Source organism: Oncorhynchus kisutch, unplaced genomic scaffold (assembly GCF_002021735.2).
Source record: "Oncorhynchus kisutch isolate 150728-3 unplaced genomic scaffold, Okis_V2 Okis07a-Okis12b_hom, whole genome shotgun sequence".
In the NCBI taxonomy this organism is placed as follows: Eukaryota; Metazoa; Chordata; class Actinopteri; order Salmoniformes; family Salmonidae; genus Oncorhynchus; species Oncorhynchus kisutch.
This window is the reverse complement of record NW_022261984.1, coordinates 1,169,059-1,282,669: the sequence shown is the minus strand read 5'-3', so window position 1 is coordinate 1,282,669 and position 113,611 is coordinate 1,169,059. Positions and strand designations below refer to the sequence as shown.

At 44.2% G+C, this 113,611-nt stretch overlaps 2 protein-coding genes across 9 annotated transcripts; one reads left to right on the top strand and one right to left on the bottom strand.

Annotated features, from left to right (window-relative positions):
* Positions 1-9,770: 9,770 nt before the first annotated feature.
* LOC109886558 (nephronectin-like) lies at positions 9,771-79,206 on the top strand. 8 transcript variants are annotated; one of them, XM_031815034.1, is made up of 14 exons: positions 9,773-10,125; positions 17,111-17,211; positions 24,003-24,059; positions 28,552-28,644; positions 34,526-34,624; positions 42,656-42,775; positions 57,702-57,821; positions 60,314-60,448; positions 61,302-61,424; positions 62,921-63,424; positions 68,928-69,017; positions 70,824-70,922; positions 71,584-71,843; positions 77,721-79,206. In XM_031815034.1, exons 1-14 carry the CDS (start codon positions 10,055-10,057, stop codon positions 77,829-77,831), a joined length of 1,983 nt encoding a protein of 660 aa, XP_031670894.1. In that variant the 5' UTR covers positions 9,773-10,054; the 3' UTR covers positions 77,832-79,206. The 8 variants fall into 8 exon arrangements, with proteins under 8 accessions (XP_031670901.1, XP_031670894.1, XP_031670896.1 ...); XM_031815036.1 differs by having other exon boundaries at positions 24,006-24,059; positions 77,721-79,027; XM_031815037.1 differs by lacking the exon at positions 24,003-24,059 and having other exon boundaries at positions 9,775-10,125; positions 77,721-79,027.
* Positions 79,207-82,958: 3,752 nt separating this feature from the next.
* LOC109877031 (hydroperoxide isomerase ALOXE3-like) lies at positions 82,959-110,536 on the bottom strand. The gene is made up of 16 exons (XM_031815033.1): positions 110,469-110,536; positions 109,916-109,965; positions 109,612-109,774; positions 100,474-100,684; positions 100,168-100,249; positions 98,335-98,457; positions 97,503-97,606; positions 97,213-97,382; positions 96,884-97,027; positions 96,312-96,515; positions 95,967-96,053; positions 93,945-94,114; positions 92,466-92,587; positions 85,169-85,269; positions 84,900-85,070; positions 82,959-84,734 (listed from the first exon to the last, which is right to left on the bottom strand). The coding sequence occupies exons 2-16, from the start codon at positions 109,936-109,938 to the stop codon at positions 84,555-84,557; spliced, it is 2,055 nt and encodes a 684-aa protein (XP_031670893.1). The 5' UTR covers positions 109,939-109,965; positions 110,469-110,536; the 3' UTR covers positions 82,959-84,554.
* Positions 110,537-113,611: the final 3,075 nt, after the last annotated feature.

Sequence of the window (113,611 nt, the reverse complement as noted above, 5' to 3'; positions counted from 1 at the left end):
GAGCTGTAGAAGGACGGGCCTCATTGTAACAACTGAAATGGCATATATGGAATGGAGTCAAACCTGGTTTCCATATGTTTGATAACGTTCAATTTATTCCATTCCAACCATTACAATGAGCCCGTCCTCCTATAGCTCATCCCACCATCCTCCTCTGGTCCATGCACCATATTCGTTGCGCCCGGGGCCTACGCCTTACAGAATTCCTTGGAAGGGCTTGAGATGAGAACACGGAGGTACTCGAATGGAATCTCACCCAGCCTCATTGTTCCACTAAGGGTTCTGACACTTCCAAGGCGTCCAATCTTCAGCTCCTCATCTGAATTCCGCAAGCAGAGTCAATCTATCCCGGGGTGAATGGCTAGAGACACTGCTCTCATCCAGGGGGATGGGATTATTTCAAAGGGAAACGGCTCCTTCCCCTAACTGCTGCCCGACCTTCAGCGCCTGCAGCTCTGCCCAAGTGTGCATGACGGAAATGCATATAGGCAGCAAGAGAGAGTAGGTGGGAATGGCCAGGCGAATCGTGCATTAGGGAAGGATACTGAAGTGCCGAGCAGGTAGAGGCAACCGGCCTTAGCCAACTACGCTCATAAGGGAATGAAGAGGGTTGGCTGCCGGCTGTGTGTACGTGCGTGCATTTGCTCAGAGAGAGTGGTGTGTGTGTGTGTGTGTGTGTAAAGGTAAAAGCGAAGCTTGAGCTTATTTCGCAGTTAATGAGCCTGCTGGGAGGATTTTGTTCCCGTTTCCAATCTATTTGTTTGTGGCCCTCTCTCTGCTTGGTGTAGGAGGGATGTATATTAATCATCATAGATCATTGTGTTCTAGTACAGCAGAGGTCCTGCCACCCTGGGGTTCGTTCAGGATCATTAAAGTCCTGTAGGCGTTTTAAAAACGTTCCACACCGTTCAACATAACCGACAAGGTTGAGTAATTGGTTTGCGAAAACGCTCTGTTTAAATGAGAAGTTAGAACTAAGTGGTCTTTTAGCAGTTTATTTTATTAACCACTGATTATTAACCATTTCCATTATAAACGTTCCCCTATTTCATTACACCCCATATTGTTTATGATAGAGAGTGGAACAGTTTATAGCTCCATATTTGGTCTGTTGATGTGAATTTCCCCCTATGACAAATACCAGGGCTTTATTTACGGTGTCCTTGGTTATATTATTTGGCCTTGCTGGGCTGGCAGGCGTGTAGAGACTGAGGAAGAGGCAGGCACTGATATACAAGCTCCTGTTAAAATGGGCATGAAAGTAGTTCCAATCCAACCATGGCCATACAGCTGCGGTTATTTTTTAGAGGCTTTTATCTTTAGAGGATGAAACTCTAAAGTAGCAAGTCCATATATTTTATTCTATGGAATGCAGGCCAGCACCAGTAATTAACCTATCTAGGTGTGAGTTGTTGCTTTTTGAAAAGAGACCAAACAAATCAGAAATTCTAGTGATTTACTTCATTGAAAGGGACCAATTGGGTTCAATGTAACCAGACTACACCACACTAGTTTTCTTGTGGAGTTTATTCAGGGAGGCCTAGTGCCCCAGTGTCTTCCTGTATGCTAGAGCAAGGCAGAAGATTCATGACCTACTCAGGGACTGGGGAAATAGAGGGCCAATTCCACCATGTATCAAAAATAGCTACAACAAATAAGTCCTGAGGTAGTCTGAAATCATTTTAAAACCTTCATGTCTTGGAAAGTTTGGATGCGGACGGTGATATGTGTTAGTGATCTCCTGCTGAATGTAGCTGCACCTTTTCTACTATCAGTACGAGGTTCTTTTCTCATTGTAACATTTTATTTACTGATATGCCTTCTGGAAAAACAGACGCTACCTGTAACTGCATCACTGCTCAGAAGACGAGACAACTCTTCATTGAGAAACTGACAGATGAGTGTTCTCTCAAAGAGCGACAGTGGAACTTCAGCGGATTTAAAACCTGAACCACTCCCTCAACTAAAGAGCCAAATGCAGCGGGAAGCACACTTTACGGACATATAAACATCTCGTCACAAGTGTATGTGGGAGAGAGTGGAGGACTAGTAATCAATGTGGAAATAGCAAGCTGATTGCATCATGTTTTATATATTGCATACACCCGTCAAATCCTCTCAGATCTCCAAAAGTGCATATGGTCTACACCCCTCAAATTCAACTCTGGAACTCGAAGCCATTTCCACTGCCTTTTTTCATTGTTCCCCTTAATCAGGGACTGATTTAGACCTGGAACACCAGGTGTGTGGAGTTAATTATCAGGTAGAAGAAAAAACCAGCAGGGTCCAGACCTTGTAGGAGAGAGTGGAGTATCCCTGGTCTAGACTCTAGGGATTGTTTTGGTATTGGGCCATAATATCCACTAAGTGGAGAGAGTGGAGTATCCCTGGTCTAGACTCTAGGGGTTGTTTTGGTATTGGGCCATAATATCCACTAACTGGAGAGAGTGGAGTATCCCTGGTCTAGACTCTAGGGGTTGTTTTGGTATTGGGCCATAATATCCACTAAGTGGAGAGAGTGGAGTATCCCTGGTCTAGACTCTAGGGGTTGTTTTGGTATTGGGCCATAATATCCACTAACTGGAGAGAGTGGAGTATCCCTGGTCTAGACTCTAGGGGTTGTTTTGGTATTGGGCCATAATATCCACTAACTGGACCCTATGGTTGAACCATCCACACAGACTCTCTGGGTTTGAATGACATGAACCATTTGTTTTGGTTACATGTTCAACAATGTTTCTGTGAATAACAGATCGAGTTATTACAACAGCTGACGGTACTTTCAATCTGGGTCATAGTCAAGAGATGTTCTGTAATGATATTGTAGCGAACGGCAGGGCATGGAAGAGAATCCAGGCCGTTGGCGTGAAAGGAAGTCACCCTACGCATTGTGCCAATAGGTTTAACCCACTTTGTGGGAATTGTAACATGTCTCATGAAGCGATTTTTACCTTCCCCAAACGTTGGTGCAGGGAAGCGGACCTGCGTCGCTGGTGTGAAAGGCAAACACCCTCCACATTGCACCAATAGGGAAAATCCACTTTGTGGGAATTGTAATGTGGCTGAAAAAGCGAGGATCACGACAACATTGATATTGGATCAAAATGATGGTCTATTTCAAATAGAATTGCTTGGTAAAACATGTTCTCCTCCTCTCTAAATAATTTAAAACAGCTGCCTAGGCTATAATTCAACTAACAAGCAACCGTGATGATATGAAAAACAGTGGAGCAGCACCTGTGACTACAAATGACATAGTGGGATACGTAGACTTTGTTTAAACGGGCAGCCCAATTCTGCTCTTTTGCCCAATTATTGTCGAAACCTCTGATCTAGATACAAAAATGTACCATGGTGCTACAATGGTACTTTCATGTATACCATGGTATAGTCTGAATCATGGAAATGTACCATGTTTTTAGCCTTGAAATATGATGGTACCACCAAGCACCTAAATAATCCTGTGGTATTTCATCATGTAGACAATGGATAATGGAAATACCATGGATTTAACCTGCATTATACATTCTACCATGGTAACGCACAACCATAATAGTACCATTGTGTTTTTTTCATTGTACTACTATGGTACATTTTTGTAAGCGGTAATTGGTCAAAACATACAGAAATCCTCCCAAGAAACATACTGCAGATTGGTGAAAAAAGATGCATATGTATGTGATTATATGGACATGATTGACACCCTGAAGACAATGGACAATATTGATCGGGAGATGCTTATGGCTCGCTTTGATGTTGAATCACTCTATACAAACATCCCCCACCAGGCAGGCCTAGAAGCCATGGAAGCTCTGGCACACTGTCTTAGTCAACGACCCAGTGGTACACTGTCTTAGTCAACGACCCAGTGGTACACTGTCTTAGTCAACGACCCAGTGGTACACTGTCTTAGTCAACGACCCAGTGGTACACTCCCTTAGTCAACGACCCAGTGGTACACTCCCTTAGTCAACGACCCAGTGGTACACTCCCTTAGTCAACGACCCAGTGGTACACTCCCTTAGTCAACGACCCAGTGGTACACTCCCTTAGTCAACGACCCAGTGGTACACTCCCTTAGTCAACGACCCAGTGGTACACTCCCTTAGTCAACGACCCAGTGGTACACTCCCTTAGTCAACGACCCAGTGGTACACTCCCTTAGTCAACGACCCAGTGGTACACTCCCTTAGTCAACGACCCAGTGGTACACTCCCTTATTCAACGACCCAGTGGTACACTCCCTTAGTCAACGACCCAGTGGTACACTCCCTTAGTCAACGACCCAGTGGTACACTCCCTTAGTCAACGACCCAGTGGTACACTCCCTTAGTCAACGACCCAGTGGTACACTCCCTTAGTCAACGACCCAGTGGCACACTCCCTTAGTCAACGACCCAGTGGTACACTCCCTTAGTCAACGACCCAGTGGTACACTCCCTTAGTCAACGACCCAGTGGTACACTCCCTTAGTCAACGACCCAGTGGTACACTCCCTTAGTCAACGACCCAGTGGTACACTCCCTTAGTCAACGACCCAGTGGTACACTCCCTTAGTCAACGACCCAGTGGTACACTCCCTTAGTCAACGACCCAGTGGTACACTCCCTTAGTCAACGACCCAGTGGTACACTCCCTAGCACTAACTGTATTGTTGAACTTGCTGAGATTATTCTGACTGAGAACTTTTTCATGTTTGAAAATGAAATGTTCATTCAACAAAAGGGAACTGCTGTGGGTAGTAAAATGGCACCGAATTATGTCCATCTGTATGTGGGGTTGTTTGAGAATTATTGTTATTTTCAGCCCTGACAGTCCATTCTTGGGCCAAATCAAGCTCTGGAAACACTTAATTGATGACACATCTCTTCTATTCCAGGGCACAGCAAAGGAACTTCATCAATTCCACTCCTTCATTAATACAAGCAGTGAGCATCTGAAATTCACGCTCACCTTTCATGCAGATGTAACACGTTTTCTGGACATTTTGACAAAGGGGGAGGGGGTGGCTTTAGCACAGACCTATACAGGAAGCCGACGGACAGGAATTCCCTGTTACGCGGAAACAGCTTCCACCCTACACCCCCGAAAAAGAGTCTCCTATCTGCCAATACAGTGGCATATGCAGGATCTGTAGTACACAGACTATGACTATGACAAGCGTACTGTCTGGATGAGCGCTTCAGACAATGGTGTTGTCCAGAGTATTTGCTGCACGACGCACTGGACAGTTACAAAAATATGACCCAGGATGACAGCCTCACTCCCAAACCTCCCCACCCCCCCTGACCAACAAGTCCTTTGCTTTCTTCAATACTCCTCACTTGGCTAACAGTTTGACCACATAAACACGGGTACATCTTGAGCACTGACCAGACCTTTGCAGGTTGTGGATCTTCCACCGGTGCCAAGTAGCACCTTATATATCAGAAGCTTCTACAGCCATGACATCATTTTCTGGAATTTTCCAAGCTGTTTAACTTAGTCAACTTAGTGTATGTAATCTTCTTGCCCACTGGAATTGTGAGACAGTGTATTATAAGTGAAATAATCTGTCTGTAAACAATTGTTGGTTAAGTGACTTGTGTCATGCACAAAGTAGATGTCCTAACCGACTTGCCGAACCTATAGTTGGTTAACAATACATTTGTGGAGTGGTTGAAAAACGGGTTTTAATGACTCCAACATAAGTATGTAAACTTCCGACTTCAACTGTATTTGCACTGGTGACAGACAATGCTGCAAACATGAAGGCTGCTTGGTCTAAAGTGGAGTCCTACCCTCACATCACACTCATTGGCTGTGCTGCTCATGCATTGAATCTGCTCCTCAAGGACATCATGACACTGAAAACAATGAATACACTCTACAAGAAAGCCAAGGAAGTGGTTAGGTATGTAAAGGGTCATCAAGTTATAGCAGCAATCTACCTCACCAAGCAAAGTGAGAAGAATAAGAGCACCACAGTGAAGCTGCCCAGCTGGAGGGGAAGGAGTCTCTCCAAGAAATGGCCATATCACAGTCAACTGATAAGGACAGCCCCATCATGAGGAACCTCCTGGATGATGTATTTTGGGAGAGAGTTGTAAGCAGCCTGAAACTCCTGAAACCTATAACAGTAGCCATTGCAGATTGCGGGAGACAATGCCATCTTGCCTGATGTTCAGACTCTGCTTGCAGATGTAAGAGAAGAAATCCGTACTGCCCTGCTCACTTCACTGTTGCTCCAAGCAGAGGAAACTGCAGTTCTGAAATACATCAAAAAGCATGAAGACTTCTGCCTGAAGCCCATACATGCCGCAATGTACATGTTGGACCCCAAGTATGCTGGCAAGAGCATCCTGTCTGGTGCAGAGATCAACAAAGCCTATGGTGTCATCACTACCGTGTCTCGCCACCTTGGCCTGGATGAGGACAAGGTTCTTGGTAGTCTGGCGAAGTACACTTCCAAGCAAGGGCTTTGGGATGGAGATGCAATATTGCAGTCATGCCAACATATCTCATCAGCCACCTGGTGGAAGGGATTTTGTGGATCTGAGGCTCTTTCCCCTGTTGCCTCCATCATCCTCCAAATCCCACCAACATCAGCCGCCTCAGAGCGCAACTGGTCCTTGTTTGGGAACACACACACCAAAGCATGCAACAGGCTGACCAATACAAGGGTTGAAAAATTGGTGTCCATCCGGGCAAATTTGAGGCTTTTTGAGCCTGACAACGAGCCATCCTCAACAAGGTTGGAAAGTGACATTGAAGATGAGGCCTCAGAGTCTGATGTTCAAGAGGTGGACATTGAGGAGGTCCAGGGAGAAGACATAGAAGCCTGAGAGGGAGACAACCAAAGCTTTAGTTTCTATACTCATTTGACAGATGTTGAAAATGTTTTTGGGAGTTGCGATGGATCATTGGGGATCATTCATTTTTCCCTTTCTTTTGTTGTTTAGTGAAATCATGCCATGTGAAGAGTCAACTCATTTAATTAAAGTTAAATTCATAACTAAATTTTTATTTTTATTTTTCTATTGGAAGGATTTAATCATTTGCAATTATGTCTACTTATGATAAGGTAAAAGGTTTATGTTTCTGTCTCCATATGATATGGTAATCATATCCAATGCAAAAAAACATCTACATTTAAATGGTATTAATATTAATTTGCATATATTCCTGTTAATTTCCATATTCCTGTTAATTCCCACGGAAAGTCTCCACCTCTGAATATTCCCCAAAATGTGCAACCCTAAAAGTCTCACTAAGCCCAAACCTGATGGGATGGCGTATTGCTGCAGAATGCTGTGGTAGCCACACTGGTTAAGTGTGCCTTGAATTCTAATTAAATCTCAGACTGTGTCACCAGCAAAGCACCTCCACACCATACCACCTCCTCCTCCATGCTTTACGGTGTGAAATATACATGCGGAGCTCATCCATTCACCTACTCTGCGTCTCACAAAGACATGGCGGTTGGAACCAAAAATCTCAATTTTGGACTCCAGACCAAAGGACAAATTTCCACCGGTCTAATGTCCATTGCTCGTGTCTCTTGGCCCAAGCAAGTCTCTTCTTCTTATTGGTGTCCTTTATTAGTGGGTTCTTTGCAGCAATACTACCATGTAGGCGTGATTCACACATTGATTCACACATTCTCTTCTGAACAGTTGATGTTGAGATGTGTCTGTTACTTAAACTCTGTCAAGCATTTATTTGGGCTGCAATTTCTGAGGCTGGTAAATCTAATGAACTTATCCTCTGCAGCAGAGTCATGGGTTATTGTGTATAGATTGATGAGAGAAAAAAAACAAATCAATTTTAGAATAAGGCTGTAACAAAATGTGGAAAACGTCAAGGGTTCTGAATATTTTCAGAATGCACTGTATATATTGGATTTTCTGTAACTACTACAGTGGAGGTAGGTATACAGGAAGTATACAGTGACCTATTTCAAAAACAACTTGTATCTACGGCCACTAAACGTAATGGTCATATTGGCAGGTATTTCAAGCTTCCAACATAATACTTTTTACTGTTGCCTAAAAAAGGTTCTGGATAGAACGAAAAAGGGTTCTATGCTTGCTTCATACATGGCACCCCGAAAGGTTCTCTCTCTCTATATATCAACGCAACATGTAAAGTGTTGGTCCAATGTTTCATGAGCTGAAATAAATTGTGCCAGAAATGTTCCATACACACATAAAGCCTTTTTTCTCTCAAATTGTGTGCACAATTTGTTTACATCCCTGTTAGTGAGCATTTCTCCTTTGCCAAGATCCACTTGACAGGTGTGGCATATTACACAGGTGCACCTTGTGCTGGGGACAGTAAAAGGCCACTCTAAAATGTGCAGTTTTGTCTCACAACACAATGCCACAGATGTCACAAGTTTTGAAGGAGCATGCAATTGGAATGATGACTGTAGGAATGTGCACCAGAGCTGTTGCCAGAGAATTGAATGCTAATTTCTCTACCATAAACTGCCTCCAACTTCGTTTTAGAGAATTTGGCAGTAGGTCCAACTTGCCTCACAACCCCGCAGACCACATGTAGCCACACCAGCCAAGGACCTCCACATCCGTCTTCTTCACCTGCAGGATCATCTGAGACCACCCGGACAGCTGATGAAACTGAGGAGTATTTCTGTCTGTAATAAAGCCCTTTCATGGGTAAAAACTCATTCTGATTGGCTGGGCCTTGCTCCCCAGTGGGCTGCGCCCCTGTTCAGTCATGTGAAATCCATAGATCAGGGCCTAATGAATTGATTTAAATTGACTGATTTCCTTATATGAACTGTAACTCAGTAAAATCATTGATATTGTTGCATGTTGCATTTATAGTTCAGTATACAAACTAAATTGGTTCCATATAAAACCCTATATGGAACACAAGGGTTCTATATGGAACCAATTTTGGTTCAGTGAAGAAGAACCCAATGGGGTCTGATCAAAAGACTACAAAAGGCTTCTACACAGAACCTTTTAGGGTTGCCATACATATATATCCAGAACCTTTTATTCTGAGTGTAGGTTTTAACTCGGCCCGATCGTATATATATATAATCCTTTATAACTATGTGTACCTCTGTGATTAATTATGATTGACTATGTACAAAAGTTAATTGAACTGTCTTTATAAATACATTTATCATGTTGAGCCAAATATAGCCTGGGAGTTCAATTCAGGGATGATGTCACTGAAGGACGGGTGGATTTGCTGTGATTTATTATCTGAGACCTTTTTAACGTTTATCCGCTAAAGCACAATCTGTGTATTTATGGGCAAATATGATGATACCTTTGTGTTCACTCAGAAGTTAGTCCTAAAGTACGTTTTGTACTGTAAATTCTGTACATGGTGTGTAGGCAGGAGGCTAGAACTCCTCATTACTGGGTGGGCGATGGTACTGCGTGTCTGAGCAGGCTATGCAATTAATTAAGCCATCCAAAGTATGCACAACCAGTGCGTGAGTGCAACCTATATCACACATGGAAAGGCTCCCTCGTGAAAGAGATCCTGGTCTCAATGGGACTCCCAAATGAATGAATAAATAGACCGTCGCTAATTTGCATTTTTATTTTTGTATCTATGGATTTCCAGCCTACCACTGCGCAAAGTGGCACAGCTCTATACCGTGACAAAGTGTATTCACAACAGTCTTGCTGACGAGCAGTGCGCGCTCCGACTGCGCTGATGCGTTTTCATTGGGTAGCAGCCCAGAGAACTTGTGCGGAGAGACGGAGAGACGGAGAGAGAAGGAACCTGCGGGGTCCATTTAACACCAGTAGAGTGCACTCCGCTCCACACGCGCTGGGTCACTTCTCGAGGAAGCAACGGGCTGGTTTCTCCCCCTGCCTTTGCTGCACCTCCGAAACATTTTAAAGGATCGGGGTCCATTTGAAGGACAACATCGAATCTCCTCTCATGCCAGTGCGTGTTTAACGTTGGGAGGGAACAAATCTCCACTGTTTCGTTTCGTTTTAACGATTGAACACTGCAGTGTACAGTCCGACGTTTCACTTGGATTTTAGGAGTTCAAGCGCGGTGTGCGCTCATTCCCCTAACCATGGAATTATGGATAAAGTTGATGGTGTTGTACGGTTTCTGTTTAGGGGCAAGTGCTGAGAATGACGGCAGGTAAGTGCACACATCTCCACATATGGTTCAATAGGCTACAATTCATAATTTTTTGTTTAAAAAAAACATTCTATCAATTATGTTGTTTTTGGAAGTGTTCAAAATTGCGTTGGTGATTGTGGAATATGGAGAAGGTGTTGCTCATAAACTCTGAGCGAGTTTTTAAAGAGGTTAATGTGACCACGGAGATGCTATTGATTCCTAATTCCATGAACGCGACTTCCACATAGTGAGCATATGAGTTTGCAATGCAGAGACTGAAACGTTGCTGATGTGCTGAAATGATTCGGGCTGTAGTCGCACTTGACGTACAGTGGAAGGAATAGACCTATACCAGTGTAATCTATTTTCTTCTCCCTTATTTTCATAAAAAAAATAACATAATTGTTTATCTCGAATGAATGGTGTACTTTTATATATATAAGAAATGAACATTAATATATGTTTGCAATGTTTTTGCTGATGCTTTTTGTTTGGCATTCTTTATGTGGATCTACTAGGTCTATGTTAGTACGTAGGCCGAATACCACAGAGTTTCTTAACCATCTTTGGTAATAAACAGTGTTTCGCTGTTTAGGCCTACATTTGCAAAAACCGAGTAGCCAGCAGCCTACTTTCTTTGCAAAGTCAGATGCTTGGATTTCCCTCTCAATGAGCTGATATCACGGTGACAGCACCTACCTTGCCGGGTGGTTCATGTCCAAACACGAATCCGGTGAAGTATTTGGAAAGGAGAAAAGTGCCCAATCTAAAGAATGTTCCTGAGATTGAAATCTACATCTACCTTATCTGGTGCAGCTGTCATCTTGTCTCTCCATAAAAGGAATGTTATACAGCTCGTAATAAGCAGTAATAAAAACATCATACTGACGAATTCCATTTTAGCTCATTGTATATAAAACGACCTATATACTTTTTTCTACCTATATACACAGTAAGCCCTCTGGTATTCCAGATATGTATTCCTTCAGGATATGTTTCCAAGCTTGTTTATTAATAAGACAGGTTCACTTTCACTGGACTGGCTCCAATGCACTTGCCTTGCAGTATTCATCATCATAAAGGCTGTTTCCTTTGGGAGAGTGATACAGTAGACTGAGGAACTGAAGGCTACGTTGCATCCTATATGGCACCCTATTCCCTGTGGAGTTCCCAATGGGTGCTGGTCCTATGGTGCATTGAATACAACCTTTATTCTGTATCTCCATAGGATAGAGTTGCAGGTCTCACACTATAATTGGATTAGACTCCGTACAAATAGCAATAGAGTGAGACAGAGTTGGAGAGTATTTCTAAGACGTGATATTACTCCAATAGTGATCGCAGTCGAGCGTTTTAATTTGGTTTTTCACCCCCATTTATTGTTGTCAGACAGACTGAGCCCGAAGCACAATCCATCCCTCACCGATACCTTACACAAATAAGGTTTCAGAGTCAATAGAATATTTCTTAGGGATTGATAGGGCTGAACTTTCCTACCTGTCTGTCGTTAAACACGGGTTGGTGCGTGTGTGTGCGTGAATGTGAGAGTGTGTGAGTGGATGTTTACTCCAGGTTCTTGGTCATAGTGTCTAATGTTAGGTAATGTTAATGTGTTGTGACAGGGCCACGGTCCCAGTCTGGTGAGTTGTGCTGATATTTCCCCATGATGCCCTTCCCTGCCCAACCCATAATGATAATTTGCATTAAACGAGCAGCATACGTAATTAGCGTCACCCTCTGATGGAGCGCGGTATGTCACGCGGGTCATTATTGGCCTATTTCCCCGGTTATAAACCTGGCCTGCTGACTTCAATCTAAATTCATAGGGAGAGGGTCCCGTGAGAACACTGTGGAGGAAAGTCATTTATTATCTGAACTAGCTGTTTGGAGGAGAGAGCTAATGGGCTAAGCTAGCAACTGAGGGGGGCGTCACCGCTCACTGGCCAGCCACAGCAAGGTCGTTTTGTCCTAGTGGTAAATTGGCTCAAAACAGGCCTGATTAATTACAGATTAACTATACCTGTAATTCCCTGTTGAGGGGTTTTCATTACTCATCAACATTGTTGTCAGTAATGTTTAGTCCAAGGATGAAAAATGGCGCTAGGCCAGTCTTGTTGTGATGTGGTCTATAAGTGATTCTGTATTGTAATCAGGAAATGGGCTATCTGAGGTAAGGTCACAACACTTTGCCTCGATGAAAGACTACACATCAGATAACATTTAAAGGACTAGTTTGCTTTTTTTTAAGTCACAATCCTGAGTTTGTATGTCAGACCATTAATCAGACCACTGAACAGCTAGGATGAGATATTTTATCCTAGTTGGAGAAAATCCAGATTCCCCCTTTAAATAGCCACTACTCATGGAGGCTATTTCTCTATGATGATGTCGCCACATTGCTTTGCTCCAGACACAGCCAATACATTCCAATCCTCCTCCAAGTTACTGCTCCAAACCATGTCCTCACTCTCCTTCCAAACATCCTTAGTATATTCTAACAACATTAGACCTTCAAAGATAGACAGACCTTATTTTATCCCCCAGGGTTGACGTTAAAATACGTGAATAAGTGTATACAGAGAGAGCAAGCAATTTTCCTGGACATTGGTCAAAGTAATTCAGCAGGACTAGTGAAAAAGGCTACATGTCAACCGGTGCTTACAGAAGTGTGTGGTACTAGTCGTTTTCAGAATAAAAGCGAGCCACTTTCATGAACATTTATGAAGCGATGTTCTCTTTAACATGAGTGTGCTACTTGTCCTCAGGAATTTAGATTAAATGTGTATGCAAAGGTTGTGTGTGTGTGTGTGTGTGTGTGTGTGTGTGTGTGTGTGTGTGTGTGTGTGTGTGTGTGTGTGTGTGTGTGTGTGTGAGAGAGAAAGAGCGAGAGAGAGAGTGTGTGTGTGTCACTGTCAAGCAACATTGCAGTCATAGATTGTTATTATTACTCTCATCATTCTGAGGGACACTTTTAAGACAGATTATTATCATGCCATATAATAATGTCTCTTAGTGCCACTTAAGTGTCGGGTGCTGCTATATGAGCAATATGTCATCCTATTCATTGTCAAACAGCAGAGATTGGCCTCACACACACACACACACACACACACACACACACACACACACACACACACACACACACACACACACACACACACACACACACACACACACACACACACACACACACACACACACACACACATCCTGGGCTAGATGATGGACTAACATGGATCCTTTCCCCCAGCGTCTGTTGTGAAGAACCTGTCTAGTGGTTTGTTTTCCTGATGAGGCACCAATGGAATGCCAAACGTGATAGTTCTGTGCTTCAGTTCCTTCACAGCTTACTGCAATGTAGTATTATTCATACACAGAAGGTCAGACATAGACATGGATAAAGAAGGATAAAGACATACATCTATCTGATCTGCCGTCAACACAATTATTCTACAGCGCACCGTGTTCAGAATGATTACAGTAATAACACAATATGAATTTTACATGGAGAATTTGATGGGACATCACTCCAACATACCGTAGTGTATAACTGACCTAGTCATAATTCAGTTCTACTTTGATAAATCGTGTTATAACAGCACAGTTGTGTGCATGATTCTGCCGTGTTCCAACAGCCGAGGGCTACGCTCAGTTTTATGACTGATGGAGGGAGAGAAAGAGATGGAGGGAGAGCGTGGTAGAGATGGAGGGAGAGAGTGGTATAGATGGAGGGAGAGAGTGGTATAGATGGAGGGAGAGAGTGGTAGAGATGGAGGGAGAGAGTGGTAGAGATGTAGGGAGAGAGTGGTAGAGATGGAGGGAGAGAGTGGTATAGATGGAGAGAGAGAGTGGTAGAGATGGAGGGAGAGAGTGGTAGAGATGGAGGGAGAAAGTGGTATAAATGGAGAGAGAGAGTGGTATAGATGGAGGGAGAGAGTGGTAGAGATGGAGAGAGAGAGTGGTATAGATGGAGGGAGAGAGTGGTAGAGATGAAAGGAGATGGAGGGAGAGAGTGGTAGAGATGGAGGGAGAGAGTGGTAGAGATGAAAGGAGATGGAGGGAGAGAGTGGTAGAGATGGTGGGAGAGCGTGGTAGAGATGGAGGGAAAGAGAGAGATGGAGGGAAGAGAGAGATGGGGGAGAGAGGGGTAGAGGTGGAGGGAGAGAGGGAAAGAGATGGAAAGAGAGAGAGAGACAGTGACAGAGAGCGCTTTCTCCCTCCCTCCCTCCCTCCCTCCCTCCCTCCCTCCCTCCCTCCCTCCCCCCCTCCCTCCCTCCCTCCCTCCCTCCCTCCCTCCCTCCCTCCCTCCCTCCCTCCCTCCCTCCCTCCCTCCCTCCCTCCCTCCCTCCCTCCCGCTCTCTCTCTCTCTCTCTCTCTCTCTCTCTCTCTCTCTCTCTCTCTCTCTCTCTCTCTCTCTCTCTCTCTCTCCCACCTCACCTCCTGTTCCACTGGCGTGGCATCACACGTCTCTTTATGAGGTGCCTCTCAAAGTTAATTTGCATCATCACCTGTTCGTTGGCATTGCCGCCCTGCCTGCCCGCCGCACAGGGTCGACTACACTGCCACTTTTTTGTGTTGCAAAAACGCTTCAGGCAAACCAATTATCATCCTCCCACTCAGTTGGCGAGGCTATGCCCGCAATATCATATCACTTTTAGGCCCTATTAGTTTTACGCTGGTGGATAAAAATTACCCCTGAATAATACCAGCCAAGGAGTTATGTTTAAATTAGTAATACGATGATGAACCAATTTGCAGCAACTCTTCCTCGTTATTATGTGTTAATCAGCTATTTTAATGATGTTTTTCACCCGTTGATCCACATTCAATATGGATAGTTATTAGCAAGGCACGCTATTAGCTACCAGCAGAGGGTTTATGTGTTTTCAGTGCAAGCTGTGGTAATGGGACTATATCCCTGTATCTGACCAGGTGCTCAGTGTGTGTGTGTGTGTGTGTGTGTGTGTGTGTGTGTGACCTTTGGCTCCATCTGGTCAGTGGTCCTGCTGTGTGTGAGCGGTAACTCTCGGCCCCCAATTCACAATCATGTCTGGCAATCAATTCCAGAGCCCTCTCCTCTGCTTCTTTATCTTCTCCTCCCTTCTCCTCTTCTCTCCTCCTCTCTCTATTTCTCCCCTTAACATTCCCAATGTGTCTCCTATTGGATTGTGCTCAGGGCTCCTGTCTCTCTCTCTCTCTCTCTCTCTCTCTCTCTCTTTGCCAGCCGTGCTGCGTACAAACATTTTCCCTGGTCCTGCCATTTCCACTTAGCATCTTCCATCAGACTTTCTCTCCTGTGAAGTGATTGGCAGCGGGGGCAGACATTAGCATTTCCAGAGTTTTGGCAATGGAGGCTAACTGGATGGGATAGCAGGAGGGTAGGACGTGTCCCGCATGCACAACCACGTCAATCTCAGTCTCCTCAGCCCTCAATGCTGAGGCACGATAGAGCAAGGCAAGACGCCCCCTTCTGCCAAGTGTTTTTTTCAAGACACCTTTGGCTACTTCCTTTCGATAACAAGCATCAGAACCTTGATCTCTCTGTCGTTACAAAACGTTCAGATATAAATTAATTGTCTAGAACGGAGATGATTCTGTGTCATGTAGAATTTAGAATCAGCTCTGTTCGTTCTATTTCTACTGTCTCTGATTCATTTAGCTAACGTCACAGAACACAACCATGCTCTGATCGTTGTCCCCATCCGAGGCATCCTTAAATGGGCTTAATCTTTCTCTATTTCCTGTTAAAGATATGTTGCGCTGTGCTTCCGCTACAGATAAATAAGTAATCCTACTCTACTCTGCCAAGAAGCTATTTCTCTGAAATAGAACAGAACGTAACATCAGTTCACAGAAACATTATTTAGGCTGGTTTTCATACAAGAACTGTCATAAGGTATTTGCCCATTGCCAGGATGAAAACGGCTCTAGCCTCATGTTCTCTTTCCTATTTCTGAAAGATGGCATTATCCTTCCCCACTTTCTTTAATAGCAAATGACATTCTGACATTCTGCTTCTGATAATGTTTCATTTGGACGTTGGCACACAGACAGTCGATGCTCATGACGCCTCTACCTCGTTTGGTTTTGGCACTCAGAGCAGGGGCTTGTTCAACTGTGACGTTCAGATTGGACTGTGTTGTGCAGAGCAGATAGGACTGTCTGTCATGCCATTGTGCAGAACATTTCACATCACTGAATACACCCCAGTCTGAAGATGGGGGGGGTCACATTATGAACGTCACAATGATAACTCACCACAGTCTAATCTCTAAACACACATGCACACGCGCGCGCGCACACACACACACACACACACACACACACACACACACACACACACACACACACACACACACACACACACACACACGCACACACCTTCATTCTGAGCTATGGGACTCTCTGCCTGGCCCCACAGATTAAAGTGTCAGTGATCACTGATGTGGAGAGAAGCTTGTCGTATTAGTTACATTCGGTCCTGTTCTTCTGTAGTCTCACCTGTAAGTCTTCAGCTCTGACATCACACCAACCAACATGGCTCCCCTGTGCAATAAATGCCAACATGCTGATTGGGAAATGTCCTGTGTTTTTGTGCCAGCTCGCTCACAGATACGTTTGTTTACTTTCCTTACACATTCTAAGGGACATGGGAGTAGCTTCGCATTTGGAAAACAAGTAACATTTAATTATGTGCTGGGTAAAGAATGAACAAACACATATTCAGTCTGCCAATCAGTGCCTTGGGCCTTGTTTTGAATGAGACTGCTCTCTCTCTCTCTCTCTCTCTCTCTCTCTCTCTCTCTCTCTCTGTCTCTGTCTCTGTCTCTGTCTCTGTCTCTGTCTCTGTCTCTGTCTCTGTCTCTCTCTCTCTCTCTCTCTGTCTCTCTGTCTCTCTCTCCCTCTCTCTCCTGGCTTGCTGGGCAAGAACCAACAGACCCTGCTGGCTTTTAAATTCGTCCATTTTAATTGGCTGTGAACTGATAGAGCTGTCTCCTGACAGGTGGCCTCGGCAGATGGCCTCGTCCAATGGGCTGTGTCGCTACGGCGCCCGCATCGACTGCTGCTGGGGATGGACCCGGCGCTCCTGGGGCCACTGCCAACGTGAGTAGTGCCAACTCTACCGTGCCCGCTGCTGGGTTAGGGTTACCGGGGGCAACCAGGGTTTCTGACAGGGGTTGCCGTGGGTTACCTGGGTGTAGCTGCTGGGATCTAACCACAATTAGGATGTAGAAAGAGGATTAAACACCCGTCTAGAATCAATCAAATGTATTTATAAAGCCCTTTTTTACATCAGCCAATGTCACAAAGTGCTATACAAAAGACATATAGTAACTAAGGGCTCTGAAACACACACTCTACCAACGAGCACACGGCACACACACTTGTTCATAGGCACATACGTGGACGTACACACACACGAAGTGAAAAATACACTTGACATTTTCACTGCTGCTTTTGAGTTTTCCGTGTTGTGGGAACGATATTCTAGCCGTGAATAAGGCTCTAGTGAGCAGATTCCCATTATACGCTTGTAGCCATGTAAACAGATAATTGTAAATGATTGCTGTGAGTGTATATTTAGTAAATGTCATGTATATGTAAATGCAGGTGTGCAGGGAATCAATTTGGTGACATGTTGAGTAAATCCAGTCATGGATTCAGAGGATGCCCCTACTGTAAATATACCTTGTTTTGCTAGAATGAGCCTACTGTAGCCTCAATATACCTATTTTTACTAGAATGAGCCTACTGTAGCCTCAATATACCTCGTTTTACTAGAATGAGCCTACTGTAGCCTCAATATACCTCTTTTTACTAGAATGAGCCTACTGTAAATATACCTTGTTTTGCTAGAATGAGCCTACTGTAAATATACCTTGTTTTGCTAGAATGAGCCTACTGTAGCCTCTGTATACCTCGTTTTACTAGAATGAGCCTACTGTAGACTCAATATACCTCGTTTTACTAGAATGAGCCTACTGTAGCCTCAATATACCTCGTTTTACTAGAATGAGCCTACTGTAAATATACCTTGTTTTGCTAGAATGAGCCTACTGTAGACTCAATATACCTCGTTTTACTAGAATGAGCCTACTGTAGCCTCAATATACCTCTTTTTACTAGAATGAGCCTACTGTAAATATACCTTGTTTTGCTAGAATGAGCCTACTGTAAATATACCTTGTTTTGCTAGAATGAGCCTACTGTAGCCTCTGTATACCTCGTTTTACTAGAATGAGCCTACTGTAGCCTCAATATACCTCGTTTTACTAGAATGAGCCTACTGTAGCCTCAATATACCTCGTTTTACTAGAATGAGCCTACTGTAAATATACCTTGTTTTGCTAGAATGAGCCTACTGTAGACTCAATATACCTCGTTTTACTAGAATGAGCCTACTGTAGCCTCAATATACCTCGTTTTACTAGAATGAGCCTACTGTAAATATACCTTGTTTTGCTAGAATGAGCCTACTGTAGCCTCAATATACCTCGTTTTACTAGAATGAGCCTACTGTAGCCTCAATATACCTCTTTTTACTAGAATGAGCCTACTGTAGCCTCAATATACCTCGTTTTACTAGAATGAGCCTACTGTAGCCTCAATATACCTCGTTTTACTAGAATGAGCCTACTGTAAATATACCTTGTTTTGCTAGAATGAGCCTACTGTAGCCTCAATATACCTCGTTTTACTAGAATGAGCCTACTGTAGCCTCAATATACCTCTTTTTACTAGAATGAGCCTACTGTAGCCTCAATATACCTCGTTTTACTAGAATGAGCCTACTGTAAATATACCTTGTTTTGCTAGAATGAGCCTACTGTAGCCTCAATATACCTCGTTTTGCTAGAATGAGCCTACTGTAGCCTCAATATACCTTGTTTTACTAGAATGAGCCTACTATAGACTCAATATACCTCGTTTTACTAGAATGAGCCTACTATAGACTCAATATACCTCGTTTTACTAGAATGAGCCTACTGTAGCCTCAATATACCTCGTTTTACTAGAATGAGCCTACAGTAGCCTCAATATACCACGTTTTACTAGAATGAGCCTACTGTAGCCTCAATATACCTTGTTTTACTAGAATGCGCCTACTGTAGCCTCAATATACCTCGTTTTACTAGAATGAGCCTACTGTAGACTCAATATACCTCGTTTTACTAGAATGAGCCTACTGTAGCCTCAATATACCTCGTTTTACTAGAATGAGCCTACTGTAGCCTCAATATACCTCGTTTTACTAGAATGAGCCTACTGTAGCCTCAATATACCTCGTTTTACTAGAATGAGCCTACTGTAGCCTCAATATACCTCGTTTTACTAGAATGAGCCTACTGTAGCCTCAATATACCTCGTTTTACTAGAATGAGCCTACTGTAGCCTCAATATACCTCATTTTATTAGAATGAACACATTTTGTGCAACAGTATTACATTATACCACCGTCTGATATTATATTGACCCTTAATAAAATATCTAGCCCTATGGACAAATATTGACTCTTATGGAAACAGAGAAGTATTGGCTGCTGCCATACTGTGTAATTATATCCTGCAGAGATGTGTGAATGATATTAATAGGGAGCTCTGAAAGTGTCGAGCAGCCTGACAAATGGGAGATACACTGCATGGCTTGCTGCACACATGATGGTACAGCTGTTGCTTCGGCTGCGGAAGTGTGATGGGTGACACAACGGGCTTACTTACGCACAACATGTAGAGAGTAGACAGAGAGAGGCTGGGCTGCATGTTGGCTCCGTCTCTGTCAATCTACTAACCTGGAAGCCTGGGGGTGGGGGAGGGGTTATAATGCTTTCATGTCATCGTCATTATACTTCACATCACCTTCATAACCTTTCACCTCATATGCATTTTGTTTAGCTCTTTTGTTGTTGTTGTTTTTTTGCTAATCACTTGTCATGACTCATGCTATAATCATGCTAGATTTTTTGGTGTTTGTTCATGTTGTCGTTTTTAGACTAAACTAAAGTATCACACTGCTGGTCCCTGTCCAAAGGTATTTACTTCACGGTGAGCTCTATTGTTTCCGTTTGGCACTGGGCCTTCCATTGGATGCCATGTTATGGTTTCCTGGTCCCAGATCTGTTTGTGTTGTCCTACAATGACCAGAGAAGCTATCAAGACAGTACATACTGACCTGGGAGCAGGCTACTGTAATGGTGGCCCGCTTATTGCCCTTTCGTTCTCCCCTAGGCAAGGGTGTTGAGCTCAATAACCTTCACTTGGTTTAGGTTTGGCATCAGGCCCTCCTTTCAGACACTCTGTTATGGTGGTCGACCTCGTTCCCTTCCCTTCTCCCCTAGGTGAGAGTGTTAGTGTTGAGTTGAGTAACCTTAGGCCCACTTATCGTGTCAGATTAACATTCTGCCTCGCCGCCAGCTGACTCTCCTCTCCTCTTTATCCCTCGCTCCTCATTTGAGGTGAAAAGAAAAACAGAATATGGTAATTGCATTCTCACATAGACCCTAGCTTGAGAAAAACAAGTTATGGTAATGACATAGCGACTCAGACTTAGAGCCAGACCAAGACTGTGCTGGGAGGGAACTCAAGAGACGAGGCTCAAGACAAAGTGGCAGAAATGGATGCTTTTGTGGTTGCTATTATTTGTGACGGCTAAGGCCCCAACATGTTGCTAGGCTAGTTAGCTAAGAGCTCTGCTGTCGTGTTGGCAGGAATCCCTGTACTCAATAAGTGTTGCTTCCTGGTCATTTTGGTCTTGGCTCAGGTCCTCCCAGCTGTCCATGTTGGATCAGTCAGGAAGAGGAAGTTATCTCCGTTTCTAGAGTAGACAGAATATAACATCATATATCAGACCAAATATTTGTTTTATCCTGTTTGGGTTTAGCTCCATCCTCTGCATTGATTTGAAATTAATTGACAGGTGAAAACAATATGGTGGAATCAAGCCCATCGTAAGGCTGTCTTTCACCTGGTCAGTTCTCTCAGATCAGTGCAATGAAGGAGAAGACAGGAGGCAAGGAGAGGACAGAGTTTCTAGACAATTGAGAAATAGACAAGATCTACAGTGACAGGGATTAGTAGAGTAATCCGTGTTTCCGCTTGACGTTTGATTGACATGTCAAAGTCTTTTGGGTGAGTAGATACCTTTGACAGGACCTTGTTTCTGTTCATTAGACAGCAGTGTGTTATCTGTCTGTTTTCTCTAATACTGTTCCAAAGTACCCATCAGGAGTCTCACACATTCCATGTCAAGTACGAGAAAACGTTGAGTTCACCTCGGAGAGTCGTCCCCCCTGTCGGCAAAAGCTACTTTTACCCACCACCTGTTTTTGAAGGAAACCGTATCGTTTTCCCGCCTGCCATCCATGTCAGACGTTGTGATAAATCAATGCCATAGGAGAAAAACCAGAATGTTCACTAACGCCTTCAAATGCCCCCGACCGAGCGTACCACACAGTCCAATCACTCGAGACCTCAATCAGTACTCCATCATGTTGCCACAGGGATGATTTAAACTTCGGAGACGGAGGGAGGCCAGTCGTCATGGATTACAGATTACACCACTGCAGTTTTGGGGCCGGCCCCGGAGATTAGATTGGCGGTGCTATCGGGTTTTGGCTGTCTCCAGCCCTGCAAGAGTTCAGTGATCGGTCTGGGTGACTGCTCACAAAGAATGGAGAACTGGAATGGGTCTGCCCCGAATTTAAAGCTCCCTGTCCCCAGAACTGAGAGAGAGAGAGGAGAGATGGGAGAGGGAGTGAGTGAGTGGAGATAGACAGAGAGAGAGAGAGTGACAGAGAGAAATGGAGAAGGAGAGAGATGGTGGAGAGAGAGGAGAGATCAAGAGAGAGAGAGAGAGAGAGAGGGACAGAAAGAGAGAACCGAGAGGAAGAAAGAGAAAGCGAGAGATTTATTATAGGCCAAACATTTCCATTGGTACTACACTGACATGTTATGCGATTGGGTGGTTTAAATCACAGGCAGCGTTACTTTACTTTATCCAAGTGCCACCATAAACAGAGATGCATTTGCCTTGCTAAGCATCTGCAGTATATCTCCAATGATTACATACACATCAGAATGTCCCTCAGGTTTAACTCACAGTCAGGATGAGAATAGACCACTGGCAAAGTTTTTCTTAGTCCTCACGTCCTAGTCGTTTAGTCATAACAAGCTCTCGGATTATGGCAAAGAGCTGCAAAAAAGATGGCAAAGAGCTGCAATTAATCAAACCAACACTAAACAAATGACGGTGAGTTTTTTAAATGAATTTAATCAAATTGAAGCCTCCTCAGTTGCATCATATTCCATCTCTCTCATTCTCTCTCCCATTCTCTCTCTCTCTTTCTCCTTTCTCTCTCTCGCTCTCTCTCTCATTCTCTCTCTCTCTCTCTCCTTTCTCTCTCGCTCTCTCTCTCATTCTCTCTCTCTCTCCCATTCTCTCTCTCTCTCTCCTTTCTCTCTCGCTCTCTCTCTCTCTCTCTCTCTCTCCTTTCTCTCTCTCGCTCTCCCTACAAATGGAATCCCAAATTAACTCTCTCTTACCGGTCTATTGCTTTGATCCCGGATTTTGGAAAGAAATCCAAGAGGATACCGATCTTCAGTGCAGTTTGCATGAGACTGTTTAGTCGGTTTCCCTCTCGAAGTACAAAGTAGCTTGGATTAGGAGAGGACTTTTAATTGGTAATGGAAGCCAATGAGTGAGTGACATAATGGGTAAACTGATACAGTTTAACCAATACCCTGGCCGTGACCCTTCACCCTGAGGGTGAGGATAGGCAAAAAAACACATTTCCAAATATAGGACAAATTTAAGCACCCATTAAATAATAATAGTCTTAAATAGCTTCTCTTTGTCTCGTTTTCTTCAAGGCCACTGATCTGCTATTAGCTGGATGGGTGAAATCCATTCAATAGAAACTTAATCATGTAGTTTGATCTGTTAGTGGTAATGAGGTAAGTAAGAGACAAGGAAGGTAAGGTAATAAAAAGTACATGGATTCTGAAAGGGAGAAATCAATAGATTGTGTTTCAATTCAACGTGGGCCTAGGAAGGATCAAATACTTTGTCAAATATCAATCTGTTCATACCTAAGCACTTGTATCAATTATTTGTCAGACACAGAGAAATATGCTGCGGCCTCCTTCAAAATGTGGTGACGGTGGTGGTATTTTTATCCATCAAAGGAATGGAGGAGGAAATTGAATTGAACATCACAGAATCTGCAGCCTGTGTGTTAGAAGAAAACGCCTTGTCTTTCTCCTCTCGGCTTGTGATGTGAACGTTCCACAAATATGCAATTAGCCAGCATGATGCCACGCGGTATCTCTGCGGAACCACGGTACAATTTGACCATCAATGTAACTAATTGAACTATCTAAACTCCAATTTGACCATCAATGTTACTAATTAAACTATCTAAACTCCAATTTGTAAACATATTTCAAACATAGCTATTAGCTACTGGCAACATTGCGCGATGAGAAGCATCCATTCTCCATGGTGCTTATGCTAACTGCCATTTACATAGAATTTTCACTTCGTTTCCCATTGACATCAATGCATTACTAGACTTAAGTGGAAGTTGGAATTCACCCCTGTGCTTACATTTAGTGTGATTGATCTAAACTTGGATTTGTAAGCATATTCAAGATGTAGCTACTAGCTACATTGCATGTTGCGAAGGGGACGTGCCACCCGACGCCCATCCTCTGTGGTTGTAACCATGTAATGTGTGTGACTCCTTGTTATGCTTTGTGCATCATTTCAAGAATGCTTTACTCGTCAAAAAGAGCACGGCTCTCTGGCTCTCTCATGCCTCGATTCTGTTCACTCATCCAACCAAGACAAAACGCCTGCTGGAATGTTCTTTTCTTTGTGTTTGCACATTTGTTTTGCAGCAGGCGTCTTCGCTCTAACCCACAGAGTAGTCGGGAGAATACGGTGTCCGCCACAAGGTCAGCTGCTCCACATATTTCTTTCAAATTATTCTTGGCAAGACGAGGTCCTGGAGGCAGCGAGGCAGACACATCCTCTGAATCCTGGCTTCACTGATTTATTAATAGTCACCCCCCCCCCCCCCCCCCCTCCCTCATCCTCCCCCCTTCCCCATCCCCTTGGCAAAGAAATATCTCCTCCCCTTCTGGCTTGACAACTCTGGTGCTGCAGCCACCGTTTGGCGTTCACACCAGCAGCATGACTGAGATGTTTAGCGTTCACACCAGCAACTTGACTGAGAGCTATGTGATGATGCCCTCAGATGGCTAAGTGTTAGTTATTCATTTCCTGTGCGTTTGATATCCTCATATAAACTATATACAGCTGCCTAGTTAGTACATGAAAACTTCCTCAACCAAGAGCCTATGTAAAATAATTGTAGTTCAATGAAGATTACTTCCCAATCTTCAAAATGGTACGCCTACATCAGTGATGGAAGATTATATGTTGTTTCGGGGGGGGGGGGGGGGCTCAGTCGGGGTCTCAACTTACTGTTGCAAGTTAAAATAGTAGAATAAACAAGGTGCAATGAAAAAATGTGGTTGTGCATCAGCAGTTTTTCTCTTGTTATGTCAGTCACTGATAGTCACTCAATTAGCCCACGTCAGCTAAAGTATTTTAGAATGGTAAGTTAGTCTAGCGGCCAGCTATCTAAACTTAGTAATCATGGTGGAATTACCAGCCGGGGGGCCCACATTGATTTTTGTTATTCAGTCTTACTCAGAAACCCTATCATATTAAAAACTGCATGCAAATTCTCTACACCCTGTGGCAAACTGCGTAGAAGTTTAGGAAATTATATGTAAAATAGCTCATTTTCCTCTCTGCCCTATGGCAAAATGTGTAGAATTGCACGAAATGAACTCCGCTGTCAGATAACGGAATGCTAAAATGTTTTTTTCTAGCAATACATGTATGTCAAGCAGTACAGTAAAAAAATATCCAGCTTTTCTTCTACCCGAATACAATGATTTTGACAATATCATATACTGTATCTTAACATATGAACTGTCTTTGCCAAACACTGTCAAGTTACAGTAGTTAGTGAAATGTAGCTGGAGCATACTTCCTCATTCCAATGAAGTTCACAAACATCTGACCCCCAGAGACCAAAAGTAGACCAACATCCTTAGCGTAGACATTAAAGCCCGTAGATGGTGATAGCGCTGACAGCATCCACGTATTCCTATGGAAGACGGAAGTATTTGCATTTGAACCACGCCATATTGCTGCATGGGGCTGAATGGCACCTAGAAATTGCTAAGGATCATGGTAAAAGTGGCCGTAACTAGCAAAGGTTCATGGTCGATGTAGTCATTTTCATCCTGCCTGAGAGAGCCAACTCCACCGGGCGCGAGCCTCCCCGTAGCCTGCCGGCCCGTGATTGGTCTGTGTCAGCACATGGTCCTGTGTGACGACAAATGTAGTAGTCAGAATGGATCACAATTTAATTAAATATCTCGATTTGATTGACCGTAGGATTGAACTTGATTATAATAAACTAATATTAGAGGCTAAAACTGCAGTCAAAATGTTCTTTGGGGATGGGGGGCTTTCTGGCGATTGTAATTTACATAGGCTTACTAGGCCAGACCAGGGCTTTTGGCACTGCTAGGTTGCTAGCAGCAGCTGACCAGCAGAGCTCGTGACTTCAGGCTCCAGTCTGGACACTGGGGGCCTGATCCTTAGATGGGTTCTAAGGATGGATTGCCAGAGGAATGCCTGATGCAAACTGGTGTGAAGGGGTGTCATCAGTAGGTATTCAGGGAACGAGAAGCGCGTTGAATTGGAGCATGTAGTTGCTCCTCTACGGTTGCGGCGGCCATTTTTAGTTCCTCATGTCGTTTGATGTGGTCTAATGAACACAGGGTATTTCCCTGGGCCGCACCGCTAGATTTAAAAAGACCAACCTTTCTCTGAACCCAACAGCCTGGGATGGGTTACTTCTGAGCATGCTTGTCCTCATACTACCCTCTGTGGAAAAAGTTTAAAATAAAACCCCTCACAGCTCGTGACAGTGACCGTGTCAGCTGTATTAATAAATTATTTCATCGACTTTAATTGGCCCAAATCGCTGACCAGATAAGGACTTGACCTAACAAGTTTTACACGTTTCCCTGATTCAACTCCCCCCGACAAAATATGTCAAACCCTTTTTTATTTTTAATCAGGGGCGTAATCTAGAGGTTTCACAGCTCACCTGCGTCCTCGCGTTAACACCCTATCTCATATATCCCAGGTTTGGAAAATGGGCTAACGCTGTCTTGTCTATTAGGTTACACATTCTAATAAAGTGGAATGAGACTACACAATGCTATCTCCTCCAGCTAAAGGAATCCCCACTAATGGCTGTGAATTCAATATGAACAATGTTCCAAGCCGAAATCTGAACACTAACCCTCTTATCGCCTCCAACGCCCCATGCTCAAAGGTTTAACCGAAAATGATACACTTCATATAGCTACCTAATTCGATTTCAATTGACATTTTGTGAATGGGCATTTTGGGTAACCTATATACTGGTGTAGGATCTTAATTGGAGCCGGTTTGCTACAGCAGGAAAATTATCCTGCAGCAACGGGAAATGTGAATTATTATGTGGATTTTTTTTAGAGGTAGATACATTTTTTGTTAAGGAAAATCAAGTCTGAAATGTAAAAGGTGAAAACTCTTATCGATGTGCCCTTGAACAAGGCACTTAACCCTAATTGCTTTTGTAAGTTGTTCTGCTAAATGACTAACATGTAAAGTGTAAATTACAAACTTTAGAATACTTTTTAAGCCTTGAATACACTACAAGTGTACATTTTCCATGCTGTGCAGAAAAATTCTCAGCAACAAAGAGGGATCAAATTAAGATCCTACACCTGTAGGGTGTACTTACAATACCAAAATTAAACTTTTCATGCTTGCTTATATCTTTATAGTTAAGCAATGCTCAGCTAGCCTTCTATACAGTTCCATTGTCTATTTCCACTAAGCATCAGTCATGATGTTGAGTCTCCACTCTTTCCCACTGAACCTCTACATTGTACTTCACATAATGATGGTATCAGGCGCACAATAAATCTGTGACAAGATAAGCGAGCTCGCCCAGACGTGTCCAATCATGATGCACACACGCACACTCACCCCGCTTCCCGCCACAAACACATATAACCCCCCACCCCCGTCTCCAACTCCAACCGTATGGATAATTAACGAGCCTGATTGGTCCCTATTATGACGGACTTAATGAAGCTCTTAATGGAAATTAGTACCAGTTGGCTGAGGCCCCTGTATATCAGCCATGGTTAGTATGCTGCAGGTGAACACAGTGAGCAGCACAGTTAGACAGAACAGAAATCAGAGCAAGCCTCCAGCTCTGTGCCTGCGTCCCAAATGGCACCCTATTCCCTATGTAGTGCACTACCTTGGAACAGGGTCAATTGAGCTCTGGTCAAAAGTAATGCACTATGACGGGAATAGGGTAGCATTTGGGACTCGGGCGTCTCCAACACCAGAACACACAGAGATACTGTAAAGCATTACTATTGCCTCAAGTCCCAATGCCTTCAGTTGCCCTAAACAACACTTCACACAATGGACAACCAGCAGCCAGGAAATATGATGTTTTATGTTGTTTCTACTGCCTGATACTGAACATAATGTTCAAGGCAAGCGTTGGTTTTGTGTGCTTTAACACCGTGCTAATAGTGAGGTATGAGGCTATTCGTTTAGTTTAACTGTGTTGGCCGTTTCCCACCGTAAATATCAGTGCAGCCGCTTTCAAAGCCAGGAAAATCAGCACTTCAGCGCTCGCACAAAGTTCAAGTGTTTTAATCGCTTAGGGCTTGTACGCTTTGAAATGGATACAAATCAACAAGGAAACAGGGTTCTCTCTACCAATAAGCCAGCGCTGTACAGTAATACAGTTTATAACTTATATGAAAGCATGGTTTCACATGAAAATGTTCTCTCTACATTGTTGAACCACAATTCCCATCGCCCCTAATCCCACACCAGTATGACACACGCGCCGCTGTGCTTGCATTGTCGTACTTAGTAAATCAACAAATCAAAGAAAATGTTATTAGTCACGTGCACCGAATACAACAGGTTGAAACCTTACGTTGCTTACTTACAAGCCACTAACCAACAAAAAACTGAATAAACTAAAGTAGATCAACAGTAGTACACACCAAGTTACTGAACAAGTCAGACAGGATTAAATGCTTTCTCACATCTGATCTGAGACCAGGGCTTGTATTCACAGAGTGTCTGAGAGTGCTGATTTAGGATCAGTTTAGACTTTTAGATCATATTGAATAAGATTGCATAGACACCGGGCACCTGATCCTAGATCAGCACTCCTATTCTGAGACGCTTTATGAAAACAGGCTGTGAGTGTGTTCCGGGGTACTGCTCTTCTCACTTGCCTCTCTCCTATCTATGGGAATCCTCCCCAAACAGCTCTGTGCCAGCACGGGTGTAAGCATGGAGACTGTGTAGGACCCAGCAAATGCAAGTGTCACCCCGGCTTCACTGGAAAAACCTGCAATCAAGGTAAGACCGTCCTCCTCACCACCGACCAGTAACTGGGTTGACGTTGTGATCGTGACATTGTGACATTGTGATGCTTAATGACGTTGTGATTACACCCTACACTAGATTGGATAGACCACTTGGTGTCTTCTGTGTGAAAATACACTGTACCTTTCATACTCCTGTAGAGAAAGAGGGAGAGAGAGTTAGTCAGTTAGTGAGAGAGCGAGAGAGAGAGATAGAGTTTAGGTAGTTAGTGAGAGATAAGGAGGGAGAGAGAGAGAGTTGGTGAGAGAGAGAGAGAGAGAGAGAGAGAGAGAGAGATGGGTACTTAGTGAGAGATGAGAGAACGAGTTAATGAGTGAGAGATGGAGTTGGTGAGAGATAGAGATAGTCAGTGAGAGAGAGAGCCATAGTGAGTTAGTGGTCGTTCTAATCTGAGCCAGCATGCCTTTACTCAGTGCTTCATGGCCCCTTTCATCCACCTCCATCCAGACCTGCTGACATGAACATTTTCCAAAGGAAACTAATGGAAGTCTAACTTCACCCGGCCCTGAGCGAGGGCATGATAATCATTGTTTATTGTCTACAATGCACACAGACATAGCAACAGGAACAGGCGTATTAATGTTGCCGTTTTATTCATTGATTCATAGCTGATGCAGGATACAGGCAGCTCTCTCCATAGTGGTTAGATACTATAATCACACAGGAGAGGGTGGTAGAAACAGCCTGAATCAGCACAAATGGAAATGCCTGCTGTGCGCCAGGGCCCGCACACACACACACACACACACACACACACACACACACACACACACACACACACACACACACACACACACACACACACACACACACACACACACACACACACACACACACACACAGAGACACACACACGGAGACACACACACACACACACACACACACACACACACACACACACACACACACACACACACACACACACACACACACACACACACACAGAGAGACACACACACACGGAGACACACACACACACACACACAGTGAATGATGCCTGGAGTACAACCTCCCTCTGCAGATAACATCTCAATTACTGTCCTGAGATAACTCAGAGAGCAGGCTGAAAACGCAATGCAACGAGTAGTCCGTTGAGAGTTACCACACAGTGAGTGAGTGAGTGAGTGAGTGAGTGAGTGAGTGAGTGAGTGAGTGAGTGAGTGAGTGAGTGAGTGAGTGAGTGAGAGTGCTTGCGCGTGTGTGTGTGTGTGCGTGTGTCTGTGTCTGTGCCTCTATATTGAATTGAATGACCCCCTCAGTCAGGGTTAGTTTCAGGTAAATCCAAGTGGCTTGAAACTACTTGTGGAATTCACGCCTTAAGACAGGAATGGGATAGCATGTAATTAAAAACAAGAAGGGAGAGAGAGAGAGAGAGAGAGAGGGCGAGAGAGAGGGTGCGAGAGAGAAGGGGGGAGAGGGGGTTAAAATCCTTTCCGGAATGTAGAAATGAGTCATCGTACATGTCTCAGGCTAAGGTGGCCCATGGCAGGTTGGCTGAACTTTGATGTAGTCGCTAGAAAAAGAATCAAACATGGGTCATGTTCGTTAGTAACCAAAGGAAGAGAACAGACTCAAACTGGGAGGGACTACTTAAACAGGTCCAATAAAAAACATTACATTTTAGTTTTCAGCTGCAAAATGTTTTAAAACATTTTCCGTTGCATGCTCTAATGAACACCTCTGACTTCCTTACTTCGACTAGGGCGGACGTTGCTCTAATGAACACCTCTGACTTCCTTACTTCGACTAGGGCGGACGTTGCTCTAATGAACACCTCTGACTTCCTTACTTCCACTAGGGCGGACGTTGCTCTAATGAACACCTCTGACTTCCTTACTTCGACTAGGGCGGACGTTGCTCTTTTATCAATTTACTAATAATAATTAGACTTGTCTGACAAACTACCATTTAAAAATATTAAAATGCTGAAGTGTGCATGGAACTCAGTTGGCAGAGCAGTGCTGTAGACAAGCACTTGGCTTTGACATCTGGTGTGACTGACTGAAGAGCTCATTAAAGGGGCAATCTGGGGATTTTTCAAGTGATCGATCATTTAGAGATAATGTATGTCTAATATGTCTAATATATTTAACCTTCAGCAGGAATCATTCCACGTCGCCTTAGAAACATCATTAATTATTCAAAACCTAAAGATTGGATTTATTTTCTCCATTCAAAGTAGTGATTTGCTGTTTAACTGCTGATTTGCCTTTCTAATGTCAGTCGAAGACTCGCTGTGAATGTTCATTTTCCTTTATGCCGATACTTGATTGATCTATCTATCTATCTTATGTTTAATTCATGTTCGGTTAGACACCCACTTAGAACTGTAATGGTTTAAATAGTGATGTGGCAGAAACACAGAAACATGTTTACAAGCAGTAGTTACAAGTATAACACAAAGGATACATGCACACACACACACACACACACACACACACACACACACACACACACACACACACACACACACACACACACACACACACACACACACACACACACACACACACACACACACACACACACACACACACACACACACACACACACACACACACACACACACACACACACACACAGTGCAGTGCAGTAAGGTGCATGCTTGGGGCTAGGCATTCTGCTTCCACAATAACTGAGTGGAGAGCACAGAGGAATGATCCTCAAGGCACTGTGATTAACAACAGTGTTAAAGCACCACAACACAGCAGATGTTTGTGACAGCGACAAGAGGGACCATAGAGGTGATCGTTGAGGAGAATTCACTCTCCCTCTTACTTTAAAGTCTCTCTGTCTAGAATCCAGCTTGGTTAGGAACATGTCATTATGTCGCTCTTTCTTCCTGTACCACTGTAATGGCTAGACCAATGTATACCCATAATCTATTCATATTAGTGAGCAATTATTCCAGCAACTTAGTGTTGGGATTAGAGGTATTACAATTATACATTGTACATTGCTATTAATTCCGTGTCATTGATCAAACATCCCCTGCAATAACACCAAATGTTCAAAATGTTTCGCTCTATCACAATTACTGATCAAAACCGTGTCCAGCTTGTTTTCAAATGTTAATGCTTTTATGTATTTACTTTCTGTAGTTCAAACAATGGATTTACCAATCGCAGATTGCCCCTTTAACAGAATGACATCTGGTCATGGTGGGGCCATGGTGTCGGGGCCAGATGGGTACTGATGCTGTACCACACCAAATCAAACCCATTACCAAGATAATCCAGTTAGCACTGAGACGACGTGCCAGACACACTCCCGCAGATCAAAATCCCTTTAATAAGATGATTATTTTCTACGGGAGGTTTCAATTAAACCCTTGTCTCCCACTGTTTAGATGCCATTAAAAGGTCCTGTGAGGGAGCGAGCGCCATGTAACCGTTTCAGACATCAGAAAGAAAAATATCTGTAATCGAGTTGTACAATTATGAGACCTCCTCTCTCCATTTATTTTGCTCTCTGTCTCTCTCTCTCTCTACATTTCTCTCTTTATTTATCTCTTTCCCTCTCTTTTCTCCCCCTTCCCCCTACATTTCTCTCTCGTATACGTGTCAGCGAACCAGCGGCGGTGGCATCTCTCCAAATATTATGCTTCACGTACCTCAAGTTGAGTACCGCTCGGCCTTCATGTCATCCTAAGCGCTATCTATTCTGAGAGCGTTAGCTAATATAAGGTTTGGAAGTAGCCTTAAACCTCTGTAGTTAGTTGATAGTTAGTTGATAGATAGTTAGCACGCGCTGACACTCCATCTAGATATCTATCTATTTTAGTGACACTCCATCTAGATATCTATCTATTTTAGTGACCATCTAGATATCTATTTTTTATTTTAGTAGACACTCTCATCTAGATATCTATCTGTTTTAGTAGACACTATCTAGATATCTATCTGTTTTAGTAGACTCTATCTAGATATCTATCTGTTTTAGTAGACACTATCTAGATATCTATCTGTTTTAGTAGACACTATCTAGATATCTATCTGTTTTAGTAGACACTATCTAGATATCTATCTGTTTTAGTAGACACTCCATCTAGATATCTATCTGTTTTAGTAGACACTATCTAGATAGCTATCTGTTTTAGTAGACACTATCTAGATATCTATCTGTTTTAGTAGACACTATCTAGATATCTATCTGTTTTAGTAGACACTATCTAGATATCTATCTGTTTTAGTAGACACTATCTAGATATCTATCTGTTTTAGTAGACACTCTATCTAGATATCTATCTGTTTTAGTAGACACTCCATCTAGATATCTATCTGTTTTAGTAGACACTCTATCTAGATATCTATCTGTTTTAGTAGACACTCTATCTAGATATCTATCTGTTTTAGTAGACACTCCATCTAGATATCTATCTGTTTTAGTAGACACTCTATCTAGATATCTATCTGTTTTAGTAGACACACTATCTAGATATCTATCTGTTTTAGTAGACACTCCATCTAGATATCTATCTGTTTTAGTAGACACTCTATCTAGATATCTATCTGTTTTAGTAGACACTATCTAGATATCTATCTGTTTTAGTAGACACTCCATCTAGATATCTATCTGTTTTAGTAGACACTCTATCTAGATATCTATCTGTTTTAGTAGACACTCTATCTAGATATCTATCTGTTTTAGTAGACACTCTATCTAGATATCTATCTGTTTTAGTAGACACTCTATCTAGATATCTATCTGTTTTAGTAGACACTATCTAGATATCTATCTGTTTTAGTAGACACTATCTAGATATCTATCTGTTTTAGTAGACACTATCTAGATATCTATCTGTTTTAGTAGACACTATCTAGATATCTATCTGTTTTAGTAGACACTCCATCTAGATATCTATCTGTTTTAGTAGACACTCTATCTAGATATCTATCTGTTTTAGTAGACACTATCTAGATATCTATTTTTTTATTTTAGTAGACGCTCTCATCTAGAGCGACTTGCAGTAGCGAGCGCGTACATTTTCATACTTTTGATTCGTACTGGTGCCCCGTGGGAATCGAACCCACAACGCTGGCGTTGCAAGCAGCATGCTCTACCAACTGAGCGCCATTCTCTGTCTCCGTCTGCCTCTCTATGTCTCTTTCTCTCTGTTTAGTTGGGGTGATATTTGTAAAGTTGAAAGTCAAACACTGCAGCTGCCACAGGATTACAAAGGATACTTTACATGTCATCATATGATTAGCCTTGTGTCACCCAGGTCTTTGCATTGTTCAATTACCATTCTCCTCCACCCTTATCAAGGTCACCTAATGGTCAGTAGGCAGGCAGGCAGGCAGGCAGGCCGGAAGACAGGAAGACAGGCAGGCAGGCAGGAAGACAGGCAGGCAGACAGACAGGCAGGCAGACAAGAGGCTCTGGACTGGACGAAGTTGGCAAGGAAGTAGTTAGACCAGGTGGTTCAGCCTGATTCAATCAGGTAGTCACTACTCTCTCAATAGCACACACACACACACACACACATACACACACACACACACTCTGAAGTCCAGATATACAGTTGGAGGGTCAGACTGACTGATTACTCTCTCTGACTCCGAGACGTTGTCTCATGTCATTGCTGACGCAAAGGAATGCTGGAGGGAGGAGGAGAAGAAGGAGAAACAGGCTCTCTCTCCTTCTCTCTCTTTTTTGGTGTGAATCTAGTCTGCAAATGTGTAATCCTCTTTGCTGCATAATGTCGTTCTTGCTCTCCAGGAATGCAGTCGTGGTCAGAGGTGTACTAATCCCAGAGTGTGTGTGCGTGGGTGTTTTTCCCATCGGCGGCGAGCTCTCACTCTCTCTCCTTGTGGTGTGCTGTTTTGTCTCCCCCTTCCCTCCCCTATATAAGAAGAGGAACTGGACTATGTAACCCCCCTAACATGGGACAGTCACCCCCCTATCTTTCTTCCTGTGGACCACCAGCCTCCAGCAGGGGTGTTGATGGAGGGTGAGATAAACTGTGGAATGTGAGGTGGTGAAGGGTGCCCCCCCGCTCCCTGCCACACCCAGCACCCACTGTATGCCCCACATGCATGGCTCAGTCCTCTATGGCTTGGGCTGAGTGAGAATGAATGTCTCCTCCTCTTTTCTTCCTCTCCTTCCCTCCTCCTTCTAGGAGAGCCGATACCAGAGCCTGGCCTGGCAGCAGGTATGGCAGAGCGAACGCCAAGCATGCCATGATGCCATGATGCCAATATGCCACACCACTCTGTGCCTCTTTGCACTTAAACCCTGTTTCTATTCTGGACTCCTATTCCAGCATCTCGGTTTCCTGTCTTTATTTGAATCTCTCTCTCTCTTCATCCCTCTCTCTCTCTGTTCTCCTTTAGCCCTCTGAAGCAGTGGCCTTTTCCTTCATCAATCAGCACTGAAAGCTGCTGTGCTATTCCCAATTTCTTCCTCTGTTTTTGTTTTTCGTTCTTCTCCTCCCCCCACCTTCTCTTAATTTTCCTGAAATTCCGACAGCTCGGAAGGGGAACCATCACATACATGGGTTCTCATGGTTTCTCAGCCACCTTAGAACAATAGACCACTCTGTCTGTCCGGCGTTATCGTGTTGTTTTATTTCAAGACCTGCATGTTCTTGACCAAAGAGCACCCTGGGTAATCTGTTAGCAAGTGATAGTGGCGTGTCAGAAATGCACCGCCGACGCATACCTTGAAGCAGTCCACCCAATAAATCACTTGGTCTACTCTCTCCTTCTCCTCTCTCTATTTATCTGTATCTCTCTCTCTCTATGTCTCTCTCTTGCTCTCTCTCTCTCTATGTCTGGGGTGGCAGCTAGCCTAGTGGTTAGAGTGTTAGGCCAGTAACCGAAAGGTTGCTGGATCGAATCCCCGAGCTTTCAAGGTTAAAATCTGTAGTTCTGCCCCTGAACAAGGCAGTTAACCCACTGTTCCTAGGCTGTCATTTTAAATAAGAATTAGTTCTTAACTGACTTGCCTGGTTAAATAAAATGTCTCTCTCTTTTTCTCCCTCTCTTGCTGCATCACGACAATTCATTGACAGTAAATAGTAATATCTCAGTGAAGGGTTCAACTCCAGAGACACATACAATAGACTCCCAAGACCTTGTCAAGTGGTGGTTCTATCTCTCCTATCTGTCAGTCCTATCTGCTATCTCCTCTCTCATCTGCTCTCTGTCTCTCGTTCGTTATCTCCTCCCGTCTCCCTCTATCTTGTCTATCTTCCAACAGGGAGCAGACTCAGCCAGGCTGTGTATGTCATTTGGCTGCGCTAGTTGCTGCTCGGCGCTTGTGCTGTTTGAGAACGTGACCCATTCCTTTCCCATCATCCTCTTCATTTACATTTTCAAGCTGTTTTCAGTTGTCACTGCCTGGGCAAGTGAATACCTCTCTCTCTCTCTCTGTCTCTCTCTCTCTCTCTCTCTCTCTCTCTCTCTCTCTCTCTGTCTCTCTCTCTCTCTCTCTCTCTCTCTGTCTCTCTGTCTCTCTCTCTCTCTCTCTGTCTCTCTCTCTCTCTCTCTCTCTCTCTCTCTGTCTCTCTCTGTCTCTCTCTCTCTCTCTCTCTGTCTCTCTGTCTCTGTCTCTCTCTCTCTCTCTCTGTCTCTCTCTCTCTCTCTCTCTCTCTCTCTCTCTCTCCTCTCTCTCTGTCTCTCTGTCTCTCTCTCTCTCTCTCTGTCTCTCTGTCTCTCTCTCTCTCTCTCTCTGTCTCTCTGTCTCTGTCTCTCTCTCTCTCTCTCTGTCTCTCTCTCTCTCTCTCTCTCTCTCTCTCTCTCTCTCTCTCTCTCTCTCTCTCTCTCTGTCTCTCTGTCTCTCTCTCTCTCTCTCTCTCTCCTCTCTCTCTCTCTCTGTCTCTCTGTCTCTCTGTCTCTCTCTCTCTCTCTCTCTCTCTCTCTCTCTCTCTCTCTCTCTCTCTCCTCTCTCTCTCTCTCTCAATGGACAATGTTTTTTATGTTTCTTTGCCTTTTACCCATGTCTCTCTCCACAGCAGCTCTTATTAATGATGAAGGCAGAGCTCCGGCAGACAAAGCAGGAGTGACAGTGGGAGAAATGGCTGACAAATACCAGCTCCAGGGTTCTGTGGTGTGTGTATATATGTGTGCGTGTGTGCGTGAATACTGAACTGTCAGGGAGGGTAGTGGCCAAATGAAAGGTGACAATAAAAAAACAGGGATGTCGACCAAAATAGCAGACAGGGTGAGATGTCTTGGAGGTGTTGTCGCTAGTCGAGAGGGCATTTTGTCATGTTTGTGTGTTTGGCCATGTTGCTGAGGAGATGCTAATGATAGTCAGCGACAATCCCTGTATGTCAGTAGTGACAGTGCTAATGATGCTAACAAGACTGTGTTGAAGTGTTGGGAATTGTTCTTTGACCTTGAAACAAGTTTGAGTTACGCTTGGAAGTTAATGATAAAAAGGATTAGGATTTTTACAACACATGTTAAACACCCAATATATCCAGTGTGGTTATCGCCCAATGGAAATCTCAATGACATTGTTTTCGTATCACTCCATTCTACGTATGAATTCACTGTTTGATGATAAAGAACAACGACAGGTGCTAATGATTGTCTCTCCAAAGTTACTCCACAAGGAGAGGCATAGTCTTTCTGTTTATAATACAAATGACCAAGTAATTGTGCCTGGATTATTAATCTCAGAGCTGAAATGGCCACTTTAGGTTCTCATTCTGTCAACGATTTCTAGTTGAATGTCTTGGTGGGAGTCGATATTTAATATGATGACTTTGTCGTGACAGCTCCAGATGCGCCATCTCTTCTCGTTTAGTACTCAAGGGTATCAAGTGTAGGAGATGAAACACACATACACAGATTTTACAGAGATTTGTTCATAATTCACTATGTTGTATATAAACTGTAACAGATTCATTTGCTTGTGGGGTAAAGTAATTATTCAGCATTTAGTACAATAAAAACTACTTATGAATGTGTTTTATTTACTAAAATCTTAATGTTTTATATAAACCACTGACACCAATAGAGAATCTTCTCTTAGAAACCAATAGAGAAGCTTCTCTTAGAAACCAATAGAGAAGCTACTCTTAGAAACCAATAGAGAAGCTTCTCTTAGAAACCAATAGAGAAGCTACTCTTAGAAACCAATAGAGAAGCTTCTTAGAAACCAATAGAGAAGCTTCTCTTAGAAACCAATAGAGAAGCTTTTCTTAGAAACCAATAGAGAAGCTTCTTAGAAACCAATAGAGAAGCTTCTCTTAGAAACCAATATAGAAGCTACTCTTAGAAACCAATAGAGAAGCTTTTCTTAGAAACCAATAGAGAAGCTTTTCTTAGAAACCAATATAGAAGCTACTCTTAGAAACCAATAGAGAAGCTTTTCTTAGAAACCAATAGAGAAGCTTTTCTTAGAAACCAATAGAGAAGCTTCTCTTAGAAACCAATATAGAAGCTACTCTTAGAAACCAATATAGAAGCTACTCTTAGAAACCAATAGAGAAGCTACTCTTAGAAACCTATAGAGAAGCTTATCTTAGTTGTTTTGTGTGAATTAGTGCTATTGGACAATTGGAAGTCAAAACTAGTACGCCACAGTGTTCTATTCTAATCCGTCCCCAACCCGTTCTGTCAGACTGTAGTCATCCCTTAACATTTACTGTATTCTAGTACGCCACAGTGTTCTATTCTAATCCGTCCCCAACCCGTTCTGTCAGACTGTCAGTCATCCCTTAACATTTACTGTATTCTAGTACGCCACAGTGTTCTATTCTAATCTGTCCCCAACCCGTTCTGTCAGACTGTCAGTCATCCCTTAACATTTAATGTATTCTAGTACGCCACAGTGTTCTATTCTAATCCGTTCTGTCAGACTGTCAGTCATCCCTTAACATTTACTGTATTCTAGTACGCCACAGTGTTCTATTCTAATCCGTCCCCAACCCGTTCTGTCAGACTGTCAGTCATCCCTTAACATTTACTGTATTCTAGTACGCCACAGTGTTCTATTCTAATCCGTTCTGTCAGACTGTCAGTCATCCCTTAACATTTACTGTATTCTAGTACGCCACAGTGTTCTATTCTAATCCGTCCCCAACCCGTTCTGTCAGACTGTCAGTCATCCCTTAACATTTACTGTATTCTAGTACGCCACAGTGTTCTATTCTAATCCGTCCCCAACCCGTTCTGTCAGACTGTCAGTCATCCCTTAACATTTACTGTATTCTAGTACGCCACAGTGTTCTATTCTAATCCGTTCTGTCAGACTGTCAGTCATCCCTTAACATTTACTGTATTCTAGTACGCCACAGTGTTCTATTCTAATCCGTTCTGTCAGACTGTCAGTCATCCCTTAACATTTACTGTATTCTAGTACGCCACAGTGTTCTATTCTAATCCGTCCCCAACCCGTTCTGTCAGACTGTCAGTCATCCCTTAACATTTACTGTATTCTAGTACGCCACAGTGTTCTATTCTAATCCGTCCCCAACCCGTTCTGTCAGACTGTCAGTCATCCCTTAACATTTACTGTATTCTAGTACGCCACAGTGTTCTATTCTAATCCGTTCTGTCAGACTGTCAGTCATCCCTTAACATTTACTGTATTCTAGTACGCCACAGTGTTCTATTCTAATCCGTTCTGTCAGACTGTCAGTCATCCCTTAACATTTACTGTATTCTAGTACGCCACAGTGTTCTATTCTAATCCGTCCCCAACCCGTTCTGTCAGACTGTCAGTCATCCCTTAACATTTACTGTATTCTAGTACGCCACAGTGTTCTATTCTAATCCGTTCTGTCAGACTGTCAGTCATCCCTTAACATTTACTGTATTCTAGTACGCCACAGTGTTCTATTCTAATCCGTTCTGTCAGACTGTCAGTCATCCCTTAACATTTACTGTATTCTAGTACGCCACAGTGTTCTATTCTAATCCGTTCTGTCAGACTGTCAGTCATCCCTTAACATTTACTGTATTCTAGTACGCCACAGTGTTCTATTCTAATCCGTCCCCAACCCGTTCTGTCAGACTGTCAGTCATCCCTTAACATTTACTGTATTCTAGTACGCCACAGTGTTCTATTCTAATCCGTTCTGTCAGACTGTCAGTCATCCCTTAACATTTACTGTATTCTAGTACGCCACAGTGTTCTATTCTAATCCGTTCTGTCAGACTGTCAGTCATCCCTTAACATTTACTGTATTCTAGTACGCCACAGTGTTCTATTCTAATCCGTCCCCAACCCGTTCTGTCAGACTGTCAGTCATCCCTTAACATTTACTGTATTCTAGTACGCCACAGTGTTCTATTCTAATCCGTTCTGTCAGACTGTCAGTCATCCCTTAACATTTACTGCATTGGAAATTGACTTAAGCCCAATGGCACAGCGGAGGATTTAAACAGACCGTTTCTCCCCTACCACCAATCACGGTGCTGACATGGCCTTAGCGGGCTAGCCAATTCACATTAATACCGTGGTATACGACCAAGGTACATGACCGAGGTACACTCCAGTCCTCGTCCCATTCATCTATTTAAATCTGTAGCATCTGTCCGATACAGACGGGCATGCCAGCGCCCAAAGCACCCAAAGAATGCATTCCCATTCCGCGCGTTGCCCCAGAGCTAAAGATGGCGCCGTGCATGGTTTTACTCTGAAGTGGGCCAGGCTTTTAAAACGACCGGCCATCATGTACAGCTGTGATGGAGATCTATTGACATGGCATGCCTCAATTAGACATGGAAGGGGTGGGTGTAACTCAGATAGATGTTGTTCTAATGTTGTTGGGACGGTGTGGGGGTGTGTGTGTGAGTGTGTGTGCGTATACAGTATGTGTGTCACTCCCCTCCTTACGCACACACACACTTAAAGGGACACTTCTGGATTTGGGGAATGATGCATTGTATCTATTTCCCCAGATGAACATGAACACGTGGATACTATTTGTATGTCTCTGTGTCCAGCATGAAGGAAGTTAGAGGTAGCTTCGCGAGCCCATGCTAACTTCCCCAGCCCAATGACTGACTGGAAGTCTCTGGGTATCTGCTAGCATGCTAGTAGTTCACCGGACTCTGGGAAAGTAGATAAAGGGCCTCATTGCCAAAATCCTGAAGTATCCTTTTTAGCACTCCTGGTGGTCCCTGTTCTCCCAAGGGACCCTACTTCCAAGCACACTTCAAAAGGTGTCCACTCCAGGTGCAGTACATTAACAAAAAATTTAACCCCTTGAATTTTTCAACCGTGGAAATCAGTACTCTTATGGAACACTTACTTAACCCCACTGTTGGTGTCTGTGTTTCAGACCAATGTAAAGATATGACTTGAGTTAGTGTCTGTGTTTCAGACCAATGTAAATATAATGACTTGAGTTAGTGTCTGTGCGTTTCAGACCAATGTAAAGATAATGACTTGAGTTAGTGTCTGTGTTTCAGACCAATGTAAATATAATGACTTGAGTTAGTGTCTGTGCGTTTCCGACCAATGTAAAGATAATGACTTGAGTTAGTGTCTGTGTTTCAGACCAATGTAAATATAATGACTTGAGTTAGTGTCTGTGCGTTTCAGACCAATGTAAAGATAATGACTTGAGTTAGTGTCTGTGTTTCAGACCAATGTAAAGATAATGACTTGAGTTAGTGTCTGTGTTTCAGACCAATGTAAATATAATGACTTGAGTTAGTGTCTGTGTGTTTCAGACCAATGTAAAGATAATGACTTGAGTTGGTGTCTGTGTGTTTCAGACCAATGTAAATATAATGACTTGAGTTAGTGTCTGTGTGTTTCAGACCAATGTAAAGATAATGACTTGAGTTAGTGTCTGTGTGTTTCAGACCAATGTAAAGATAATGACTTGAGTTTGTGTCTGTGTGTTTCAGACCAATGTAAAGATAATGACTTGAGTTAGTGTCTGTGTTTCAGACCAATGTAAAGATAATGACTTGAGTTATTGTCTGTGTTTCAGACCAATGTAAAGATAATGACTTGAGTTAGTGTCTATGTGTTTCCGACCAATGTAAAGATAATGACTTGAGTTTTTCTCAGCAGTATTTGACAGGTGTTGAGCCTCGGGTACATTCTCTTCTTTCTGAGCTCACACAGCGTGTAACCTTAACAAGGGATAGTTTTCTAATAATATCTGCATAGACTGGTAGGGGGGGTAGGGGTGGGGGGTGGAGCTCCAGACATTTACGGTCACAAAAGAAACACCCTGAAATCAGCGATGGAGTTGTCAAGGCGATACACAACAGTAATGTCACCATCGGTATGAACTTTAAAAGGTTACGCACGAGGAAGCGATTTGTTTTTACCATTTGCAGCATGTAATAAGCAGCTTGGTCAGTTGGAACAGCTGTTAACTGTGTCTTCCTGTGAAAAGAGGAGGAGAGGAGGAAGGTAGCGGCCGGGCTTGTCTGAACATGGAAACACTTCACTTCCTTTAGGCACTTACCTGAGACTGGGCCCCACCCTCCACACCCCACTCCCTCCCATATACTCCATACAAATGATGTGCTGGGCTTGACCCAGATTGACCCTATGCCCTTTGATCTCTCGCTCTCTCTCTCTCTCGTCTCTCATCCCTCTCTCCTGCTATCTCTATCCCCCCTTCTCTCTCACCTTCTCATCCCTCTCTCATCCCCCATCTCCCTCTCTCTCTCTCCTCCATCTCTCTCTCTCTCTCTCTCTCTCTCTCTCTCTCTCTCTCTCTCTCTCTCTCTCTCTCTCTCTCTCTCTCCCTACCTCCAGACACAAAATAAGTGTGGGCTGAAGAAGCCTATCTCCCACTTTTCCTCTCTTTCTCCTTCCTCTCCGTCCCCCACGCTACCTCCTTCTGATTCCTCCCTTTCTCCTCCCTCCCTTTCTCCTCCCTCCCTTTCTCCTCTCTCTCTTTCTCCTCCCTCCCTTTCTACTTCCTCTCCGTCCCCCACACTACCTCCTTCTGATTCCTCCCATTCTTCTCCCTCCCTTTCTCCTCCCTCTCTTTCTCCTTCCTCTCCGTCCCCCACGCTACCTCCTTCTGAATCCTCTCTTTCTCTCCCTCCAGACCTGAACGAGTGTGGTCTGAAGCCCCGGCCGTGCAAACACAGGTGCATGAACACATACGGCAGCTACAAGTGCTACTGCCTCAATGGCTATATGCTGATGCCTGACGGGACATGTGGAAGTGAGTGGAATGTCACATGACGTGGGTCTGTGTGGTGTGAACAGTGTGACGGTCTGTTCCTCTTCTCTTCGTTGACTCTGTTTGTATTTCTCTGTCTGTCAGTCTGTTGTCTCTTCATTTTTTCCTCTCTGTCTCTCTCACTCTCTCTCTCGCTTCCTCTCCCTCACCTCAAATGTATTCACTCTTTAAAGCCATTAGAGTACTGTGCTCTCTCTCCAATTATGAAGTCCATTTTCACATCCGCGATTAGACCTTTGACCACACTACGGTCTCTCCTGCTATGATAAAATGTTCAGGGAAAAAAAGTCAACATCCCATTCTATCCACTCACCGTTACCGCTACAGGCAGGCTCTGGGGAGCCAACCCTAGTATGCATCCTAAATGGCTATAGGCCATGGTCAAAAGTAGTGCACTGTATAAAGAATAGAGTGCCGTTTGGGACGTACCCCCAGTCAAATATGAAGTAGACGTGGACTTTAACCGTTGTATATAAAATGGGACTGTTATTGCTTAGCCCTAAAGGTTTTCTGACTCCTCCTGTAGAGGGGATAGTGTCTGTGCCCTCCAGTAACCGCTGATATTTTATTTCTCCTTTCCTTGCACCTGTTGCAACCACACGATCTCATGGATAACCTTATAAAAGTGTGAAAGTGCTCACTTAAGTGTTCCTTTGATGAAAAGCAGTAATGATATCGCCCCGACTTCAATGATATCGCCCCGACTTCAATGATATCGCCCCGACTTCAATGATATCGCCCCGACTTCAATGATATCGCCCCGACTTCAATGATATCGCCCCGACTTCAATGATATCGCCCCGACTTCAATGATATCGCCCCGACTTCAATGTGGAGGCCCCCTCTTTGAGCGGTAAGGTTCTTTTGCTTTTCTGATTTGATTCGGGCAGCGGCAGAATTATTTACTACTTTTACCCACCAGGAACAAAAACCACAAGATACCCGTGGAGGTATAACATCAGAATATCCATGTGTGTTCTATCTACATATGTCGCGTGTACAAAACACTAAGAACACGTTCCAAATTGCGTTGCCATCAGAACATCCTCGATTCCTCGAGGCCTGGACTCTGCAAGGTGTCCAAAGGATTCCTCAAGGATGCTGGCCCATGTGGACTCTGCAAGGTGTCCAAAGGATTCCTCAAGGATGCTGGCCCATGTGGACTCTGCAAGGTGTCCAAAGGATTCCTCAAGGATGCTGGCCCATGTTGACTCTGCAAGGTGTCCAAAGGATTCCTCAAGGATGCTGGCCCATGTGGACTCTGCAAGGTTTCCAAAGGATTCCTCAAGGATGCTGGCCCATGTGGACTCTGCAAGGTGTCCAAAGGATTCCTCAAGGATGCTGGCCCATGTGGACTCTGCAAGGTGTCCAAAGGATTCCTCAAGGATGCTGGCCCATGTGGACTCTGCAAGGTTTCCAAAGGATTCCTCAAGGATGCTGGCCCAGGTGGACTCTGCAAGGTGTCCAAAGGATTCCTCAAGGATGCTGGCCCATGTGGACTCTGCAAGGTGTCCAAAGGATTCCTCAAGGATGCTGGCCCATGTGGACTCTGCAAGGTGTCCAAAGGATTCCTCAAGGATGCTGGCCCATGTGGACTCTGCAAGGTGTCCAAAGGATTCCACAAGGATGCTGGCCCATGTGACTCACAGGAGTGTCAAGTTGGCTGGATGGCTTTTGGGCGGCGGGCAATTCTTGATACACACGGGAAACGATTAAAAGTGTTAAAGATACTTCTTGAACCTTTCTCCTCCCCATCATCTACACTGATTGAAGTGGATTTAATCGATAAGGGATCATAGCTTTCACCTGGTCATGGAAAGAGCAGGTGTTCATAATGTTTTGTCCACACAGTTGGTAGTTATGTATTTTTTTTAGGATCTTCCTCTCTCTTTCTCCTCTTCCTCCTCCTCGTCTTTGATCAACAGGCTACTCTAACGTTTTATCAGCCTGGCCTGCGTCCCTCCTCTCCTTCCTCCTCCTCCTCGTCTTTGATCAACAGGCTACTCTAACGTTTTATCAGCCTGGCCTGCGTCCCTCCTCTCCTTCCTCCTCCTCCTCGTCTTTGATCAACAGGCTACTCTAACGTTTTATCAGCCTGGCCTGCGTCCCTCCTCTCCTTCCTCCTCCTCCTCGTCTTTGATCAACAGGCTACTCTAACGTTTTATCAGCCTGGCCTGCGTCCCTCCTCTCCTTCCTCCTCGTCTTTGATCAACAGGCTACTCTAACGTTTTATCAGCCTGGCCTGCGTCCCTCCTCTCCTTCTCCTCCTCGTCTTTGATCAACAGGCTACTCTAACGTTTTTCAGCCTGGCCTGCGTCCCTCCTCTCCTTCCTCCTCCTCCGTCTTTGATCAACAGGCTACTCTAACATTTTATCAGCCTGGCCTGCGTCCCTCCTCTCCTTCCTCCTCCTCCTCGTCTTGATCAACAGGCTACTCTAACGTTTTATCAGCCTGGCCTGAGTCCCTCCTCTCCTTCCTCCTCCTCCTCGTCTTGATCAACAGGCTACTCTAACGTTTTATCAGCCTGGCCTGCGTCCCTCTCTCCTTCCTCCTCGTCTTTGATCAACAGGCTACTCTAACGTTTTATCAGCCTGGCCTGCGTCCCTCCTCTCCTTCCTCCTCGTCTTTGATCAACAGGCTACTCTAACATTTTATCAGCCTGGCCTGCGTCCCTCCTCTCCTTCCTCCTCCTCGTCTTTGATCAACAGGCTACTCTAACGTTTTATCAGCCTGGCCTGAGTCCCTCCTCTCCTTCCTCCTCCTCCTCGTCTTTGATCAACAGGCTACTCTAACGTTTTATCAGCCTGGCCTGCGTCCCTCCTCTCCTTCCTCCTCGTCTTTGATCAACAGGCTACTCTAACGTTTTATCAGCCTGGCCTGCTTCCCTCCTCTCCTTCCTCCTCGTCTTTGATCAACAGGCTACTCTAACATTTTATCAGCCTGGCCTGCGTCCCTCCTCTCCTTCCTCCTCCTCGTCTTTGATCAACAGGCTACTCTAACGTTTTATCAGCCTGGCCTGAGTCCCTCCTCTCCTTCCTCCTCCTCCTCGTCTTTGATCAACAGGCTACTCTAACGTTTTATCAGCCTGGCCTGCGTCCCTCCTCTCCTTCCTCCTCCTCCTCGTCTTTGATCAACAGGCTACTCTAACGTTTTATCAGCCTGGCCTGCGTCCCTCCTCTCCTTCCTCCTCGTCTTTGATCAACAGGCTACTCTAACGTTTTATCAGCCTGGCCTGCTTCCCTCCTCTCCTTCCTCCTCGTCTTTGATCAACAGGCTACTCTAACATTTTATCAGCCTGGCCTGCGTCCCTCCTCTCCTTCCTCCTCCTCGTCTTTGATCAACAGGCTACTCTAACGTTTTATCAGCCTGGCCTGAGTCCCTCCTCTCCTTCCTCCTCCTCCTCGTCTTTGATCAACAGGCTACTCTAACGTTTTATCAGCCTGGCCTGCGTCCCTCCTCTCCTTCCTCCTCCTCCTCGTCTTTGATCAACAGGCTACTCTAACGTTTTATCAGCCTGGCCTGCGTCCCTCCTCTCCTTCCTCCTCCTCCTCGTCTTTGATCAACAGGCTACTCTAACGTTTTATCAGCCTGGCCTGCGTCCCTCCTCTCCTTCCTCCTCGTCTTTGATCAACAGGCTACTCTAACGTTTTATCAGCCTGGCCTGCTTCCCTCCTCCTTCCTCCTCGTCTTTGATCAACAGGCTACTCTAACATTTTATCAGCCTGGCCTGCGTCCCTCCTCTCCTTCCTCCTCCTGTCTTTGATCAACAGGCTACTCTAACGTTTTATCAGCCTGGCCTGAGTCCCTCCTCTCCTTCCTCCTCCTCCTCGTCTTTGATCAACAGGCTACTCTAACGTTTTATCAGCCTGGCCTGCGTCCCTCTCTCCTTCCTCCTCGTCTTTGATCAACCAGGCTACTCTAACGTTTTATCAGCCTGGCCTGCGTCCCTCCTCTCCTTCCTCCTCCTCCTCGTCTTTGATCAACAGGCTACTCTAACGTTTTATCAGCCTGGCCTGCGTCCCTCCTCTCCTTCCTCCTCGTCTTTGATCACAGGCTACTCTAACATTTTATCAGCCTGGCCTGCGTCCCCTCCTCTCCTTCCTCCTTCTCGTCTATGATCAACTAGCTACTCTAACGTTTTATCAGCCTGGCCTGAGTCCCTCCTCTCCTTCCTCCTCCTCCTCGTCTTTGATCAACAGGCTACTCTAACGTTTTATCAGCCTGGCCTGCGTCCCTCCTCTCCTTCCTCCTCGTCTTTGATCAACAGGCTACTCTAACGTTTTATCAGCATGGCCTGCGTCCCTCCTCTCCTTCCTCCTCCTCCTCGTCTTTGATCAACAGGCTACTCTAACATTTTATCAGCCTGGCCTGCGTCCCTCCTCTCCTTCCTCCTCCTCGTCTTTGATCAACAGGCTACTCTAACGTTTTATCAGCCTGGCCTGAGTCCCTCCTCTCCTTCCTCCTCCTCCTCGTCTTTGATCAACAGGCTACTCTAACGTTTTATCAGCCTGGCCTGCGTCCCTCCTCTCCTTCCTCCTCGTCTTTGATCAACAGGCTACTCTAACGTTTTATCAGCATGGCCTGCGTCCCTCCTCTCCTTCCTCCTCCTCCTCGTCTTTGATCAACAGGCTACTCTAACGTTTTATCAGCCTGGCTTGCGTCCCTCCTCTCCTTCCTCCTCCTCCTCGTCTTTGATCAACAGGCTACTCTAACGTTTTATCAGCCTGGCCTGCGTCCCTCCTCTCCTTCCTCCTCCTCCTCATCTTTGATCAACAGGCTACTCTAACGTTTTATCAGCCTGGCCTGCGTCCCTCCTCTCCTTCCTCCTCCTCCTCGTCTTTGATCAACAGGCTACTCTAACGTTTTATCAGCCTGGCCTGCGTCCCTCCTCTCCTTCCTCCTCGTCTTTGATCAACAGGCTACTCTAACGTTTTATCAGCCTGGCCTGCGTCCCTCCTCTCCTTCCTCCTCGTCTTTGATCAACAGGCTACTCTAACGTTTTATCAGCCTGGCCTCCGTCCCTCCTCTCCTTCCTCCTCGTCTTTGATCAACAGGCTACTCTAACGTTTTATCAGCCTGGCCTGCGTCCCTCCTCTCCTTCCTCCTCGTCTTTGATCAACAGGCTACTCTAACGTTTTATCAGCATGGCCTGCGTCCCTCCTCTCCTTCCTCCTCCTCCTCGTCTTTGATCAACAGGCTACTCTAACATTTTATCAGCCTGGCCTGCGTCCCTCCTCTCCTTCCTCCTCCTCGTCTTTGATCAACAGGCTACTCTAACGTTTTTATCAGCCTGGCCTGAGTCCCTCCTCTCCTTCCTCCTCCTCCTCGTCTTTGATCAACAGGCTACTCTAACGTTTTATCAGCCTGGCCTGCGTCCCTCCTCTCCTTCCTCCTCGTCTTTGATCAACAGGCTACTCTAACGTTTTATCAGCATGGCCTGCGTCCCTCCTCTCCTTCCTCCTCGTCTTTGATCAACAGGCTACTCTAACGTTTTATCAGCCTGGCCTGCTTCCCTCCTCTCCTTCCTCCTCGTCTTTGATCAACAGGCTACTCTAACATTTTATCAGCCTGGCCTGCGTCCCTCCTCTCCTTCCTCCTCCTCGTCTTTGATCAACAGGCTACTCTAACGTTTTATCAGCCTGGCCTGAGTCCCTCCTCTCCTTCCTCCTCCTCCTCGTCTTTGATCAACAGGCTACTCTAACGTTTTATCAGCCTGGCCTGCGTCCCTCCTCTCCTTCCTCCTCCTCCTCGTCTTTGATCAACAGGCTACTCTAACGTTTTATCAGCCTGGCCTGCGTCCCTCCTCTCCTTCCTCCTCGTCTTTGATCAACAGGCTACTCTAACGTTTTATCAGCCTGGCCTGCTTCCCTCCTCTCCTTCCTCCTCGTCTTTGATCAACAGGCTACTCTAACATTTTATCAGCCTGGCCTGCGTCCCTCCTCTCCTTCCTCCTCCTCGTCTTTGATCAACAGGCTACTCTAACGTTTTATCAGCCTGGCCTGAGTCCCTCCTCTCCTTCCTCCTCCTCCTCGTCTTTGATCAACAGGCTACTCTAACGTTTTATCAGCCTGGCCTGCGTCCCTCCTCTCCTTCCTCCTCGTCTTTGATCAACAGGCTACTCTAACGTTTTATCAGCCTGGCCTGCGTCCCTCCTCTCCTTCCTCCTCCTCCTCGTCTTTGATCAACAGGCTACTCTAACGTTTTATCAGCCTGGCCTGCGTCCCTCCTCTCCTTCCTCCTCGTCTTTGATCAACAGGCTACTCTAACGTTTTATCAGCCTGGCCTGCTTCCCTCCTCTCCTTCCTCCTCGTCTTTGATCAACAGGCTACTCTAACATTTTATCAGCCTGGCCTGCGTCCCTCCTCTCCTTCCTCCTCCTCGTCTTTGATCAACAGGCTACTCTAACGTTTTATCAGCCTGGCCTGAGTCCCTCCTCTCCTTCCTCCTCCTCCTCGTCTTTGATCAACAGGCTACTCTAACGTTTTATCAGCCTGGCCTGCGTCCCTCCTCTCCTTCCTCCTCGTCTTTGATCAACAGGCTACTCTAACGTTTTATCAGCCTGGCCTGCGTCCCTCCTCTCCTTCCTCCTCCTCCTCGTCTTTGATCAACAGGCTACTCTAACGTTTTATCAGCCTGGCCTGCGTCCCTCCTCTCCTTCCTCCTCGTCTTTGATCAACAGGCTACTCTAACGTTTTATCAGCCTGGCCTGCGTCCCTCCTCTCCTTCCTCCTCCTCGTCTTTGATCAACAGGCTACTCTAACGTTTTATCAGCCTGGCCTGCGTCCCTCCTCTCCTTCCTCCTCCTCGTCTTTGATCAACAGGCTACTCTAACATTTTATCAGCCTGGCCTGCGTCCCTCCTCTCCTTCCTCCTCCTCCTCGTCTTTGATCAACAGGATACTCTAACGTTTTATCAGCCTGGCCTGAGTCCCTCCTCTCCTTCCTCCTCCTCCTCGTCTTTGATCAACAGGCTACTCTAACGTTTTATCAGCCTGGCCTGCGTCCCTCCTCTCCTTCCTCCTCGTCTTTGATCAACAGGCTACTCTAACGTTTTATCAGCCTGGCCTGCGTCCCTCCTCTCCTTCCTCCTCGTCTTTGATCAACAGGCTACTCTAACATTTTATCAGCCTGGCCTGCGTCCCTCCTCTCCTTCCTCCTCCTCGTCTTTGATCAACAGGCTACTCTAACGTTTTATCAGCCTGGCCTGAGTCCCTCCTCTCCTTCCTCCTCCTCCTCGTCTTTGATCAACAGGCTACTCTAACGTTTTATCAGCCTGGCCTGCGTCCCTCCTCTCCTTCCTCCTCGTCTTTGATCAACAGGCTACTCTTAACGTTTTATCAGCCTGGCCTGCTTCCCTCCTCTCCTTCCTCCTCGTCTTTGATCAACAGGCTACTAACATTTTATCAGCCTGGCCTGCGTCCCTCCTCTCCTTCCTCCTCCTCGTCTTTGATCAACAGGCTACTCTAACGTTTTATCAGCCTGGCCTGAGTCCCTCCTCTCCTTCCTCCTCCTCCTCGTCTTTGATCAACAGGCTACTCTAACGTTTTATCAGCCTGGCCTGCGTCCCTCCTCTCCTTCCTCCTCCTCCTCGTCTTTGATCAACAGGCTACTCTAACGTTTTATCAGCCTGGCCTGCGTCCCTCCTCTCCTTCCTCCTCGTCTTTGATCAACAGGCTACTCTAACATTTTATCAGCCTGGCCTGCGTTCCTCCTCTCCTTCCTCCTCCTCGTCTTTGATCAACAGGCTACTCTAACGTTTTATCAGCCTGGCCTGAGTCCCTCCTCTCCTTCCTCCTCCTCCTCGTCTTTGATCAACAGGCTACTCTAACGTTTTATCAGCCTGGCCTGCGTCCCTCCTCTCCTTCCTCCTCGTCTTTGATCAACAGGCTACTCTAACGTTTTATCAGCATGGCCTGCGTCCCTCCTCTCCTTCCTCCTCCTCCTCGTCTTTGATCAACAGGCTACTCTAACGTTTTATCAGCCTGGCCTGCGTCCCTCCTCTCCTTCCTCCTCCTCCTCGTCTTTGATCAACAGGCTACTCTAACGTTTTATCAGCCTGGCCTGCGTCCCTCCTCTCCTTCCTCCTCCTCCTCGTCTTTGATCAACAGGCTACTCTAACGTTTTATCAGCCTGGCCTGCGTCCCTCCTCTCCTTCCTCCTCCTCCTCGTCTTTGATCAACAGGCTACTCTAACGTTTTATCAGCCTGGCCTGCGTCCCTCCTCTCCTTCCTCCTCGTCTTTGATCAACAGGCTACTCTAACGTTTTATCAGCCTGGCCTGCGTCCCTCCTCTCCTTCCTCCTCGTCTTTGATCAACAGGCTACTCTAACGTTTTATCAGCCTGGCCTCCGTCCCTCCTCTCCTTCCTCCTCGTCTTTGATCAACAGGCTACTCTAACGTTTTATCAGCCTGGCCTGCGTCCCTCCTCTCCTTCCTCCTCGTCTTTGATCAACAGGCTACTCTAACATTTTATCAGCCTGGCCTGCGTCCCTCCTCTCCTTCCTCCTCCTCGTCTTTGATCAACAGGCTACTCTAACGTTTTATCAGCCTGGCCTGCGTCCCTCCTCTCCTTCCTCCTCCTCGTCTTTGATCAACAGGCTACTCTAACATTTTATCAGCCTGGCCTGCGTCCCTCCTCTCCTTCCTCCTCCTCCTCGTCTTTGATCAACAGGCTACTCTAACGTTTTATCAGCCTGGCCTGAGTCCCTCCTCTCCTTCCTCCTCCTCCTCGTCTTTGATCAACAGGCTACTCTAACGTTTTATCAGCCTGGCCTGCGTCCCTCCTCTCCTTCCTCCTCGTCTTTGATCAACAGGCTACTCTAACGTTTTATCAGCATGGCCTGCGTCCCTCCTCTCCTTCCTCCTCCTCCTCGTCTTTGATCAACAGGCTACTCTAACGTTTTATCAGCCTGGCCTGCGTCCCTCCTCTCCTTCCTCCTCCTCCTCGTCTTTGATCAACAGGCTACTCTAACGTTTTATCAGCCTGGCCTGCGTCCCTCCTCTCCTTCCTCCTCCTCCTCGTCTTTGATCAACAGGCTACTCTAACGTTTTATCAGCCTGGCCTGCGTCCCTCCTCTCCTTCCTCCTCCTCCTCGTCTTTGATCAACAGGCTACTCTAACGTTTTATCAGCCTGGCCTGCGTCCCTCCTCTCCTTCCTCCTCGTCTTTGATCAACAGGCTACTCTAACGTTTTATCAGCCTGGCCTGCGTCCCTCCTCTCCTTCCTCCTCGTCTTTGATCAACAGGCTACTCTAACGTTTTATCAGCCTGGCCTCCGTCCCTCCTCTCCTTCCTCCTCGTCTTTGATCAACAGGCTACTCTAACGTTTTATCAGCCTGGCCTGCGTCCCTCCTCTCCTTCCTCCTCGTCTTTGATCAACAGGCTACTCTAACATTTTATCAGCCTGGCCTGCGTCCCTCCTCTCCTTCCTCCTCCTCGTCTTTGATCAACAGGCTACTCTAACGTTTTATCAGCCTGGCCTGCGTCCCTCCTCTCCTTCCTCCTCCTCGTCTTTGATCAACAGGCTACTCTAACATTTTATCAGCCTGGCCTGCGTCCCTCCTCTCCTTCCTCCTCCTCCTCGTCTTTGATCAACAGGCTACTCTAACGTTTTATCAGCCTGGCCTGAGTCCCTCCTCTCCTTCCTCCTCCTCCTCGTCTTTGATCAACAGGCTACTCTAACGTTTTATCAGCCTGGCCTGCGTCCCTCCTCTCCTTCCTCCTCGTCTTTGATCAACAGGCTACTCTAACGTTTTATCAGCCTGGCCTGCGTCCCTCCTCTCCTTCCTCCTCGTCTTTGATCAACAGGCTACTCTAACATTTTATCAGCCTGGCCTGCGTCCCTCCTCTCCTTCCTCCTCCTCGTCTTTGATCAACAGGCTACTCTAACGTTTTATCAGCCTGGCCTGAGTCCCTCCTCTCCTTCCTCCTCCTCCTCGTCTTTGATCAACAGGCTACTCTAACGTTTTATCAGCCTGGCCTGCGTCCCTCCTCTCCTTCCTCCTCGTCTTTGATCAACAGGCTACTCTAACGTTTTATCAGCCTGGCCTGCTTCCCTCCTCTCCTTCCTCCTCGTCTTTGATCAACAGGCTACTCTAACATTTTATCAGCCTGGCCTGCGTCCCTCCTCTCCTTCCTCCTCCTCGTCTTTGATCAACAGGCTACTCTAACGTTTTATCAGCCTGGCCTGAGTCCCTCCTCTCCTTCCTCCTCCTCCTCGTCTTTGATCAACAGGCTACTCTAACGTTTTATCAGCCTGGCCTGCGTCCCTCCTCTCCTTCCTCCTCGTCTTTGATCAACAGGCTACTCTAACGTTTTATCAGCCTGGCCTGCTTCCCTCCTCTCCTTCCTCCTCGTCTTTGATCAACAGGCTACTCTAACATTTTATCAGCCTGGCCTGCGTCCCTCCTCTCCTTCCTCCTCCTCGTCTTTGATCAACAGGCTACTCTAACGTTTTATCAGCCTGGCCTGCGTCCCTCCTCTCCTTCCTCCTCCTCGTCTTGATCAACAGGCTACTCTAACGTTTTATCAGCCTGGCCTGAGTCCCTCCTCTCCTTCCTCCTCCTCCTCGTCTTTGATCAACAGGCTACTCTAACGTTTTATCAGCCTGGCCTGCGTCCCTCCTCTCCTTCCTCCTCGTCTTTGATCAACAGGCTACTCTAACGTTTTATCAGCCTGGCCTGCTTCCCTCCTCTCCTTCCTCCTCGTCTTTGATCAACAGGCTACTCTAACATTTTATCAGCCTGGCCTGCGTCCCTCCTCTCCTTCCTCCTCCTCGTCTTTGATCAACAGGCTACTCTAACGTTTTATCAGCCTGGCCTGAGTCCCTCCTCTCCTTCCTCCTCCTCCTCGTCTTTGATCAACAGGCTACTCTAACGTTTTATCAGCCTGGCCTGCGTCCCTCCTCTCCTTCCTCCTCGTCTTTGATCAACAGGCTACTCTAACGTTTTATCAGCCTGGCCTGCGTCCCTCCTCTCCTTCCTCCTCCTCCTCGTCTTTGATCAACAGGCTACTCTAACGTTTTATCAGCCTGGCCTGCGTCCCTCCTCTCCTTCCTCCTCGTCTTTGATCAACAGGCTACTCTAACATTTTATCAGCCTGGCCTGCGTCCCTCCTCTCCTTCCTCCTCCTCGTCTTTGATCAACAGGCTACTCTAACGTTTTATCAGCCTGGCCTGAGTCCCTCCTCTCCTTCCTCCTCCTCCTCGTCTTTGATCAACAGGCTACTCTAACGTTTTATCAGCCTGGCCTGCGTCCCTCCTCTCCTTCCTCCTCGTCTTTGATCAACAGGCTACTCTAACGTTTTATCAGCATGGCCTGCGTCCCTCCTCTCCTTCCTCCTCCTCCTCGTCTTTGATCAACAGGCTACTCTAACATTTTATCAGCCTGGCCTGCGTCCCTCCTCTCCTTCCTCCTCCTCGTCTTTGATCAACAGGCTACTCTAACGTTTTATCAGCCTGGCCTGAGTCCCTCCTCTCCTTCCTCCTCCTCCTCGTCTTTGATCAACAGGCTACTCTAACGTTTTATCAGCCTGGCCTGCGTCCCTCCTCTCCTTCCTCCTCGTCTTTGATCAACAGGCTACTCTAACATTTTATCAGCATGGCCTGCGTCCCTCCTCTCCTTCCTCCTCCTCCTCGTCTTTGATCAACAGGCTACTCTAACGTTTTATCAGCCTGGCCTGCGTCCCTCCTCTCCTTCCTCCTCCTCCTCGTCTTTGATCAACAGGCTACTCTAACGTTTTATCAGCCTGGCCTGCGTCCCTCCTCTCCTTCCTCCTCCTCCTCATCTTTGATCAACAGGCTACTCTAACGTTTTATCAGCCTGGCCTGCGTCCCTCCTCTCCTTCCTCCTCCTCCTCGTCTTTGATCAACAGGCTACTCTAACGTTTTATCAGCCTGGCCTGCGTCCCTCCTCTCCTTCCTCCTCGTCTTTGATCAACAGGCTACTCTAACGTTTTATCAGCCTGGCCTGCGTCCCTCCTCTCCTTCCTCCTCGTCTTTGATCAACAGGCTACTCTAACGTTTTATCAGCCTGGCCTCCGTCCCTCCTCTCCTTCCTCCTCGTCTTTGATCAACAGGCTACTCTAACGTTTTATCAGCCTGGCCTGCGTCCCTCCTCTCCTTCCTCCTCGTCTTTGATCAACAGGCTACTCTAACGTTTTATCAGCATGGCCTGCGTCCCTCCTCTCCTTCCTCCTCCTCCTCGTCTTTGATCAACAGGCTACTCTAACATTTTATCAGCCTGGCCTGCGTCCCTCCTCTCCTTCCTCCTCCTCGTCTTTGATCAACAGGCTACTCTAACGTTTTATCAGCCTGGCCTGAGTCCCTCCTCTCCTTCCTCCTCCTCCTCGTCTTTGATCAACAGGCTACTCTAACGTTTTATCAGCCTGGCCTGCGTCCCTCCTCTCCTTCCTCCTCGTCTTTGATCAACAGGCTACTCTAACGTTTTATCAGCATGGCCTGCGTCCCTCCTCTCCTTCCTCCTCGTCTTTGATCAACAGGCTACTCTAACGTTTTATCAGCCTGGCCTGCTTCCCTCCTCTCCTTCCTCCTCGTCTTTGATCAACAGGCTACTCTAACATTTTATCAGCCTGGCCTGCGTCCCTCCTCTCCTTCCTCCTCCTCGTCTTTGATCAACAGGCTACTCTAACGTTTTATCAGCCTGGCCTGAGTCCCTCCTCTCCTTCCTCCTCCTCCTCGTCTTTGATCAACAGGCTACTCTAACGTTTTATCAGCCTGGCCTGCGTCCCTCCTCTCCTTCCTCCTCCTCCTCGTCTTTGATCAACAGGCTACTCTAACGTTTTATCAGCCTGGCCTGCGTCCCTCCTCTCCTTCCTCCTCGTCTTTGATCAACAGGCTACTCTAACGTTTTATCAGCCTGGCCTGCTTCCCTCCTCTCCTTCCTCCTCGTCTTTGATCAACAGGCTACTCTAACATTTTATCAGCCTGGCCTGCGTCCCTCCTCTCCTTCCTCCTCCTCGTCTTTGATCAACAGGCTACTCTAACGTTTTATCAGCCTGGCCTGAGTCCCTCCTCTCCTTCCTCCTCCTCCTCGTCTTTGATCAACAGGCTACTCTAACGTTTTATCAGCCTGGCCTGCGTCCCTCCTCTCCTTCCTCCTCGTCTTTGATCAACAGGCTACTCTAACGTTTTATCAGCCTGGCCTGCGTCCCTCCTCTCCTTCCTCCTCCTCCTCGTCTTTGATCAACAGGCTACTCTAACGTTTTATCAGCCTGGCCTGCGTCCCTCCTCTCCTTCCTCCTCGTCTTTGATCAACAGGCTACTCTAACATTTTATCAGCCTGGCCTGCGTCCCTCCTCTCCTTCCTCCTCCTCGTCTTTGATCAACAGGCTACTCTAACATTTTATCAGCCTGGCCTGCGTCCCTCCTCTCCTTCCTCCTCCTCGTCTTTGATCAACAGGCTACTCTAACGTTTTATCAGCCTGGCCTGAGTCCCTCCTCTCCTTCCTCCTCCTCGTCTTTGATCAACAGGCTACTCTAACGTTTTATCAGCCTGGCCTGCGTCCCTCCTCTCCTTCCTCCTCCTCCTCGTCTTTGATCAACAGGCTACTCTAACGTTTTATCAGCCTGGCCTGCGTCCCTCCTCTCCTTCCTCCTCGTCTTTGATCAACAGGCTACTCTAACGTTTTATCAGCCTGGCCTGCGTCCCTCCTCTCCTTCCTCCTCGTCTTTGATCAACAGGCTACTCTAACGTTTTATCAGCCTGGCCTGCGTCCCTCCTCTCCTTCCTCCTCGTCTTTGATCAACAGGCTACTCTAACGTTTTATCAGCCTGGCCTGCTTCCCTCCTCTCCTTCCTCCTCGTCTTTGATCAACAGGCTACTCTAACGTTTTATCAGCCTGGCCTGCTTCCCTCCTCTCCTTCCTCCTCGTCTTTGATCAACAGGCTACTCTAACGTTTTATCAGCCTGGCCTGCGTCCCTCCTCTCCTTCCTCCTCGTCTTTGATCAACAGGCTACTCTAACGTTTTATCAGCCTGGCCTGCGTCCCTCCTCTCCTTCCTCCTCCTTTCTCCTACAGTCTATTCCAGAGTACCTGCTGCAGCAATAAACGTAGCAACTTTCATGTCCTTTTTTGGAAATGTTGTGGAAGAGAAGTGGGAGGAGGGGGGGGGGGGGGCTCCACACAAAGAAATGATTTTATGTTATTTTGGAGAGCAGTTTGAACTCCTGAACGACCAATGAGAATGGAACACCAGAGTGGTGTGTTCAGGACAAACAGGAGGGCGAGAGAAGAGAGGGTGAGAAAGGGTTAAAAGTGAAGTGAAGGGAGGGTGAAGGGTGGGTATTTTGTGAGTGCCAATATTCCACTCTACCTAGGTTGTGATCCAGAGTATATTGCTGTAATTAATCCTCACTGTGAGTCTTCCTGTGTCCACGCACCCGCTTGTGTGTGTCATCTGTGTGTGTGTGTCCTTAATGTTTGCGTGTGTTTGTGTGTGTATGTGTGTGTGTCCTTAATGTTTGTGTGTGTTTGTGTGTGTGTGTCCCCTTAATGTTTGCGTGTGTTTGTGTGTGTATGTGTGTGTGTCCTTAATGTTTGCGTGTGTTTGTGTGTGTGTCCTTAATGTTTGTGTGTGTCATCTGTGTGTGTGTGTCCTTAATGTTTGCGTGTGTTTGTGTGTGTGTCCTTAATGTTTGTGTGTGTTTGTGTGTCTGTGTCCCCTTAATGTTTATGTGTGTGTGTTTGCTTATGTGTGTGTGTGTGTGTGTGTGTTCTTAATGTTTGTTTGTTTGTGTGTGTGTGTGTCCTTAATGTTTGTGTGTGTGTGTGTGTGTGTGTGTGTGTGTGTGTGTGTGTGTGTGTGTGTGTGTGTGTGTGTGTGTGTGTGTGTGTGTGTGTGTGAGAGAGAGAGAGAGAGCTAGCTATAACCTGCTGCTGTATCCCCTCCAGATACCCGTACCTGTGGTATGGCCAACTGCCAGTATGGCTGTGAGGTGCTGAAGGGAGAGGTGCGCTGTCAGTGCCCGTCGCCAGGGCTTCAGCTGGCGCCGGATGGAAGAACCTGTGTGGGTATGTTCTGTTCTAGTGTTAAATATATCAGCACGCACGCACATAAGCACACACACACGCGCACATCCACACACACACACACACACATAAAGATGTGTGAGCCTTATTCAATTATTCAACGCCAGAAGAAGCGTTACTTCTTGTCTTGTAATAGAGAAACGTGAGACGGGTGAGTTTCTTTCAGTCTTGTCAGCCTTTGAATTTGCTGAAGAGATGATCAAATGAAATTTGATTGCCACAGAGCTCGACAAAATACCTTTGGAAGCAATGAAAACACAAGTTAGAATATCAAATAAGCCCTTGAATGGGGAAGACAGCAGCAGGGAGAAGAACCTTCCTGTTGTTCTCAAACATTCTTCTTCACTTTCTGCTGGCCCGTTGGCATTCTGAATGTCCTTGACAACCTCAATGGTGATTCCCTCTCTCTCTCTCTCTCTCTCTCTCTCTCTCTCTCTCTCTCTCTCTGAGCTACTAATTACATTTTTACTACATGGAGACTGCATAATGGCCTTTTTTAATGAAGGTGAATGCACTGACTGAAGTTCACTGGGAGAAAAATGACCAGGGATCTCTCTCTCTCTCTTACATGCCACCACTCAGATGAGTAAATCTCAGGTGGACAAATTGAGGCAGTTAATCCGTGTCACATCTTAATGCAGGCTCTGTCTATTGGCTCAGCTTAAATACAAGCTCTGTCGATTTCGAGACTGAGGGGAGGCAGAGGGGGTGTGGCTTTAAAACAGAGGCACATCAATCATTGTTGTGGAAGGAGAGAGAGGTTTCTAGCCCAAAGGTGTTAAAATGGCTCTGGAAATATTTGAGGAGACCCCTTCAACCCTTTTCAGAAAGAGGAGGGTTTTTTAATGGAAGAGGGTGTCTGCTTTAAATCAATACTATGGTCAAGGGTTACCAGTGTTAGCAATTTATGTTATTCTTCAATAACACAAACTCCAAAGCAAATAAGGGGGAGATCGTCCTCTCAAACTCTGCATGGTGAATTTATCTTCAAAATATTCTTATACCAGAGAGAGTTGATAGCTGTTCCAGGGTAGGATGATTTGGATGAGTTGTATGGGGCGGCAGCGTAGCCTAGTGGTTAGAGCTTTGGACTAATAACCGAACTGTATCAAGTTCAAATCCCCGAGCTGACAAAGTACAAACCTGTTGTCCTGCCCTTGAACAAGGCAGTTAACCCACTGTTCCTAGGCCGTCATTGAAAATAAGAATTTGTTCTTAACTGACTTGCCTAGTTAAATAAAATATGTCTGGTCCAGTCTAGTAGTCTCGTTGTTATTTTGTGTTGTTCCTCTGGCAAGTGAAGAGGTCCATGTCAAATCCCTCAAAAAATGGTTAAATAAATCTGAAATGTGGTAATCTTTTGACATGGACTAGACCTTTATTGACAGGCGATGGAGATTGAGAGGCGGGAAACATGTTGAGGACAATACGCTATGATTAACGAGTCATCCTGGGATTAATGAGTGCTGATTAATGATTAACTCCTGGGATTTTTGGATTGTTCCAGAAACTAGACAGCTTCATATTTCATTTATCCCTCTCATAAAAATGGCCAATTAATCAAAGGGTTTGTCGGCAGAAAAAAACATCTATGCAGAACTGAATATAAGCCGATAAACACTAAATATGAAGTGATTGAATGAAACAGCACTGTTCTTTCTAGACAAGCAGTTCTTTTCATGGGTAGGTTTTCGGACAGAAAAGCAGTGATTGATTGGAAACCTTGTACATATTTTGTCCTGTTGTAGGCTACCCTATAGAATGCATCCATCTTTCTCTTAGACTCTCCATAACACTCGGTAAGTTTCAAGTTGGCGTAACTGTCAGAGTTGTTTCCCTCATGCAACATTTTACAGCACATTAACTCAGGGTTTTAAGTGAAAAAAGACTCACCTAGGCCTGTAGTCCTTTCAATGTATTCCTGCCCATGCAACTACAGAGGTGGTTTGAGTCTACCCTGACGGAGTAAGCTGTTAAAACCTTCACCACCGTGGTGTGTATTGTTCTGATCATAGGATTGAATACATAATCGGCTTTCGTTCGTGTTTGAATAATCCCAAAGGAGAGAAAAGAAGAAATAAGGAGAGAAAAGACCTGTGAAAGAGAGGAAATGCTGTTATTTTGAAAGATGCAGATGAACCTGTAGGCTGTAGTTATATATGTATTCATGTAATACCTATATGCGTTGATGTGTTGCTAGCCAACCTAAGCAAACACAAAGAGACATGTATTTCCATTGATTTACATGGATATATACGGCTTTGGTAGAGGTGAAACTATATGTTTATTAATAAAGAATGGAAACCCTGATGAAGGTGGGCTAGCTGATTAAATGTTGGTATTTATTACATGTATTGAATCAGAGCCATGATATTGTACAGCCCTTCCTTCGTAGCATTAATGCCTCTCCTTCTAAGTATTAATAAAGACTCAACTATGAACTGTAGTTTCACCTGTAATGTTCTTACTTTCAGACGTTGACGAGTGTGCGACCGGCATGGCCAAGTGTCCCCGGTTCCGTAAGTGCGTCAACACATTCGGGAGTTACATCTGCAAGTGTCACGAGGGCTTCGACCTGCAATACATCAACGGGAAGTACCAGTGCGTAGGTACGTAATGAGGTCATCCAGGCTTCCACACGTCTTACCTGGGGTTTAAGGGTCAAAAGGTCACAACGGGCAGGCTTGTTGAGATGTTTTGCGTCTGGAGTGCAGGTGTTGTTTTTACATTAATAATTTTAAGAGAGAGATAAGAAGAAAGAAAGGAGGGGAGAGAGAGAACGAGGAAGCGGAAAGAAAGAAAGAAAGATGGCATAACCTTAAGAAATCCTGTCAAACCTCTAAGTATTTACTGCATCTTCTCTGAACAAATCACATTCACTCTTTAATCTTGAACAGAGAATCATTCAGTAAGTCTATTGGAATGACGCCTCCTCTGTTCTCACGCCTTTGAGATGTGTCAACAATCAAAAGTTCAACACTGTCAGTTGTGCCGTGTTCACTAAACTCCTCATAACGTATTATCTGAATGGGTGAGGGTTTTAATGAACTAACAAGCATTCTTCGTAAAGTATTCAGTGTACTGATTCTCTCTCTTCACTCTAATAAATAGCACTTCCCCTAATAAAAGGAGACGTTGACGTAAACGCCGAACTCCCTCTGAGTGAAGGGGAAATTAACCTTGGCCAATTAGCATGCTGTACTTCTGCTGCCTTTCACTGTGTTTATGTGCTGTGCAAGAGCTCTCTTTTCTTTCTGTCTGTCTTTCTTTCTTTCTATCTTTCTTTCTTTCTTTCTTTCTTTCTTTCTTTCTTTCTGTCTGTCTGTCTGTCTGTCTGTCTGTCTGTCTGTCTGTCTGTCTGTCTGTCTGTCTGTCTGTCTGTCTGTCTTTCCTTCTTTCTTTCTGTATTTGTCTCTCCCCTCCCTCCCTCCTACTCAGCTATGTGGTTCTCCTGTCTTTCAGATGTGGATGAGTGCTCCTCAGGCCAAAACCAATGCAGCAGTTTCGCCACCTGCTATAACACGCCTGGTTCCTACAAGTGCAAGTGCAAAGACGGCTACAGGGGGATGGGCCATGACTGCAAACGTAAGCTAGGCCACTGAATGGCCCCGCGGCCCCTCTCTCTTTTTTAAGGGGACAGGGCCCCCTTTTTTATTTTCTTTGGTGGTGTTTTTTGAAGGCTGGAGGGTGGACCAGATTACGGGGTAGGAAAAGTAGTCTGCAACCTAAGAGCAAGGGGCTGAAATTCTTGTCTTCGTAATGGCTGTCACTCATGAGTGAGATAACCCCGCCCCTTATCGTCTAGTATGGCCATCTTTATCTTTAAAGACAGTCAAACGTTTTCCAGACGTCAGATGTCTCTTTCTTTTTCTTCTTCCTCCGGCTAGTGTCTCCTTCCTCTAACGTGATAGACCACTCAGGCGCCTGTGTGTCTCTTCTGTCTTTGTTGTTGCTGTTTGCACAGCGGCTCAATGGCAAAAATAAAAGTAATCTATTATCATGATATATCCCCAGTAGTTGAATATTTTGACTGAACCGCTGTACGCCAGTCAGTGTCGGCATCTCAAATTGCACCCTATTCCCTATATAGTAAACTATTTTTGACCAGAATGCTATATGCCCTGGTCAAAAGTAGTGCACTTTAAAGGGAAACGGGTGCCGTTTGGGATGCTGCCAGTGTAGCTAGCAGCACACAGAACCCCTCCGCCCGCATTGAGCACTAGCAGAATCCCGACACTGGTATTTGAAGCAATCTGTCGCCTTCCGGTGTGATACAGAAGTGGCTCAAGGGGGAGGGAGTTGATTTGCTATATCCTATTTGTGTGTCACATGCTGTATCAAAGCCCCTCCGTAACCCGAGAAAGCTTGAGCCGAGACTCTCTTTGAGAAGCCCCACACCCCTACCCTCACCCCCCTTCAGTCCTCAATCATGGAGCCCTTTTTCCTCAAGTCGTCCCTAAATGCCTTTTCTATTCTGCCCTCCGACCTGTGGAATGCGAGGACAAACAATAGATGGGTCTCGCGTCTCTCCTTCATGACATCAGAGGCTTTGGGGGTGATCCTGAGTGTAGGGATTTTTCTAGGTGTGGTTGGTATCACTCCACACATTAATACCAGCTAGCTGGCTGTCTGGCTGGCTGTCTGGCTGGCTAGCTCAGGGCTGAGAACTATGACTGCTCTATCAGGGGATAAAGTGGAAATGAATGTTAGAAAATGAGTCTTGATATAAGGGGGTGATTTGGTTTAAAAGATAAAACATTTAAAGTCCTTCCATGAGGGGGAGTATGCTTTATGGATACAGAGATACAGCTGGTTGCTTGTTTACGCAGGTAAAGTCATTGCAGATGAAAGAGCTGGCCTTTCTTTCCAACGGTCAGTTGGTCACTGCAGTCACCACTTCTTTATGCCTCATTAACACCAAAGAAGTCAGGGTCGTGTTCATTAAGCACCAAACTGAAGAAAGAAATACACTGAAACAGGAAGGGACTATCTGGACACCTCCAATTAGAACTGCATATTTGTTTCCATTGCAAAACATTTTAAAACATTTTAATGTTGTTTTATGTTCTTTTCCCTTCCAGCCATTCCCAAGGTGGTCATCGATCCCCCCAGGTTCCCCCCGAACCACAACAACATTATCCCTGACTCGGACCACAAGAGGACCACCACCACGATCCGACCGCCCATGACCGCCAAGAGAGTCGCCCCCACCACCCCCAAAAGAACCACAACCACTCCCAAACCAACGACCACGACCACTACTACTACAACTACTACTAGAGCACCTTCTACAACCACACTACCACCTCCCCCACCTCCTCCAAGGACGATGCCCCCCACCCCTCGTAAGCCAGTGGTCCCCACGAGACCACCAATCATACCTACCAGGAGACCCCCTGTAGTCACCCGTAAGCCCTATGTGCCCCCACGGCGTCCCACCATCACCTCTCCACCGCCCCCCACCCGCAGGACCCCACCCTACGTGCCCACACGCCGCCCGCCTCCCCCAAAACAGCCCGAGCCGGTCACCCCAGTGGACAACACCATCGAGAAGGAGGTCACCAAACAGAGAGGTGACGTCCACAGTAAGTTTGGTTTTTGTCTTGCTTGAGGTTTACATTGACTGTTATGCATAGTGTGTGTGTGTGTGTGTGTGTGTGTGTGTGTGTGTGTGTGTGTGTGTGTGTGTGTGTGTGTGTGTGTGTGTGTGTGTGTGTGTGTGTGTGTGTGTGTGTGTGTGTGTGTGGGAAGGGGGGGGGGCATCCATAAACTTCTGAATGTCCACCTCAGCTACTTTTCAGCAGATTTGGTTAAAAAGATAAATAATATTCATCGGCCGGAGAGTCAAGTGTGTGCTCCGACAGCGAAACCAGATGGGTGGGGCTAAAGCTTAAGAGGGTGTGAACGATGCTGAATGGGTGTAGACAAAGAAAAGCTCTTCACTAGATAGCAAAACATTTAAAGGCGATATTGTCAAAATTTAGTATACAAGTTGATCAACTTTCAAAGCAGAATTACTTTCCCATTGTTCCTCCTGCAGTGTATGATGTACCATTGTCTAGTTCTGAGTCTCTACTTTTCAAATTTTGTTACATAATACCGAATCCAGGTGGTGAGTCTCATATGCGGTCAATTTATCTTGATAAGATGCTTGGCAGGTTTCTGCCAACTGGATGTGACCATTTGCTTATGCATATTTCTTTCATCTGGTTCGTAATGTATCAGGCATGATTGTGAAATATGTGCATCCAACCGTTCCCAATGACAGAATGAAAACACTTTGTCTTTCTGTCAACAAATCAGTTGTGAAGCGGTCCAGAGTAAATCAAGTGTGTATTATTATCTTAACCCGTTTTCAACAGAAACTGGAGAACATCTGAATGCCATTGAAATGAGCGGGATTGTCAGTCTTTTGCCACAGTATATTCTACTATCTATCTAGGCCAGTACGGGGGGGGGGGGGGTGGTGATAGAGGCTAGAGAAACATTATTATCACACAGTTAAGGGCTGGTAGAGAACTCAAGATGGACCATACCGGCTCATGGAAGCCATACTGACTCTTGGCTTTTGGGGGAACATTCAAGGTCATAGCACAGGCTCACCATATGATAATACCACTTGCTATGCAGTTATTGACAATAATTCACCTAGTTGCAAAAAAATGCAGACTTGGTACTAGTCTCACACCTTTATTCTCATTGGTCCAGACTTGACCTTACACAGTTAGCCTGCACTATAACACACTAGCCTGTTCCCAGATCTGTCTTGCCAGCTCCAACGGTCAGTGTGACGTTATATTGTTCTGGAAAGACAGCACAAACAGATCTGTAATCAGACTAATATAATACTGGATCACAAAACACCTGGAAATCCCAGTGCACATTTGGACACTGTTGATTAAAAGTAATCGCCAAGGCCCTCTGACATCAATAGGCTGTGAGGATGAAAGGGTGGCGGTGCAGCAGCCATGGTGCATGCTGGGAGGTGAGTTAGATTGTGTTTCCCACCGACCTAGCCAGATGGCCTCACATAATTATAAAATTTAAAAAACGAGCGGGTAGATTACATTCACATCAGTTTGCGTTATTTGGAGGAAGACGTCCATATACTCAGCTGAATAGCCTCGGAGAAGGTCTTTGAAATGCCTTGCTTGAATGAGATGAGAGGGAGAGGAAAGGACGATGCCCCGGCCATATCAATAGAATATTTTCATTGGATTTGTGATTCAAGAGGACAAGAATGAACGTCAAAGCATAAGGACGACACTGTTGTCAGATTTCTGTTGTCCTTTGCAGAAGCTTGAATTAGACTTGGGCTATCGAGTGGTCAGCAGTCTAAGGCACTGCATCTCAGTGCTAGAGGTATCACGACAGACGCTGGTTCGATTCCAGGCTTTATCACAACAGGCCGTGATTGGGAGTCCCATAGGGCAGTGCACAATTGGCCCAGCGTCGTAGGGTTTGGCCCGGGGTAGGCTGTCATTGTGACTTGCCTAGTTAAATAAAGGTACAAAAATCAAAAAATGTGGTTCAGAACTTGGAAGCATCAGCTTGTTTGTACACTTTTGTTTACTTTTAGTAAAGTAAATGAAGTAAAACGTTTTGTAAAGTAAAATAAAAGTTATAGTACTTTTAGCTCATAATTGTAGATTGCCCTGTGATTGTCTTGTTGAGGCTGTGCTGATCCGTCAAGGTGGAGCTGATGACGCGTGCCTGTCATTGAGGAAGAGGGATTGAACACTAACCACTTCCTTGGTCCTGTTGGGATCCTTCTGAAGATGCGTCCTCCAAGGTGGAGCTGATGACGCGTGCCTGTCATTGAGGAAGAGGGATTGAACACTAACCACTTCCTTGGTCCTGTTGGGATCCTTCTGAAGATGCGTCCTCCAAGGTGGAGCTGATGACGCGTGCCTGTCATTGAGGAAGAGGGATTGAACGCTAACCACTTCCTTGGTCCTGTTGGGATCCTTCTGAAGATGCTTCCTCCAAGGTGGAGCTGATGACGCGTGCCAGTCATTGAGGAAGAGGGATTGAACGCTAACCACTTCCTTGGTCCTGTTGGGATCCTTCTGAAGATGCGTCCTCCAAGGTGGAGCTGATGACGCGTGCCAGTCATTGAGGAAGAGGGATTGAACGCTAACCACTTCCTTGGTCCTGTTGGGATCCTTTTGAAGATGCGTCCTCCCTTCCATTCATTCCTTGAAGTGGTTGCAGCAAAGAAGTACCCCAGGAAAACTCTGTCTTCTTACCCACACAAACATTTCAGAAATGTGCCACCATCGGCTAATCAAATTCCTCTTTAAAGGGATCGTTTTCCAGGTTTTTATCCCAATCTTTATTTATTTATTACCTCAAGAGAGTAAACACAGATATTCTGGAGTGATATTGTTGCAATATAAGTACGATTTTGGAAGAGAAGTGTTTTCCCAAATTGGTTTGTCACACGTCCATACTCACATCCCATTGTTTACTTCACACATCTTTCCATAAAGCTTTGATTTAAATTCCAATACAAACACTTAACTTCTCTGGAGGTAAGAAAACAATTATGAATTGGGTACAAATCCAAAAAATGACCCCTTTAAGACACATTGAAAAAGCCTGTGCTTGGCTTGGTTAGCAGAGTATGTGAAAATCCCCTCTTGAGCTTTTAGCCCCGTCGACTGCCCAAATATTTGCCACAGAATTAAACAAGACAGGGTCAAGAGGAGCGCTAGCGACAAGGACGGCTAACACAGTGGAGTAAATCAGGTTTATTAAGCGTGGGAGTGCAGCTGCTGGCCGAGGGAGATTGATTCCCTGAAGAAATACTTAGCCCTTTGTTTCTCGCAGTGTAAAGTGGCACGGTACAGTATAGTGCCCGACTGCCATGGACTTCAGTAGGTCAGACCTGGGTTCAAGTTGTATACTGAAAAATATATCAACGCAGCATGAAACAATTTCAACCATTTGACTGAGTTACAGAACATACTGTATAAGGAAAGCAGTCAATTGAAATATATTAATTAGGTCCTATTCTATGGATTTCACATGACTGGGCAGGGGTGCAGCCATGGGTGGGCCTAGGAGGGCATAGGCCCAGCCAATCAGAATGTTTTCCCCCACAAAAGGGCTTTATTACAGACAGAAATACTCCCCAGTTTCATCAGCTGTCTGGATGGCTGGTCTCAGATGATCCTGCAGGTGAAGAAGCCGGATGTGGAGGTCCTTGGCTGGTGCGGTTACACATGGTCTGCGGTTGTGAGGCAGGTTGGATGTCCTGCCAAATTCTCCAAAACAACGTTGGAGACGGCTTATGGTAGAGAAATGAACATTCAATTCTCTGGCAACAGCTCTGGATATTCCTGAAGTCAGCATGACAATTGCACGCTCCCTCAAAACTTGAGACATCTGCGGCATTGTGTTGTGTGACAAAACTGAACATTTAAGAGTGGCCTTTTATTGTCCCCAGCACAAGGTGCACCTTTGTAATGATCCGGCTGTTTAATCAGCTTCTTGATATGCCACACCTGTCAGGTGGATGGATTGTCTTGGAGAAATGCTCACTAACAGGGATGTAAACAAATTTGTGCACAGCATTTGAGAGAAATAAGATTTTAGTGCGTATGAAACCCTTTTTGGTTCCAGGTAGAACTCTTTTGGGATCCATGCAGAAGGGTTCTAAATGAAACCCAAAAGGGTTCTACCTGGAACCAAAAGGGGTTCTTCGAAGGGTTCTCCTATGGGGACAGCAGAAGAACCCTTTTTAGTTCTGGATTGCACCTTTGTTTCTAAGAGTGTACAGTAGCACACTCAGCTAATGTAGCTCCTAGGGAGCCCCCCCCCCCCCTCCTTGGCCTGGATACGTCTATGGCCTGGATGCCTGGCATTGCTGGAGAGCCTGGTGTCTTGCCAGGGAATATGTGCACAGCCCTCTGCTTCCCGATTCCACAGACAGGCAGGCAGACAGACAGACAGACAGACAGACAGACAGACAGACAGACAGACAGGCAGGCAGGCAGGCAGGCAGGCAGGCAGGCAGGCAGGCAGGCAGGCAGGCTGGCTGGCTGGCTGGCTTGCGTGCTACAACAATTTTAGGTCAGAAGTGGCCCAAGCTAGCGGCTAACACTGCGGTAAATGAAGTAGACTGCTAGGACACAAAGTGGGGTGGGAGAGCCAGGGGTTAGTATTCAGAGGTCAAGTGTCGCGCCTGTGGAACAGTATCAGTGTATCATACCCTGATTGAGGTGTTGGCAGTTATGTTTTATCAATCCTATATTTCTTTGATGATAACATGTGTGTTATCACCAGATTTTGTCATTGTCAAAATATCATTTTCCATAGGCAACTTAATCTAAACATCATGTTTGACAAGTTAAACTTGGTCAATAGACCTTTGAGTGACATTGAGCTAGACAAGAAGTACTGTACATGTTTCCCATGTTTCCATTTGACCTGTGACCTTTCAGGCTTTGGGGCGGCTTGGCATTTCAGTATATTAGGCAGTATGACCACAGTTATATCAGTAGAGACTGAGGGTTATTTCAGTAGTGGCTGTGTCACTGTGCCACGAGAGAGGGGCCCCAGGGTTGTGTGTGCGTGCGCACGTCACAGCGTTTACACGGCCATTGCATCAGAAACAGCTGAAGACCCCTCCCCCCACACACACACCTCCACCACACCCCTTGCTCTGTGGCTACCAATCATAGGGTCTGAATTAGCAGAGTTGAGTACAGTAGGCAGAAGGGACCTAATATGTGAACCCGTTTGTAGTACAGTGTACTGCAGTGTTTGAATGTATTTTTGTTCTAATTCAGGTGCCATGTATTTTGTCTCTATCCAAATGACATCGTATCGTGGAGGGTTGAAATTGATTTTCATGCTCTTATATAGCGTTGGTCAAACCTGTCTGAGAACGTATTCAACTGTGTGTGAATTTGATTAACAGCCAAATATCCCAGAGGATATTGCTCTTCTCCCTACTATCTATCATTATCAACAAAATTGATATTTTTTATTCTCTGTCAATGTAGCGCGCACACACACACACACACACTTATTATTTTCCCTAATACCTCTTGATTTGGCTTTTTCTCTTTGCTCCCCTAGTTCCACGTAACCATGATCACAACACCGTCTTGGGGGTCGACTTTGACATTGAGCTGGGCAACACGGCCGACGAAGCGAAGGATGACGCAGGTAAACAGAAACATTTGTCAAACACTAACCATCTCCACGCTTCCTAACACTTCCTACAGAGGACGTAACTCAAACGATGATGAATGAGTTACGTTCGCCAGCCCAGATTCATTTCGGTTCTGCAACGCTTTGGAAAAAGGCTGCGGAGGGAAAGGTATGGTAGTGACTTGGTGTGTTTTTGATGCACTGTCACGGGAAAGTCACAGATTAAATTCACCCTGCTTGTTTATATGACACCTACCCAGAATGCATTGCTTCATGATTGACTGATTGGTTGAGTTTAAGGTTTAATGTAACGACCACAGGAGGTTGGTGGCACCTTAATTTGGGAGGACGGGCACGTGGTAATGGCTGGAGTGGAATGAGTGGAATGGTAGCAACAACCTCAAAAACATGGTTCCAGCCATTATTATGAGCCGTCGTCCCCTCAGCAGCCTCCACAGGTACCGGTGCGGCAGTTAGACAAACACACACACACACACACAAACACACACACACACACACACACACACACACACACACACACACACACACACACACACACACACACACACACACACACACACACACACACACACACACACACACACACACACACTTGAATAAGGAAGAGCAGTGTACTCTTTGTACTTGAGAACGTTATCCATCACATCTGGGGCTTGCTTATGTGATTTATTGATGTCAATAAAACACTAATTAAATTGCCTAATGATTCCACTATGGGCTTATTTTGGCACGCCGTACATGATCGTATAAGCGGTATGGCGTGAAACAGTGCTTTCATTGGCTCAGAGAATGATCCTGCTATGTGCTTTTCACGACCCTATGTTCAGGGTCAAAATGATGAGCGCTAGTTTAATCTCAAGACACAATTTGTACTTGCGACACATTAATTATTATGGCTTATGTCCGAAACAAATAACTCAAAATCGAAATGATCATTCGTATCCGATTACTCACTGTCATGACCACAATGTATTTGTTGAGGGTTTATGCGGAGTGGCCAAATGAAATGATATGGTGGCTGACACACTTCGATGAACACACACACACACACACACACACACATACAGAACACGCGCGCACGCACAGATGCAATCACATAAACACACAAGCATACACATACACGCGCACACACAAATCCACACACAGTTATCATCAGATGTATTTTGTAAAATGAAAGCTCACTTCACATGCAATTCAGATCAGTTCATTCCCATTTCATCCATCACCTCAGTCCACCACTCTAGAGAATCAATATTTATTGTTCTGTAATAACTTGTGCGTTCACCACCTTTCTTTCACATCTTCTGTATGTTTCATGTACATAAGAGAGAATGGAGATGATGCTGTATCTGTTGGAATCAAAGGCACACAGCAGGAGTGATTTGAGCTACGTTCACGCAAGGAGAGCCTTTGTGTGAGCTACGTTTCACGCAAGGAGTGCCTTTGTGTGAGCTACGTTCACGCAAGGAGAGCCTTTGTGTGAGCTTAGTTCACGCAAGGAGAGCCTTTGTGTGAGCTACGTTCACGCAAGGAGAGCCTTTGTCTGAGCTTAGTTCACGCAAGGAGAGCCTTTGTGTGAGCTACGTTCACGCAAGGAGAGCCTTTGTCTGAGCTTAGTTCACGCAAGGAGAGCCTTTGTGTGAGCTACGTTTCACGCAAGGAGAGCCTTTGTGTGAGCTACGTTTCACGCAAGGAGAGCCTTTGTGTGAGCTACGTTTCACGCAAGGAGAGCCTTTGTGTGAGCTAAAGGGTAAAGGTACTTGAAATATGTGAAACATTGTTGTTTAAATTCCTCTTCAGACGCTGGCTACCTGAGCTGCTCCTTTGATAACGGCCTTTGCGGTTGGATCCGGGACAAGGATGGCGACCTGCACTGGGAGACAACACCGGACCCATCTGGTAAGAACCAGAGTTCACTTTTTTAGACTTTTCTTTTTGCTAGCCAGATTAATGCAAAGCGGATTATTCTGGACATTGTTACAAACGGTTCAGATAAAGCAATATTTCCTCAGGGAAGGCAAAAATAAGATACATAAGATAAGATATTTTAATGATAAGCACAGACGTTTTCTTTTCATATTAGAACATTGGCTCTAAAAGTGTGTTGCTGGTTTTACACAGGAAGGTCTGATCCTTGGTAGAACTAGCTGTGGTTATTATTCATTGAGAAACAAATACCTTTTGAAGAGACTGTATTATTCAATAGTATTCAAAACAAAACACTTGATTACAGGCGGTTGGTTCAGAGAAAACAAGATGTGTGTTTTTTTTGCAATGGTTCCACTCAATCATATGTCAAGAGTAACTTTAATTCAGCCTAGTCTGACTCTATTTAGTAGTATAACTTTAGAGTCCCAGGAGGACATTTTGGGAGGTTTTCGGCACAATATTCTGTCAAATGGAGCTGCCGATAACAAAAAGATGAAGCCATCTGATTGAGACACATCCATCTGAAAACTAAAACCAGTGTTCTAGCATCTCCTTCATTTCCAAATGTTTTCTCCTATTGAACGCTACCCTGATTGTGATATCACTTTCTCTTCCTCTTTCCTCTCCACAGGTGGAAAATACCTCACCATCCCTGAGGTGAGCGACAAGAAGAGCGGGCGAGGGGCGCGCCTGGTCCTCCCGTTGACTCCTCCCTGGAACGACGGTAACCTGTGTCTGTCGTTCCGCCACAAGCTGGCAGGACACCATGTGGGTATGCTCCAGGTGTTTGTGAAGAAAGGGAAGCAGTACAGCCCGGCCGTGTGGGGAAGGACGGGGGGTAGCGGCTGGAGACATACCCAGATCACGCTGTGGGGCACGGGACTTGAGAGTGTGAGTATACAGTAGTGTATATACAGTATATATATATATATATATATATATATAAACTCAGCAAAAAAAGAAACATCCCTTTTTCAGGACCCTGTCTTTCAAAGATAATTCGTAAAAATCCAAATAACTTCACAGATCGTCATTGTAAAGGGTTTAAACACTGTTTCCCATGCTTGTTCAATGCACCATAGACAATTAATGAACATGCACCTGTGGAACGGTCGTTAAGACACTAACACCTTACAGACGGTAGGCAATTAAGCTCACAGTTACGAAAACTTAGGACACTAAAGAGGCCTTTCTACTTACTCTGAAAAACACCAAAAGATAGATGCCCTGCTCATCTGCGTGACCATGCTTTAGGCATGCTGCAGGAGGCATGAGGATGCAGATGTGGCTAGGGCAAGCAATGTCCGTACTGTGAGATGCTTAAAGACAGCACTACAGGGAGACAGGACGGACAGTTGATCGTCCACGCAGTGGCAGACCACAGGTAACAACACCTGCACAGGATCGGTACATCCAAACATCACACCTGCGGGACAGGTACAGGATGGCAACAACAACTGCCCGAGTTACACCAGGAATGCACAATCCCTCCATCAGTGCTCAGACTGTCCGCAATAGGCTGAGAGAGGCTGGACTGAGGGCTTGTAGGCCTGTTGTAAGGCAGGTCCTCACCAGACATCACCGGCAACAACATTGCCAATGGGCACAAACCCACCGTCGCTGGACCAGACAGGACTGGCAAAAAGTGCTCTTCACTGACGAGTCGCGGTTTTGTCTCACCAGGGGTGATGGTCGGATTCGCGGTTATCGTCAAAGGAATGCGCGTTACACCGAGGCCTGTACTCTGGAGCGGGATTGATTTGGAGGTGGAGGGTCCGTCATCGTCTGTGGCGGTGTGTCATAGCATCATCAGACTGAGCTTGTTGTCATTGCAGGCAATCTCAACGCTGTGCGTTACAGGGAAGACATCCTCCTCCCTTCCTGCAGGCTCATCCTGACATGACCCTCCAGCATGACAATGCCACCAGCCATACTGCTCGTTTTGTGTGTTTATTTCCTGCAAGACAGGAATGTCAGCGTTCTGCCATGGCCAGAGAAGAGCCCAGATCTCAATCCCATTGAGCACGTCTGGGATCTGTTGGATCGGAAGGTGAGGGCTAGGGCCATTTCTCCCAGAAATGTCCGGGAAATTGCAAGTGCTTTGGTGGAAGAGTGGGATAACATCTCACAGCAAGAACTGGCAAATCTGGTGCAGTCCATGAGGAGGAGATGCACTGCAGTACTTAATGCAGCTGGTGGCCACACCAGATACTGACTGTTAGTTTTGATTTTGACACCCCCTTTTGTTCAGGGACAAATTATTCCATTTCTGTTAGTCACATGTCTGTGGAACTTGTTCAGTTTATGTCTGTTGTTGATCTTGTTATGTTCATACAAATATTTACACATGTTAAGTTTGCTGAAAATAAATGCAATTGACAGTGAGAGGATGTTTCTTTTTTTGCTGAGTTTATATATACTCTACTGGTCAAAATTTTGGGGGTCCCTTAGAAATGTCATTGTTTTCCATGAAAACACGTGAAATTAGTTGCAAAATGAATATGAACTATAGTTAAGACTTTGACAAGGTTATAAATAATGATTTTTAATTGAAACAATAATTGTGTCCTGTGTCCTTCAGTCTTAGCTTTTGTCAAAGAATCCTCCATTTGCAGCAATTACAGTCTTGCAGACTTTTGGCTTTGCAGTTGTTAAGTGCCGTCCACAGGGTATGGCATGGCGTTGCAAAATGGAGTGATAGCCTACCTTCTTCACATCCCATTTACCCTGTATAAATCTCCCACTTTTACCACCGCCAAAGCACCCCAGACAATCACATTGCCTCCACCATGCTTGACAGCTTGACACCATGCTCCTCCAGCATATTTTCATTTTTTTTGTGTCTCACAAATGTTCTTCTTTGTGATCCAAACACCTCCAACTTAGATTCGTCTTTCCATAACACTTTTTTCCAATCTCTGTCCAGTGTCTGTGTTCTTTTGCCCATCTTAATCTTTTCTTTTTATTGGCCAGTCTGAGATGTGGCTTTTTCTTTGCAACTCTGCCTAGAAGGCTAGCATCATGGAGTTGCCTCTTCACTGTTGACGTTGAGACTGGTATTTTGTGGATACTATTTAATGAAGCTACCAGTTGAGGACTTGTGAGGCGTCTGTTTCTCAAACTAAACACTCTAATGTACTTGCCTCTTGCTTAGTTGTGCACCGGGGCCTCCCACTCCTCTTTCTATCTTGGTTAGAGCCAGTTTGCGCTGTTCTGTGAAGGGAGTAGTACACAGCGTTGTACCAGATCTTCAGTTTCTTGGCAATTTCTCGCATGGAATAGCCTTAATTTCTCAGAACAAGAAAAGACTAACGAGTTTCAGAAGAAATGTCTTTGTTTCTGGTTATTTTGAGACTGTGATCAAACCCACAAATGCTGATGCTCCAGATACTCAACTAGTCTAAATAAGGCCAGTTTTATTGCATTTTTAATCAGAACAACAGTTTTCAGCTGTGCTAACATAATTGCAAAAGGGTTTTCTAATGATCAATTAGCCTTTTATAGTGATAAACTTGGATTAGCTAACACAACGTGCCATTGGAACACAGGAGTGAGGGTTGCTGATAATATCTACACCTTTGTAGATATTCCATTTAAAAAATCAGCCGTTTCCATTTACAATAGTAATTTATAACATTAACAATGTCTACACTGTATTTCTGATTAATTTGATGTTATTTTAATGGACAAAAATGTGCTTTTATTTCAAAAACAAGGACATTTCTAAGTGACCCCAAACTTTTGAATGGTAGTGTATATATACAGTACCAGTCAAAAGTTTGGACACACCTACTCATTCCAGGGTTTTTCTTTATTTTTAGTATTTTCTACATTGTAGAATAATAGTGAAGACATCAAAACTATGAAATAACACACATGGAATCATGTAGTAACCAAAAAAGTCTTCGATTTTATATTTGAGATTCTTCGAAGTAGCCACCCTTTGCCTTGATGACAGCTTTGCACACTCTTGGAATTCTCTTGATTGTCTGGGTTAGGGGAGAGTTTGGCCAGCCAGAATTTCCTTGTCTCACCGTGCTCTAGCGACTCCTTGTGGTGGGCCGGGCACATTGGTGCGGCTGGCTTCCTGGTTAAGCGAGTAGTGTGTCAAGAAGCAGTGAAGCTTGGTAGGGTTGTGTTTCAGAGGACGCATGGCTCTCGACCTTCTCTCCTGAGACGAGATTGTAACTATAAAGTAAAAAAAATGTAATAATAATTGAGTGTAAAGCTGTATACCGTAGTATGTAGAGTGTAAAGCAGTATACAGAAGTATATAGAGAGTGCAAAGCAGTATAAAGAAGTATACAAAAGAGTGTAAAGAAGTATACAGTAGTATAAAGAGAGTAAAACAGGTGACAGTAGTATATAGAGAGTGTAAAGCCGTATACAGTAGTATATATACAGAACACCTAATATTAAGTTGCACTCCTTTATTCCCTCAGATCAGCCACAATTCTTGGACTCAACAAGGTGCCGAAAGTGTTCCACAGGGATGCTGACACGTGTTGACTCCAATGCTTCCCACAGTTGTGTCAAGTTGGCTGAATGTCCTTTAGCTGGTGGAACATTCTTAATACACACGGGAAACTGTTGATTTTTTTTTTTTAACAGCAGCATTGCAGTTCTTGACACACTCAAACCGGTGCGCCTGGCACCTAGTACCATACCCCGTACAAAGGCACTCAAATATTGCATCTTGCCCATTCACCCTCTGAATGGCACACATACACAATCCATGTCTCAATTGTCTCAAGGCTTGAAAATCCTTCCTCCCCTTCATCTACACTGATGATTGAAGTGGATTTAACATGTAACAAAAATAAGAGATCATAGCTTTCACCTGGTCAGTCTATGCCATAGAAAGAGCAGCTGTTCCTAAAGTATAAAACAGTATACAGTAGTATGTCTGACACCACACTTGACTTGTCTTTGCCATCTGTGACTGACCTTTACCAATGACTGACACATTGGTTATTGGTGTGTGTGTTTGAATCATGGTTGTCCTCAATTGATGTTCAACTACTACGCTATGGTGGTTCTATGATTGTCGGAGATGGCGAAGTGCCCAGGCGAAGAGCTCTCTCCTGGTGAAGGGCTTTCTCCCTGGCTAACCATCGATGCCCCCCTCCTCTCAAGTCATACCAGAGACTTCCTTTCTCCCTGGCTAACCATTGATGCCCCCCTCCTCTCAAGTCATACCAGAGACTGCCTTTCTCCCTGGCTAACCATCGATGCCCCCCTCCTCTCAAGTCATACCAGAGACGGCCTTTCTCCCTGGCTAACCATCGATGCCCCCCTCCTCTCAAGTCATACCAGAGACTGCCTTTCTCCCTGGCTAACCATCGATGCCCCCCTCCTCTCAAGTCATACCAGAGACTGCCTTTCTCCCTGGCTAACCATCGATGCCCCCCTCCTCTCAAGTCATACCAGAGACTGCCTTTCTCCCTGGCTAACCATCGATGCCCCCCTCCTCTCAAGTCATACCAGAGACTGCCTTTCTCCCTGGCTAATCATTGATGCCCCCCTCCTCTCAAGTCATACCAGAGACTGCCTTTCTCCCTGGCTAACCATCGATGCCCCCCTCCTCTCAAGTCATACCAGAGACTGCCTTTCTCCCTGGCTAACCATCGATGCCCCCCTCCTCTCAAGTCATACCAGAGACTGCCTTTCTCCCTGGCTAACCATCGATGCCCCCCTCCTCTCAGGTCACAGCAGACTGCCTTTCTCCCTGGCTAACCATCGATGCCCCCCTCCTCTCAAGTCATACCAGAGACTGCCTTTCTCCCTGGCTAACCATCGATGCCCCCCTCCTCTCAGGTCACAGCAGACTGCCTTTCTCCCTGGCTAACCATCGATGCCCCCCTCCTCTCAGGTCACAGCAGACTGCCTTTCCATACTACCTCTGTCTGAAGCTGACTAGACACCATTCACATTCTCTGTCTGAGGCTGACTAGACACCATTCACATTCTCTGTCTGAAGCTGACTAGACACCATTCCCATTCTCTGTCTGAAGCTGACTAGACACCATTCACATTCTCTGTCTGAAGCTGACTAGACACCATTCACATTCTCTGTCTGAAGCTGACTAGACACCATTCACATTCTCTGTCTGAAGCTGACTAGACACCATTCACATTCTCTGTCTGAAGCTGACTAGACACCATTCCCATTCTCTGTCTGAAGCTGACTAGACACCATTCACATTCTCTGTCTGAAGCTGACTAGACACCATTCACATTCTCTGTCTGAAGCTGACTAGACACCATTCCCATTCTCTGTCTGAAGCTGACTAGACACCATTCACATTCTCTGTCTGAAGCTGACTAGACACCATTCACATTCTCTGTCTGAAGCTGACTAGACACCATTCCCATTCTCTGTCTGAAGCTGACTAGACACCATTCACATTCTCTGTCTGAAGCTGACTAGACACCATTCACATTCTCTGTCTGAAGCTGACTAGACACCATTCCCATTCTCTGTCTGAAGCTGACTAGACACCATTCACATTCTCTGTCTGAAGCTGACTAGACACCATTCACATTCTCTGTCTGAAGCTGACTAGACACCATTCCCATTCTCTGTCTGAAGCTGACTAGACACCATTCACATTCTCTGTCTGAAGCTGACTAGACACCATTCCCATTCCATTGTGATAATTAGTTGTACCTGTTTCTGTCGTTTTTTTGCTTTGAGATCACATTTTGTAATTGAAAGTGCTATATAAGCGAAATAACTTATTTATTGTGCTGTGTTGTTGTTCCCAGGTGATTCTGAAGGGCGAGCGCGGGCGTGGCCGGAGCGGAGAGATGGCCGTGGATGACATCACCTTGAGAAAAGGTTCCTGCACCGAGGAGCACAATCTGAGAAGACATTAATACACACAGCAGAGAGCGACAGAGATGGAGAGAGAAAGAGAGAAGTGGAGAGAAAGAGCCCAGGGAGGAGCAGACTCTGATTGGACCCCCATAGAGGGTCCAAGAGTACCTCTGGGAAGAAGGGGCATTTCTCTCTGCCTGTCCACCAATAAGAAGACCGCACCAAACCTGTCCACCAACAAGAGGACTGCAACAAACCTGTCCACCAATAACTTGACTGCACCAAACCCTTCCACCAATAAGAAGACTACCCCAAACCACAGGGGAGAAAGAGGGTCCACCATGTGATCCCCCACCACCCCTACCCACTCTCTCCAACTCTCCATCACCCGGTTCCTCACTATTGACCTGTGCTTGCCCCTGGTAACCCTGGAAACATCCCTGTGAGCACTGCCACCCAGACAATCACACCGCCCAAAGGCCTCCATCGATGTTTCATCATCTTGCTTTCATATTTTAGTCTGAAGCCATATCTGATTGTTTGCTATCCATCATTTAGATTGTATAACTGTTTTAACCTGCGTCGTGTTCATTAGGTACCAAACAGGGAAAAACTGACTGAAACAGGGAGGGACTACGAGGGCTTGTCCAATAAGAAACTATTATTTACATTTTCCGTTGCAGAGCATTTTAAAACATTTCCCGTTCTGTGCCCTAATGAACATGACCCAGGGACAACAAGAGAAGACACCAACCTGTAATGATAATGGGGAGAATGAAAAATCCAAACCCTGCTCCGTTTATTTAGACAAATCAAATTCTGTAAAACTAGTGCTGAGGCACTCGTATGTGACTATTGCTACAACCGTATGCAAGTTCACATGATAAGCCATTATTATCTGAATTCTGAATTTTAAGATTGACTGTGATTTCTCTCTATGTGCTTTGTTCTATTAAGTGCAAGTTGGTTGTACTGGCGATGACAGTATCAACGATTTCTGGCTCTCACCCAGTGTATTATTGTAAATGTAGTCGTGTGTACATATTCTAGAACACTTTCATGCTCATATTAAGCTGTGTGGTTTATACGTTTATGTAAATTCAGACTTATGTATTAATTGGAGAAATGTATGGTTTTCGTTTGTTTCTATAATTCAAGATCAATATATGGATAAACATTTGAACCTTGTGGGAATACAAGGCTGTTTACAGTACATAAATGATCATATCTGTTCATGCTTTATGTTGAATTACTAGATCGCTTCCTCAGTCGTTTTTTAACGTTTCGCAGTACACAGTTGCATTATTGTGCCATCTGCCATAATGAAGGTTCTGATCTGTTGGAAATTCAAACTGTACTATATGCATGGATCAGTTCACCAAATTCTCATAATATACTCAGCCAATGATGTAAATAAAAGGACATTGACTGATACATGTTTGAGTAAGCGTGTCATTGTCATGTTGTCTTTGTCTTTTCTGTGTGACACACTTTTACATCAAATCTAAAACAAAAAAACAACGCTTTAAGTGAGAAGTAGGCATTTGTCTGAAGCCAAACATTCACAAGCACCACGATGACCACTCCACCCATGTTCTACTAAGGTTTTCCCGACACATAGCTTTGACCTACTACAGTAGCTATGTTGCAAAGGAGGTTGGTGGCACCTTAATTGGGGAGGACGGGCTTGTGGTAATTTCCTGGAGCAGAATTAGTGGACTGGTATCAAATACATTAAACACGTGGTTTCCATGTGTTTGATGCCATTCCATTCGCTCCGTTCTGGCCGTTATTATGAGCTGTCCTCCCCTCAGCAGCCTCCTGTGCTATGTTGGTCTATTGCACTTCAAACAATGTGTATGCAGGTTGCTTAGGATTCAAACCTTCTCAAACAGCCTAATTAATACTATTTGAGGAGGTGTGCCCACAATAATGTAATTTGTACCGCACACGAGTTCAAGTATTGGATTCTTCACACACCACACTAATCCCATTCCACTACCGTTTCAAGCTTTTTTAATGACATGAAAGGAAGCTTTACTTTTATACGTACAATACCATCATGCTTGATTGAGCTGTTTTGTCCTGTAGTAATGTGGTGCCTGCCTGTATTTCCATCAACCATTATTTTAGCAATACATGTAATTGAGAACAAACATATTTTTGGGGGTCAGTAGGTTCCCAACATAAGTGGTGGTGTGTTGGACACAGTCACTCATATATAGAGGTCTATTCATGGGTTGCATGTTTGTCACAATATTGTTTTGAACGCTCATTTTGGGTTGATGCCCCGACTGAGCATTCTACTCAATGCATCGTCAATGAGCCCTGATGAAGATTTCATCCAAAGTGCATTACAGTGGCTTGGAAATACAATGACATTAAAAAGGAGGCAAATAATTAGTAGGAAAACCTTTTGTCCTAATTTTGTCGATCAGGAGCTCTACCGAGGCAGTCCCGTTAGATCTCTTATATACAGACCAGTTATATTTGCATGATTTAGCTTATTCGTTCATCATTAACGTTTGCTTCATTCATGTGACAGACCAATACTGGGTCATGCATGTGACAGACCAATACTGGGTCATGCATGTGACAGACCAATACTGGGTCATGCATGTGACAGACCAATACTGGGTCATGCATGTGACAGACCAATACTGGGTCATGCATGTGACAGACCAATACTGGGTCATGCATGTGACAGACCAATACTGGGTCATGCATGTGACAGACCAATACTGGGTCATGCATGTGACAGACCAATACTGGGTCATGCATGTGACAGACCAATACTGGGTCATGCATGTGACCGACCAATACTGGGTCATGCATGTGACAGACCAATACATCACGAGGCTCAATTAGTCACTTAGTCAATTAGTCACTTGCATGAACACAGAAAACGGTTATTAGAAAAGCACAAACATAGAACACAGAAATGTAGAAATAGAAAAGCACCAACCTAAAATGTTCCATCACATGGGAAAGACAAAGCATTTGAGTGCCTTTGAATGGGGTATGGTAGTAGGTGCTAGGCACACCGGTTTGTGTCAAGAACTGCAAATCTGCTTGGTTTTTCACACCCAACCGTTTCCCGTGTGTATCAAGAATGGTCCACCACCCAAAGGACAACCAGCCAACGTGAAACAACTCTGGAAAGCATTGAAGTCAGCATGGGCCAGCATCCCTGTGGAACGCTTTCGACACCTTGTAGAGTCCATTTCCTGACGAATTGAGGCTGTTCTGAGGGCAAAAGCGGGCGCAACTCAATGTTAGCAAGGTGTTCCTAATATTTGGTATTCTCAGTGTGTATATAATACTGTATATACAGTACCAGTCAAACGTTTGTACACACCTACTCATTCCAGGGTACACCTACTCATTCCAGGGTACACCTACTCATTCCAGGGTACACCTACTCATTCCAGGGTACACCTACTCATTCCAGGGGTTTTCCTTATTTTTACTATTTTCTACATTGTAGAATAATAGTGAAGACATCAACAATATGAAATGACTCAGAAATGACCTGTTTTGAGCTGTTTTAGCACACTATTAGGTAAAAACAAATACATATATATACTTTTTTTGGGGGGGGCTTGCCTGTTTTGCTTGTTATTTTGGTATTAATACGTGATATTATCAGTTTGCAAACAATGTAAAAATAATAACAATTGACTTAATAAAGCCGCATACAAACATGGTCTCCTTTTTGCTTTCTTGAGTAAGGCAGCTCCAAAATGCAGGTGTTTCAGCCTAGCTCAGCACTTTCTGTGGTGGTAGGGCTAGCCAGCAGAAAATACAGAGCATTGCAAAAGAAAATTACTTCTTAATCTTGGCCAGCTCTGGTAATGTGCCTCTCAGACACCTGTATCGAGACTTCCTAAATCCTAACAAAGATGGTGGATAGAGTGCATTCGGAAAGTATTCAAACCCCTTGAATTTTCGACATTTCGTTACATTATAGATTTACTCTAAAATTGAGTAAATATTTTTTTATTTCATCGATCTACACACAATACCCATAATGACAAAGTGAAAAGAGGTTTTTTAGAAAGTTTAGCAAATGTATTTTTTTTAAATAACAGAAATACCAGACAACATGCTTTGAGACTTTAAATTTAGCTCAGGTGCATCCTGTTTCTATTGATCATCCTTGAAATGTTTCTACAACATGATTGAAGTCCACCTGTGGTAAATTAAATTGATTGGACGTGATTTGGAAAGGCACACACCTGTCTATATAAGGTCCCACAGTTGACAGTGCATGTCAGAAAAAAAACAAGCCATGAGGTCAAAGGAATTGTCCGTAGCACTCTGAGACAAGATTGTGTTGAGGCACAGATCTGGGGAATCTGGGGTAGCTAAAAATTCCACAGCAATGAATGTTCCCAAGAACACAGTGGCCTCCGTATTTCTTAAATGGAAGTAGTTTGGAACCACCAAGATTCTTCCTAGAGCTGGCCACCTGGCCAAACTGAGCAATCGGGGGAGAAGGGCCTTGGTCAGGGAGGTGACCAAGAACCAGATGGTCACTCTGACAGAGCTCCAGAGTTCCTCTGTGGAGATGGGAGGACCTTCCAGAAGGACAACCATCTCTGCAGCACTCCACAAATTAGCTTGTTGCATGGAGAAGCATGGTGGTGGCAGCATCATGCGTTGGGGAAGTTTTTCAGCAGCAAGGATTTGGAGACTTGTCAGGATCGAGGGAAAGATGAATGGACCAAAGTAAAGAGAGAAATCCTTGATGAAAACCTGCTTCAGAGCGCTCAGGACCTCAGACTGGGGCGAAGGTTAACCTTCCAACAGGACAACGACCCTAAGCACACAGCCAAGACAAAATAGCTGTGCAATGACGCTCCCCATCCAACCTGAGAGAGCTTGAAAGGATCTGCAGAGAAGAATGTGAGAAACTCCCCAAATACAGGTTGCCAAGCTTGTAGCATCATACCTTAGACGACTCAAAGCTGTAATCGTTGCCAAAAGTGCTTCAACAAAGTACAGAGTAAAGGGTCTGAATACTTATGTAAATATGATATTTCAGTTGTATTTTTTTATACATTTGCAAACATTTTTACTTTGTCATTATGGGGTATGTAGATTAATGAGGGAAAAAATTATTACATAATTTAAGAATAAGGCTGTAACGTAACAAAATACCTTTCGAATGCACTGTAAATGAAGACAGTTCACTTAGTTTCCTTTATTTATTTTCGTCAGTTCAGGTCTACTTAACTTGGACACCAATGCAATAACAGCTGAGTCTGGTCTACTTAGTTCCTTGACTTTCATTGATCCAGAAAAAAACAGCGAGTGGTGTCTCTCGCTCCCACTTCCATCTCTGATCCTAATTGGATAGCAATGACCCTAGGGGATTGGAGTTGATGGCTATTTTAAGGTTCACTCTACTGATTCTGCCACACTAGACCAAAGTGTATGATGATGATACAGAAGTCAGAAGTTATTTTTTTAAATCTTTATTTAACTAGGTAAGTCCGTTAAGAAGAAATTCTTATTTACAATGACAGTGTTCAGGGGCAGAACGACAGATTTTTACGTTGTCAGCTTGGGGATTCGATCCAGCAACCTTTCGGTTACTTGCCCAACGGTCTAACCACTAGGCTACCCAAAAAACATAAGTTTAAACTTAAGTTAACCGGAATATTTTGATTGAAATCACAAAAATATTTGTTGCCCTTTGACCCTTCATCTACTTGTCTAGGTAGTGGTAATGAACTTGTAAAAATACAACCCAGTACAACAACAAAAAACGAGACATCTACAATGTTCTGGGTACATTTGACCCGCACTTTGACCTTTATAACTCTTGATCGATGTGTCCTAGAAACGAGCTGCTTCATGTTAAATAAAACGGAGTTGCTGACAATCTGACTTTTCCCTGAACTTTTATTCTCCGGACTAAAGATCCTGAAGCTTCTGCTCATCACATTCTGTGCATGTGTTTATTCTCTACTTTACTACAGTCCTTGCTCTGCTCTTAGAGAACAGGCTACTCTGGCGAATGGTGCTGTTTAATAAAGATGGATCAAAGCTGAATCAATGTCTGCAAGATCACATAATGAACCGACTATAATAGCATAGCATTACATTACTGTAAGACAAAAACACCAGTGCATTTTTCTCTCATGTGGCCAAAACTTAATAGGTCCACTAGGCAAACTTGTTAACACTATCTGCTCCACAATTCACACAATTTACATCATTCAATACAACACTGTAGGATAGTTTGAAACACTGTATAACTCAAGAAGATCAAACTGATTGAGATTAAATGGTTGGTATGCAGATACTGCATGGATGTTTCACCGGTAAAACTTGAAGAGTTATCATTCTTGATTGACAGTGAGAAATGTGAAGGGAAGGACACCTACATTGTTTTTAGAAGAAAAGGTCTGGGAAAAATCCCATTCACAGCCACATTTTGATATGCGAAACTGTACTTAATGTAATTTCCAAATTGGATCAGAACATCAATCGTGTATAGCCTTTTCTAACAAAATAGAAGGGTTAAGTAAAATATTGTTTATAATATTTTTGTTTCAGTTCAAGTTCTAGTTCAAGTGCAACATGTATCTAACAATTGAACCAAAGTCAATTACCTAGGTTGCATTTATTAGGGCACACTGTAGAAAAAGGTTGTAAAACACGCTTCAATGGAAAATGAAAACAAGTGGTTCTTATTGGACAAGTCCAGGTAGTCTCTCTCTGTGTCTGTGCATTTCTTCCATTTGGTGCCTAATAAATACGACCAACCCATTTTACAGGGCCACACTGTTCTCCACATTGTTGGGATTCAGGTAGGTATATGACAGGGGCAAAGAGACATTCCTGCCTTGGATTTCAAAATTGTATTTCTTCAGCACATTTTGAGTTTCGTGAATCAGTTCCAGAGGGGTCTTCTCGCTGAAGTGATCCTGATAGCCATTTCCAAGAGCGACCTAAGGAGGCAAGAGAGTTGATGGAATATGAAATAACATGGAAACTGTTGTTTCATGAACCACTGAGTATATTTTAATTACTAATGAAACGATTTGATTGGGATTGTCATGAAATGTTTTAAAGTCATAGAATATACTTTAATACAGTTTCTCTCATATACTCACATAGTCAGTGGACTGCCTGCTCAGAAGGTACACCGCTGCCATGCCATTAACGGTGGTGTTGATGTCAGGGAAGGTCTTCAGCATGGTGCTCTCAGTACACTGCCCCTTAGTGGTGGGAGGTGGTAGTTGCAGACTGATGGGGAAGTTGGGCATCCAGCCCCCAAAATCAAACTGGAATGACAATGGCAAAATAGATCAAACTACTTTGCTTTTCCAATATAATACATCAGAAACACGGCAAACTAAAATGATACAATTGGTTTCATCACCTGTCCATTGTTGACTGCAGCATGTTGGACAGACACTGTGAAGATCACCATGGTGAGAAACCTGACCAGCTCTGTCACTGAACTGAAAGACTGAGGGATTCCTGCATGGAGAAGGAACAGTAAACCACTTCATTCAGACACTGTATTGACATTTTGTTTTGGAATGTTAACCATGAAAGGGAAGTTGACCTAAAATCCAGAAATTCCCAAGTGATTCCATACATTGAAACTAATTTGGTGGAGTTTGCCCTCTCTCCCTCTCCCTCACTCTCCCCGTAGTGCCAAACGCAGACAGCTGCAAAAACTAGTCACACGATACATTATGTATCGTTGTACACTGCTTGCTTTGCTTCATTGTCAGTGAATGAGTCAATCAGAATTGACTTGTGAATTGTGGACAATCAGAATTGTGAATTGTGGACAAATGCTTTGTTTTATTGAAACATACAGCCGAATAAGCATTTTTTTTGTGGAATAGTAATTGTTATCTTCCTAGCATGTACTTTGCTCTCTTCTGATTGGTCAGATGTTTGTTAATTGTTGGAAGCATTTTTCCATGGACATTGTAGATACTTTCACCAGCTAGCACAAGGATGAAGGACTCATCTGGACAGCTGGTAAGAGCTAGCTACTATCTTTTTCTGAGAGATTTAGAGGATTACTGCAGTTTTTGTCACCTTTGCAAAAATGTTTAATCTCATTTGCCAACATTTTGCTACTTTCTTGGAACGTGTCTGAAACAGAATCTCTGAACAACAGTAGCCTTGAACCTCTAGCTAATGCTAAACTAGCTGGACCATTAGACAATGTTAATCAAGCTGGACCTTTGGACAATGCTATTGACTTTGTAGCCCCCGTCACTTCTCATGGGGGGCTACAAAAAATATCTATCTACCACCAGCTTTTCAGGGAGATGGCACTTGGGTTGTTTGCTTGCTGGTCTTGTCGCTTTGAAGTGGCTGTGCAGGCAACGTACAATCTGCCAGATATGGAGTTGGACCTGTAATAGCCTCAGTATTTCCCACACACCTAGCTGATTCAGCACTCCTATACTGGGACAGCCTTTCGCTAATGGTTCAGAAGACCTACTCTGTTGTCAAGACCAAACTCAAGGAAGCCCTTGGCCCCAAGCAATCTCTTTCAGACACATGTGAATGCTTGCCCTAGGAAGCCTGGTGAGAGCTTGGATGTGTACATTGCTGACATCACTCGTTGGTTCTGGAGGCCTTCCCAGACTATGACCACAAGGCACAGGAAGGGGTGAAGTTTCACCACTGCGGCCGGATTGGACCCAGCCTTGCAGGCGAAGATCCATGGAGCGGAGGACATCGGTGATGCTCAGCTCGTCGCAAGTTTCTTTGAAAGAACTTGTGCAGCTCTCCAACTACATGCTGCATACCCGCCAGTGGCACAGACCCCAGACTAGGTTGCTATGTTTCGTTCTAATGACACAGATGAGAAGCTCCTTCATGCTGACTCTCACTGTGAATATCCTGAAGAGTGAAGTACACCAGCTACAGGTGGAAAACCAGAACCTCACACAGTGTTTTGGCTTCTGGGCCGACAGGACCTCCACCCCATCCAATGATGCTGCCAGAAGAGCACTCGGCTTCTCACCAGACCATCAAACACAACATCTATCATGAGCCTACTACTCACCTGAATGCCGTGGCCCAGAGTGTCACCGTCTGTAATTTATTGCCTCTCCAGAGTACTGCCAAGGCCAACGTGATTGGAGCTCTGATGGTGGAAGCTGTCACTACTACTCTCTAGACTACCCACCAAGAGTTCACTACCCAGACTACAGGCACCAGTCTAATGCAAGGGACAGATGACACAACAACCCGAGTCCACCTCCAAGGATAGAGGGATATGTGAGCCCTCATTACAGGCTCATTGTACACTTCCAGTCCCCTGACAGACATTAGGCAGTCTAACGTGTCTGGTTCCACACAGCAGGGAAATGATCACTAGTTGTTTGTTAAGGAGCAAACTTCAGCCAGAGCTCCCTGTTGACACCCCACGATTCAAAAACGAAAGTGACAAGATGGCTTCCACAGAGGGTGTTTCAGCTAACATACTTGCCATCTTTGAGGGAATTGAAGTGTCTGCTCTTCTTGACACAGAATCGACCATTTCCATCATCAGTGAGGATTTCAGAACTTCACATCCAGCTCTGAAAAAGCGCCCCATGAAGACATCCTTTGCATTTGCTTGCTCTGTCAATGGACAATGTTTGAACAATGTTTGACATTCCCTGGACTTTGTCATTATGCATTTCCCCTAGGGAAAGAACATCTCAAGCATGAGTTTCAAGTTGTCAGAGGGGCCTATCATTCAGTGATACTAGGCTTGGTTTCCTGCAACAGCAACATGCCCTACTGGATATCCGTTGTGGAAGACATGCTGTACCACATCACCTTCCCTGGATGTTGCTGCACCCTCTATGAAGATAGATGACTTCTCTCCATGCTGCTGTGCTGTTTGTTGCTACTTGGATACCTGCCAAACTTTTCAGTTTTAATAACAGTTTAATCAAAATCTGCATTTAACACCGTATTGTTTTTTTCTTCACTCTACTCTCTTCATTCAACTTTTTCACCCTGGATGCTTTATCTGGACATGGTTCTACAGGACCTCCACCAGCCGAAAAAGCTAAGTAGTAACATCTAACTGCAGTCGCTGTACTCATAATATACAGGAGATCTATCGCCTTATGGTGAGGATGGCCGTGTTGCAAGCCCAGCTTCAGATGCAATCGTTAGGCTCTGACAAATTGAAAACCCTAGTCATTTGCGATGCAATTACCCGCAATATTAGACTTAAAAATCATCATCCAGCGATCATACACTGTTTACCAGGGAGCTAGGCTATAGCTGTAAAGGCTATTTGAAAGAGGGTGCTGTCTAAGTCTAAAACTGGTGAGCATAGAGAGTATGGGGATATTGTTATCCGCATTGGTACCAACGATGTTAGGATGAAACAGGATGAAACAATCAGAGGTCACCATGGAATCCTGACCTGTTCACCGGACCTGATGTTTTCGACTTTCTCTCTCTCTCTCTACTCACCTGCTGTCTTGACCTCTGAATGCTTATATTTACTCCTGAGGTGCTGACCTGTTGCACCCTCTACAATCACTATTATTTTACCCTGCTGGTCATCTTTGAACATCTTGAAGAACAATCTGGCCTTAAATGGTCATGTACTCTTACAATCACCCAGCACAGCCAGAAGAGGACTGGCCACCCCTCAGAGCCTGGTTCCTCTCTTGTTTTTTTCCTAGGTCACTGCATTTCTAGGGAATTTTTCCTAGCCACCATGCCTCTACATCTGCATTGCTTGCTGTTTGGGATTTTAGGCTGGGTTTCTGTATAGTGATGTGCTGATGTAAAAAGGGCTTTATAAATACATTTGATTGATTGAGACTAACTTGTCGTCCGCTCAAGTTCAGTCACTGAAATCGCTTCTCAAGAAGTACACAGATGTCTTCTGCAAGAGTTCAGAAGACCAAGGTCAAACAGGGCTAATAAAACATTGTGTCCGCACTGGCAATGCCATGCCTGTCAAACATCGTGCCTACCGTGTGATACCAGACCAAAGGCAGGAAGTATAGAACCAAGTTGTCAAACTCTTGAAGACAGTTGTAATCGGAGGAAGCTACATTCTTTAGGCTGCGCCAGTAGTTCTGACCCCAACAAGGACAGATCCTGGCGTTTCTGTTTGGATTACAGAAAGCTAAATATTGTGACCATCAAAAGATTCTAATCCACTGCAGCGAGTCAACGATGCCTTGGATGGGCTGTCTGGCTCTGACTGGTTCTCAACAGTGGATCTTCAGCATGGGTACTGGCACGTGGAGCAGGAGGATCGAGAAAAGACAGCATTCACAAGAGGAGGTGAGCTGTATGCCAATGAGACCAGTGACATTCAAGAGAGTAATGAGGTATGTACTGTGGGGCCTCCGATGAAAAACTTGTACTTGGATGATGTTCATCTACATCCGTTCCTTCGAGGAACACCTGCAGCACCTGAAAGAAATCCTCTCCCGATTCCAAGCCAGCGGCCTGAAGCTGAACCCTGCCAAGTGTCGTCTCACCCAAGACCAGGTACTATTCCTAGAGCACACCTAGTGTCCAAAGATGGAATTCAGCCAGAACCAAGTAACGTGCAAAATGTGAAGGACTGGCCTACTCACACATCCACAGAAGTGAGAGCCTTCCTGGGACTCTGGATATTACCATATAGTTTATCAAGAGCTTTGCACACCATGCTGTACTGCTAAATATGTTGACTGAAAATAATGTTCCATTCTAGAGGACTTAAGCATGCCAAGATACATTCTCCTACCTGAAACACTCCTTGTCAACGCCTCCCATAGTTGTCTTCCCAGACTTCACGCAGCCATTCTACCTTTACACAGGCGCATCCTGCTCTGCGGTGAGCGCTGTGCTTGCCCAAAAAGAGGAAAGGCGTGAGACTGCTGTTGCTTATGCTAACCATGTACAAGAAGCTTTTACATAATAAAAATATTCTAAGACCTAAAGTCATACTGTCCTGAATACAAAGTGTTATGTTTAGGGCAAATCCAATGCAACACAAACTGAGTACCACTCTTCATATTTTCAAGCATAGTGGTGGCTACATCATGATATGGGTATGCTTGTAATTGTTAAGGAAGGGGGAGTTTTTACAGAATGGACATAAGCACATGCAAAATCCTAGAAGAAAACCTGGTTCAGTCTGCTGTCCACCAGACACTGGGAGATGAATTTACCTTTCAGCAGGACAATAACCTAAAACACAAGGCCAAATCTACACTGAAGTTGCTTACCAAGAAGACTGAATGTTCCTAAGTGGCCGAGTGTTTTAATTTGCTATGGCAAGACCTGAAAAGGGTTGTCTAGCAATGATCAACAAAAAATGTGAGCTTTTATTTAACTAGGCAAGTCAGTTAAGAACAAATTCTTATTTACAATGACAGCCTAGGAACAGTGGGTTAACTGTCTTACTGAGGGGCAGAACAACAGATCTTACCTTGTCAGCTCAGAGATTCAATCTGGCAACCTTTCAGTTACTGGACCAATGCTCTAACCACTAGGCTACCTGCCGCCTGACGAGTTTGAAGAATTTGGAAAAGAATAATGGGCAAATATTGTACAATCTAGGTGTGCAAAGCCCTTACAGACTTACCCAGAAAGACTCACATCTGTAATTGTTGCCAAAGGTTATTCTAACATGTATTGACTCAGGGGTATGAATATGTATGTAAAGTAGATATTTCATTTTAAATACATTTGCACAAAAAAATGAAAGATTTTCACATTGTCATCATGGGGTATTGTGTTTAGATGGGTGAGAAAATAATCATATTTCATCCATTTTGATTTCAGGCTGTAGCACAACAAAAAGTGGAATAAGCCAGGTATGAATACTTTCTGAAGGCACTTTATGTGCTTGTGGTACTTTTCAAAGTACGTCAACCTCTGTGCCATGAAAGACCAGGGTCAGGTACCTGCTGGACCAATCTAACAAGACCCAAGTGATCCACTAAAAATGTTTAAGACCGTACACCTCACCTGTACCCCGACCTGGAACGAATGAGCCTGTGGAACACTTTCCTGCACCTCCTCGACCTCTGACCCTGACAGTCTTGTCAGGTGCCTTACCTCAGATCCTCAAGGCCCTGTGAGACATGGGAACACTACTTACCTGAGATGTCCCTGGATCCCCCTGTGCCTCACCAGGCCCCTTGTTAGGTCCCCTCTTGCCCACCTGACCCCTCAGTAGACCAGATGTCTACACCTCAACCAGCAGTACTGGAGAAAAGTTCGTCTGAGCACCCAGATTGCCGCCGAGTTAGTCTCTTAAGTGACAGGGGAGTCTATGTACTGAAGTGAGAAGTCTATAGATCTATGGACCTCCAGCAGTATTATTTTTTTCGAATGTAGAAATGGGGATGTTTCTCTAGGGGGCGGGGGGAAGAAATGTAAGATTATTGTATAAGAGTTTCTAAGCCACTGTTGTTAGTCCTACAGTGTGGTGAATTGGAATGGTAATTGATTATCTACCTTGCAACTACTTTGCGCTATTCTGATTGGTCAGATTTAGTTAATTGTTGGAAGAGAACAGGAAGAATGGCAGTTCATGAATGCTTGTAACAGTGTTCAGTTAAAGATTTAAAAAACCAAAGAGTAATCAGTCTCCATCCAGTTTGTATCCACAAAGAGAGTCATCCATCCACCATTGAAAGAACCATCAAATCCCATTAGTTTGTGTAACTATGTTTCCATCCACAGCTTTTATGTAAGTGACACCGTATAAAAAAAGTAATGACAGCTGTGATGGAAACAGGACGTTTCGGTACAATTACAATAAATCGACATTGTGGAATATTTTTGTGTCGGTCAAATTAATTCTGCAAAAAAATGGCAGTGGAAATATCTTTTGTGCAAATATTGATATAATAACCATCATATCCAAGAAAACTTGGAGTCACGCAATGATATGGTGTGTGGTCCACTACCACTTGGTTATTGTGGGAAGTTTATAGAGCTGCAACAGGCTTGGCCTCGCTTTCCATGGTTATGCTTCCAGGAACTGACACCGCCACTCATTTTTATCATACACATTTCAGCAACATGCTACAGATTAAATCAATTATGATGAACTTCCCAGGGTGGTGAAAGTGCACGGTGATGAGCTTGATGCTACTTTCCAAGAAATATCGAGGGGTTTATTCTGGTGACATGATGATAGATGCTTGACTACCGTTTGACAGATAAAAATCCATAATAATCTCATAATGGAGACTACCCCCATCCTCACTGTACCTGCCAGCTGTTGGCTAGAGCACACGTGCCAAGACCAGAGTAGGCACATTTGCTATTTAATGCAACAGTTTGTGACTCAACTATTGATATAGTTAAAAATGTGATGGAAACACATTGAACTTGAGATAAAAAAATTAAAAACTTTTGTGAAAAAGTACATTTTGTCATCATGCACTGATTTGTATCCGCAACAAGTCCATTTGGTGGAAACACCACTGGTGGGAAAATTAGAAAAAAGATTTTACAATATTCACATGAAAATCTGATGCCAATTGGTTTCAAACCTACAGTAGATACTGTATGGAATCACTTGGAATTTTCTGGATATTACGTTTCTGAATATTACGTATTATCAGAACCATTCATCAACAAATCAGATCTGTACATTTGTATTGCACTGATGTAGTCTTATGATTAAGAGTTGAGAAAGAGCTAGTGTGTCTTTTAAATGAGAAAAGTGTAACCTGTGCTGGTTTCTGCCAGGAACCCATGGAAGAAGATCTCCTCGATCCAGTTCTGCAGTTCAGTGTCCTTCTGGACGTCTGAGTCACAGGTGTAGTAGTGACCAATCACATTGTGAACAAACCTATACAAAACCACAGGACAACATCAGGTATTAGCAAAACACTATGACAAAACACAGGACTGTTCCACCAGTTAGGTGCCTTATGAGTAGGGTAACTTGGTGATTTTTATTTCACCTCATTTTAACATTGTCATAAAGAGCACATGTTAAACTTAATTTAAAAAAATATATCAGAGGTTAAATAAAAATAAAAATATTATAGTCAGTGCCTATTAAGTGACAAACAAAGTAACAGGGTTGACCGTAAGTTTTTTGACGATTTTTATCTTAAATCAGCCATAAATCTCATGGTGACAGGGAATGGAAGCTTGTTCTATGCAACAGGGAGGGGTAATTACATTTTTATTTAACTAGGCACAGACGGCAGCACAAAGGGCAAGAAGGTAGAGACAACAATGCATCACGCAAAGCAGCCACGACTGTCAGTAAGTGTCCATGATTGAGACTTTGAATGATGAGATGGAGATATAACTGTCCTGTTTGAGTGTTTGTTGCAGCATGTTGCGGTCGCTAGCTGCAGCGAACTGAAAAGACGTGCGACCCAGGAATGTTCAGCTTCATTTAAAAATAATAATAATTGTGATAACATTTGCAGCCTGTCTGTCTATGGGTAACTGGGTTGAAGTGTTATGCTTTTGACATCTAGTCAAATTGTTATGATTTGACTAGATGTTCAGTGTTTCTTTACGAAAAAAAAGAGTTAACAAAAAATTGGTTCACCATTTTAAAAAGAGTTCAGTTCACTTAACAGGATTGGTCTTAAAATTAGGAACAGTTTTTTTTTACTTAGTTAATCACTAATCATATGAAATATATAATAATCTTTAGAAATTACTTTATCAAAGCAACAAAATAACTAAAGCTTTAAAAGGATGAAAAGTTGTAGAAATGTTGAGGTTAAGTGGGTTAAAATCTTCCTAGAAGTCACAGAGGATGCACAGAGGGACATGTTAAAATGCAGATTTTTTTCACGTTAACAACACTTTATTAATATATAAAAATGTATTGAATTTTCCATGAGGTCTATTTAATATAGCTTTAATATAACAGGCTTAAAAAATATCAAAGGTACACCAAAGACACTCATTTCATGGAATGACCCAGCACCGATATTATGGGCTACATTGTCATAGTGCAAAAGAGCACAAATCTTTGCAAAAAAGACCGTAAGCCTCATTATAATCTGGCAGCATGATTTACTTTGGAGGAACGAGTAGACTGCAGTTTAGAAAAACTGAGCAAAAATGTAGCTGCATGAACTAGCCTCCTTATAATGCACAAATCTAATTGTGCTGTCAAATTGACAGATCTTGGATTTTTTTCACCACAAAACTCAAGAGACCTGTACACAAACTACCTGTGAACGATGTCCCACAACCTGAGTCCATCATCCCTGTAGAGGAAGTTGGGGATTGACTCCAGACCACGTGCTGTGATGTCCTCCGGCATACAGAGGGAGCTGTAGGTCAATGAGGCCACAGCTTTCTTCAGGAACTCAACCATCCCTGGACCTCCGACACTGGCATTCTTCAAGATGGGTTAAAGGGATAGTTCACCTTTTTTTAATCATGGCATAATCTATTTCACAGAGCAAAATATCCACCCTTGTTGAGTATTTATTTATTTTTTATTGCAAAAATGTGCTGTTTCCATCAAGCCTGTTGGGTAATTCAGCCTCCTGATGGTTGGATGGAAACATGGTTTATGTAACCAGTGAGAAAAACCTGTCACTTCTCTCCTTGTGTCATATAATTGGACATGCAGTTGGGTTCTAATGGCGATCAGTGTTTTAAATATCAAACAGGGTTATCAATGACAGAACTTGTTAATGACAGACGCCAGGGCAGCTCTGTGGTTTAAGCGACAAAGGCAGGTTGCCTGATATCACAAAAATGATGCTCACGCATAGATGGGGCAGATGACTGTGTGTTATGAGTCTGAACGGTCAGATAGCTAGCAACAATGACAAGAAGCTACCATGTGGGGAATCGCAGGTGGCTTGTTTCAGCTCGTTGCATTTTGTCCTTGATACCATGTCTTGTTTTCAGGTGTTTAAACTTATCACATCTATGCTAATATGGCTATGCTAATATGGATACAATTCTCTATCTAGCCAACAACTGTAACGATATATTTGAGAGACAAGTGCTTATTGTGGAAATGTATTTATGTTTTCAATAAACATTTGGAGACAAAATAGAGTTAAAGTTGTCAATAATCCTTTGGCATTGACAGTTGTTTTGCCCTCAAATTGCGCTGCATCGGTTTTGTTGCTTAACAACCCTCCCGTTTAGGGCTGAGAGGTTCACAGAGATGTATCACAACAACGCCTGACACTTCAGCCTGATGATCAATTTACTCTACCGCGGTATGTGTCGCTAGGCAACGCCTGACACTTCAGCCTGATGATCAATTTACTCTACCGCGGTATGTGTCGCTAGGCAACGCCTGACAGTTCAGCCTGATGATCAATTTACTCTACCGCGGTATGTGTCGCTAGGCAACGCCTGGCACTTCAGCCTGATGATCAATTTACTCTACCGCGGTATGTGTCGCTAGGCAACACCTGGCACTTCAGCCTGATGATCAATTTACTCTACCGCGGTATGTGTCGCTAGGCAACGCCTGACAGTTCAGCCTGATGATCAATTTACTCTACCGCGGTATGTGTCGCTAGGCAACGCCTGACAGTTCAGCCTGATGATCAATTTACTCTACCGCGGTATGTGTCGCTAGGCAACGCCTGACAGTTCAGCCTGATGATCAATTTACTCTACCGCGGTATGTGTCGCTAGTCTGATTTTCCACCTTTTTGGTTTGCTTCCTGTCTGTAAGTTTGATGTGGGTTTTTCTTTTGTTTGCCTCTTCTTGGGCAAATTTTGTCGGAGCTCATGGTGGGTGTCTTTTAGGTTCCAGTTGTTGTTGCTAGTCAACTTTCAGTGGACACCCCCATGAGTGTCTTTCAGAAGCCCTCCTAAAACCCCACCTGTTTTGTTTTGGTCGTTGGTCAGTGACTCTGTTAGTTCCCCCTTCTGTTTGAGTGACATTTTTGCTGGGGAACGTAACAAAAGTTCCGATTGTATAATCGTATAGTGTTTCGAAGGCCTTATTTTAGATGTACTTCACGTTGTTTAATCCGAACAGTTTTTTAATAAGTTAGCTGGTAATTTTGGAACGTCCAGAATAATCATTTTTGGAGAATGTAACAATGCTAGTGGAAATGGATTGTATCAGCGGTGCATCTATAAGCATGCAGAAAGCAGGGTGCTTATTTTTGAACACAGAGCTCTTATGCTTTTGAATCAGTTTCCACTAGCATTGTGACATTCCACGTGTATTAACGTATTATAGAACATTATAAGTATGGAATAGGCAGTACCTCTGTGAACAGCCCATTCTCTGATATGAGGGCCTGTCTAGCTAGAGTGTTGATCTGCAGAGTGTAGCGGAAGTGAGAGATCAGGAGCTATGGAGAAAGATGGAACGATGATACATGAAATTCACACCTAAAAATGCTATGTATTGTACTGAACTACAAACAACCTACTGCTTCTTTCAATTACAAAATATACATACAATGAATACATTTATTTCCAAATACTTCAGGTTCTCTTAATCATGTTAAAAGTATTGAGTTAATAGGAAAATGAAAACTCACACAACTGTAGTGTTATAACAGTTGAAAACATACTCAGTGTCTGTGTGCACAGCAGTAGGTATGTACCTTGTAGATGGGATGCACCATTGGTAGGTTACGCAGTGTCGACATGGCGAACACCTCAGCCAGCAGGTGAGTCCTCAGCAGGTGAAAGTTCAGCTCATGTTCTGCAAAGTCAGCGCTCCTCACAAAGATCTTGGCCAGGAGCCAGTCATACTCAGAGTCAGTAGGAAGGAAGATGGGGTTGTCTTCTCCAGGCTCCTGCTTCAGCTGTGAAAGGAAGCAGAACAATCATGGCTTGCTTCATTAATTGAGAATGTGTATATCATTACAATTTAAAGACATATGGATGTTTTAATAGTTGTTTTCTTAAAACGAGTGTTGCCTGTATGGTTCATGCAGACATAGGATATAACATGAATCATGAAACCCCCAAATCCTTAGTTTTAGGCTAACAGTATATGCTTTTGCTCATGCTTTTTGCTTTCTGGTTCGTTTATTAGTTCATTTCTGGGCAATATTTATGTCCATTTATGGGACTCCTTTTGGTTCAAGAGAACTCGCAGTGGCAAACATTCTGTTAAGATGATTTAGTTTGGGTTTCGGAAGTAAAGATCTCATTCTTATGTGAGATGTACCTGGATTGCGATGGGAATGAGCTTATCTTCTGGGGTCACATAGAGCAAGCAGAGAGGAGCAGCCAAGAAGTGCTGTTTCCCGTGGATCACGTTTGCTGTCACTCCATGTAGACGCTTGTAGTCAACCAGGAAGATGTTGCCTTTCTGTTTAGGTTAGGACATTAATGAGTTGGGGAGGCAGATGTTGCCAACAACACCACCATGCCAAAGGAAGTGTACTGACACAATGTACAACATATTGTACTGTACCACACACAATTTCTCGAGGAAGAAACCACTAGAGCAATAACAGAACGATGAATGACATACATTACTCCATTTTTACAAACCTGAATTTCTGCTTCAAGGTTTTTTCCGAAAAGGGAAGCCTTCACCATGTCTTCTGTGACGGGGAAGTTCTCTGGAAGCTTGGAGCAGCGATGGATCATCATGGGGTTGATGCCGTTCAGAAGCTGGTACCCAAAAAACGTGTCCTCCTTCCAGTTCTTTTCGACATATTCTAGAAAAAAACAAAATTATCATGTGTAAAATGAAACTTTGTGCAAAATAATAATGAGATGCTAATGATTCCAGTGAGCTATTTGAATGCTGCCTTTTTTAAAGACTGAGACCAACTTACCATAGACGTCAGTCTTGTGTCCATTGAAAACGTGACTGAGTTCATCTAGGCTCTTCCATTGTTTCTTGTTGGTGGAATGGGTTTCTAGTTTGAGTGACAACAATCTGCCAGGATAGAGGAGGAACTTGACTTCAACATGAGAAAGATGGTGCAGTTGATTAGAGAATGTTGCTAACAATGCCAGGATGTCCCCCAGGGCTCTGTGCTAGGTCCACTACTCTTCAATATCCTCCCCCTAGGGTGATCGACTCATTCACAGGCCACATATCCTTAATATTATGTGTCAATCGGCATTTGATTTGGTGAAAGTTCAGCTATTTGGTTATAATGTCTGCTAAATGGTTAATGGGCTTGTTATTTGATACGATTTCAGGCATGATTTGAGTGGCTAAAAACAAATTCATTTAGGAAAACCTTGCCTGAGGGTGTTATTACTGGCATCATTCCTATAATCCACGTTCCACCACAAACCTGATGGCCACATTCCCAACATCTCATAATATAACAATTACCTGAACTGGTGTAGGACAATCACATCTCATCTCACCGTAAAGGAAGTATTTGTAAAGGTGTGTTGGGGATATGCCAATAGAGATGAATAAATATCTCATTCATTTCCTGGTGCTGCCTCTTATGGTTCTCAACCTGGTTTCCATGTTCCCTTGGAGATACTTGGCCTATACTCAGGTGGTACTTGCGAAGACTCACAAGAGCATAGGCCTACAGGTAAAATGCACACGAGGGGGGATACTTCAGGGGTACACTGGGAAGAGCAAAATGTTACTGTTTTACAGTAAGCAAAACCATTTTGAAAACCAGTGCTCCAACTTACGCTTCGACTGCTGTGAACTTGAACTCCAAGTCCTTGGTGAAAGAGAAGCGGACCTCAGCAGGGAGATCAGAAGCGCTGTCAACTTTCATTATTTCGGGTAGACCCTCGGCATATATACTCCAACTGAAGGGAATAACATGGTAAATCAAGACGGGATACACAGCCTGTGGTTCACCATTACATACAAAATGGTAGCTTAGGTGACTTCACATGAATGTATCTGTGTTTAAGAGTTATTTGTTTCTTTGGAGTTTAGAGTTTATAGTTTAGAAAAAATGATGTGTCATTCCACAAATGCTACAACTATACACTACCGTTTTTTTAATTCATTGTGGACCACTCAAATTGAGTTGAGACACTAAACAATCATAGTCAAACATGGTACAGTAGAGGTGTGATCTATAATACATTACATCTGTACGCATAAACAAACATCTGTACATAAATGGACAATTAGGCACTTATAAAGAAGTCTCCTAGACTGTTAAAATAATATATTTGACTGGACAGCTGAGGAAACACATCCTCTCGACTGTTGTTGTGTAACCCACAGTGAAGCAAGACATGAGCATCTGTTTCAATGGAACCATTGTAAAAACAAAACAAGTGCATAGATGTTTAAGGGAGTGTTTGTGTATCGACCAGTCTCAACAGCGAGAGGGGTCACTCCACATAAAACATGTGCAAGAGAGCTTCGATATTGCTGGGATTAAACTGTACGTACATAGGGCTCAGTCCCAAACAAGGCTATTACGGTTCTTTTGTTTTTATTTTTTATATTTATGTTTCAATTCATTTTCAGGCTTGATTTTCTAGTTTAGATTCTGTTTTCATTTGATTAAAAACATTTATATTTCATTTTTATATTATTTTGGTTTTAGTTTTTGTGTAAGGGACAGAAAGTAGCCTGGGCGTGGGAGGCTAGAAGACATTTATGTGTTGTTGGACTATAGTTTGAGTGTTTTTGGGGGATTTCACTTCTTGCCACTGGGGGGCAGTTTTAAATAAGGTGATGGGTCAGGTCATAGTCTCGGTTATATTTAAATTATGAAGTCAATCTCAATGTGACTTGCCCATGTTAACAGCAATCCAATGCTTTTATTTAACCTTAGTAGTCAAAACCACATTTTATTGGACACATACACATATTTAGCAGATGTTATCGCGGGTGTAGTGAAATGCTTGTGTTCCTAGCTCCAACAGTAGAGTAGTATCTAACAATACACAACAATACACAAATCTAAAGTAAAAGAATGGAATTAAGAAATATATAAATATTAGGACGAGCAATGTGGGAGTTGATGAGTAAAGCAGTATGTCAACATTATTAAACTGACTACCGTAAGAAGAATAAAGTACCTTTACCTGACAGAAAGAGGGGAAAAAAACATCAAATGAACTAATAGCTAGTAAAAGTGGTGCACTAGCTGCCTATTTGAAACGTCGCCATTTTCCTGGCAGAACCCATCCGATTCAGAACTTTTAAAAGCCATTTAGATTTTTGCCCAAAGTTTAGTAGAAAAACAAACAACTGAACATAATTTGATGTTTTTTGTTTTAGTTTGTTTTAGAGGCAAAGATAATAGTTTCAGTATAGTTTTTCTAACTGATTTCTTAATCATTTTATGTCAGTTTAGGACATTTTTGTTTCAGTTTTAGTTTACTATAATAACTTTGGTCCCAGCAGTGTGTTTAAAACTTTTTACTTTCGTGTTTGTACCACTTTAGTTCATTGCTCTCTAAAAGTGCTGATTCAAAAGCATTTGGATGTTGTTTTGAATTGTTTCTGCATCTTAGGAGTTGAGTTTCAATATCTCAGAACCAGCCTCTCACCGGTACACCTTTTGCCGACTCTGCAGCTCCTTCTTTCTCTCTTCTATGGCCTCTGGCCAGGTCTCATTGAATATCAGTTTACCTTATCAACAAAATGCCATAAAGTGTGATTATTTTCAGGTTTTAGGGGGATTGATCAACATCTTAAACCATTTAAAGTATATCCACCATTATTCCATAAAATTGGCCCGTTTGACACATTTCATAATAAACTACAAATGACATTCAGCGAGCTGATGTATAACAGGCACAGCAGGTCTACTCAGAACTTAACCTAGACAATGATCTATATACCAACATACTGACCAGTGGCCTCTCTGAACATCAGCCGCTCATTGCCTGAGATCCAGTGGTAACAGGGAAAGTTGACTGTATCTCCCTCTGGTGTGGTCACCACTACTTTAGAGCAGAACCAGTCATCGTTGAGGAAGCAGAATGGGAGGTACGGCTCTGATTCCAGCACCACAAACTCCAGATGGCCCAGGGACGAAGGACAGAACACATCAAGCTCAATCACCTACAGAGAGATAGATGACATGTTAGACTGATCCCAGCAAACAAACAACTTTCTCTCAACGTTGACTAAGTTGAGCCTGTTTGTTTTGTTGTTTTTCAATTTATTTATTTTTTATTTCACATTTATTTAACCAGGTAGGTTAGTTGAGAACAATTTCTCATTTACAACTGCGACCTGGCCAAGATAAAGCAAAGCAGTGCGACAAAACGAACACAGAGTTATACATGGGATAAACAAACATACAGTCAATAACACAATAGAAAAATCTGTATACAGTGTGTGCAAATGAAGTAAGGAGGTAAGGCAATAAATAGGCCATAGTGGCAAAGTAATTAGAATTTAGCAATTAACACTGGAGTGATAGATGTGCAGATGAGGATGTGCAAGTAGAAATACTGGTGTGCAAAAGAGCAGAAAAACAAAAACAAATATGGGGATGAGGTAGGTAGTTGGCTGGATGGGCAATTTACCAATGGGCTGTGTACAGCTGCAGCGATCGGTAAGCTGCTCTGACAGCAGATGCTTAAAGTTAGTGAGGGAGATATAAGACTCCAACTTTAGTGCTTTTTGCAATTCGTTCCAGCAGAGAACTGGAAGGAAAGGCAGCCAAAGGAGGTGTTGGCTTTGGGGAGGACCAGTGAAATATTCCTGCTGGAGCGCGTGCTACAGGTGGGTGTTGCTATGGTGACCAGTGAGCTGAGATAAGGGGGAGCTTTACCTAGAAAATACTTATAGATAACCTGGAGCCAATGGGTTTGGCGGCGAATATGTAGCGAGGACCAGCCAACGAGAGCATACAGGTTGCAGTGGTGGGTAGTAGATGGGGCTTTGGTGACAAAAACGGATGGCACTGTGATAGACTGCATCCAGTTTGCTGAGTAGAGTGTTGGAGGCTATTTTGTAAATGACGTTGCTGAAGTCAAGGATCGGTAGGATAGTCAGTTTTACAAGGGTATGTTTGGCAGCATGAGTGAAGGAGGCTTTGTTGCGAAATAGGAAGCCGGTTCTAGATTTCATTTTGGATTGGAGATGCTTAATATGAGTCTGGATGGAGAGTTTACAGTCTAGCCAGACACCTAAGTATTTATAGTAGTCCACATATTCTAAGTCAGAACCGTCCAGAGTAGTGATGCTAGTCGGGAAGGCGGTTAGCGATCGGTTGAAGAGCATGCATTTAGTTTTACTAGTATTTAAGAGCAGTTGGAGGCCACAGAAGGGGTGTTGAATGGCATTGAAGCTCGTCTGGAGGTTTGTTACATTCCAGAATGTAGCTTTAATTTGGCATTTGGAGCAGTACAGAGGGTTTAATACTTTGTTCACTAGGTACAGACCACACCTTCAACATAGTTTTAAAGATGTTATTGTAAGGGAATGGGTAGTATGTGGAGGATGAGGGTTGCAGTAGGTATCTCAGAGGGGAGTGAGGCCTAAGAGGCTTTTATAAATAACCATCAACCAGTGGGCGCCGGGTATACAGAGATTTCCAGTTTACAGAGGAGTTTAGAGTGCAGTGACTTGTCCTATAAGGAGCATTGGTGGAAATCTGATGGCCGAATGGTAAAGAATATCTAGTGGCTTGAGAACACCCTTACCTAACAATCTATAAATGATGTCTCCGTAATCTAGCATGGGTAGGATGGTCATCGGAATCAGGGTTAGTTTGGCAGCTGGGGTTAAAGAAGAGATTACGATAGAGGAAACCGAGTAGATTAACCTTAGCCTGCAGCTTGGATATGTGCTGAGAGAAGGACAGTGTACTGTCTAACCATACTCCCAAGTACTTGGATGAGGTGACTACCTCAAGCTCTAAACCCTCAGAGTTGGTAATCAATGACACATCCATAACCTGAGCGGAAACCAGATTGCATACCAGAGAGAATACTACAAGTGTTTCCAACACTTTTTATAACAGTTAGGATCAGCATGAGCTCCCAATTTAAATAAAGGAAGCACTGTGGCTGCCTTCCAAGTGTCTATGACAAATCCGGACAAGTCATTTAACTGAGCAGCCATGAAACAGTGATCACTAAGGTTATTACAGAAAACACCAGTATGATACTGTGATGGACATTTTTATAATGTAAAGAGACAGCCTTGAAAATGTTCATCTCGTCTTAGTGTCATAAACAATCCTTGGTTCCTGCCTGTGCTTGGTAAAGATATGAGGTGGGGCGACTTGACCCCCTCCTTAGGACCATCTGGCAGAACGCCCAGAATATGTTCTTTCAGTTAAGATAGGAGACTGTGCCAGATACATGCCAGAACCAACTCTATCAACTATATAACATGTCTGTAACCAGAATATAAGGGATAACGGGACTGCCCCAGAAGAGAGAGCTCCTAATCGACCATTGTACTTGGTGCATTGAGTTGGTTGGAACCTCTCCAGTGTGCTGGTAATGAAGGATTATTCATTTAATATTGACTTCGAGTGTCCCTGAGTAGAATTTCCACTGCAATGCCGATCAGGATTATTTGTGAGGATAACATCAAGGAGAGGAGCCTTTTCTGGGTGTTTGGGGTTAGTAATGATCTGAGAGAGATTTAAGGAGTCCCAATGTTTTAAGACTTGGGCCGGTGGTTTAATCATGTCCCCATTTAGGTCACCTATCAGGACAAATTCATACTTACTGTAAGGGCCCAGGAGAGAGCTTAGGGCAAGTAGGATACAGGCCGGTGCTGATGGTGGACAATAACAACCAGCAACAATCAACAAAGAGCTATTTGAAAGCTTAATGCTGAAAACCAGCAAAACCAATTGTAAGACAATTGTAAAACCGAGCACTGAAGGTGATCTTTGGTAAATATTGCCACTCCACCACCACTGGAAGATCTGTCTTGCAGAAAAAGGTTATATCCAGAAAGGTTATCAGTGTTCAGAACAGTCTTTCTTAAACATGTCTCAGTAATGCACATTTCCCGATATCATCCGCAGTAATAAAATCAGGGCATGGCAGAGGACAGGGAGAGCAGTGTTGATTTTTTATGACATTGAATGTGCATCAGATGTCAACAAGATCATATTGTACAGCAATTTGATCAGCTAACATGAATACAAAGCCAGCTAGAGAGGGTTAGAATAGGATGGGAGGCCCAGAGTTGTGAGTGTTGGAACAAACATTTTCTGTCCCATGGTTGGGTAAACGAGCTGGAGAACGAGTGCTCTTGGTGTAGGGGCGAGGTTGTCCATAGGGCGCTGAAGAGCAGGTGCTCTTAGTGGAGGTACGTGGTTGACTGCAGGTGCTGGAGGAGCGGGTTTCCCCTGAAGTTGGAGGCATGGTGATTCCATTGTGGAGGAGTGATGGGATAAGGTGGGGATCGGAACTTTGTGTTTGGGAAAGGAGTCCTGTTCGGGGCATCTGGCTTGTGCAGTGCACATCCCAAAAAGTCAGGACTCACATATAGTGGTTCAGGAACAGAGGGTATAGGGGGCTCGGGGGAGATCTTGTGGGTAGGATCGGATTTAGCTGTGGTAAATCCTGGGGTCCAGCTGCTTAGGAGTTCAACTATGTGGTCAGGCAGCTCTTGGCGAGAAGCAGTGATCAGCAGAAACCTGTTGTATTCGGCGCATGTGACAACAAAAAATGTATGTGATGTGATTTATGAATGATGGAGGCCACTGTCTTCCTGGGGACCTCCAATGCTGCAGAAATGTTTTGGTACCCTTTCCCAGATCTGCGCCTCAATACATTCCTGCCTCGGAGCTCTACGGACAATTCCTTCGACCTCATGGCTTGGTTTTTGCACTGACATGCACAGTCAACTGTGGGACTCTACATAGACAGGTGTGTGCCTTTCCAAATCATGTCCAATCAATTGAATTTACCAAAAGGTGGACTCCATTCAAGTTGTAGAAACATCTCAAGGATGATCAATGGAAACAGGATGCACTTGAGCTCAATTTTGAGTATCATAGAAAAGGGTCTGAATAGTTATGTAATTAAGGAATGTGTTTTATGGTTTTTTTATACATTTGTAAAAATGTCCAAACCTGTTTTCACTTTGACATTATGGGGTATTGTGTGTAGATTGCTGTGAATTTAAAAAATGTAATCCATTTTAGAATAAGGCTGTAATCTGACAAAATGTGGAAAAATCTAACTGGTCTGAATACTTTCCGATGGCACTGTAAATGGAAAAGCACGTTTTAAAATTCCAAACAATTGATTGGAACAGACGACTCTCGGTTTTGGGGGACAGTCCTACTCCACATATACTTCCACACACAGATGGATTGTAGTAATCGGTGGGGCAAACCCAAAGAAAATTTGGGGGATGCATGCCAGCAAAGCCACTACACAACACAACACTAAACAATACATTCATTGCACTATAACGGTGACGAACAGTGCCCACAAACTTTTAGGGCCTACATAAAGCTGTCCCAGGAGCAGAATCCCCACACCTTGCCACTGCTACACCTGGCTATCAACAGAGCCTTGTCTGGCAGTGAATCAGTTAATTCAGCATCATTTGCTGCCTTTAAAAAACAGCTGATATGGCTGACTAGAAACCACTAATGTGGTTTCTACTGACAATTGAGGTGTGCAAACTATGGCATAAGGGGACAACAAGCAAATAAGAGGCAATCAGATCATTTCGATTAAGACAATGAGTGAGCTAGGATGGATCTAGTCAATAACTTATTGTTGAGCACTTTTGAAATATACAGCGACAGAATTCAGAACATGGACCATTCTTACAGTGTTCTCCCTGTACACCAAGTCAGAACAGTAAGATAAATAAAGGGCGCATATAAGCATACAATGAAAGCTTTTACAATATTTGATGAATACATTTCTCTGAAACAGATTAGCAGCTAATGTGCACCACCAAGTCAGAACAGTAGGTGAAATTAAGAGGGCAAAAGAGACCAAATTATTAGGGTGAGTCACATGGGCTTCTAACAGCTTACTACACAACATACACTTAGTATTACTTTCTTAGCTACAGTATACATCTCTCTCTGGCATATTACATCATGTATGGAGCAGCATACAATACGTTTTTTGGACTCTTGTTGTGCTGTGCTCATTTGAACAGGAAGGTTGCGCGGCGGTCCTTCGTGGGCAAATTTTGTCATCAAAGTTGTCAAAGTCTGGCATTCTCTGGATTTACTGTGCTTTCAAGACAACTGGGAACTTGGGAAAAAAAACAAGGTTGAATCATGATGACCTTAGTGATCTTCAGGTCGTACCTCTAGAAAGAGGCCCGAGCTCCCGACTTGGATTACCATTCAAAATGTATTTTTCCAGTCGGAGCTAGTTCCCAGTTGTCTTGAACGCAATGAAGTCAGATTTCCCAGTTCTGAGTTGAAAGTTGTTTTGAGCACGACAGAAATCATGCTGGATTGACAGCATTGCCAATGTTGAATGTTTATCATTTTAAGCTTGGAAAAGAAAACCATAAACCGAGAATTGGGACCACACACCAACTCCACCGAATAGCAGGCTAGCGACTGCTTTGTAATGCTTGCAGTTAGCCACTGATTCCTTACAAACCACACATTGTTGAATTTGCGATTTCCAACTTGATGTGTAATGTTTATGGCCGATGAGCACCGATGCGTTTTGACATTGGCGAGAAGAATGCTAGGGAGTGGTGCACGATGTGCCTGTCTCCGGAGTCTGACCAGAAGACCGCCTCGTTTCCCTCTTTTTCGGAGTCGTTTTTTTGGGTCGCTGCATGGGATCCATTCCGTAGTCCTGTTTGTAAGGCAGAACACAGGATCCGCGTCGCGAAAAACATATTCTTGGTCGTGCTGATGGTGTGTTGACGCTGTTCTTATATTCAGTAGTTCTTCTCGAATGTATGTAATGAAACCTAAGATGACCTGGGGTACCAATGGAAGAAATAACACGTAAAAAAAACAAAAAACTGCATAGTTTCCTAGGAACGCGAAGCGAGGCGGCCATCTCTGTCGGCGCCGGAAGTCGATAATTTCTCTTCATTATTTCTCTTCATATGACAAGGATTAAAAAGGATTTGGCAGTAGATTGTCGACTTGATTCATGACTGCTAGCTAAGATTTTGAAAGTATGATGGTGACATGATTAGCTACTGTAGATAATGTGATTTCACGTAATTTTATCTGTGGCCAAAGACTTTGAGCCTTCTTGGATAGGCACTTCTAATGTAACTCTATGGCAGCACTCAATAGGCTTGAATTTTCGAGCTCTACCCTTAGATTTAGTGTGTCCCCATGAATGACAGAACACTGAGCCACTCACAGCGCAACTAGAGAACATAACCAACCCCTATGCTCTGTATTTTCCGCTGGCTGCCCCAACACCACAGAAAGCACTGAGCTAGGCTGAAACACCTGCGTTTTGGAGCTGCCTTAATCAAGAAAGCAAAAAATAGGACATTTAAGTATGGAGGCTTTATTACCTCAATAATTGTTTATTTAATTTTGCATTGTTTTTGCTAACTACACTGCTCAAAAAAATAAAGGGAACACTTAAACAACACAATGTAACTCCAAGTCAATCACACTTCTGTGAAATCAAACTGTCCACTTAGGAAGCAACACTGATTGACAATAAATTTCACATGCTGTTGTGCAATGGAATAGACAACAGGTGGAAATTATAGGCAATTAGCAAGACACCCCCAATAAAGGAGTGATTCTGCAGGTGGTGACCACGGACCACTTCTCAGTTCCTATGCTTCCTGGCTGATGTTTTGGTCACTTTTGAATGCTGGCGGTGCTTTCACTCTAGTGGTAGCATGAGACAGAGTCTACAACCCTCAGAAGTGGCTCAGGTAGTGCAGCTCATCCAGGATGGCACATCAATCCGAGCTGTGGCAAGAAGGTTTGCTGTGTCTGCCAGCAAACCTAGGAGACGTGGAGGAGGCCGTATGAGGGCAACAACCCAGCAGCAGGACCGCTACCTCCACCTTTGTGCAAGGAGGAGCAGGAGGAGCACTGCCAGAGCCCTCTCCAGCAGGCCAAAAATGTGCACGTGTCTGCTCAAACGGTCAGAAACAGACTCTATGAGGGTGGTATGAGGGCCCGACGTCCACGGGACGTACAGGACGTTTGGCATTTGCCAGAGAACACCAAGATTGGCAAATTCGCCACTGGCGCCCTGTGCTCTTCACAGATGAAAGCAGGTTCACACTGAGCACATGTGACAGACATGACAGAGTCTGGAGACGCCGTGGAGAACGTTCTGCTGCCTGCAACATCCTCCAGCATGACCGGTTTGGCGGTGGGTCAGTCATGGTGTGGGGTGGCATTTCTTTGGGGGGCCGCACAGCCCTCCATGTGCTCACCAGAGGTATCCTGACTGCCATTAGGTACCGAGATGAGATCCTCAGACATCTTGTGAGACCATATGCTGGTGCGGTTGGCCCTGGGTTCCTCCTAATGCAAGACAATGCTAGACCTCATGTGGCTGGAGTGTGTCAGCAGTTCCTGCAAGAGGAAGGCATTGATGCTATGGACTGGCCCGCCCGTTCCCCAGACCTGAATCCAATTGAGCACATCTGGGACATCATGTCTCGCTCCATCCACTAACGCCACGGTGCACCACAGACTGTCCAGGAGTTGGCGGATGCTTTAGTCCAGGTCTGGGAGGAGATCCCTCAGGAGACCATCCGCCACCTCATCAGGAGCATGCCCAGGCATTGTAGGGAGGTCATACAGGCACGTGGAGGCCACACACCCTACTGAGCCTCATTTTGACTTGTTTTAAGGACATTACATCAAAGTTGGATCAGCCTGTAGTGTGGTTTTCCACATAATTTTGAGTGTGACTCCAATTCCAGACCTCCATGGGTTGATAAATTTGATTTCCATTGATCATTTTTGTGGGATTTTGTTGTCAGCACATTCAACTATGTAAAGAAAAAGTATTTAATAAGAATATTTCATTCATTCAGATCTAGGATGTGTTATTTAGTGTTCCCTTATTTTTTTGAGCAGTGTATTATGACACGTACTAATGCCAAAATAACATACAAAACAGGAACCCCCCCCCCCCCTTGAAATAAAGCTAGAATGTATTTAATTGGGGCTCAAAACATGCCCAGGGGGCTCAAAACATGCCCTGGATGTTGATTCTCAACTGGGTATAATACAACTTTTTGGAGAACTTGGCTGACAGTTTTTGGGATGTACTCTCTCCCCTTGTTCCAACCAGTTTAAACCCCCCTAGTGTCTATGTCTGCGCCCCTGCAGAAATCGAATTAGCATAAACAAAAATCCCCATCAAAATCCATCAGTTTAAGATAGAGGTCATATTTTGCATGGGCTGCGTCTCAATCCATCGCATCCACCGATGTTCAGCATCTAGGGTGAAAGGTGACAGAGCCTGAGCTGTGTTTGTCAGACCATGAGACACACCAAAATCTGTCTTCTCACAAAAACACCTGTAGCTTCCGAACAGTTTGGCCTGCAAACTATTCTGACCCCTCTATGGAAATATGAGACTATCACAAACATGTGTTTTGCTCTAGGAAGCCTGCAAGCTTCACAAGACTAGATTAAAGGTAGTGGGGAACCAGTTACAAAAAATGAATGGAAGTATAGATGAAGATAGTTTAGTGCCTAAAATAAGGGGTTAAATACATGTGAAAATCATATATATAAACAGTTTCCTGATATTTCTTATATCTCTCAGATATAGGACAGATACTTCAGAGCAAACTTCCTTTAGATAAGCTGTTCATCTATGTATGAAGTTTTCTATGGGCTAAGAGCAGTAAGGCCAAACATTTCATCAAATATTTTTGGGTGTATAAAAGGGGTCCTACAATTGTAATAGCTAAATTATCCTGGGTATGATCATCTTAAACAATTCCACATGTTAGCTTAGTATATGCTAGTCATAAGAATGAAAATGATGTGAATGGATTTAGATTTTGTCACCCAAATGGACAGATGGTCAAAGGAAGGAAAGTTGTGGCAATGGGTTACTCACAGCCCCTCGGCGGTGGCCCCCAATGAATCTACTTTTGGGGAGGCAGATACGATGGCTTGAATCCATTGTGCCACGGAGATGTATATAGATACTGTTCGTTGTGCCGGCGTGCAGCATTTCTCCAGTGAACACCTCTGCTTTGTAAATAACACTTTTGTCTCTACTACAAAGCAAGTTCAGAAGACAGAAATATGATAAATATATGATACATAAATATTTCATTTATACTGATGACCAATCCCTTTTGTTTAGCTATTGTGTCAGAATGAGGCCACAGGATGATCCAAAGGGAATGTTACCTTACCTACAACAACAGCACGGGAACATTGTTAATGTGGAAGGCAACCCGTCTGCCTAGGGAGACAATTACAGCAGGGTTATTCAAATCGTACACTACAAGGACCAGACTGCTACTGGTTTTCTGTTATATCTGATGATGGATTGCACCCACCTGGTGTCACAGTTCTAAATCAGTTCCTGATTAGAGGGGAAGAATGAAAAGCAGTGGAACTGGCTTCGAGGTCCAGATTTGAATTTGAGGGCCATTGGCTGCATTTACACAGGCAGCCAAATTCTTATCGTTCAACCAATTATTAGCAAAAAAGCTGATCTAATTAGTCAAAAGACCATTTAGTGATAAAAAATATAGAGTAGAAAAATAATAATTCTGAAGCTACATGGATGACACTCAGAGCCACAAATAGTAACTACAAGTATGAAAATGAGTCAACACTTATTGCACACTATATTCAACATTCAACAGAAAAGTCCAAAGAAAAAGGAACATGGGATCAATCTAGTACATGACAAATAAAGAACGTTATAAATATATCTAGCTCAGATTTCAGCTTTCTTACCCCGATATGATGCAGTGAATTAGCCGTGAGAAATCAGAGTTCCACTGTACTCAGCACCTCAGACATCACGGCTCTTTTATATGGTTTATAGACGTCTTGTTTGTTCAATCATTCATTAACAGAGAAGAAATGAGGAAACAAAAAATAATTTACTTATGATTCGTTATAGTTTAGTCTTTCAGCAGACATTGTGTTCGTTACAGCTTACATACATTCAAAGTTAGCTCATATCCTGGTTAAGGTCTTATCAGACTTTTAAGGCCTTTAAAATCAAATCTAAATGTATTTGTCACATGCTTTGTAAACAACAGGTGTAGACAAACAGTGAAATTCTTACTTGCAGCCCTTCCCAACAATGCAGAGAGAATAATAATAACATGAGGAATAAATACACAATGAGTAGTGATAACTTGGCTATATACACGGGGTCCCAGTACCGACTCACTGTGCAGGGGTACAAGGTAATCGAGGTATATATGTACAGTACATATACCTGGGGATAAATAAGAATAGATAATAAACAGTAGCAGCAGCATATGTGATGTGTCAAGAGTTAGTGCAAAAAGGGCCAATGCAGAAAGCTATTTGGTTAACTATTTAACTATCTGGATGAACTATTTTGCAGTCTTATGGCTTAGGGGCAGAAGATGTTCAGGGTCCTGTAGGTTCCAGACTTGGTGCATCGGTACCACTTGCCGTAGAGTTACAGAGAGCACACTATGACTTTGGTGATTGGGGTCTTTGATAATTGTTTGGGCCTTCCTCTGACACTACCTGGTATAGAGGTTCTGGATACTCACGAGTTTCCCTGAATAAACAGAATATTTCTAAATTGTCCAGAGACTGCAGAAATATTTTTTTCTGCTTATAATTTCTGACATTAGGTAGGCTGTTAGTAAACTTGTCTATGATTTAGATACACTCAGCTTCTCTTCTGTCATTACCTGATGCTCATCTAGAACACTAAATAAAGCCTTGCTCACCAGAATGTCATAAATCAATAGAATTATCATTGCATCATCAACAATCTAGTTCAGTGGTTCAAAACAAATTTGCCCAGGGACCCCACCTAGGCAAACCGGAAACCCAGGGACCCCCATCCTATGTTAACAAAAAAAGTAGCATCTTGTCTTATCAGGTGAATGATAATGGCAAGTAGAAGTAATCAATCGTTTTAAATGAATAGATTTGGATGAAACCAAGATTGAACTCTTTGGCCTGAATGCCAAATGTCACCTCTGAGGTAACCTAGCACCATCCATACGGTGAAGCATGGTGGTGGCAGCATCATGCTGTGGGGATATTTTTCAGTGTCAGGGACAAGGAAACTAGTCAAGATCGAGGGAAAGATTAACGGAGCAAAGTACAGAGAGATCCTTGATGAAAACCTGCCCCAGAGTGCTCAGGACCTCAGACTGGAGCGAAGGTTCACCTTCCAACAGGACAACACAGGAGTGGCTTCGAGACAAGTCTCTGAATGTCCTTGAGTGGCCCAGCCAGAGCCCGGACTTGAACCCGATCGAACATCTCTGGAAGTGACCTGAAAATAGCTGTGCAGCAACGCTCCCCATTCAACCTGACAGAGCTTGAGAGGATCTGCAGAGAAGAATGGGAGAAACTCCCCAAATACAGGTGTGCCAAGCTTTTAGCGTCAAACCCAAGAAGACGCGAGGCTGTAATCACTGCCAAAGGTGCTTCAATAAAGTACTGAGTAAAGGGTCTGAATACTTGTGTAAATGTAATAATTTTTGTTTTTAATAAATTTGCAAAAAAATACAAATAAACTGTTTTTGCTTTGTCAATACGGGTATTGTGTACAGGTTGATGAGGGGGAGAATTTAAAAAAATCCATTTTAGAATAAGGCTTTAACGTTACAAAATATGGAAAAAGTCAAGGGATCTGGATACTTTCCGAATGCACTGTATACAGTTCAATATATTTTGCATGCTTTCTGTCTGGTTTTGGTTGTTTAAGTTGACACTGAAGCCATTTTTCGATCCCGTACATGACCACATAGACGGCCCGCAAAACAATCTTCTATACAGAAATAAAATCTGCAATTTTCCTCTATATTAATTAAAGAAAACATTTATCTACTTCCTCAGAGTTGGATGAACAGGAACAGCTAGCATGCTAACGGTTTCTGTAGACTTACAGTCATTGCACTAATGCTAGTTAGCATTAACTCGTGAAACTACCTCTAACTTCCTTCATACTGGATGCAGAAACATAAAAATGGTAGGTAAAATGTCATTATGTTGCAGCTAGCGATATTAATCAAATAATAATTTCTCTGCTCCTGTTCCTGAGACAAAATGTAACATTTGGTCTATAATTTTGCTGCGAGAAACAGTTCATTCTGCAGGAGTTAATATTCTAATAGGCTACTGTCAGTGTGCAGACCTCAGTTACAACTTTTTTACTGTTCCCATCTGAACATCAAATGTGATACTATGTGAAACAGCCTGCGCAGACCACGAAAAACCACAGTAAACGGGATAAGATGTTTACATGCTACAGCATCCTGTCAGTATCCAGGCATCTTATTCAGGTTTCCCAAAACCGGGATACAATCTCCTGCTATTGTGCCGTTTAGCAAAGCCCTGCGCTGTGCCATAGCTGACCCCGGCTTTCAACCCCACAAGGTGTGTGTCTGGTTCAAGCTTGCTTAACCTACAATGTGTGATGGTGTGAGTTTTTGCAGAAACATTTGTATTATTTTTGAAATTGGGGGGCTGCAGTAGAACAATATGAATGGAATTACGTTTTTGTTGGTGTTTCCTAATTTGGAGCACCTGCCCCATCAAAGGTCTGTGCACAGCTTTCACCTGGTCAGTCTGTCATGGAGCGAGCTGGTGTCCTTAATGTTTTGTAAATATGTACTTTGTTGGGATAGTTCAGGGTTTAGGGATTAAGGAAATGTCTTAGTTCCTTTATGATTCTTGTCTGGATAGTTCAGGGGTTTCCCCTTACCATGGAAAGTGAACAACTTCCTTGACATACTTCTTATTTCCTTTATGACTCATATGGTTTAACGTCTTGTCTGAATAGTTCAGAAGTTTCCCCTTACTATGAAAAGTGAACAACTTCCTTGACATACCTCTCTGGTTCGTTGGAATAAGGAAGACTAATTATTTAATTT

Bases quoted from the DNA above. Each gene is read 5' to 3' on its own strand.
- LOC109886558 (XM_031815034.1), top strand. From the start codon at position 10,055: ATGGAATTATGGATAAAGTTGATGGTGTTGTACGGTTTCTGTTTAGGG. The intron at 28,645-34,525 runs GTAAGACCGTCC...CCCCTATATAAG, and splicing joins TGGAAAAACCTGCAATCAAG to AAGAGGAACTGGACTATGTA. The intron at 69,018-70,823 runs GTAAACAGAAAC...ATTCCTCTTCAG, and splicing joins CGAAGCGAAGGATGACGCAG to ACGCTGGCTACCTGAGCTGC.
- LOC109877031 (XM_031815033.1), bottom strand. From the start codon at position 109,938: ATGTTCCCGTGCTGTTGTTGTAG. The intron at 100,685-109,611 runs GTGAGTAACCCA...ATCTCTCTGTAG, and splicing joins GGGGCCACCGCCGAGGGGCT to GTGATTGAGCTTGATGTGTT. The intron at 97,028-97,212 runs GTTTGTAAAAAT...TAACCTAAACAG, and splicing joins ACCTTGAAGCAGAAATTCAG to AAAGGCAACATCTTCCTGGT.